Genomic DNA, 144,179 nt, shown 5'->3' on the forward strand with positions numbered 1-144,179 from the left:
AAATCAGTAATTTAAAATATGGCTGTAGTCTTTTTAAATAAAAATTTGAAAGTATGCAAGTCTCTAAGCTGGGTCCTCTTCCCGTGCGTGCCAGCATCACAGTGTGACCTTGATGATGATGATCTTGACTCAGTGTCTCTGGGTTCGGTTCCCTCATCTGTAAATGAGGTTGGTGGACTCGATTACCTCTATGGTGCTCACAGCGAATGCTTCAAAAAGAAGCATTTGCATCATCTTTTTAGTCCTGAACATTGTTCTCACCGTATCAAGCCGGGAAGCTGAATGTCTAAGAATTATGAGACAATAGATTTATCACAGGAATTAAACCTTTCCCAGGTATGGGGCGGCGGCGAGTGATGGGGAATCAATGGTCTGGTAGGGGAGTCGGAGGGTCAACAGAGTGCTTGACCAGTCAGTTTGAGAAGCCAAACACATGCAGCCACAGAAGTGGGTCACAAAGGAGGAGCTAGTAGAGAAGTCTACAGGAGAAGTCTCTGGGTCCACAGCCAGGTGTCTGGAGATAGGCTTGGGGCCCCTGTTGATCAGCAGGGTCAGAAGTCAGGACGAGTGGCTGGAAGGGAAGCGGGGGAGAGTACGTTGAAACTGGGACCTGCTGGCACCTCTGACCGTATGGCCTTCAGAGATGGAGGCTGCTGCTTAATTTGCCTCCCAAATTTTGCACAAAACTCTGTTGGCCAGTTCTAACCCAGAACCACTCAAGGATGAGGATTCTAGGAAATGTGGTTCCAGCTTAATTAATTTGTTAATAGAACAATTTAATGCAAACACAACCCAGTAACATGGAGAGATCTTTGTTCTGTTCCCTCTACTATTTATTCAGTCCTTCTATATTCTATGCATCTTTGTAAATAGCCTCAAATCCTTGGTGCAGAAGGTTAGGTAACAAAAACTTTTAAAGAAGTATGATTGTGAAAACATCTGAGGAGGTAGGGACCATGTGGACAATCTTAAAGTGAAGCTTTGGTCTAGAATTAACCTGAGGAGTCATACCAGCCCCTCCCTCCTCACAGATGCCCAGGCTGTGGGAGGAAGTGTAGGAGGCTTTGCAGAAATGGGACACAGAGCCAGAAGGGAAGGGGAGGCAGTGGGAGGCAGTGGCAGGTGGAGATACAGGATCGGGAAAGCACAGAGAGACAAGCTCAGGGGAAGGGAATAGGAAGCATTAGAGGAAGAGGAGTTTGGAAGAAGCAGAGGAATCATGAAATTTAGAGAAACAACACTGAATGCACATCTGGCTGATCATAAGAATTACCTTGGGAACTTTTTTCATTACAATGAAATATTTTATGTATCCCAAGGAATATAGTTACCATCTATTCAAAGGCTGATGCATAATAATACATCAACACCCACCATCCAACTTAAGAAAAAGAATATTGCCTGCTGTTGAAGCTTCCGGGGTGGGGTCCCAGAGTGCCTCTCTTGTCCTAGGAAGATAACATCTGTCTTGATCTTAGAACCCAGCAATGTGAGGCTGCTTTTCAAAAGAATGCAAAGCAGAGTAAATGGTGTGAGTGATAGGACAATAGATCCTGTTTCATTGAGTAATTTTTCTTCCCCAAGAAGAACGTCATGAAGTTTCTGAGTACTCTAACCATAACCCCGCTTCTCTGCGCTGCAGAGGCCAGCTGGGTGGTGCCCAGGCACGTTGATAAGGTCTGAGTGGGCCAGCAGGGGTCCTTGTTCTTACTTTGACTCCAGCATGTTACACTTTCACTTCTTTTGCATTTTTTCCAGGCACACTAGAGTCTTACGGTTAATACGCCTAAACTAGCAGAGTAACCTCATCTGCAAATAGGGGCTTTCTACAAATTAGAGTCCTTGTAACTGAGATAGTTCTTGTCCCTAGAAATTCAGCATTTAACAGTCGTATTGAAGGCTGTTACTTTGTAAATGATAACTTTTCAGGACCTTTCTGAAAACAGGGGTATTGTTCTGTTGCCTATTCTGAGTCTTCTAGATTGGTCTCTCTGGGTCCTTTTAGCTTTGTAGGTTCTCAGCAGTCAATAAATACAAGGAAATCATAAGGCAGGGCGTTTTAGGTGGGTGAGAGGAAGTAACAGCAGAGAGAAGAAAGGCGGAGGGTGTGACTCCTTGAGGAAGGGATTGTCTTATTCAATTTTGAATCCTTCCCTGTGTCTTACACTTTGCCTGGCACAGAACTGTTTGTTGAATTGTTGAGTTGAGATGAGACACAGAACATAATTGGTCAGCAACGCTTCCACAGCTTTCTAGTTTAACCATGCTTTTTTATCATCTACTTTGATTTCAACTCCACTGTTTGAGAACTGCAAGCAGAATTGAAATCCATAGAGAACACTCTCCAGCATCAGTGTGTCTGCCAAATGCAGTGGTGACTCAGGAGTGGCCACAGAGCAGCCAATCGTCCTTCAGGCCTGTGAGTATAATTGCCTCCAAAGGGTCAGAGATGAGTCAGCATTTTCCATCCTCCATCTTGGTACCCAGGTTGTCAGAATGCTCTGTACTAAACTCCTGAGACTGAGCTGGCATGGGTTAGGGTAAGTGGTGAGCAGGGACCATGCACAGGCCCGACACATGGAGAAACTGCGAACTAGAGACAGAATGTTCTAGGTATTGGACCCAGGTCTGACTCGGTCAGTGTGGCTATCGGGCAGGTTTTCTCAACCTCAGTACCATCACCATTTTGAATCAGATGACTCATCGTTGTGGGGATTGGTCCTGGGCACGTTTAACAGCATCTTCGGTTCTGCCCACTAGATGCCAGCAGGCAGCCCCCAAGTTATGACCGTCAAAAATACCTCCAGACATTGTCAAATGTTCCCTGGGGGCAGATTTATCCCCATTTAAGAAGGATGAGCTGTTTCCTGAGTTTTGAATATAAAGTAAGTTTTTTTTTTTTTTAAAGATTTTATTTTTTTCCTTTTTCCCCCCAAAGCCCCCTGGTACACAGTTGTATATTCTTCGTTGTGGGTCCTTCTAGTTGTGACATGTGGGACGCTGCCTCAGCGTGGTTTGATGAGCAGTGCCATGTCCGTGCCCAGGATTCGAACCAACGAAACACTGGGCCACCTGCAGCGGAGCGTGCGAACTTAACCACTCGGCCACGGGGCCAGCCCCTAAAGTAAGTTGTTTTTGTTTTTTAACTAGACAACTTCCAAAGGTGCTTCTGTGGAGACAACTTCAGTCTTAACATTCTTTGATTCATGAGGCGCTGGGAGCTATGTGCCTGGCTAATTTGGGGAAGGGGCTCAGATGTTATCAGAGTCCTAGGTGAGGGGCTTACAGGGAATGTGGTACACAGACACTGGAGCTCTGGGCACTGGAGGATTGAAGCTGCCCAATAAGATGTGGAAGAATGGAAAGAAGAACAAAAAGATTCTAAAACTTAACAGAGCATGCCTTAAAATTTTGCTTAAGGCTGACTGTGCCAAGAACAACAGTGAACGTTTGTAATGCACTTTCTACACATTTAATGGGCTTTATCTCATTGAATCTTCTCAGGAGCCCTAGGAGGAAGGCACTCTGTGTTCTCCATCGCAGAAGGGAACACTCGTGTTTAGAGCAGAACCACGACTGAGCTCAGGTCTCTCTTCTCTAACGGGTGTTCTTTCCATTACCTGATGGACTGCCTAGATTCCAAAGAACCCACTGGGAAACACCCTCCAGCGGACAAACGTTCACAGGCTTCTGGGGGTCAGGCAGTTAATCTGGTCTATGAGCATGGCTTTTGATCTGGTTCATGACTTGGTCTTCTCTTGTATCAGCATCCTATCTGCCTGCCACGGTGGGCTGAGGGTTGGAGGGGCAGAGCCAGCCCAAGGGTGAGGTAGGGACTGGGAGGAATGTGGGAGGAGTCAGCTGGACCATCTCCCAGGGGTCTGGCTCCCTAGGGCCTGCAGAACGGGATGGTTCTCCAGGCTGGTGCAAATGGAGCCTGGAGCCTTTTCAACAGTCCGGAGCCCTTCTGCTGCACACACCCTTTTGTGCCTTCTTTTCCTCTCTGAGACACTGTCTTTCATCTGAAGTCCTTCACTTAAAAATGAAAGGGAGGCAAGGAGGATGCCTTCCAAGGGCAGCAAGGAGGCCAGGACGGTTTTTCCGGCTGTGCATCCCTGCAGGGAAGCCAGAGGCTCTAGGGCTAGGCAGGGACCCCAGAGGAAACTGTCAGTCACTGTAGGGGAGAGGGAAGGTCAGGACTGACATAACAGAAAGGCGCTTCAGTGCTGAGTGTCTGCAGAGAAGAGGCCGCAAGCTTGCTTTATTTAAAGCAGGAGAGAGAGAGAGGGAGGGAGAGAGGACATGTGGGATTCTGATTGGACCATATAATCTTAATGTCCCTTCGAGTGTATTCACATCAGAATTTGTTGGTACCCGTTCAGCTCTGTGCTTCTGCAATTTTGTCATCTTGGCTGTCTTGACTTTCTTGTGTTTCCTCCCTTCTCATCTGGTTTGGAAAACATAGTGACTGTGCAGGCAGGACCCATGGCTGTGACGATGTGACTTACAGTTGCCAGCACACTCTATTACCTCGTATCTCACTTGTGGCCCCCCCAAATTCAAGTTCCCCAATCACGTAGGAAACGTCCATCAGAACATAAAATCGAGCTATCGTTTGGCTTCAAACCGTACTATTCCCCTGCAGTGGGACACGGCCCCAAGAGGGCCAGCACGCGACTTCTGGCCTGGCCCCAGACAGAGCTACTGGAGAAGGGGCCACCCTGACCCATGGCACCTCTTTCTCTCTCTTTCTGTGCAAGGTCAGCCTGTAAGCCAGCTGCAGATCCAACATGCTCGATGGCGGGCTTTTCTCATACTTTTGGTTAGTATGCGTGTGTTCATCCTTGGAGGATCTGGCTCTAAGTGAGCCCCTCACACCTGCTTTCCCATGCAGGGGGCGCGGCCATGAGGGGGCCATTGGGGCCTGCGCTCTGTAAGCACTCCACTCCAGCCACTGTTCGGTGTCTCTGTGCACTGTGTTTGAGACAGAGAAGTACCCATTACACAACAAGAAGAATGCTCAAACTTGAAGGAAATACAAGAAGCAGAACTCCTCTTTGTTCCACTGAGGGAGTCATTTTCCACACACACACACACAAAAGAGAAAAGTGAAAGAGTGATGTCAGGAAACCCACATTTCCACTCACCCAGTAGAGAGCACCCACCACCAGGAGCCCAGACTCTATAGCTTGCTTTCATACAATAATTTGGTTTTAAAGAATCACATCCATCTTGCCTATTTGAAAGTCTTCCCTTGGGGAGTGTCCCCTCTCTGGAAAGCCGCCTTAGAGATAAAGGGCTCCCTTTATGGGAACTGAGCTGATTACCTTCATGTCTAATTCAAATGATTCCTTTTATCACTATGACAGTGGACTTTAAAATGAGTCTGAGACTCTGGGGATTTTCCTCAACAGGAGATAAAAACATGACAGAGAAGCAGACCTAGTTACTGTGTCCCAATGCAGGCAGTGTTTTTTGTCCCCCCTCCTCCCTTTATGCTGGAAGCATTGAAAGAATAAATAGAACGAGTTAATAATTGTTGAGTTTTGAATTTTGCAAGAAGTAGCAGGACTCGAGATGGTATTCACTTTGTGTGGTCATATTTTAATGCCTGGAGATATCTACTGTCTCTGAATTAAGGAATATGGTAGAAAAAGCTCAAAAGTTTGGATATGTGCAACCTAAGAGATTGCTCTTTGTTTTACACTGTGCGCTTTGGCTGGAAATAAGGTTTTTCCTTCCATCTTCTTGCGTGTATCCTCTGAGCCTGTGGTGTGTAAAGACCCCTCTATACTCAGCTTCCCTAAACCTTGTCTGCTCTGCAACCACCCAAGTATGAATGCTTCTGAACTTAGTGGGGGCAGCTCTCGCTAGAGGGCAGGGTAGGAGTCCCAGTGGGACCCTCCAAAATGGCCAGTCTGGCATTGGTGACTTCATTCTCTATCCTCACCCTTCCTCCTCTCTGCCCCCACCACAGCTTTCCCTGCCTCCTGTCCCAGAGATGATGAGAACAGGTTTCTAGTGGGGCAATGTGCCATTCTGTGGTACCATTCCAATCCTTGGCAAGGGAAAAAGATGGGGCCAATTTTGTGTGCAGGCAGCATGGAAGATGCCTACAGGGAATGATTTTTTAAAATGCCTAGGAGAGTTATCATTTTAAAGTTTATGAGTTATGAGTCTAATAGGTGAATCAGATATTTTAGAAGACAGACAGGATGAAAAGAACTTGAAGAAACATGACAAGGATACCAACACTGTTGATTCAAGGGACCAAAAACCCAGGCCATGTTTCAGAAAAGACATTCTTCCACCTTTGAATCCAACTAGGTGTAAGACAGCCTGCTTGCTTCCATTATTCTGGAGACTCTTTCTAGGAAAATCTTGATAACTGGTACAATATTTATTACTTCTGGGGAAGACAGGAAAGCTCAGAGTCTTTTCCTCATTTAAAATTCCCTCTTGAATTTTATTAATTTTAATGATATTTGGAAACTTCAATGTCAGTTGGGTTTGATTGATATCTCTGTTTTGAAAAATATATAAAGTTATACTCAATATTTATTTTCTTTTTCCTGGAGGAAGTTATGCTTAGACCTCGTCCGTCTATTTCCATAGAAACACGATAGTGATACATTATGTATGTTTAAAATTCTTATGAAAATTTGATGCAAATGCCAGGAGCTTCTTTAGTCAGCAAAAACCCTTTGGACCTTAAAGCCTGGTAACCCAGAACCAAAGGACGAGTTGGCTTAGAATGCCTTTGTAATTCAGTTGTCTGAGTACAGATTAGGAATAATATGTCGACGTGCTGAACTCATTTTCTAACATTAGCAATGAGAAATTTATGACTGAGTCTCAGTGTTTCAGGATTACTCTCCCCTCCCAATCATCGGAGACCAGCCAGTGCTGCAGCGCAGAAATAAATATTACTGTTGCCATGGAAACTGGGATCACCTTGGAGATGATTAATACGAGCAGGGCTAATGGTGGAGCTGCAATCACATCATTTCTGGCCAAATTAATAAACAAAGAGCAACAAATGCTTTTCTAAAAGCATTTGAGCCAAAATCCTCCTTTCCAGACCATTTAAGAATTATCATCCAGTTCTGTTCTCTGTAAGGAAGTCTCCTTTCCATTTTCATTCACTGAAAAACTTTTTGCTAGCTCAGTTGCAGGGGGCATTGAATGACTCTTTCAGGGGGCAAAAAGGAAGGTTTGATGATGAACTCCACCTAGTAAAGGAAAACTTAAAGAGCATGGTTTTTTTTTCCTATTATTTTCTCCTTTTGCTGTGGATCCTCATCTTTTGAGAATCTAGTGACTCTAGATTATCATAATCTTTGAAGTTTTAAATGTTTGTAGTTTCTACAGAGATTGCTTGCTTGAGAGAGCTTTGCCAAACCATCAAATACAGGGTGCTATTATGAAGAAAGTCTTTTATTGGGCAGGAAGAGATGATTACTGTTTAAACAAAAGACTTACTGGAAAATGGAGACAATTAAAAAAATCTTTGTTACCTGGCATGGTTGGTTGGAGATTAAGTTGTCCTGGTTTTAAAAGATGATAAAATCATTATCAACAAAGAGTTCCAGTCACATATTTCTCTCAGAAATTTTAGTATCAGAGGGAGAAATGATAATAGAAATAGTTATGCACTTCAGGTAAAGAGGGTTACATTATGAAAATAGTTTAAAAAATCAGTCATGTCAGGGGCTGTCCTGGTGGCATAGCGGTTAAGTTTGCGAGCTCCACTTCAGCAGCCCAGGGTTCACGAGTTCAGATCCCAGGCTCAGACCTATGCCCCTCTCATCAAGCCATGCTGTGGTGGTGTCCCACATACAAAATAGTGGAAGAGTGACATGGATATTAGTTCACCATCAATCTTCCTCACCAAAAACAAAAAAATCAATCATGTCAAAAATGATTGCTTTGATGCCTGTAATTTACTTTATAATACTCCTCCTGGACACAGAGATGTTACTAGAGATGTATCAATAATGACGAATAACAGAAAATCCCAGAAATCTCAGTGGTTTAATTCAATAAAGATTATTTCCCATTTCCAACACAATCCAATTTTAACATCCCACTTAACAATCTTAAAATCATAAAAGAGACCATGGGTCTCATATGCCTCCTATGGGGATCCAATGAGAAGTCCACAATACCATCTATAAAATGCTCTGGCCAAAAAACCTCACTGATCAGACAACCCATACATAGGACATATGGGCCAGAGAAACTTCTGAAATAACACCAGAAGGAAGCAATCAGTTGAATCCAAAATGTGGATTTGGTTTCTTCAACAAAGAATTTGCAAGGAAAAAAAAAGGAAGAGGAACCTAAAGATTAAGAGAGAAATATTAACTGATTATAATGTGTGGACCTTGTTTGTATTCTGATATGAAGAAACCAACAGAAAAAAAATTATGAAACAATTGGGGGAAATTTGAATACCAAGTGAGTATTTGATAATATTAAGGAATTAGTGTTAACTTTTTTGGTGTAGTGGTGGTGTTGTGATTAAATTAAGATGAAAGGAGACTCCTCTAGGGATAAATGCTGGAACATTTACAGATGAAATGCTATATCTGGGACCTGCTCCAAAATAACTCACTGGGTAATGGTAGTGGGGTGAGACCTCGACCTTTTTCTTTTTTTAACCTCTCATCAACAGCAGAGACTTTGCTCATTAGTAAAATGATATTAGAAATGAGTTTCCATTATGAAAACGAGTAGCTTGCTAAAAACAAAAATGGATGTGAGAGATAGGCTTGCACTTGTGAAATCTGTGGAATTTAAGACAAGAAGATTGGCTAAAATGTTTTGGAGTTATCCCTGCAGTTGTAGGAACAGGTTTAAAAGTCCTGGGATCCCTTTTATTTCCTTCTTCATCTTTTACCATTAAAGATGATGCCTGAGGATTTATTCCTAAATTGTTCAATATCCAGATATTGGTTCAGAGGATTCTAGTTGCATCTGCCCATTTTTGAATAACTGAATCCTGACTCTAGATCAGTGATTCTTTTTTTTTCTTAGTGTTATTATTTATGTACCATCTATTTTTTAATTTAATTTTAGTTTTTAATTTTAATTTTTGCTTTTATAGCAGTAACATTGGATTATAACATTATATAACTTTCACATGTACATCATAATATATTTTGAATTCTGTTTAGATTACATCATGTTCACCACACAAAGACTAATTATAACCCATCACCACAGCTGTATGCCTAATCACCCCTTCCCCCGCCTCCCCCCTTCCCCTCTGGTAACCATCAAACCAATCTCTTTTGCTATGTGTTTGTTTGTCATTGTTTTTTCTTCTACTTATGAGTGAGATCATATGGTATTTGACTTTCTCCCTCTGAGTTATTTCACTTAGCATAATACCCTCAAGATCCATCCATGTTGTCACAAGTGGCCAGATTTCGTCTTTTCTTATGGCTGAGTGGTATTCCATTGTGTATATATGCCACATCTTCTTTATCCATTCATCCCTTGATGGGCACCTAGGTTGCTTCCAAGTCTTGGCTATTGTGAATATGTTGTGATGGACATAAGGGTGTATGTGTCTTTATGCATTTGTGTTTTCAAGTTCTTTGGATAAATACCCAGCAATGAAATACTGGATCATGTGGTAGATCTATTTGCAACTTTCTGAGGATACTCCATACTGCTTTCCATAGTGGCTGCACCAGTTTACACTCCCAGCAGCAGTGTACAAGTGTTCCCTTCTCCCCACATCCTCTCCAACACGTGTTGTTTCCTGTCTTGTTAATTATAGCCATTCTGACCAGAGTGAGGTGATATCTCATTGTAGTTTTAATTTGCATTTCCCTCATAGTTAATGATGTTGGGCATCTTTTCATGCACCTGTTGGCCATCTGTATATCTTCTTTGGCGAAATCTCTGTTCAGATAGATCAGTGATTCTGAAAGTGTGTTTCTGGAACCCCCAGGGACCTCAAGACTTGGAAGAGGTCTGTGAGGTGGAAATTATTTTCCTAATAATAAGGTTATGTTTGCTTTTTTGCTCTCATTCTCAGGAGTGTACCATGGAGTTTTCCAGAGGCTACACGATGCATGAAAACATCATTGCTCTGACAACTAGTGGGAGGTGTGTTTATATATCAGAAAGTTCTCAGTTTTATTTTCCAATACAATAAATGCCCTTAGACATAAAACACATAATCAAAATTTCTTTGGAGCCTTCAACAAGTTTTAAGAGTATAAAGGGTTCCTGAGCCAAAAAGAGTTTGGGAACCTCTACTTTAGATTGTTATCATGTCTGCCTTTAATGAAACTATTATGCAAGATACTGATGGGGTTCAGAACACGCTATCCCAAAATACGGCCCCTTGGCGTACTGACCAGTTTAAGCTGAAGGAGTTTGAGAAAATGGCAGATGCACCTCCCCCTACTTGCTCTTCTTCCCTGAAAGGAGGAAATAAATCTCCCAGGCGAAGGGTGCCCCCCTGTACCAGGAGGAAGGGAGACATCCTCCTCACCGGAGGAGAGAATTTAGGGCTGAGAAGGCTGTGTAAACACAACTTGTTAATTCACCATTTGGTACCCCAAGCCCAAACTCCTTTGTCTTGTGAATTCCTCACAAATTTATTATTTCCTTGTCTGAAAGGTATAAAGCCTTCCTGTTCTGGTCACTTCTTCGATCTTCATTCTCTTGAATGAAGGCACCCACGTACATGGAAGAATTTAATAAAATTTGTATGTATGCTTTTCCCTGTTAATCTAGCTTTGTTAGTTTAATTTTCAGACCCAGTCAGGAACTCTAAGAGGGTTGAGGAAAACTTCTCCCTCCCCTAGAGGGGAAGAGGAGCATATAAATTTTTGGAGAATTAGAACCTTATCAGGTTTACAGAACAGTTTTTCTCCTACTTGCTAATAAATGTCTATATCGTCACAGAACTTGGTAGGAGACTTGCCTTCATTATAACCTGGCAGCAAGGGGAGAGACTAGCTACACAGATCCGTGACTATTGGTGAGTTATATAACCGACCAAAAAGAACTTAATGGTTATTTGTGCCCATGAAAACCACAAAGTATGTACTCAGGAGACTTGGAATAAAGGGTTAGGAAGTTGGAGGAGGAATAAGGCTAAGGGACGAGAAGGTAGTGGAATCCAAATTCAGGCAGAGAAGAGAGGAGGAGGAGTTGGGGGAGGGGCTGGTATGCAGGGAATGTAGCATTTCTAGGTCCTAGAAAAAAGCAGGTGATATGGGACTTAGGCTCCTCCATTCCCAGCAGTTCCTGAAAATAGTTCTCTGGCAGTTAAGCCAGGCCTGGTTTTCCCTTCTTGAGAAGAGAATTTCCAGGAGAAGAACAGAGCCTGCAGAAGTATTATTTCCCCTGCCCCACCCAAGACTGGGACCATTTACTGGACAACAGTGGTGTTCGACTCCACAGCTAGAGAGAAAAGGCTTAAAATAAGTTGTAATCAATTAATCAATTAACAACCATGAATGACCATTTTAGAGCTTTTCCTCTTGGGAGCTCAGAGGATGGAGGAAGTTACTTCCAAAGAACGTGTGCATAGAGAGGAAGAGAAGAGTATGAAGGCTGACCTGCAAACAGACACATGTTAAAATTTCCCTAGGGCATCCTCTGGGCAGGTCAAGGGCATCTCCTCACCCGGGTGCTTTTTCAAGTGTTGCTGGGAATATGCGTCACTCTGCTTCTCAAGGTTTAGAAGACTTAGTTTTACCCTAAGGGATTTCTTCCTTTCGTTTTTTTTATAATGATTTTAGTTTTCAGAAGATCTGTCACTGAGAAAGCAAGAAACTTAGAATATACTCAAATCCATTCCGTTATAGGTGACATGACTAAACAATTTTTGAGTTTCTGGATCATGTCAGATATAGTCTTTTCAAAACTGTTTGCCTTTGGTCTTCCTGGCCTTATCCAGCCTCTTCATTCTGAGTCCATGGTTTCCACCTCCTCATCCTTCATGCTGTCAGCAGGAGTTCTGTTCATCCACAAGGCTAGAGCGGACCATAGAGGCAGGAAGGTGACCCAGGCCAGAGTGAATGGTTAGTGTCCAGAGCAAGGTGTGAGCTAAAGGCCATGGCCTTTGTCCACTGGCTATGTCCACGCAGTGAAGGAGGATTTGGTTACCCGAGTTTTGTAAGCTCTTTGAAGGACGGGCAATGTCTTAATTGGCTTTGTTTCTGCAGTGCCTAGCACAATGCCTGGTACACAATGGGCTCTCAAGAAGTGATTGTGACAGTGGCTGTCTGAGGGTGGGATCATGGGGGACATTTCACTTTCTCAGTTATACAGTTCCATTTTGTTGGGACAGGTTTGTTTTTTATAGCGACCACACATTATTTCCATAACCGGTAATATCATGCAAATAACTTTAAATGTATGAATAATAGTTGAAGAAAGCCCTGAAAGCAAAGGGGAAGAAGTAGCTTGGGGTGTCAGATCAAAAGGAAAAACCTAGGTGTGGTTGAGAACCTAAATAGACAGGGAACAGCTAATGACAGGAGAGCAAGAGAGGAAGATGTGAAAGACACAGCTCCGGTAAGAATCAGCCTCTGTGGTGCAAAGGAGGCAGGACACAGATATAGTTTCAAGCTATGCTTTGGGGAGCTGGGGGAGGGAGAAAGCATGAGAAAGGAGTAAACCATAAGTACTATCTCAGCCTCTGAAATGAGGAAGGTACGCCACTTGGTCCAGGGCAGGGGCTGCTGTCTGGAGGAAAAGCATTTCAGGCAAAAAGGCATACAGTGGAGAAAGCCTTAAAGCAGGTAAAAGCCTGTTGTGTTCCATGCACAGGAAGAAAAGCGAGTGGGTGCAGCTGAGTGAGGGGGAGTAGTTGATAAGGTCAGAGGAGTAATGAGAGAGACTATGCAGGGTTCTGTCTGAATGATCCATAGATTAAATACTAAATATTTAAATATTTGAGAGAAGGCTATAGTTTGAAGACTAGATGTTTTGGTGTAATTTTATAAACTTACAATATTTTGTATCAAAATTTCTTAGTGTATGTCACTGCCAGAACTCTAGAGTAAGAAAAGAATGGCTTGTATTAAATTTACTTTGTAAGCTGATGAACACATTGTTAGTCAACATAAAGCACAATGTAGTGTTCACATGCCAAAGAGAATATATTTCACTTAGATTTCTTCACAAGAGAATTTTGTCCTGTCTGTTAAATGGTAATGAACATACTACACTATTAGGGATAATTAGAGCCTATATTGAATATAATCCAGGTTCTCTATGTCCTTCATACTTTTTGCTCATATATATTTTATTCGACTCTCTTAAGGCCCTGAGTCAGTAATAGACTATAAAAACAAGCTCATAAAATGCAAGAGACTTTGAAAGGTATCTCTTTAACTCTTCAACTAACGGGCTGGAAAGTTAATTTGACTTCTCAGGTTATTAACATTGTAAATGACAACACAGGGTAATGCATTTGGAATTTGGAAATGCTTTGGGGAAAAATATATACCTACTGAAGACAGAAAATATCTGAATGCAGAAAGAAAGTAATTTCATTTTGTAAATAATAATTTCTGAACAGCTTTGAGCTATTGATGACTCATTAGCTGACAACTTCAAATTAATGATTAATCCACTAACCCTTAGGGTGAATGACTCAAATGAGCTGGATTAATACACATTGTCAACGTCTACTAAAACATATTTTAAAATCAACTAAGAATATTTTCTCACCGTTTCAGTGATTAAAAATTATGAGCTTGGTTTTATTCCAAATAAAGTGTAAACGGAATGTCTTTTGCTGTGCATGGGTTTTCAATAAGCAGGAAACACATATTGCATTTTCTCCTCCCTCTGTCCCCAAAATCCCACACTGCTTCCTTCCCTCCTCCTTGGCTTGCCATCTTCCTTCTAGTTCATGTGGTTTATTGAATATGGATGCAAATTACTCATTTTAGTTCCATAGATCTTGTTCAAAGATAATACAATGGCTCAGAAGGGCGAAATGGCATAATTTTCATGTCAGAGTTACATAGTTAATATATTAAAAAACAGGAAATCAGTGTTAAAATAAATACTAAAAACTCCCATTCCAAATTCTGTAACTTCGATAGGGTTAGTCCCTCGTATATCACCTCCCACCCCTACTCACCCCACACACCCTTCTAAGATATTACGAACATTTCAAACTATATTTTCTGCCTGAGATTTTAGATACTATTCTCTCTACGAGTCCTCAAAAACCCCAAATCTATTCATCAGATTTTGAATATATGTTTTTAAAAGCCTGGTTTGATTTTAATTGATGTGGATACTGGCAATCAAGAGTCCTGGATTCCAGTCCTGATTTGGACACTAACTTCTGTGTTCCACTGGGCGTCAGCTCTAATATCCTTATTGCTTCTAAATTCCAGATTTTTGTGTTTCTATTAGCAAGTATTCTATATTTTGAACCACAAGTATTGTGGCCTTGTCTAGATTATAAACAATTGCACTGCAAACAAAATCTTAATCTAATTTGTAGAGTGCACATGCTCCTGGAGACACAGTCTGTGCTATTGGATGATGAGAAAGAACTAGAGAATTATTAGAAACCTCAAACTATTACTTGGTGAATTAATAGGAAAGGAGACAAAACTAAAATGAATTTTTTCAATCATTTCTGTAATAAAATAGCTACTGAACTAACCAGTAGTAAAGGGAAGCAATAAGAAAACACACTAAGTTTGGGATTATAGCAAAAACCAACTTGATGTTGTGAGAATGACGAGATCCTATGCGTAGGTTTCCTGTATCCTCTTTATTCCTTATTTTCTCTTTTTTTACACTGTCAGCAGCAGAAGAAATATAAATGTAAGTAAGTTTACCAAAGACGTGTTTCAAGAATCGGAATTGACCTGCCGACATGTAAAGGTTATGTGACCTAATTCTGTGCCTTTAATGAGCCCGGTTCTTGGGCAGGCCTGATGGATCTTTTTTTGCAGATTTACTTTACTTCAAATTTTTATTTTACATGATGTGTTTCTGTAAGTATTAAAAAGGGTTAAATTTGCACTGCTAAAACAAGTAACTAATTTTGAAACAATGTTGTGCTAAAAAAAGTTTTCCTTTTTACCGGTATTACCACTTTTTCTTCTAAAATTATACAGACAGAAACACTAATTTGAGCCTGAAAGCTTTTACAATTGGTGGCTGCTGTTAGCCAACTATGGGATTTTATAGCTTGTGTTAAGTATCAAAATCATTATTTCCTGCTTCAAAGAAGCTCTGCCTCTTTTGTTTAGGTTATTATACTTACATTAAGATTATCAACACTAAAGTGAATCTAAAACTGATCAGACGTTCTGCTTTAGGCCACCTGCCATCACCTGGTCTGGATACCTTCCGCCTTGCTTATAAATCTGCCAACTCCTGGCTCACTGTTCTGAAGAAGCTTCTCTGGTTTGCGGGAAAGTATTAGTTCCCTATGGCTGCTGTAACAAATTACACAAACTTAGTGCATTAAATTTATTTATGTCTATTTATCACATGTTTGTTCTCTTACAGTTTTGGAAGCCAGGATTCCAAAATCAGTTTCAGTTGGCTAAAGTCAAGGTGTCCGTAGGGCTTGTTCCTGTGGAGGCTCTGAGGGGAAAATCCACTTGTTGGCTTTTTCCAGCTTCTAGAGCTTCGTTCTTTGCATTTCTTGGCTCTTGGCTCCTCCCTCCATCTTCAAAGCCGGGATCTTAGCATCTTCCATTCTCTCTGTGCTTTGCTCACATCATCTTCTCCTCTGTAGTCAATCCTCCTCTGCCTCCTTCTTTTAAGGACTCTTGTGGTTACATTGATCCCACCTGAATAATCCAAGATACTGTCCCCCATCTCAAGATCCTTAACTTAGAGTTGCAAGTCTATTTTGCCATATAAGGTAATATCCGCAGGTTCCAGGGAGTGGGACATGGGCATTTTTAGGGGGCCTTTATTCACCCTACCACAGGGGATATATTTGGGGGTGGGATGGAGAGGAGGTGAAGGTTGGAAAGCTCTTAGGTGACCCTTTAGGTAGTAACAGCACATATATGTTGAATGCTCACTCTGTGTGCACCCCAGCATCATCCTGGACCCTCTATGAGCATCAGCTCATTTACTCTACAGCTGCTGGGGAACGGGGCTGACCCTTGGTTGGTACGCACTGGTGGGCTTGCCTCACCAGTTCTCAGCACCTCTGATGAGTCATTGCCCATGCCCACGGCCACTTGACAAGAAAGTGGCAGAGCCAGGATTTGCACCCAGTACTCTGGCTCCAACATCCATGAGTCTAACCACTCTGCTCCACCACAGGTCCTGCCCCTCATTTGAGAAGCAAACTGGAGGAATGAGATAGTGAGAGGCAGTGCATCTTCATCCCAGAGCACCAAGAACCCTGGACCTTTAGAGTTAGAAACGACCTTATAGTTTATGTTCTCACTCATCTCAGTTCACAGCTGAGGAATCTAAGGCCTGAAATTAAGAAATTAATTGAAGTTGAATTAACTGCAATGGACAGTTTAAGTGATTTACACAAGGCTATGGAGCTGGGGTGGCAAAGCCATGGGGGATGTTGCGGTCTTCCCACCTACTCAGCTAAGAAAACTCTCTCTCAGCTTTCCCACCTCTCAAGGGTACAGCCCATGGCATGGGCTGAATTGTGCCCCTCGTATTCACATGTTTAAATTCTAAGCCCCTGTACCTCAGGATGTAACCATATTTGGGGATAGGGCCTTTAAAAAGGTGATTAAGGTGAAACAGACTGACAGGGTGGGGCTCTAATCCAGTATGATGGTGTCCTTATAAGAAGAGATGAGCAGACACAGAGCAAAGGCCATGTGAAGACACAGCAAGAAGGTGACCTTCTGCAAGCCGAGGAGACAGGCCTCAGGAGAGACCAAACACCTTTATCTTGGACCTCTAGCCTCTAGATCTGTGAGAAAAGAAGTTTCTATTGTTTAAGCCACCCAGTGTTAGGTATTTTGTTATGGCAGCCCGAGCAGGCTAATACTCAGATCAGCCACACGCCGTAGAAACTGGACTGGAGGCAGCTAGCCCACGGACCAGATTCCTGGGGTTTCCCAGAGGAAGAAATGGAGTTTCTAAATAATTTTCAATGCCTATAAAAGCCCAAGGGAAGTGTACAGAATACAGTCTAACTAATTTCAGGTTTCCTTGTTTTTGGGTGGAATTATACCAAGTTGATACGCTAACATTAGCTACTTCCCATTCATCTGAAGCTTTAATTAGCAACAAGTGTCTTTGACTAATTTAAAATGAGAAAACTATTTATCATTTGATAAAGTTAATTTGTTTGGTAAATAAAAACCTCAGGCTTTTTGATGGAGAGAAGGTTGACTAGGAATCACTGCTTTGAGCCCCAAATTCCTTTTTTGGGATCCTTCAAGACCCATGCTGTTTAGTCCTCTTCAAGTTGCTACAGCCCTTTCAGGGGTGAACTGAGCAAATTACACAGCTTTAGTCATTTGTCACATCAAAGGTGTTGAGAGCCATCGTTTTCAAATCTGGGAGTATCACTGACATTTGCTAGATGCTATACATCGCGTTATTTTCCAGAAAGTCAATGAAATTTTAAGTGGAAATGATCCCAAGTGTATTAAACAGGGTTCTCCAGAGAAACTGAGCCAACAGGATACATAGATTTATTATGAGGGATTGGCTCACGTGACTGTGGAAGCCAAGAAGTCCTACGATTTCCCGCCTCTCTGTAAGCTAGAGAGGCCCAGAAAGCTGGTGGTGTAGTTCTGGTACAAACTCAAGGCCCCGTCTGAGTCTGAAGGCCTGAGGACCGGGAGCACTGACGTCCAAAGGCAGGAGAAGATGGATGTCCCAGCTGAAGCAGAGAGAGGGAATTAGCCCTTTCTCTGCCTTTTTGTTCTATTCAGGCCTTCAACGGATTGGACAATGTCCACCTGCCTTAGTGAGGACAATTTTGTTTACTTCATCTACAGATTCAAGCTAATCTCTTCTGGAGACACCCTAACAGACACACCTAGAAATGTGGGCATCCCTTAGCCCCGTCAAGTTGACACATAAAATTAACCATCACATCAAGATGACAAAATATGAAAAGAGCCTAATTCAACAGGTGGATGGACCTAGCTCTTTAACCAAATAGAAGCAAAATAAAAAAGCCACAGCACCCAGTACCTATACCAGGGTATCAAGAACCTTCAGTAGAATGTACCTCAAAGTTTGAGAAACAGTACTTTAAGCAGAAATGTACATTTTATTTAGAAAATAATGGCAAATGTATGAAGAACACAAACTTCTATTAAGAGCAGAAGTTTATTAAATGCTTTATAGTAAAATATTGAGCCCACTGTATTACAATACACAGGCCTGATGTTCTAACAAGTAACACTGTGCCTCAGGCAAGCTCATGACGCCAACACAGGGGGAATCGTGGGGAGCTACAAACAGAAATATATCTTCCTTCTCCTCTTCCATAATATCTGCAACACTGATGTTCAGAAACATTTACACATTGGGGAAAACTTGTAAAATTTCCTGAGTATTCCATGAAACAATTCTTAAAATTATGTTACCTTAATGGAAAACATGAAAATTTTCTGATGAAAAATCTATTTTAATATTTATAATTTTCAATAACTGAGAACCACAATCCTAAATATTTATTACACCATAAGAAAGTCTTTGGAGTCCTCATAAGGTTTTCCAGCACAAAGTAAATTTCAAGGCAATTTATCAAGGACTAATTTCTCTTGAACCACCAAGTTAGTGATATGCGAAGATAAAAAGAAATGTCAAGGTTAGCTGATTATTTTCCAAATAACAGGATCTAAAAAATATTGGGGGATAATAAGGATGTGGGAATGAGTAGATAGTGGGTAACAGAGACGACCTGGAAAAGGTACAGAGACTATCAACATTAACTAGCATATAATGTATTTTAATTCATTAGTCAATATTTTCTTCATGGATATAATTACTTTAAGATAGCATTTCTAAAAACTATATTGGTTCATTCATTTTTCAAGTCAGCTGCAAAGAAATTTTGATTCTGAATATCTAAAATTATAGCTATTTACCCCTAAGAATATCTGGCATTCTCAGCCATGGTTCTTGAATACATGGTTTCTTGATAACATATCACTAAAAATAGAACTGATTTTGAAAAAAATACTATCTTCCTAGAATTCCGAGTAGAAGTCATAATTGACTTGATCAATTCATATCAATTAGCTCACACAGAACTAAACCAATTTAACCAATTCATATTATTTAGCTCACACAGAAGCTAGATCTTTTCCATTTTAAACAATTTAACCAATCCTATATAAAAGCAACTATTCAGAAAATCACATCTTGATTTGCACTCACACTCATTTATAAATACACGTTGAATCTTGGGCTGGAATTTGGTACTTCTAGTCCACACTTGGTACCCTACCTTTTGCTAACTGGACACTTCGTTCTATAAATATGAGCATCAATGAAAGAACTTAAAAGAAAAGAAAAGGAACTTTAATTCAGATGGAAGTATTTTGAATTCATATTAATAAAATATCATGAGTGGAAAGAGATCATAAGCTTTCAAATAAGTGGGAAAAATAAAATCATATGTGATAATATAGAATACTGCCATCATAAGTAACCAGAGCATACAACCATCTCCAGAGAATTAAGTAGCCAGGTCTAATACACTACAAACCATTTGATTAAAAAGGCTTACAAGCAATGTTTAATGAGGAAACACTAGTGAAAATAGTTTTAAAATATATAGCCTTGTAAAATGATATGTTTTTTAACATTAAAACCTTGTTTCAGAAGTTCCTCGCTTTAGGTTGTTACTCAAAAATTCATCATGTTCAAAACTCAAATTATTGTGAGATCTTGAAATCATAATAAGCTTCTCCTTATTGGTAAAGTCTTTTTTGATTGTGGCTTGGGGCACGAGCAATCGCTCCATCGGGTCCTCTTTGTTCTCTAGTTTCACGTACCCTTTGCTGTTGCTTCGATCCAACCGAGGCCAACTTGGATGTTTCCGTTGTTCTGCCTGAACAGTCAGGGTGGAGGGACCCCGGTCTAAGTCTAAGGACTTTGAATGCGACGAGAGCAAATGCAAGGATGTGTTGGACCCAAACTGTCTTCTAGCAGCCCCAGGAGATAAGAGCTGTCCAGCCCCAGCTCCAAGGGCCACAGAGGACTTGTACTGACTTGACAATGACTCCCCAACGGAATTATTCCGCGGGAGCATTGTGCTGACGGGCTGGAAGGACTCAGCGGTGTTGGGCAAAGGGACCACGAGGGAATCCATTGACAAATTCCTTGACCTACTTTTGAGGTTCTCAGCATCCTCCGTGATGCTATCTATACTGGGCTCATCAATAACACAGTTATTAAGTTTGATCACAGGCAACGTGAATGCACTGATGGATGATGACACAATCGACTTGGTTTCACATTTCTTAGGGCCGCTGGTCTTATCATCGGTTGTCTTGGAAGGAGGTGGATAGAGGCCAAAGACAGAGACAGAGCTGTCAGAGGACAAAGGTGGCATAAGATGCCCCAGACTTTTGCTTTCATTTAGCACAAGCTCATCCTCCTCGACAGAGCTGTCCATCCGAAAACTGCTCCTAAAACCTGAGAAAGAGGCAATGGTATTTGCTGCCAGTCTTGAGGTACAGGAGCTCCCATTTTGTTTGACTTCTGTTTCTCCCATCAAACCAGTGTAGATGCCATTCATATGCTTTTGCTCCTTGATCCTTAGCGTGTGGATGTCGATGACGGTGGAATAGATATCCCTCATGTGTATGATTTTGGTTTCTTTGTCACGGTTCTCATGAAGAATGGCATTAGCACAAATGAAAATGAAGATGCCAATCCCCATTGTGAAAGGGCCAAGCATTTTCATTTTATCAGAATGTAAATGTTGCTCAAAGAAGCGAACCACCACACCGCCTTGGTTCCGAATGACCTGAGTTTCGTTCGTTGACAGTGTTGTCTCCGCATCAATAAAATGTTCTTTTTGGGGCCAATATCCAAGGACTGCCATTGCAATTCCTACAATGGAGATAAGCACTCCCAAAATGAGGAAAAAACCAGATGGGGAATAAAGCCGGATTTTGCCTCGAACAACCACGACATCAGCCCGAGGCCGACGCCTGACTGGTTTCTTTTCTTGAGCAGCAGGTGATGGGCTGAGGTTAACATGATGCTGTGATCTGGCAGAGTCTTGCCTCTTCAAGGCAGCCAGACCGGTTATCACTCCTCCAGTTGCTATCATAGCTTGGTCTTTTATTCTGAAAAGAAGGGAGAAAGGTAATCTAAGTATGTTCTGGGGTATGCTCACCAATTCAGCAATTATTTATATATTTTTGTTATTGTTGTTGCTTCGTATAACGAAATGGGACACAAGAATATCTTTTTAATTGACATAGTTTGGGTAGAAGTTTTGCTTATTGACTAATGTAAAATTCTGGAGATTCCCTTTTTTGGCTGAATTAGTGTTTCCATTATTAATGAGATGCGAGCTCAAGGTGTACTTTACTTAAATAATTTTATCATTTATTATGTAAAATAGTCCCCTGGTCCCAAGACACATTCTCTCTCTCTCTCACACGTGCATGCGTGCACACACATACATACACACACACACACACACACACATACCTCATCCTTCATTATTTGTTTTATTTCAAAGAAATGGAAAAATCCAGAACACTTAATAGGCCCCCCAAAAACCCTAGACTTACAAAGAGAATACAGTCCAGCAATTTATGATTCTAAGACCAGTCTTGTGACAGTCACTAATGAACTCTTAACTACCACATTTAATATCGCCCTCTCAATTCTCATCTTCCTTACTTCTCTGTTTCCATAGATATTACTGGCCTCTCCTTTCTTGAGACTCTCTTCTCCAGTCTTTTATGATACTGAGTCTTCCTGGCTCTTCCCTGATCTTGCTGACTATTTCAGTTTTGGCTCATCTTCCCTCACCTAAAAGGAGACCACCTTCCCCCGAGGGTCCTGTCCTTGGCCATCTTCTCTTTACACTCTCTCTTGGCATCCATATCCACTTCTACACCTTCCACCCTTTCCTTTATGCTAATGAGTCCCAAGCCTATATTTCAAGTCATAGCCTGAGTTTCAATTTCACATTTCAACTCTCCGTCGGGGAACACATGTATATACATTTGTGCACTGCTAGCAAAGCTGAACTCTCCTTCCACCACACACCACACAGAGCTGAATTCTCCTTCCACCGGCACTACTTGACTTGTCTGACTTTTCTGATGGTGTCAGTTCTCAGGCTTGACTCTTCATAGTTATCTTTAACTCCACCCTTTCTTCTTCCTCTCATCTTCCAATCAGGTTCTAAATCCTGGAAATTTTCACCACCATCAATTTCACCACTCTGTTCCAACCCTCCTCTTCCTAGCCTAGTGCAACTCTTATTAACTCTTACTAGACCATTATAATAACCTCCCAACCAGTCTTCAAAACTCCAATTTCTCTTTCTCCACAATCAAGCTTACATACGGAGGGCAGGTTATTATCCCAAAACACAGCTCTGGAGTTGTTTAAAGAGTGGAATAATGGATAAAATAATCCCCACTACCTACCAAAGTTTAATCTGAGATTTCAGACTTAAATTTATCTTTATCTCTACTCTTCCCTTTCATTTACATAAAACCAAAACCAACAATATTCCCTGTGCTCCGTACTATACTGTTTCTGAGACTTTGTTAATAATGTTTCATCTGTCTAGATCCCCCTTCTTCTCCCCCTAATTTCACATATTAACATCTGGCTAGTCATCAAAGCTCATATCCCACTTCCTTTATGAAGGCTTCTCTGGTGGACTCAGCAAATTCCACAGAGTTCTCATTCCTCAGAGCATTTTTTTAGCAAGTTTTCTACAGCACTCACCATATTATAACATCTTGGTTCTTTCACTTCCTGTGGTCAAACATCAAGTTTAATTCATCTTTTTATTACCATAAACATTCAATATAGTACCTTGTACATAGCCAGTGGTCAAGAAATATTTGCTAAACCACTCAGTAAGGAAGTAATCCTTTTCCTGAGATTAGCTGGATGACCATCATATTACTATACTAACCTTCCTAGTTAAAAATGTGAACAAAGAGGGGAGAAGAGCCAAGATGGCGCCGTGAGTAGTCCTCTTTGTCTCTCGCCCTTCGAGTCTACAATTATTTGGACACTTATCGCTTGACAAAGGATATCCAGACAGCATCTCAGGACGTCTGAGACACCCACGCGACTATACATCGGAAGACAGATGGACTTTCCTCCGGGAGGATGTGGAAATAGGTGAGGGCTCCCCGACCCCGACGGGCAGCCTGGTACCCGCAAGCGGCTTTCTTCCAACGGACGCCCCCAGAGGATCCACGCACGTCTAGGGCAGGAGCGAGAACACAACAGAGGAGCGATGGTGGAAACAGGTGACCAGAACCCTACCTAAACCCCCTGCAATTACTCCTAAACGCAGAGGGAAACTTTGGAGTTGCACACCTGAGCCCGTGGGGAGAGTCTCTCCCCGCCATTGGCGGGGGGATCCAGCCTGGTGCTCGGGGCGCCCGGAGGGTCCCAGAGAGAGACACGGAGGGCACGGAGATCTCCCAGCTGCCGTTGCCCGCCCCGTGGGACTAGGGATTGCCGGAGATCTCGGAGAGGACCGGGGCGGGGGGAATTTTCAAAGGCCGGTTCTGCGACCCGGAGGGGAAGCGCCGGAGCTCCACCCGGGCAGCAGACAAAACTCTCTGTCTGCCGTTAGCAGAGGGGCCACGCTGAGCATTCACGGCTCCGGCAGAGGCCCGGAGAGAATCCCTGAGGGCGGGGCGACCCCCAGCTGCCGTTGCCCGCCCTGTGGGGCTAGGGATTGCCCGAGATCTCGGAGAGGACCGGGGCCGGGGGAAGTTTCAAAAGGCCGGTCCTGCGACCCGGAGGGGAAGCGCCGGAGCTCCGCCCGGGCAGCAGACAAAACTCTCTGTCTGCCATTAGCAGAGGGGCCACGCCCAGCATTCACGGCTCCGGCAGAGGCCAGGAGAGAAGCCCTGAGAGCGGGGCGACCCCCAGCTGCCGTTGCCCACCCCGTGGGGCTAGGGATTGCCGGAGATCTCAGAGAGGACCGGGGCGGGGGGAACTTTCAAAAGGCCGGTCCTGCGACCCGGAGGGGAAGCGCCGGGGCTCCGCCCGGGCAGCAGACAAAACTCTCTGTCTGCCGTTAGCAGAGGGGCCACGCTGAGCATTCACGGCTCCGGGAGAGGCCCGGAGAGAATCCCTGAGGGCGGGGCGACCCCCAGCTGCCGTTGCCCACCCCGTGAGGCTAGGGATTGCTGGAGATCTCAGAGAGGACTGGGGCTGGAGAGAGTTCCAGAGACCCAGCTTAGCAGCCTAGGGGGAAACCCTACAGGCTCACAGCAGCCTTAGGGAAAGCCTCTGCACAGCACCAGTAGAAGGCACCCAGCCGCCAGCCACAAGGCTGGAAGACCCCAGGGCAAAAGCAGCATAGCTAGGTGTACTAACCACAGACTGTAGAAGATGCCAATAGCTCTCCTGCGACCTATAGAGGACAAGTGAGATTTGGTGGGTGCCGACAGCAACGGAGCGACAAATATAAGTGATCCCACCCCGGCTGCTGGAAAAGCCCATAACACCGTTGCAGACCCCAAGGAGAGAGCACATCTAGGTGGGCTGCAACAGTAGGCACCTGCAGCCTGAAGCCCCCCTGTGACGGCCCCCACGGCAGAGGAGGGAATCCAAAGGGCCACTGTGGCTACGAAGAGGGGCCCAGGCCCAGTTAGCAACTACGGACAGGATTCCTGGTTGGTGAAATATAAACAGCTGCTCCTCCCACCGCAGCAGCTGAAACAAGTGAAAGGAGCAACTAAACTCTATTTCCATGCGGAGGCATAAATCAACAACATCAAGCAATATGAAAAAATACATTAAATCTCCAGAACAGAAAGAAAGCAACAAATATACAGAAAACAATCCCAAAGAAAATGAGATGTATAACCTAAATGACGATGACTTCAAAACAGCCATCATTAAGATTCTCAATGAGTTAAGAGAGAATTCTGACCGACAACTCAACGAGTTCAGGAGCCATGTCACAAAAGAGTTTGATACGATAAAGAAGAACCAAACAGAAATATTGGAAATGAAGAACACAATAGAGGAGATTAAGAAAAATCTAGATGCTCTGAACAGTAGGGCCGATAATATGGAGGAAAGAATTAGCAATTTGGAAGATGGCAATATAGAATTGCTGCAGGCAGAGGAGGAGAGAGAAGCAAGACTTAAAAGAAATGAAGAAACTCTCCGAGAATTATCAGACACAATTAGGAGATGCAACGTAAGGATTATAGGTATACCAGAGGGAGAAGAGAAGGAGAAAGGGGCAGAAAACCTATTCAAAGAAATAATGGCTGAGAACTTCCCAAATCTGGTGAGGGAGATGGATCTTCAGGTGACAGAAGCCAATAGATCTCCAAACTTTATCAATGCAAGAAGACCAACTCCACGGCATATAGTAGTGAAGCTAGCAAAAGTCAACGACAAGGAGAAAATATTAAGGACAGCCAGGCAAAAGAAACTAACCTACAAAGGAACCCCCATCAGGCTATCAGCAGATTTCTCAGCAGAAACTTTACAGGCTAGAAGAGAGTGGAATGATATATTCAAAAATCTGAAGGACAAAAATCTACAGCCGAGAATTCTCTACCCAGAGAAAATATCCTTCAAATACGATGGAGAAATAAAAACTTTCCCAGATAAACAAAAATTAAGGGAGTTCATTGCCACAAAACCTCCTCTTCAGGAAATCCTCAGGAAAACCCTCATTCCTGAAAAATCCAAAAAAGGAAAGGGGCTACAAAACCAAGAGCAGAGGAGATAAGTAGAAGGACAACAACAGAGAGTAGCAGCTCTACATCAGAACAGATTAAACCATGGGACGAGAAACAAAGGAAACTGAAAAAAACCGGAAAACAAGACACAAAATGGGAGTGGTAGGCCCCCACGTCTCAATAATCACTCTAAATGTAAATGGATTGAACTCCCCAATCAAAAGACACAGAGTGGCAGGATGGATCAAAGAACAAGATCCAACAATATGCTGCCTCCAGGAAACACACCTCAGCCCCAAAGACAAACACAGACTCAGAGTGAAGGGATGGAGAACAATACTCCAAGCTAATAATGAACAAAAGAAAGCAGGTGTCGCTATACTAATATCAGACAAGGTAGATTTCAAAGCAAAACAGATAAAGAAAGATAAAGAGGGACAGTATATAATGATAAAAGGGACTCTCCACCAAGAAGACATAACACTTATAAATATATATGCACCCAACACAGGAGCACCAAAATTTGTAAAGCAACTCTTAATAGAACTAAAAGAAGACATCAACGACAATACAATAATAGTAGGGGACCTCAACACACCATTAACACCAATGGACAGAACATCCAGACAGAAAATCAACAAGGAAATAATAGAATTAAATGAAAAATTAGACCAGATGGACTTAATAGATATATATAGAACACTTCATCCAAAAACAGCAGGTTACACATTCTTCTCAAGTGCACATGGAACATTCTCAAGGATTGACCATATTTTGGGAAACAAAGCAAACATCAATAAATACAAGAGAGTTGAAATAATATCAAGCATCTTTTCTGATCATAACGCTATTAAACTAGAAATCAACTACAAGAAAAAAGCAGAGAAAGGTGCAAAAATGTGGAGACTAAACAACACGCTTCTCAACAAACAATGGATCATTGAAGAAATTAAAGAAGAAATCAAATATTATCTGGAGACAAATGAAAATGAGAATACGACATACCAAATCATTTGGGATGCAGCAAAAGCAGTCCTAAGAGGGAAATTCATCGCAATACAGGCTCACCTCACTAAACAAGAAAAAGCTCACGTAAGCAACCTCAAACGACACCTAACAGAACTAGAAAAAGAAGAACAAACAAAGCCCAGAGTCAGTAGAAGGAGGGAAATAATAAAAATAAGAGCAGAAATAAACGATATTGAAACAAAAAAGACAATAGAAAGGATCAATGAAACAAAGAGTTGGTTCTTCGAAAGAATTAACAAAATTGACAAACCCCTAGCCAGACTCACCAAGAAAAGAAGAGAGAAAGCACAAATTAACAAAATCAGGAATGACAGAGGAGAAATCACAACAGATACCAATGAAATACAAGAGATCATAAGAGAATACTATGAAAAACTATATGCCAACAAATTGAACAACTTGGAAGAAATGGACAAATTCCTAGACTCCTACAATCTCCCCAAACTGAATCAGGAAGAAATGGAGAATCTGAATAGACCAATCACAAGTAAGGAAATAGAAACGGTAATCAAAAACCTCCCCAAAAACAAGAGTCCAGGACCAGACGGCTTCTCTGGAGAATTCTACCAAACATTCAAAGAAGACTTAATACCTATTCTCCTCAAACTGTTTCAGAAAATTGAGAAAGATGGAGAACTCCCTAACACATTCTATGAAGCCAACATCACTCTGATCCCCAAACCTGACAAGGACAACACAAAGAAGGAGAACTACAGGCCGATATCACTGATGAACATAGATGCAAAAATCCTCAACAAAATTTTGGCAAACCGATTACAGCAATACATCAAAAAGATTATACACCATGATCAAGTGGGATTTATACCAGGGACACAGGGATGGTTCAACATCCGCAAGTCAATCAACGTGATACACTACATCAACAAAATGAAAAACAAAAACCACATGATCATCTCAATAGATGCAGAGAAAGCATTCGACAAGATCCAACACCCATTTATGATAAAAACCCTCAGTAAAATGGGTATAGAAGGAAAGTACCTCAACATAATAAAGGCCATATATGATAGACCCACAGCCAACATCATACTCAATGGACAAAAGCTGAAAGCCATCCCTCTGAGGACAGGAACAAGACAAGGGTGCCCACTTTCACCACTCCTATTCAACATAGTACTGGAGGTGCTGGCCAGAGCAATTCGGCAGGAAAAAAAAATAAAAGGAATCCAAATAGGTAACGAAGAAGTAAAACTCGCGCTGTTTGCAGACGACATGATCTTATACATAGAAAACCCCAAAGAATCCACAGAAAAACTATTAGAAATAATCAACAACTACAGCAAAGTAGCAGGGTATAAAATTAACGTGCATAAATCAGTAGCATTTCTATACACTAACAATAAACTAACAGAAAAAGAACTCAAGAACTCTATCCCATTCACAATCGCAACGAAAAGAATAAAATACCTTGGGATAAACTTAACCAAGGAAGTGAAGGATCTATACAATGAAAACTACAAGACTTTCTTGAAAGAAATTGACGATGACATAAAGAGATGGAAAGACATTCCTTGCACATGGATTGGAAGAATAAACATAGTTAAAATGTCCATACTACCTAAAGCAATATACAGATTCAATGCTATCCCAATCAGAATCCCAAGAACATTCTTCACAGAAATTGAACAAACAATCCTAAAATTCATATGGGGGAACAAAAGACCACGAATTGCTAAAGCAATCTTGAGCAAGAAAAACAAAGCCGGCGGAATCACAATCCCCGATTTCAAAACATACTACAAAGCTACAGTGATCAAAACAGCATGGTACTGGTACAAAAACAGGTCCACAGATCAATGGAACAGAATTGAAAGCCCAGAGATAAAACCACACATCTATGGACAGCTAATCTTCGACAAAGGAGCAGAGGGCCTACAATGGAGAAAAGAAAGTCTCTTCAACAAATGGTGCTGGGAAAACTGGACAGCCACATGCAAAAGACTGAAAATCGACCATTCTTTTTCACCACACACCAAAATAAACTCAAAATGGATCAAAGACCTAAAGATTAGGCCTGAGACAATAAGTCTTTTGGAAGAGAATATAGGCAGTACACTCTTTGACATCAGTTTCAAAAGAATCTTTTCGGACACTGTAACTCCTCAGTTGAGGGAAACAATAGAAAGAATAAACAAATGGGACTTCATCAGACTAAAGAGCTTCTTCAAGGCAAGGGAAAACAGAATTGAAACAAAAAAACAGCTCACTAATTGGGAAAAAATATTTACAAGCCACTTATCCGACAAAGGGTTAATCTCCATAATATACAAAGAACTCACACTGCTTAACAACAAAAAAACAAACAACCCGATCAAAAAATGGGCAGAGGACATGAACAGACATTTCTCAAAAGAAGATATGAATATGGCCAATAGACACATGAAAAGATGTTCATCATCGCTAATCATCAGGGAAATGCAAATCAAAACTACACTAAGATATCACCTTACCCCCGTTAGATTGGCAAAAACATCCAAAACCAAGAACGACAAATGTTGGAGAGGTTGTGGAGAAAGAGGAACCCTCATACACTGTTGGTGGGAATGCAAACTGGTACAGCCACTATGGAAAACAGTATGGAGATTTCTCAAAAAGTTAAAAATAGAAATACCCTATGACCCAGCCATCCCATTACTGGGTATCTATCCTAAGAACCTGATATCAGATATCTCAAGAGTCCGTTGCACCCCTATGTTCATCGCAGCATTATTTACAATAGCCAAGACGTGGAACCAGCCTACATGCCCAGAAACTGATGATTGGATAAAGAAGATGTGGTATATATACACAATGGAATACTACTCAGCCATAAAAAAAGACGAAATTGGCCCATTCACAACAATGTGGATGGACCTCGAGGGCATTATGTTAAGCGAAATAAGTCAGTCAGAGAAAGACGAACTCTATATGACTCCACTCATAGGTGGAAATTAGTATATTGAGAAGGAGATCTGATCGGTGGTTACCAGGGAAAAGGGGGGGTGGGGGGAGGGTACGGAGGGGGAAGTGGTGTACCCACAACATGACTAACAAAAATGTACAACTGAAATTTCACAAGCTTGTAATCCATCATAACATTAATAAAAAAAAAAAAAAAAATTAAGTAAGAGAAAAAAAAAAAAATGTTTCATGATGGAACGGAGCCAGCAATTATTCTTTTATCAAAGATTGGTTTAGATTGTGAACAAAAGTGTTTTATCTTTTAAGGCACCTTTTGGAGGATAGAGGATAGGCAAAGTAAATTTTACCAGAATTTTTTTGGAGGGGGTGGTAAGTGAGGAGGATTGGCCCTGAGCCAACATCTGTTGCCAATCTTCCTCTTTTTGCTTGAGGAAGATTGTTGCTGAGCTAACATCTGTGCCACTCTTCCTCTATTTTATGTGAGATGCCACCACAGCATGCCTTGAGTGGTGCTATGTCCGTGCCCAGGATCTGAACCTGTGAACCTCGGGCCGCCAAAGTGGAGCACGCAGGAACCTAGCTAATACACCACCAGGCCCGCCCCCTTACGGGAAATTTGAATATAATAGAACTTTGTATTCAATACAAAAGCTGTTGTGGAAAACTGTGAATATCCTTCTTATTGGCATCTAATAGAAAAATATGAAAGAAATCAGAAATTTAACTCTATGTAGTTTGTCCTTCAGTAAAGACTGAAAGTAGGAGCTCATATATTAAAATAAAATTTTAAAAATGGTTGACTAATTATTTCTTAGCAGGAGCAGAACAGGTCCTCTAAGTTTTTGTTTGTTTCAATTTTTTGAAATTATATTATGATCTTACATATAACCTGTGTGATTATATTGTCGAAAAGACCATTGAGGTCCATGGTGGGTACTTGTGAAATATGACCTTTGATTAGTTATGTTATTACTATATAAAATTTTTCTGCTATTTATTAAACACACAGACTCTGCCTAGAGAGGCAGGTCCATTGTTTATTATGCCAAAAAAAAAAAAAAAAAAAATGTGAACAAAGAAAATTAATACCAAGACAAAAAGCAACATTTTGTGAGTTGGTAAAATATTTGTCATTATTTGTTATGAATCGTTCTCAAGCTGCCAAGTCTGGCTGGTGGGAAACGCAGGATATTTTAAGACTCACAAGGTCTCTGGCAAATTTCTGAGAGGGTTTTGTTATGGCATCAAACCTCATCTTGCAAAATCAACCTCTCCTTCTGAATTGCTATTTATGATTTCTGAATTGTGTTTAAAGAACAGGGTTGTGGACGGCATCTACAGTTTTAGCTAGCTGAACAAGCTGGTGAGTAAATCCAGTCTCCAGGGAAATTTTAACTAGGATTAAAATATTTAATGTTGGAAGAACAAACGATATCATAACCCACGGCTCTAGTCTGCACAATTTATCAAAGTATACATACTACCACTCAGGACTTCTCCCAAATCTTGGATAGAACAAAGCTTAGTGTCAACCTATGGATTCTAGAACCCAAACCAGTTTCAAATGTTTGAATAAAATGCTTAGATTGGATAGCAGCCATCTAACTCAGTTATTCCCATATGGCAGGATAGGGATTTAGACTGAAATCCTTCTGAATAGAATGAAAACAAGGGCAAAAAGCTTTTATCTGGTTTAAAAGCAACCATGTTGAGTTACCCTTCCATCCAGATTCCTAGTCCTCCCCCACTTGTTAAAACATTTTCTGCTAGCATCCCCATTTTCCATTCCTGATGCTGATAGAAGAAAGGGGGCTGGAAGAGAGGCAATTATTTTGAGAAAGATAGATGAGGACAGGAAGTTGGGAAAGAGCGATGAGTGACTGGGCTCCTATGTGAGCAAGTAAAGCAGGTGAGCCCAGACAGCAAGATAAAGCAAGGTCAATTTGAGTGTGAAAATGCATAGAAAATGAGAGGAGAAAAGACTCCTGGAGGAGTTTAGAAATAAAGAATAGAATGAGGGGGCAATGGAAGGAGTACACATCTTCTTCAGCCCGACTATGCTGGCCAGGCCCCAAGGGACACCAAGACTCCCAAGGATTAGCAAGCTCAGGTTGGGGGCCAATGTCCTCCTTGAATGTGATTGAGGGCAATTCAATACTAAGACAACCCAACCCGACCTTGAGGGGAAAACAGGGGGGCACAAACTCAGTCCCGGCTTCAAGAGCTTGAAACCTAATGACGGAGCTAATCTATCTAAACAAAAGGGACTGAGAGAACCCATAGAGTGAAAGTCTCAATTATGGAGGGCCTTTACAGTAGGCTTCATGCATTCTGATATTTATCACAGGAAAAAAGTCAAGTGAGGGGCCAGCCTGGTGGTGCAGCAGCTGAGTTCATGCACTGTGCTTCAGGGGCTGGGTGTTTGCTGGTTCAGATCCTGGGCGCCGACCTACACACCGCTTGGCAAGCCATGCTGTAGCAGGCGTCCCACATATAAAGTAGAGGAAGATGGGTACAGATGTTAGCTCAGGGCCAAGACTCCTCAATAAAAAGAGGAGGATTGGCGGCAGATATGAGCTCAGGGCTAATCGTCCTAAAAAAAAAAAAAGTCAAGTGAATAGCATTTTGGAGAAGGTCAAGTGAAAGAAAGGCTGGAGGTCAGAGCTCCAGTGTGCCCTAAGCATACAGCTCAACCCTCGGGCGGAGACCAGGTAAGGCTGGAGAGGAAGAGGGCCAGGTCTCAGAAGGGGACCAGTGTCTTTCTCAAACTTGCATTTTACACTCATTCGCAGTGGACCCAGAGTAAGACACAAATACGTTGTCGTCATCTTAGGAAAATTAACCTCAACTTGTAGCTGAACGCAGTAATGAGAGGCTCATCCTGGGAAATAGCCTGAGGATGCTACAGGCAGTTTTGCTTACACCTGATGAGACTATAAAACCTGGAGAGAACATTGTAGTCTGCATCTTCAAACTGCAATGTCAACTTGGTCCAAAGTGTCCAGGATAAGCGAAATCAGCCTCTGTCTATGTTTTCATTTGTGCTGCCAAACTCCATCCCCTCCACCCTCACTTTGGTCACTTTTGGTTTTTTTGGTGGCGTGGAGGGCATGGGCGATAGAGACCCTGTTAACTACAGTCTCCTTTTCATAACAAACGACAGCATCTTCCTAAGTTTTAATAATAACAATGATAGCATAAGAGCTAACTCAGACTGCCCACGGTCTGGCACTATTCTAAGAGCTTTAGGTCTAAGAACATATGGATTCTCACAACAATTCTGGAAGCAGAGACAATAATATGAGCTCTGTTTTTCAGAGGAGAAAACTGATGCTCAGAGAGTTTAGGTAAGTTGCCTAAGGTCACACAGCTCGGCGGCAGCTCCAGAGTCTGTGGTCTTACAGAGTCTGAGATATGGCTAGACCTCCAAATTTGCTCTCACTCGAGGTTTTCTTTCCTTGTCAGTTTTCCTTATTTTGATTCGTGTTTCCATCAGAAAACCAGACCTTCAAGAATGCTGCTTTGCCTTTAAAACTGCAACTATGGACCAACCGACTTCCATTTCTCGAATCACACTGACATCCCAGGAAAAGCCAGGTGTAACAGATGAGGCTGAAGACGTGTCCTTGGGTGAGCATCAGGCCCCTCACACTGTGCAGATCTCCTCCAGCACAGGAAGGTGCTGACTCAGAGCACACCACTCCCCATCTCCACACTTCTCTTTGCTCCCTACCTTCCCTGACAGGGCAGGGCCGGTACTTATTTCTTCAAAGACCCAAGTGAAGAATTTTGCTACACCAAACTTCATTTTGTTAACTTGGGCACAGAGTTTTTGCTTATCAATTTCTCTGGAACCAAACCTTCATCCAAACTTTTAGAACTTGAAGATCAAGTATAGAGCCCAGAGCCCTGTGGTATTTCACTAGACACCTCCTCCTAGGTGGACACTGTTAATTTGTGTAGCTATTCATTCATGTAATTGGTAAAAACTGATATCTGGCTTTGCAGAAGTATAGGGCTCAAAATAACGTTCTTTGGCCTCAAGAATATAATGATCAGCAATCATCTTTCTCATGAGGCCATTCAACTAGTTATAAATAAACCTAACTAGAGGGTTAGTCACACTCAACGTTTCCATATTCTCTAAAAAGATATCATGATTTTGTCAGGGCTGGCCCCACCGGTGGCTCAGTAGTTAAGTGCGCATGTTCTGCTTTGGCGGCCTGGGGTTCACTGGCTTGGATCCTGGGTGCGGACGTGGCACCACTTGGGAAGCCATGCTGTGGGAGGCGTCCCACGTATAAAGTAGAGGAAGATGGGCATGGATCTGAGCTCAGGGCCAGTCTTTCTCAGCAAAAAGAGGAGGATGGGCAGCAGATGTTAGCTCAGGGCTAATCTTCCTCGAAAAAGAAAAAAAAAAGATATGATTTTGTCAAAAGCAAACTAAAAGACAGATATACATAATATTCTTCTCCTGCCAAGCCAAAATAAAAATTAATTTGGATTAACTTTTGGTCACACTTTGATCATCCTATTTTCCATTCCTAATGTTCATAGATCAGCCACAATTATGCCAGCAACAGGTATCAAGATTACCAGCTCAAAATTTGTGCAACCTACCTTCACTGTGCAAACCAGGACCCTGTTGGACTATCTCCAGGCCTCTGCCATGCTACCCAGTCATTGCAGATCTCAGAAATCACCAGCAGGAATTCAGTCTCATTTTCTACCTTTCTCACTCCAGATGTAGACTCTTGCCTCATTCAAACACTCCATTACTGTCAGCTCACCTACCTTGGGCTCATCTTCCCCTCCGGACCATGTTTACTGCCCCTCTTGCAGCAGAAAGCTCTTTCTCCTTGACACGGAAGATTTCTGCCTTGTGTATCATATTAACACTAGATCAGCGCTTCTATCTTCAGGCTTATCCTCCCCTATTCTTGCTTCGATAATAATCTTAAAAGCCTTATTGTTGTTACCTTTTACTGTCTTTACAAGCTTAAACCCATTCTGGAATTTGCTTTTCATGGCACTAGTCCATACCAGTTTTCAGTCTTTAAACACTCACAGAAGTTTATTCCTGTACACTCAGGTCCTCTTCTGACCACACTGACCTACTTTTCTGACCACATTCTGAGCCTACCATACATCAGACATGGTTCTAGATGCATTCACACACTTATATCTAAGATGCTGATAGGGAAATAGGCCTGCAGAATTGAGAGACTTTAGAAGTCTCTGAATCCAGACATTCCTTTTCGCCAAGAAAGGACCAGGAATGTCATCTAAGATCCAACAATGAATTGGCAGAAAGAATAGGACTGGAATTCAAGTTTTCAGACTCCCAGTCCAACGTTCACTCTTGATTATATGTTCCTCTTTCTATTTTTTTTCACGTTATCCCAATACCTTGCAGAGGGCCTGGAATGTAATAAATACGTAAGTTCGTCTGTTGACTGTGAACTGACTTGATGGATGCTTGAAAAGACTGAAATGTGCTGGGCATAGGGGCACAGAGTTAATAATACCTGGTTTCTGATTGCACGGAATACAGAGTTCAGTGGGAAAGCAGTCAAAGTACGCATTTAAAATGAAATGAACTAATTGCTATGATGGAGTGATACTGGAGAATGCTCTTCCTCACTACCTGGAGAAATCAGGGGAGGCATCCCAGAAGCGGCAGCCGTTCATAGGGGCTTGGCGCATGAGTAGGAGCTGGCCATGTAGACAGATTCTAATTCATCCTGTCCTTCACTGTCTCACAAGGGTCCTTGTCCTATGGTTTTCTTCATCTTTTCAATAATAGGCTGAAGTATTCCTATTATTTTAAATATATTTGTATTGTCTTAGTTACATGCTTGAATTTTTATTCTTATCTTGAGGTTTAAAAATTCACCAGAATACGAGGTATCTGCCAAAAGGAAGTAAAAATTAATCTATGCCTTCAGGACCAAACAAAAACATTATATAAAAACCCCATGTGGTATGACAAATGTGACAGATGGAAACATTTTCTGTTCAAGCTAGAAAGAGTTTTAGGACTTTCTTCCCAGTAGAGACATTTTAAACTTTTAGAACAGGATTTTTAGTCTATATCTTTGCCAGAGCAGAAACAGAAAATGCATATGGGTGACTAATAGTTCAATCATATTAAGCTTTAAAAAATAAGAATAGACTGCAAATCATTTCTCTTTTTTTTTTTTTTTTTGAGGAAGATTAGCCCTAAGCTAACATCTGCCTCCAATCCTCCTTTTTGCTGAGGAATACTGGCCCTGGGTTAACACCTGTGCCCATCTTGCTCTATATGTGGAATGCCTGCCACAGCACGGCTTGATAAGTGGTGACTAGATCCTCGCCTGGGATCCGAACCGGTGAACCCTGGGCCACCGAAGCAGAGCACACAGACCTAACTACTGCACCACCGGGCTGGCTCCTAGAAATCATTTCTTAACGTATGGGCAGCATCATGGTTTTGCACATGAACACTGGAATCAGAGACACTTGATAGCCGTACAACCTTGGACAAGTTGTTTTAAACTCTTATCTCAGTTCCTCCATCTGTAAGATGGCAAAACCCTTCTTTAATAGACAGTATATAATACACTGGAGGCAGAAGACCTGGGCGAGGGGGCTTGATTCCTACCCACCTCTTAATAGCCACACTTGAACAACCGACTCAACCTCTTGGAGCCTCAGTTTCCTCATCTGTAAAGTGGGGATAGTAACAATACCTGTAAGGCTGTTGTAAAGCAAAGGACACAATGAATGCAAAGCCTAGCTCACTGTCTGGGAACTAAGGTCTACATTAGTAACATTAGTTGTGTCCAAGCATATGGTCATTTTGAGGACAAAATGAAGTAATATATATAAAATGTTTACTATAGTGTTGATAGTAGTAAATTCTCAATAAACAATAGCTATTATTATTAACTCCTCGTTGCTCAGTGATATTAACTCTTTTATTGCTTAGGTAAAGAAACCAAAATATATTTTAATATACTAAGTTAAATAATTAATGATGGCTCACTGTATATGGAGAGGAAAGTAGGACTATAAGTTTGTGCTGGGACCTAGAGTCAAAAACTATCTGAATGGAGTCTGTGTATTTTAGTGGCAGAAGCATTAATAATTCGGTAGAGGCAAAGAGTGGAGTTTATATAAGAGGCAGTTGGGAGATTCCAGAAAGAACAAAGTATGCCTTTCTGTATAATTCAGATTTGGAGACCTGTCTTGTGACAGAAAGTAACAGCAATAATAAAACAAGATCGAAAACCCAAACTGGTTGATCTGATGTTTTTCCTTGTCTTAATGATGCAATGGAATCAAACGATGAGCGGCCTGACCAATTCCGCGCGCACCATTCTGTTTCCATTGAGACACTCGGGTGTGAAACAGTCTGAAAACGAAGAGGAACACGGGGCCTGGGGACGTGGGGACCAGAGAAGATGCCATAAGGGGGACAGAACATGAAAATCTCCAGATGTTAATTTTGTGACAAGAAGTGTAAGCTCTGATTTTATGTACGTTGCGAGGACCTTTGCTGGTCTGCCTTGGAGAGAATGGTTTCATAATATTCAGTATAGTTCTACATTCGCATGAGTGCTGGAACTAAAAGGAAATACTGATTTTTTTTTAATAATTAGCAGAATGATACCCAAGTCACTAAATATAAAATATCACTTTGTGGTTAAGTATATCCTAAGCATGTAGAAAACGCTGGGAGTAGAGAATGCCCTTGGAAATCTATACCTGTTTTTTGTTACTGATGCTTTCAAAACCTGCCAGCCTGGAAAACTATAAAACATGGGCCCAAACCTATTATGAGCTGTGGGACAATGAAACGGAAGTGCTCATCAAGGACGAAGAGCCACGAAGCCCACAGAACACGGAAGACTTCAGGAGGCCAAATAACGGATCCATAATGAGCTGTTAGAAAAAAACCCTGCTGAGACCCTGTGGGAGACATTTTCTGCAGGAACAGAAGAAATTAGAAACCTATTTCCCCCAAGTAGAAATATGCTTCCTGCCCTGTACCCCAATCTTCAAATCTGGACAAGCTCTTATAATGACTGTCACACTCCCTGTTCACTGCATTTCCTGGCAGGAAGTCAACTTGAAATTGGTATAAAGAAGCTATTGCTAAAGAAGTCACAAATTTATTAAAATGCAGGAAATTAGCTGGGATATTCCTGAATAAAGAGCTGAAGTACTTAAAATCACAAATTGGATTTTTTATACAGGTCCTTCCTCTGCAGAGGAACATAGACGGTAACTTTACTTAGAAGTCTGGTGACCATGTTTTTGGAGACAACATTGGAAAATGAGACTCTAATAAGTATTCGTATCTTTTCCAGTGATTTTAAATGCCTAGAAAATCCTGGACATGCTGTTGGCATTCTTACACGACAAGGGAAAAGCTGGAGCATAGTAGTAAGTTTCAATTCTAGTGGCTCCACTTTATCAAAGGGCTTACATAAGTCTACCAGTTTTGTGAGTAACACAGCTGGGCCAATACTGTTAAAGATGCAAGAGGTCTTGCTTTCTTTTCTACTGCAAATAAGGAACCATCTCTCATCAGAGCAAAAACACTATGTAAATTAGCAAGGAGCTGTGTCATCTTTTAATCCACAGTGACACGCTGTACCTCAAATTTCTTAGGAAGTTTTCCAACCGATGGTAGGTCAAAGCTACATTAGCATTTTTAAAACCCTAGAAAAACATTAGAAAATAGTTCAAACTACACCATTTCCCCTGGAGAATTTTACCTTTTTTTCCCCGTAAGTAAAATCTGAGCAGGATCGCTCTTAAAGCAAGGAAGGGAGGCCTCATGAAGGATGGCAAGACCAAGTCCTCACCACTCACAAAAAGAATGAATCTACTAAGCTTAGAAATACCGAAGTCCTTCAGCATTTAAGGGGCATATTCTACAGGTCCTCTGGACAAACTCCACGAATGGTAAACGTATTGGAACAAAATAAGGGAGGCGGAGGGAATGCATGTGACTTTCTACGTTTGTCTTCTTCTCTGTCTTCTCCTACTTGTACGTGCAGTGGCAGCGACAACAATTGAGGAAAATAGAGATTTTTAGACTTCCAATTAAAAAAAAAAGGTATTTGTTAGTTAGCTTATCTTTCTCTCATCTGTCTCTAACTACTTGGAAACTATTTGTGCTCCTGGTAAAAACCCAACAGTACAAACCTTCCCTCCCTGGTTTCCTTGTTCCGCCTTCCAGAGAGAAGCAAAGTGCTGGATCTCTCATAGCTATTTCTGGAGAGGGAGGATTTTCTCATTTGGTTTTTAGAATGGATTTATACAAGCTCTTTACATATTGAAGAAATCAGCTCTCTGGAAGTGATATGCCTGGCAAACATTTAACTTACATTTTTACTTTTTTTGATTGTATTTCTTATTAAGCAGAAAATTTCAATTGTATGTGGCTAACCTTATCAGTATGTTGATTGATAGTTTCATGTAATCGTCAGGCAGACCTTCTACAATATAAGATTATATTTTTAAAATTCCATGTTTTCTTCTGATCATTTTATGATTGAATTCTCTTACATTTCAATTTTTCGATGTATCTAGAATGTCTCTTTGTGTAATTAGAGGTAGAGATCTAACTTGTTGGCAGGTACTCAATCTCTCCTCCTTTGGTTTGAAATGCTACCTTCATTACACATTAATTTCATTTATTTGTACTATCTACCAAATCTCATATGCATTTGAGTCAATATTAAGACTTACCATTCTCTTGCATTAATCTATTAATTTGCCAGAACAGTAACTGATTTAATTACTATTAGTATTATAATATACATTTGAATATCTGATAAAACCAGCCTATTCTCATTATTCTTTGTTAAAAGTCTCTTGTCTATTCTTAAACATTTTTTGTTGCCTATGAACTTTAGAATTTGATTTTTTAAAATTCTGGTTGGTATTTTTATTGGAATTATGCTAAATCTCTACATAAACATATGGAGAACTGGCATTGTTGTACCACTGTAACATTTTATCTAAAAAGTTTTCTTTTTTGTCACATTTTAAACATAGATCTTTCTCATTTCTTGTTACTTTTTGTTTCCTGGGTATTTTCTACTGGATTTTTATCATATATCAGTATGTTTTCTTTCCCGATCATTTCTATCTTCAAGTGGTTGCTGTTTGGATGGAGAAAGGCTGCTGATCTTTGTGCACTAAGTTTGTACTAAGCTACTTACCTGAACTCACTGTTCAAAAAAAAAAAGTTTTTCAGTTCTTTCTCTTAGGTGTTCTAGAAATACAATTATGTCATCCACATAGAATATTTTTGCCTCCTTTCCCGATTTGAAAGCTACAATTGCTATTTTCTAACTGTATCGCCTGCTCCCTGGAGAGCGAAGGTAAAGTCAACAAGGATGACAAGTTAACAACGTGGACATCCCTGCCTTGCTGCTGAATTTGATGGGTGCGCTTGCTGTTTTACCATTGAAGAAGTACTTGTCAATGCCTGCTTTATTGAGAGTTTTTACCTAGAATTTCAGGAGACAAAACGAATTGATTGAGAGCTGCTGCTGGAGAGGAAGACAGAGGAACGTCGACAGGAAGGGCAAAGGGCAGAGAAGAAGGAAGAGGGAGAGGTGGAGGAAGACAAGGAGAAATGTGTGCTGGGGGAGAAAACTATGGATGAATGCAAACGCTAACTATCTGAAACCAAGAATAACTCCCACATATTTTCTTCAAGGCCCTTATACTTCTTTCCATCTCTTCTTTTACAAAGCATTTCTCTAAAGACAGGAATCGTCCTCCTGGGACGGCTGGGATTAATTACTGAATCATCTACCACATCCTGACTCTAACTATATTAGCTGAAAGGGAAAAATTGAGGTGTCAGGAATATGAAAAAAGATTGGAAAGAATGCTTAGCAGTAAAAATGATTTCAAGGGAGGCCTAACCTAACAACAACAGAAGATCAAACAAGGTTTCCATGAACACCATTCACGCACATTTCCACTTTCTACAAGGGTGGGGTATTTTGGGATCATGCCTGAGATATTTTTAGCTTCAAATATCTGTTCTATTTTATAATGGTTGGCTTCACCGGTAATTTCCTGTGAGAGATAGCATCCAAGAGAAAAATGGACAAAAGGCGTTAATACTCAATTCATAGAAGAAAAACTACAAATGTCCAGTTAACAAATGAAAAGAGCAATTCAACAGTAAGCAAAGAAATGCAAACTAAAGCAATTTCAAAAGTAAAGATATAACTTCACTTACTAGTTGACAAAAATGAAAAAAAGGGGGGTTGACTATGACTATTATTGATGAGGTGTAAGAAAATAGACTCCAATGGACTGTCAATGAGATGACAAATTGGTACTTTTTTGAGGTTAATTTGGGATGACTTTCAAAAGTTTAAATGGCATCCCCTTTGCCGCTCCCACGTTTCACTTCTACGAACATATCCTCTAGAAAGAGTTGCAGAAGTCTTCATAAATGTATGCACGCAGCACTAGAGTAATGGGCACAGCCTGGAAACAACTTAGCTGTTTGTCAGCAGAAGACGAGCTAAGTCAATCGTGCTGCATCTATATAATAGAATATTATAGAGATATTAAAAACCATTAATATATACCAATCAGGAAAATTTTTCACGTTGTATTTTTCAGATTTTAGAACAGAAATAAAGAGTGAGATCCTGTTTATAACAAACATACAGAACACATGTTTGGATGTGCACTGAAGTGAGGTGGAAGGCAACATTACTGCGAACGGTGCTTATGCCGAAAAAGTAGGATTGTGGGCAACACCTAACAGAACGCTGCCGTATATAGAACCAAATTATTCACCTTTCTGCAAGGAACATGCACTGCTTTTATTTCATTTCCGCTTTGGAACTCTAATTAACACAGAGCAAAAACAAAAGGATGCTGAAAGCTTGGAAAATAAAGTAAAAAGCAAAGCAGCCTGATAGACATTTCGGTAGTTTGGTGGGCTTGCTAATTTAAAACAGGCGTGGTGTAGCCTTTGGGGCAAAAACGCAGAACCAGAGAAAATAGAAAATGGCTAAAATCACTAACCAGACTAAATCAGAAATTCAGGAATGAAAGATTTACTTATGATATAAATAATCTTGAGGCACAGAAAACAGTTCTACCCACCTGGGCAACCCCTGCATTTATTGGGTGCAAGGTAATGCAAAGGATGAATTAAAAACTGGCATCTGGCTTTAAGAAATTCATAATTCAGCATATGCCTGAGGCTAATGCTGTGTATCATAAAGTAAATCTGTTATCAGGATTGACTAGCTTCATCTGTGCCTGGGGCATCCTGACTTACTCACACAGCAACCTCCTGGTCTTCAGAGGGAGCTTGGCTTTTTTCTTTCCCCAGAGCTCAGTCCTCACTGATGATCTTCCGTTACTCTAACCTTATGACTTTGATTCACTTACGGAAAGGGGCTTCTTTCTGAGAATATTCCACAGCTGCAGAGTTATTACTCTCATCAAGCACGCAGCCACAGAGGCTGGACAGAGGCCTGCGGCTTCATTATAAGAGGGCAACTGAGATGGGCTCCAGAAAAGGTTCTTCCACGTAACCAGATTTACATGCATCTCCTCATAAAGATGACGGAGCAAGACTGAATTTTATTTAATGTTCGTGCGCTGAAATTAAATCTCTGTTCTGCCCCCTCCATTTACGCTGTTTCACCCTTGTGTGCAGCAGAGCCCTGTGTCTACAGAGACCCAAGAGTCACCCAGTGGGTGAGGGTGTGTCTTGGCAGGGCCTTATGGTAGGAGGGGGTGGGGTGGTGGGAAGGAGACTGTCCCCTCCACTCAGGGGTTACCCCAAGCGTGCCTTTTCCCCACTTAATTGGAACCTAAAGAAGGTATATATACATTGATCTTTGCTTCAAGGCATTAACATCCCTGGGCTTATTTAAGATGAGTTTATGTCAAGGTTGAGCTGTCCTATAGATTTACACAACTTCACTCTGAGTTTTAAAAATGCCTTCCATCTTGATTTTCTCCATCAAAATGAAACACTAGTAGGGTTATAATGATGAGTTTTTGATACGTGTATGCTTTTTAAACAAATACTTAGCATTTGTTTACATTTTTGATGCTCAATGATATCAGACACCCAGACAAAGATAACTCATTATAATGCTCTTAAGTATTTTTCAGATTTGCTGTAGTTACCTGCTAACCCTCAGATTTTATTTGTAGCCTTTTGGAGATTAACCAAACGTTTGTTGGCTTATTCACATACTGGCTCATTAATTCCTCATAACAACTCTGGAAAGTAGTTATCAACACCCCCGCTTATATGGAAGAGCTAAGAGTCCGGGAAGATGTGTGATTTGTCTCTAAGTAACTCTTTTACAGGCCTCCTGACCCAAGTTCTGACTGGACAACTTCTGCAGCCGTTACATTGCTTCTGAACTGGCTGTATCTGCAAAATGCAAATGGTGTAGAGAATTGAAGTGATTGTTCACCTTGTCCAGGCTTCCATATCCTTTGCTTTATATCCTATATTTATAGGGTGTCTTGATTATTTTTGTATTACTTTTTGAATGATGAAGAGGACTCTTCTTTCTTCCTAAATCCACATAAGATAATGAAATCAAGTAATCAAATAAATCAATAACCTTCCTAATTCTTCCACAACAATGTCAATAATTGATTCAAATTTCTGGCTCACTTTGGAAAGCAGAGTCTCACTCATCTCTATTTAGCTCTGCTTGGGCTGCTATTAATCCAGATCACGACTTATAATTATTTCAACCTCCTACGCTCCTTTATCTGAGGGATCCAGGCTTGTGATGGTTAACATTTATTTCTGCATCCAACAGATACTGGTTGAACACCAACTAGGTGCCAGAGCTCCATAAGTAACATCGACATCCTCTGTGCTCTTATCAGGCTGAGAGCAAGAAGCAGGGAGAGAAGCAAGTACTAAGAAGCCTTCTAGGCACAATGATGGGAGAATTCATGGGGTTCAGAGAAGGCCAAAAGGGGACAGCGACCTTAGTGGGTGGGGGGAGGCAGAGGGAAGGAGCAGGAGAGGTTTCATAAAGAAGGTGACCCTTAAGCTGTCTTCAAGGACAGAAGGAGGAAAAGCAAAGAGGCAGAGAGGAATTCCCATCAGAGTAAACAGAAGGAAGATGAGCCAGGGTATAGTACAAAGGGACTTGCACGAATTCAGACTGGCTGGGGGTTTAGACGTGAGAAGCCTAACTTTCTATCAGAAATTCCAAAACAGAAGACAGAAGTCTGCGGTAGAATCTCGAAGTCTCAGCTTATGGAGACACCAGTCGCCATCAGATCCCCCTCTAGTCCTGCCTGCTCGCCTGACGGTCTCCGGATGGTAGCTCCTTCCCATAAAATAGCTGAGGACTATACTGCTTAAAAGGTCATTTTAGGATTCGTTCAGATTTAAATGGATAAAGTCGACTAACCCAAGGTCTACAGCCATACTGAGATCAAAGTAAATATTAGTTAAATGGTGACTTTTTAATAACGATGAATTCCAGAAAGAAAGAAAAAAGCATTATTCTAAATGTTTCCCAAGACCACTGCCAAGAAGTTAAAATTATTTGTCTGGAGACTTTGGGGGGAAAGTATGAAAATTGAGAAGGAAGAATGAAAAATTAGAAAAGAGAAGGAAACTACTGTTTATTGAGCTTTGATTATTTTTTAGGAGCTTAATATATATTATTGTATTAAGTTTTCAGAAAAAGTTTGTGAGGCAGGAAATACTGTACTAGTTCATTGAGGCTCAAAGAGGGTAAGTAATTTGCTCAACACCACACAGCCAGGAAGTAGAAGAACAAGGTTTCAAATCCAGATCTATTTAGCTTAAAGAATATGCGGTTTCTTCTTTAATCACACTGCAGATTAACAGACATAGGATTAGGGGAAGGAGGCATAATTGGAAATGTTGAGTGAAAGCAAGGAGACAAGAGGGAGAAAGAGGAGTTCATGATTACGAATTTAGACTGCAGTGAGAAAAAATATGTTAAAGAAAGAAATGATATGCATCTCTGGATGGCATAGGACAGCCTCATGCCCTTGATAACGTGCAACTGTTGGTGACGACAAATGAGTTCAACTTCTAACCTTTATAAGAACCTACTTCTACAAAAATTATCAAAACTGTATGTGAGAAATTATCAAGTTCCTCAAAAAAAAATCACCCAATGCATAGATAAAATAAAGATCAAATATTCCAGAAAGCAAGTAACGATGGCAACACTCAATCTATTTAGTTTCTTATGCATCTTACTACTTTGAGACATATTTTTTGGTATTTTATCTCTTTATGGCTACAGACTTGACCATCTGTCTCCAAAACTTAGAGAAAGATATTAAAAAATGACTCATCGCCTTAAACTGATTGATAATATTTTTAAACTCAATCAGCTTAAAGATTTCATTTTTTCCCTAAAGTATCACATGAGAAGAATAAAATAGGGAAATATCAGCAAAAGGTTTTTTATTTGTTAGCAACGTTTATGTAAGTTTTTCTTTCTTTCCAGAGGGTAATTTCCAATACGTACTTTTTTCCCTTTCAGTTATATTAACACAATGATTTGACAAACTAATTATAGGACTTCCCCAATAGAGGATCACTTATAATCTGGACTTGCATTTCTTCAGCTCATGTGTGTCTTTATTCTCAAAAGTCAAATTACTTTGTTGTTACATCAAGATCAATTTAAGAGCTACAACTATGAATTTATAGCTTGAATCAGTCAACCAAATAATAAAATTCCTTGTACAAAACTGCAGGCACATTAATTTTATCTCCCACCAATACAGCTGAAGCAAGGCTTTTTTAATGCTTTCAAAAAGGCCAACAGGCTAACTAGCTAGATACCAGGAGTGTTACAAAAACACTCACACAAATTTCTTAAATAGTTGGTTAAAGGGCCCAAATGTCTTTGCTGTGGAGAAACCATGCCTTTAACTGTTCTGACCAAATACAGCCCTCATGAGTGTGGGGCAGGCAAATGCCTTGGCTTTCTCTCTCTCTAAGATCTTCTGGGACAAGACAATTCTCATGTGTAGGAATCCATAATCTGTCACAGTCAAAACAACCTTTGGGCAGCCACATAAAAGAGAACACTAGTATTGCGATATCAGAAGGACAAATAATCAGGATCAAAGCAACAGTTCAAAAGCAACTTGAAGGACTAGGCAAGTCCAGTACCTGAAAAGTAAGCAGCGCCAGGAAGACCAGGATATAGGGAGAAAGGAGAACTGGAGGTGTTCAGATAGAGCAGTGCTGCTCAAGGATGGTCCTCGGTCCAGCAACTCTGGGACAACCTGTGAGCTTGTTAGAAATGCAAGTTCATGGGCCCACTTCCGTCTGCTGGATCAGAACCCTGGGGCTGGCCAGCAATCTGTTTTCATGAGGCCCCCATGCCTCCCCTCGGTGATTCATACTGCTGATGGTTGAGAGCCACTGAGATGGAGGAATGTCCTCAACAGACCCAGCCTCTCCTCAGATGAAACAGCCGGGAGGAAACTGCTGACTGTATTTCTCCTAAAACAGGATTCTTTTTCAGGGGTGGAAGGAGGTAGAGAAGGGAATGCTATTGTTAGAGCAACGTGGCTCGAGGCGGCAACATCCAGCAGTGCTGTGGGGTCAAGGAGACTCCTCTTTGTTTCCCCAGTGGCCATGAAGGTTGGAAGAAAAAATGAGTGGGAAGGAAAAAAAAAATAAGCACAGAATTCCAGGGGCCCTTGCACTGTGGAACTGTCCCCTTGTGCTGTCTCTATGCCTAAAACTCCTTTAAACAGGGACAGTGTCTCTTGCACATTCTTTCTGTCCTTCATTCACAGTGAAGACCAGCTACGTTCCAGATGCCACCAGGCACTGGGGACCCAAGGCTAAAGGATGCAGGATGTCCACTTCAGAGGAGCTCACAGGCCAGAATAAATTTAAGACGAAAGTGCCGACTGAAGGAACACATGCGAAGTCCTTCATGGTAAACTGTAACCAATTCACCATCAATCACAATGATGATTCTGTCCTGTTTAGAAAACTGAAGAAATAGGGCATGAGAATGGTCTCCTCCCAAGGGAAAAATGGAGAAAGGACTCTAAAAACCAAGAGGACCTACTTTTTCCCGACTTGCTTTGACTAGGCTCTGACCTGCTTACTCTCAACCTGGAAGAATCCATGAGCCATAAGCGGGGGGATGGTTTTGCAGCTTAACATGGTGCAAAAGAGCATGCACAAACAGGGGTGGACACCCAAAAATAATGAACTTGACTCCATCAAAGGAAACGTGTCATTTCAATCCTGTTTGTTCTTTAGCAGTTGATAAATCGCAAATTTCCCATCTGGATAGAAAAGAATAACTGAAACCATTACACCGACGTCATCCGAGTCCTTCAACAGTTTCGTGATGCTGTGTCTGTGTAGTACACTGAGGCATTTTCATCACGCAAGGCTGTGAAGTTAGGCAGCCCTATTTTTTTTTCCACACAGGCTTTATTTTAGAAGAGTCATTTTCTGAAGGGACACTACATGCAGCAAGCTGAAACAAGCTTCAAGTTATCATTATGAATAAGGTTTGTAACCAATATAAGTCATACCAATCCCTAACATTTACTGAGTTCTTGTAAGGTACCAGGCACTGTGTTTTGTGTTTTACATTCACTAACTTAATCCTCCTGACAATCCCAGTAGGGCCACGTGGTGGTCATTAGGGCTGTTCACCAATATTCCATTCTCCCTCCAGACCCGCAGGCCTGTTGTTGGATTGCATTTTCCCAGCCCCCATGAAGTTAGGCACAGAGAGGTGGCTTGCTGTGGTGAGCAAAATGTGAATGAAAAGACCTGTGTCCCTTCCTGGCAAAAAACCTTTAAGGGCCAGTGTGTGATTGGCCATGATCCCTTCCCCTTGTCATGGTGACCGAAAACATTCCAGATGGTAAAAAGTCAATCATCCCAGCTTCTCATGTAAGGATGATGTGCAAGAGCTACTGTCAGTCCACAGTAGACACGAGTGAGTAAGGAACACATTATTATTTCAAGTCACTGAGATTTAGGGCTTGTTTGTTGCTGCACATAATCTATCCTGACTGATACAGGTAGTACTATTATTTCAATGTTACACATAAAGAAATTGAGAGTCAGAGAGGCTAAAAAAGCAACTTACTAAACCACAGGGGGCGGTGTCACTGGGTAAATGTCTTTTTGTTTAATGCCTGATCCTCTGGCTTCAGGAACCAAAGGGAATTCATTAGCTGATTCCTCAAAGATTCCCTCTCACGGCTCCAGTTTATACTTCACCAAACTGATAGGTGTTAATATTCCATGACCAATAGTTGCTCAGAGATCGGCCTCATCTAAAGAGATCAAGCACATTGCCCACTGTGACTCAGTTGGTATGTGACCAAAGGAAGGATCCAGGTATAGATGTTTCTGACACTAAAGCTTGTGACTTTATCATGATGCCACATCGCTTTTATGGCTAAATGTATCCTGAAAAGACTGAAAGTTCTAGTCCTTAATTCCTGTAATCTTGAGGTAATAACTTAAGCTATGGCTTCAGGTTACTCTTTGTAGAGCAAGGATACTTACCCTCCCTTCCTCGCAGGTTGCTATGAGCTAGACTGAGATTAAAGGGTTTGCAAACACTACATCAAGCAAATTAGAACTAGTAAACAGTAAAACTTCAGCTCTGGGACACTCTCTGGTTGATGAGTGGCTCTAAAAATTGGAAGTAATAACTTTGTATTCGTCTCTTTTAGAAGAAAACCTTTTTACGTTCATTATTAGAGATGAAAATATTTCTAAAATATAATACTTCATTCCAGGTGCCTCAAACAATATTAAACATAATTTTCTCTTGTTGTTTTGCTTTGTTTTGATTATGAATATTAACTATGACATGGTTTTGTGTGATACTCTGAAAGTCTTACAAAAACCAAGGTCTTTCCTTATGACGTTTAAGAGCAAGAATGGGAAATGACTTTTTTTTTTTTAATTTTTTTTGCTGGGAATGATTCACCCTGAGCTAACATCTGTTGCCAATCTTCCTCTTTTTTTCCCCTTCCCAAAGCACCAGTACATAGTTGTATATTCTAGTTGTAAGTCCTTCTAGTTCTCGTGTGAGCTACTGACACAGTATGGCTACTGACAGACAAGTGGTGTGGTTCTGAAACTGGGAACAGAACCAAACCAGGAACTGACTGGGCTGCCAAAGGGGAGAGCACAGAACTTTAACCACTAGGCCATCAGGGCTGGCTTGGAAATGGTTTTCTAAAAGCATAATTGTGCCTCAAGGTGAACGTGGTTAGTGAAATTCCACAGAAGTCTGGAAGAGGGAGAGATGACTCTGCTGTTGGCCAACACTGTATTGGGACTAGTGGGTTACTTCAATTGCCTTTCCCTGTCCAGTTCTTGTTTGGGGTTTTGACCTTAGAAGGGAGATGAAAAAGTAAAGAACTTTATTGATACTGTATGCAAATTAAGAGCAAGCAAAGTTGGAGAGAAGACTTTGGGTATACATATGCTTTGGGCTTTATGACATGTATTTATTTTGTTTTTTGATTTTTTGGGTGTCTGCCTAATTTCTGGTTTTGCTGTGTTCTTAATAGGTCTGCAAATTTCCAGTGAGCATGAAGTTACTATGTTGCATCAGCTTTTAAATGCTGGAGAGCTGTTTAGACACACTGTAGCATGAGTACAGGAAAACAAATCTCTTCCAGATTTTACATTCCACATACATTCTCATAAAGAGTCTTTTCCACTTGTTTAGGGCTAACCAATATATTTAAATTTCCTCATCTGAAAGATTCTTTCTATATGCAGCCATACATCCCAAGTCAATTTGAACCTGAGTAGACAAGACTGTTGATGATACTTCAGAACAAATTTTTTAAAAGCCACCCAACTGTGCTCACATTTTTATAATTTCGGGGTTTTTTTTAACTCAAATTGTCAGAATAATTCAACACCAAAAGTAAGTATTTGAGTGATATTCATATCAGACTTTCATTCATTCACTCAATCATTTCATTTATTCATTTTCATTCATCCAACAAATATTTACTGAGCATTCACTAAGTGTCAAGCAGTCTGCTGGGGGCCAATGACATGATGAACAACTCAGAATTTACCCTCACCTCCTTAGAGCTAGCTGTTCAGTGAGGAAGACAGACATTGAACAAACAAGTGTGATATGTATCAAAGAAGGGGAAATGTAGGATGGCATGGAAATGAATATCAAGGCATCGCATCCAAGTCTGAGCAGTTTGATGAAACGACTTTAAACGGAGATAGTGCGGAGCAGGGAGGGGAGAACAGCATGTGCCGAGACTCTGAAATGGGAGAGTAGCCGGTCTCAAAGAAATGAACAAAATGCAATGTGGCTTGGGCAGGGGAGTGAGTGAAAAGGTCAAGGTCACATGTGACTTCATAGATAATGTGAAGAGCTTTGAACTTTATCTTAGGAGACACAAGCAGTGGGTTTTAAGCAGAGATAGAACAGGAGCAGATTTGCATTATTATAAGATTCCTGCAGCCATATGGAAAGGGGCAAAAATAGACGCAGGAAGACCAATTCAGAAGCCCTAGAGCAATCCAGGGGAGAGGTGACGGAAGCTTGACCCAGGCTGGTGGCCATGGGTGAAGACAGTGGACATAGCTGAGAAGGCAGTTTAGAGGGCAGGCTAAAAAGATCTGGCGTTAGCGTAGATGTGGGAGGTAAGAGAGAGGAGCTGTCAAGATGATGCCCAGTTACTGGATTGAGCAATTGGATGGATGATGACACCTCAAAGAGAAATAAGGCACAAACGAAAAGAAGCTGTTTGAAGGAGGAGTTTAGTTTTGAATATGTTATTTGTTCTCATATTTCTAGAGTCTTACTGTTAATTGACTCTACACACATACACAGCAATCCTATAATCAAAAGCTGAAAATTCAGTCCACTGATAAAAGAAGCACAAGGCTTACTGACTATGACTCATAATAATGTTGTTTTTCTTAGTGAAATAAACTCTTTGAATCTTCACACTAGAGTCAAATACTAAATGATGAATGTGATTTGGGAACTAATTTCTGTTCTCTTACAGTATTATTTATTTCATAACTTGAAGGAGCATCTCAGTAGCAATTAGTATTCATTGTTAAATTAATTTATATTAATTAACTGTTAGACTTAATTTACTGTTAAGACAGTAACAACCAATAAAAGCCTGCTTCCGAAATAAAAGTCTCAATAAAAATCAATGTAATTATGACATTTAAAATGTGAAAAGGAAAAAAATAGCCAGAGTGTCAATAAAATATTCAGTATATGAAACACTTTGAAACCTTGGAAGAAAAGGGAACTCAAAGTACTACTGTCATCAAATTACTTCTAGTTTAATTTTCAAATGACTTGGTTGAATAAAGATGATGAATTTTCACTAATGATGCTTATAAATACTATAATACTTCCTTACACATACATGGCACAGTAACCTGTTTACACATCAGATTGCAGTTTCCTTTTAGATAAGGACACAAGCTCAGACATCCTCAAGAATTGTCCTGTGGGCAGCGGGAAAGGGGGGTCATATGACACTTAGGGCAGATTCATCAGAATTTAGTAAACTGTGAAAGTAGGCCTCAAAGGAGTCCCAATGTCCTTTCAAATGTTAAGTCTCTATCATGTTACGGAGACTCTGGTTCTCTTTTTTCTAACTGCTGACATGTAGTTCTGTTTAAATTATGAGGCGCTGATTTCTTCACCAAGGAATATGCAATTCATTAATAATGAAGTTTGTCATTGGCAAGTCAAGCACACAGAACTGAGGAGAACATACCAGTGATTCACCCCTTCAGGTTCCAATTTTATCTTTTGGTCTGTACGGGGTGCACAGGGAATGGGGGTGGGAGAGGTTCCTTTACTTGCCTCTGCTCACCCTCCCAGCTCGGCACTTTGGCACTTAGCAAGAGAAGAAACTCCCCTCTTTGGGCCAACCTCTCTTCTTCCCACCCTGCATGGGCCCTAACTCTTTGGCTCTCTTCCCCTAGAGTAACACCTTGTCTCCTGCTTTCTCAGAGGCTGAATTTGCAAGTCCTTCCATCCCACTGAATTCTCTCCTGGATGGAGTGGTAAGGATGAGCTTTCAGTTCTCATAGACAGATTACCTACAAAACAATAAAATCTTGTATACTATTCCAAATAATTACCTCTCAGGAGTTAATATGCCAGAAGAGTCCCTGACTCTTCCTTTCATTTGTGTTTCATATCTACATGTTAGTTTGGAAATTCAGTATGTTCCTGGCTCCGGAAAAACAGTGTGTATGAGCAAGGAGAAATAGCCCTCCAACCACACACTTGTATTTGCTGCCTGCCTTGTTTATTATGTGTCTCCTCCATTAGGTCACAGGCTCTAAGGGAGCATTTTGGTTCACAAATTGCTAGCATAACACCTGATGCACAGTATCCTCTCAAATAATGTTCATTGAATGAAGGTGGAGTCTACAGAACTAGACGTGGCCCAGTGATGTTACTTACACAATTCCCTTCCCTGTGCTCATGAGGTTGGAAATTTAAGAGAGGCAACGCAAGCACACATTCTCATACACTGGACTGTGCGCTGTACATGTAAGGAATTATCATAATATTTATAAACACCATTAATAAAAGTTTGCCATCTTTACTAAAATGAGGCATGTGAAAATTAAACTAGTAATAATTTGATAACAATAAGACTTTGATTTCTCTTTTCTTCCAGAGTTTCAAAGTATTTCATAAACTGAACATTTATAGACACTGTGGCTTTTTTTTCCTTTTTACATTTTAAATATCATAATTACACTGATTTTTACTAAGACATTTTTGGAAGCAGCTGGAAATAGGCTCTTTCTTGTTGTTGTTTTCTTAATAGTAAATTAGGTTTAACAATCATTCCATACTAATTGCCACTGAGATTCTCCAAGTACAAATAAATAATACTGTAAGAGAACAGAAATTAGTCCCCAAATCACACTCACCAGTTAGCATTTGACTCCAGTGTGAAGATTGTAAGGTTCTGTTTGGAATAGGGAAGATAATGATATTCTAGGCAGACGATGTTCAAAAGCTCTAAGGCAGCAAAAAGTTTGGTATCTCCCAGGAACAGAAAAGGCCAGAGTGCTGGAGCATAGAAAGTGAGAGGGTGAAAGCACAAGATGAGACTGGAGAGATGGACGGGGGCTGGTCAGGCAGCGGTGCGTAAGAAGTGTGGGGTTTGCTGGGTGTGTTTAAGCAGATTAGTGGCATGATCTGATACACAGACATCACTTTGGCAGCTGTGAGGATAATGGATTCCCAGGTGGCAAGAACAGAAGTAAGAAGTAGATCAGATAAGAGACATGAGTAGATCTCTTACCTATGTTGGACTACCGTTGAGGCAGGAGGTGCTGAAAAGAACAGAATAGATGCAGAATGCACTGGTCTATTCTACATAAGGGATAAAAAAAAGAATCAAGGATATTTCCAGATTTCTGGCTAGGGGAATGGTTGTGCTATTTACTGGGAAGAAGCAGATTTGCACTGGGGAGGGCAGTATTGGGAATCAGGAGTTCAGGTGTGGACGTGCCGAGTTTGAGACGCCTGTGAGACATCAAAATGGAGATGTCACAAGGGCACTGGCTATAGGAGCATGGGATGCCTACTTGACGTTTGCATTTTGATATCTCACAGACATCTCAAAGACAAAGTTTTTGCACAAATGAGACAAAAGGGTAGTCCAAAGTAGAGAGCTTTTAAGGCAATTCTAGCACCAAGGTTGGGGCTGGAAATATAAAAATTCAGGGTCATCAGTATACATCCCATGTGTAGAATGGAAAGTATCTTAGATTTTTTGTCTGATTTGAAAGACCACAGATCTGATGGAATGTAAGTGAGGAACCGCTGAAGTTTCCATCATGGATTACATTGCACACAAATCCTCTCAAGTCAATTTACTCCTAAAGTAATTAATGCACATGCCTATTTTGAAGAAGATATGCTATAAATATGTGTTCATTTCTCACTAAATGTAGAATCAATTAAACATCAAAGCTTTGCCTTATTAAAATATATATATCTTCACATTAAAAAATAAATATTAAAAAAGTAAATTGACACCAGGAGACTTAAGGAGTCATTTCTCTTCAATTATATGTTCCAGAATCTTGGTTAAAAAATATGACCACAGCTATTTGGAGTTTGACAAATTATCAGGTAACTTAGAAATCAACATTTAAAAATGGCATTGAGGCCCACTCCCCTTCACGAAAAATTCATTCCTAAAGCCACTTGGGGGGGCTGGCAAGGTAGAAATCCACACAGGAGTAGGGGAGCCATGGTGACCGAGAGTGGGGTGTCAGAGGCTGGCTAGCTTGAGGAGGATGTTCACTCAGAGGGGTGGTAGCCCCAACTGGGTGTCAAAATCTGAGTGGAGTAAAGAGGGCATCCCCACAGGGAGGGAGTTGGGGTGCCCAGGCACAGAATTTCAGAGCCCAAGAGGAGCAAGGAACATTTCCACATGGGGCTGTGGTCAAGCACAGGGTGTGAGAGCCTGAGTGAGGTGAGACAGGACTCCCTGTGGGAGGGGGCAAGGTGGCCTGACATAGGTGTTAATACCTGGGCAGCATGGGGAAGGAGTATATTGCACAGCAGCCTACCACAGGGAATCACAGCATTAAAAGTGCAGAGAGAGTCCCCCTGGGGTGGGGTGGAGGCAGTAGTGATGAGACACTGTTTACCTACTGAGAGGGCCTGTGAGCAGCAGCAATGCCCTGACAGCAATGAGCACACCTCTCATTCAGATCTTGGTTACTAAACACCATTTTCCACTAAAAGGAATCAAGGCTTCTGGGAAAAATGGCTATTTCAGAGCTAGGACAGGAAAAGATGATCTCAGAATAATGTGTGCCCCCCCCCCCAAATAAATAAACGAGAAAATGCTCAAGGAATGATGGCAGTATGTCAAAAGGACATAGAAGCCAGCTTGAATGAGCTCCCATTGGCCAAATATGGGATAAGTGAGCATCAAAATAAATAATAATAGTAATAAATTATATTCCATTAAACCATGAGACCATAATAACTAAATTAACAAATGTATAAATTGAAAGTTTAAGAAGGAACAAGGTATTTGCATAAATTCAAAGTACTCCTCAAAAAATACTAATCCTAATATTAATTAAAAGTGGAAAACAATGTGAAACTTTACAGTGGCAGATGCCCTTAATCAAACGATGGAAGTGAACATCATTATCATGAGATAATCATGCAGTGAAATCATGCACTAACTGACACAATGAGAATACAGCACCATGAAGGGATCCAGAAGACGCCAAGGTAGCAAAAAATTATTTTAAGCTAGAGGCATTTCAGTTCCTGAAATCCCTTATCTGTCTAAAAACAGAGCCTCCCAAAAGAACTCAAAACAATTCAATTGTCATAAATCCCATCCCTGGGAACAACTCCAATCTTCTCCTTAGGAGAGAGAAGTTGGCTCCACATCCAAACAGATACTGCCACAAAACTATCCTTTCTCCTAAAGAACCATTTATTTTTCCAAAAATTCATTTGTTTTTCCATAAGTGCCCCTTTTTCCCACTTCCTTTCTAAGAAGTAATTTGTTCTCCTAGAAGTGTCCCTCTGGTACTCCTTATTCTCTATTAAGATGGTATATAAGGCCTAAATTCTAACAGCCTCTTTGAGTCACATTTCTTTGAGAACTCCTGTGCATATGTAATTAAATCTATTTTTTTTCCTCTTGCTAATTTGTCTTTTGTCAGTTTAATTCACAGGCCTCCAAACACTGAACTAAAGAGGGTAGAGGAAAAGTTATTTTCCTCCCCAACAGCCACTTCTGTGATACTCCTGCCAAACCAGAATCTAACACAGAAGCATCAGACAAACCCACACTGAGAGACATCCTGCAATAACTGGCCTTTTAAGATCCTGAAAGTCTAGGGAAGACTAAGGAAACATTCCAGATTGAAGGAGACATGACGATTGAATTGTTTTGTTATAAAAGACATTATTGGGACAACTGGCAAAACTTGAGTGGGGTCTGAGGATTCAATGATAGTAATATACCAATGTTAAGGTTTTGAATTTGGTGGTTATATTGCAGTTATGTAGAGAATGTCTTTATTTGTAAGAAATGTACATTAAAGTACTTGGAGGCGAGGACATCATGCCAACAAGTTATTTTCAAGTGGTCTAGGAAAAAAAGTCCCTGTACTGTACTTGCAAAATGTATGTAAGCATGAGGTTTAAAAAAATAAATAAACACTTTAAAAAATGGCATTGATTTGCCCAAGTGTCCCATCCAGTCATCCCAACACAGTCAATTACTGGTTTGAAACAAATCTCAAGAGTCAATGTGACACAGGGATATCAGCCCCATGCTGAAGTGAGTTATTCCCTTTGTCTCTCCTCTCTAAGTTACAACCAAATGGACATTTATCAACCCAGAGAGGATTCCCTACACAGCACAGTGGGATGCCTGAAAGATCCATGCAACCATACAGCTGAAGGTGGGTGGACTGAATCCTCAGAAAGCAGTGGTATTGGGTGAGCAGACCCCCATCCTCTTTCCCTCCCCAGCAGCAGCAATCCAGATCATAGGTCCTCACACAGCAGCCAGTGCGACTGTAAGAGAAGGTGGGGGCAGTGTGGCCAGCACATGAACACTTTCCAAGCGGTAGCCTGGCCCACAGGAGTGCCTACCATGCCACACTGGTCCTGCTCATGGGAACACTCCTCACCAAGCAGTGGTGGCTCAGCCCCTATGAGGAAGCCCTGTCCACCAAGTGCAGTGGCTCGGATGAGCTGCTGTGAGTGCAGAGCTGGTCCAGGAATGAAAGAAAGCACCCCTCTCCTCCTGCCTAGTGCAGCAGCTTGGCAGATCCCCAGCCAAGCCAGCACAGTGGTCCCTCCTGCAGAGAGCAACCTGTCTGCCAGTGGAGCACAGGGGCCCCACCTGCATGTGTGTGCATGACCTGCCAAGTGGCTGAGGCCAGCCTGAGGAAACGTTGAGCAGCCCTACTGGCAAAACTTCCAGCAGACAAGGGAGGATCAGAAAACACAGCTCCGGCCCCCGACAGTGGTGGTAGTTGGAATCTGTGACCTGATACTACCACAAATGCACCAGCAAAGAATCAATTCATCAAACACCATGAGGAACTACATTAACACTTCAGAGCAGAAGGAAAATGACAAGTCTCCAGAAACCACAGAAATTTATAATCTAAATGACAGAGAATTCAAAATAGTTGTCATAAAGAAACTCAATGAGTTATAAGAAAGTGACAAGAAAGATAGTTCAGTGAGCTCAGGAATAAAATTAATGAGCAGAAGGAATACTTCAACAAAGAAACTGAAATTCTAAAAAATACCCAAAAAACAGAAATTCTGGATATAAAGAGCACAATTAATGAGAGAAAAAATAACTGAGAAATCATAAAAAATAGAGCCGATATTATGGAGGACAGAATTACTGATTTAGAGGATAGAAATAAAGAAATGCTTCAGGTAGAGGAGGAGAGAGAACTAAGATTTTTTTAAAAATGAAGAAATTCTTCAAGAAATATTTGACTCAATTAGGCAAAGCAACACAGGATTATACGTATTCCAGAAGGAGAAGAGAGAGAGAAAGGAACAGAGAGCTTGTTCGAAGAAATAATAGCTGAACACCACCAAACTGAAAAGGCAGTCAGAAATACAAGAAAAAAGAAACAATGGAAATATAGAACAGCTGGAAAACAAGAGATAAAATGGCAGTATTAAGCCCTCATATATCAATACTCAGTCAAAATAAAAATGAATTGAATTCTCCAATCAAAAGAAACAGAGTAAAAGGATGAATTAAAAAATAAGACCCAACAATATGCAGCCTCCAGGAAACACATTTCTGCTCTAAAGACAAACATAGGTTCAGAGTGAAGGAATGGAAGGTGATACTCCAAGCAAATGGCAAGCAAAAGAAAGCAGTGTTGCCATACTTATATCAGACAAAGCAGACTTCAAGATAAAAAAGACAATGAGAGATAAAGAGGGGCAGTATACAATGATAAAAGGGACATTCTACCAAGAGGCCATAACACTTATGAATATATATGCACCTGACACAGGAGCACCAAAGTAAAGCAACTCTTAAACCTAAAGGGAGAAATTAACAGCAACACAATAATAATATGGGACTTCAACACTCCACTTACATCAATGTATATTTCATCCAGACAGAAAGTCAACATGGAAACACTGGCCTTAAGTAAAATACTAGACCAGATGGACTTAATAGATACATATAGAACATTCCAACCCCAAACAGCAGAATACACATTATTCTCAAGTGCACATGGAACATTCTCAAAGATAGACCATATGTTGGGAAACAAAGCAAGCCTCAATAAATTTAAGAAGACTGAAACCATATCAAGCATCTTTTCTGACCACAGTGCTAGGAAACTAGAAATTAACTACAAGAAAAAATCTGGGAAAGGCACAAATATGTGGAGATTAAACAACATGCTACTGAACAACCATTAGATCAATGAAGAAATCAAAGGAGAAATCAAAAAATATCTGGAGACAAATGAAAATGAAAACACAATATACCAAGTCTTATGGGATGCAGCAAAAGCAGGACTAGGAGGGAAATTCATAGAAATACAAGCCCACCTTAACAAACAAGAAAAATCTCAAATAACCAATCTTAACCTACACCTAACAGAACTAGAAATAGAAGAACAGACAAAACCCAAAGTCAGCAGAAACAACTGAAATAGAGACTAAAAATAAACAATAGAAAGGATCAATGAAACTAAGAGCTGGTTCTTTGAGAAGATAAACAAAATTGACAAACCCTTAGCTAGACTCACTAAGAAAAACAGAAAGAAGGCTCAAATAAGTAAAATTAGAAGTGAAAGCGGAGAAATTACAAAAGATACCACAGAAATACCAAGGATTATAAGGGAATACTATGAAAAACTATATGCCAACAAATTGGATAACCTAGAAGATATGGACAAATTCTTAGACTCATACAATCTCCCAAAACTGAATCAAGAAGAAATAGACAATATGAATAGACCAATCACAAGTAAAGAGATTGCAACATAATCAAAAACCTCCCAAAAAGCAAAAGTGTAGGAACAGATGGCTTCTCTGGAGAATTCTACCAACCTTTTGAAGAAGATTTAATTCCTATCCTTCTCAAACTATTCCAAAAAAATTGAAGAAGATGGGACACTTCCTAACTCATTCTATGAGGCTAACATTACCCTGATACCAAAACCAGATAAGGCCAACATGAAGAAGGAAAATTACAGGCCAATATTGCTGATGAACATAGATGCAAAAATCCTCAACAAAATATTGACAAACCAAATACAGCAATACATGAAAAGGATCATACACCATGATCAAATGGGATTTATGCCAGGAATGCAGGGACAGTTCAACATCTGCAAATCAATCAATGTGATACACCACATTAACAAAATGAGGAATAAAAATCATGTGATCCTCTCAATACATGCAGAGAAAGCATTTGACAAGATCCAACATCCATTTATGATAAAAAAAAAAAACTCTCAATAAAATAGGTATAGAAAGAAAGAACCTCAACATAATAAACACCATCTAGGACAAACCCACAGCCAACATCATATTCAGTGGGGAAAAACTGAAAGATGTCCCTCTAAGAATAGGAATAAGATAAGGGTGCCTACTCCCACCACTCCTATTCAACATAGTACTGGAGATTTTGCTGAGAGCAGTTAGGCAAGAAAAAGAAATAAAAGGTATCCAAATTGGAAAGGAAGAAGTAAAACTCATTCTGTTTGCAGACGACATGATTCCATGTATAGAAAACCCTAAAGAATCCATCAGAAAACTGTTAGAACTAATCAATAACTACAGCAAAGTGGCAGGGTACAACATTAACTTAGAAAAATCAGTTGCATTTCCATGTACTAACAATGGACTAGCAGAAAGAGAAGTCAAGTATACAATCCCATCTACAATTGCAACAAAAAGAATAAAATATCTAGGAATAAACTTAACCAAGGAGGTGAAAGACCTACACACTGAAAACTATAAGAAATTGTTGAAAAAAATCAAAGATGCAAAGAAATGGAAAGATATTCCACACTCATGCAGCGGAAGAATAAACATAATCAAAATGTCCATAATACCTAAAGCTACAGACTCAAAGCAAACCCAAGCAGAATCCCAATGACATTCTTCATGGAAATAGAACAAACAATGCTAAAATTTTTATGGGACAGCAAAAGATCCTGAATAGCCAAAGCAACCCAGAGGCAAAAGAAAAAAGCTGGAAGCATCACAATCCCTGATTTCAAAAGATGCTACAAAGCTGTAGTGATCAAAACAGCATGGCACTGGCACAAAAACAGACACACAGATCAATGGAACAGGCTTGAAAGCCCAGAAATAAGCCCACATGTCTACAGACAGCTAATCTTCAACAAAGGACCCAAGAACACACAATGGAGAAAGGCAAGTCTATTCAATAAATGGTGTCGGGAAAACTGGACAGCCACATGCAAAAGAAATGAAAGTAGACCATTATCTTACACCATACACAAAAATTAACTCAAAATGGATTAAAGTCTTGAACACAAGACTTGAAACCACAAAACTCTTAGAAGAAAATATAGGCAGTACATTCTCTAACAATGGTCTTAGCAGCATCTTTTCAAATACCATGTGTACTCAGGCCAGGGAAACAAAGGAAAAAATAAACAAGTGGGACTGTATCAGACTAAAAAGATTTTCAAGGCAAAGAAAACCATGAACAAAATGAAAAGACAATCCACCAACTGGGAGAAGATATTTACAAATCATGTATCTGACAAGGGGTTAATTTCCAAAATATATCAAGAACTCAACTCAACAACAAAAAACAAACAACCTCATCAAAAAAAGGGCAGAGGATATGAACAAACATTTTTCTAAAGAGGATATACAGGCACGTGAAAAGATGGTCAACATCATTAATTATTAGGGAAACACAAATCAAAACTACATTGAGATATTACCTTACACCTGTCAGAATGGCTATAATTAACAAGACAAGAAATAACAAATGTTGGAGAGGATGTGGAGAAAAGAGAACTCTCATACACTGCTGGTGAGAAGGCAAACTGGTGCAGCCACTGTGGAAAACAGTATGGAGATTTCTCAAAACATTAAAAATAGAAATACCATACAATCCAGCTATCCCACTACTGAGTATTTATCCAAAGAACTTGAAATCAACAATCCAAAGAGATTTATGCACCCCTACGTTCATTGCAGCATTATTCACTATAGCCAAGATGTGGAACCAACCCAAGTGCCCATGAACTGATAAATGGATTAAGATGTGGTACATACATGCAACGGAATACTACTCAGTAACAAAAAAAGACAAAATTGTCCCATTTTCAACAACTTGGAGGGAACTTGAGGATATTATGTTAAGCGAAATAAGCCAGACAGAGAAACACAAACACCGTACGATTTCACTCATAAGTGGAAGATTAAAAATCACACGGATAAAGAGATTAGTGGTTACCGGGGGGAGAGGGTGCAGGGTGGGAGAAAGGGGTAAAGGGACACATATGAATGGTAATGGATAAAAACTAGACTATTGGTGGTGAGCACAAAGCAGTCTATACAGAAACTGATATATAATAATGTACACCTGAAATTGCACAATGTTACAAACCAATAATTATGATCTCAATTAAAATAAAAAAAATTCAATGTAAGATGCCATATTGATTCTCCAAAACTTCCACTTGACGTAGGCAGCCTCCCCATAGCAGCCAAGTCTACAATTCACTGTGATTTCCCTAGAGCTGTGACAACACTGATAAATTATTCTTAATTAAATAAGAAGGTCATGCCCTCCAAATTCAATCTTATCAGAATTGAGACATAAGTTCATTAACATTTCACTTGGGCTTTTGGAGTGATCACTCCTGTCATGTCTGCTGAGTATCATTTAGCTTTGTTTAAACAAGCAAACTCCACACTGAACAGGAGCCACGTCTCATTTGCGTCTGGGTTCTAAATACTGCAAAGTTATGATAGCACACGAAAGCCTTTCACCAAACAGACTTCTCAGCACTGTTAGACAATTTCACAGAAATATGAGATTTTTCTTTATGTGGTTCTTTTCACACTTACGCAATTACTATGTATTCTCTTTAAATGAAAACTTACCAGAAAATGCCCACGATTCAATTAGATCATTTGGACTTAGAAGATTTTTTTTTAAAAAAATGGAAAAGTTAATGTTAAAAGCATTTAACTTTTTACCACTCTACAGATTTTGAATCCATTTGAATTTTTGTCAGCCTTTCAGGTGTGTCTTACTAAAGAGATTCTAATGTGTAAGATGTGAGCAAAGCAGCACAGCTAAAACCATGAGGTTGGTCCTCAGTCGCTCCCTACATCCTGGACCACACAGGGAATTCTTGTTCACAGAGAACTCCCAAGGAGCTCCGATCAGAGGGACATCTGAAAGTCTGCCCAAGAGATTAGATAAGGCTCAGTTCTACAACGTAACTCAAACACATTCATTTTAGTTTCAAAATCTTGATATTCAACCCAGCATTTTTATTTTAAATAAATGTAGTGTACAATTTTGCTTTTAGCCATATTTTACAAATTGCAATAAATATGACAGACTTTCTAAAGACTAAAAAATTAACTTCCATACTTTTCTGATGTTTGAAGATTACCACCTACTTCAAGGACATGATTCACTGGTTTTACTTAGTGAATTTTATTAAAAAGAGAGAGAGGAACTGCCTTTCATACATAAGACACAATATTCCATAGAGAAAAACAGCCTCCGAAATCACACGGTGGTTTGCTATAATTAACCTGGTCCTCCCAAATGCTGGGTCACGGGCTTTTAAGATACTGAATTATCTGTCTCTTTTATCTAACCACCTGCTAGTCATGAGATATCAAAATACTTTATATTATAAGAATGACAGTCAGGAAAAAAATCCTATCTGTCTGAAGCCTTTCCTGTCCATCAACCCTTCGGACCTGAGCCAATCGTGCCATGATGGGATGTGGGAAATACATTACGAAGTAGAACTAAGCGACACTGGCAGTTCTGCGCCGGTCCTCCAGAAGCCTGTCAGATCCCAGGGAGCTGCAAATGATAAACTTGTGCAGAGCAGCCTGGCATGCCCAGGGGTCCAATCCTTCCTGAGATAACATACTTCAGATGACCTCTGACTTTGTAAAACAGTTTATTCATATAAAGGAAAACATGAAGTTCAAAGGGTAAACCATATAAATAACCACGTACAGATATATACTAAAAGTTAAAAATAGACTGAGGTGTCATGTGTCAGTTTATGTCCTGTGAGAAGCAGATGTGAAGCCAGAATTAGAAATTCGAGAGATTACTAGGGGAAACACCTGTGACAGATAATGGGGGGAGGGTTTGTTCAGGAACGGGCAGAGGAAGCCTCAGACCACCATAAACCCTTGGCCTTCGTGAAAGGAAAGAGAGAAAGAAGTATTGAGCAGGGGGAGCCTTAGACGCATGCGCCTCTGAGGACTCTCAGCTAGCCCAACCTCAAGCAGGGACCGCCCACTAGAAGAGTCCTGCCTCGGGCAGAAGCCGCCTGGCTAGTACCCACGATGCTCAGGCATGGCCTGGAGCAGCCCAGGGAGAGTGTCGCGCTGTGGGATGCTGTGGCAGATCAGAAGATGGGGCACCTGTGACCTGTTGTCCAGTTACTCCTACAGCAGGTTCTCTCCTGAAGGGAGACTGGAGAAGCGCACCTCATCAACGGCTTCAACACAGGAACAGTAAAACTAGCTACACAGTATGCACATACTCCACAAGGCTTTTCCTGTCACTCTGGTTACCCCATTCACACATAGCAATGTCCAAACCCTTCAGCAGAACACAGATGTTCTTTCATGATCTGGAGCCCAATTTTCTGGGCAGCTCCATTTCTCCCCTCTTCTCCATAAGCACCCTACTATGTCAAGCCATGCACATTACTCATGCTCCCCACATGCCTCATGCCATTTTTGCTTCCCTGATTTTTCACATGCTTCTTGCTTTCCTCACTGTGTCTGACACCCCAACCCACTCTAAGCCACAACACCTACCAAACCTATTCTGGGCTCTGGGGCCATACAGAGCCTGGAGACAGAAATTATGGAAAGTAGATAAGAAACAGAAGGTCTAGATCAGAGGGTGGAGACAGGAGCAATGCCAGAACTAATCACAGGGTCTGGGAAGAGGTTTGTCTTCAACCTCCTCCAGCCCCAGGTGTAGTTGGAACAAAAACCTAGAATGCTCTCTTTTTGTGTCTCCCTGGTAAATTTCTATTCAACCTTCAAATGCCCCATGGGATCCTGAAGCCTGTGCAATCTACTCTACCTGATCAGTCAGAGTTCATGCCTCCCTCCACGAAGGATTGTGGACAATGGGGCACTTGTACTGTACTGGGAATACAGTTTCCAGATCTGTCTCCTTACTGCTCTGAACTTCTCAACCATGTCAGACCGAACTTGATATGCCCACACTATGTAGTGGACCACAGTAAGTGCCCAACACAAGTTTGATGAATGAACTGTGTTTATCACCAATGTCAGGATACAGAGAGTATGTAAATAATACATCACAGGTGTTATATAAAAATAAAAAGGATAGAGGATAGAAAATTCAGAGATGCTGAGATGCAGTCTCTTAAACTTCCTTCCAAAGAGAATAAATTTCAAAGTTTGTGAGAGTCAACCTCCCTTTTCACATGAACCTTTACATACCTTTTCTCATTCTTAAATGCCATTTGTAGTCTGATTTGCAAACAATATAAATTATTTGTCTACTTTGGTTTTTTCTCCTCTAGATTGGAGGCAACTTGAAGGCTGTATGTCTTATTCATCTCCAGGTTTCTTGCAACACCGATCAGCGTTTTAAACATGGTGGACATTTATGATATTGACCAAAGCAAGTATCTTCCTGTCCACAGATGTAAATGGACATGGGTGATTTATGCTAAATTATGGAGATAATTATTTGAATAGAGATAATTGAGGCAATAAAGGTTTTGGTTTTGAGTTACCTAGATCGTTATTTTAATTCTCTTTGCTAAACTTTGCAAATGCATACAAAACATATCTCCTAAACGCTGACAATCCTACTCTAGTAAGATCTTTGCCCAAATGAGAAGAAGCTAGCAATCCTGCTGCCAAGATATTTCACAATCTTGATGCTTGAACCCCATTCCAAAGTGAGTTGGATCCCTAAACAAAAGGAAACATTAGGTTCGATTTTTTCCAATTAATTTTGCTTCTATCACTGTTAATAGGAAGGCACTAAAATACATTTAAGCATTTTCAGATGCAAGGTCAAGTTTCTCTGCCGTCTCTCTCCCCCTCATCCACACAGGCTTAATACGGCACCATGAGAGTTCCAGAGCACAATTCTAATCCAGGAGCCTCTTACACTATGTAAGAGAGTCCTCACTTTATCTCTATGAAAATAAAAGGAAGGCTACATTCAAATCAGGTACAATGTGCTCAAAACCAAGAAAAACAGATTATAAACTCTTTGAGGCTTACATTTAACATTTAGCAGAGAAAAGAAAGAGCCTGTCATGAGCTTTGTCAAGAAAACCAAAGGGAAAAGTTTAAAAACCACGGAGAGGTCAACCATCAAGAGGTCAAATAAAGGCTGGATGGGAGGCTAAGACACGGAGACGTCGGTACGAACTACTCTCTGAGACTTAGCCTTGAAGGAAAGGAGAAAGGAGAGCAGTAGTTAGAGATGAATCCACAATTAAGGAGAGGGGATTGGTTTTCTCTTTAAGACAGAAGAGTTTTGTTTCTGGCAACAAAGCTGACAAAATGAAACAAAATAAGCTATGTTTGGGCAATAAAAACTAAGCAGTTCAGTTATTTTGTTTGGAATTCAGGACATTATGCCTGGTATAGAGTCTACACCAGTGCACCAGGAAAACAGGAACCAGATAGGAGGAAACTACACGTTAAAAAAGATCAATCTCACAAACGTAACGGTGAGTGGAAAAGCTGATTTTTGAAGACTAGGTACATTATTATTCCATTTATACTAAAAAACACATGAGACTAAACAAAAGATTTTCGAGAGATACATACACATATGATTAACTATAAGGAAAAGCAAGGGAGAAAATAACACAAAATTCAAGATATGTTTGGCGGGAGTGAAGAAGAAGAGATCAGAGTACCCAAGAGCTTCAGCTGTATTTGAGAGTCTGGTCTTAAGCTGGGTAGTGTTTGTTATGCTATTATTCTTTAAACTGCACATATATTTTATATTTCTCCTTTATACATGTGGTATGTTGTATATAGTTTTAAAAATCAAATATAAAGACAGAAAAGACTGGGCTATATTATATGTTAATGGACAGGAGCCAAGGTGCAAAGCTAGAAATGGAAGCTCTGAAGAGACAAGGACAACTGATGGCAGCAGATCCTCCAGAGAAGTGATTTAGGGGCTCCTGACGTGGATGAATTAACCTTGGACAAGACAGTCCTCTATTCTCAGAAGTCCAGGAATGATAAAAGGATGAAGATAAGCATATATTAGCTTGAAGTAGATGTAATTGCTGATTTTTCAAGTCAAAACCAGTCAAACATTGGCAATTTCATATGGGTCCATCGAAGAGGTGGAGAGGCAACAGTCCAGTAAGGTGTGAACCATCGCAGGTGGGCCATCTGGACAAGGAAGCAGTGAGGAGACCTGGGAGGGCGGTGTGACCCAGCACAAGGAGAGGACAAGAGGTGCACGAGAGGACCCCTGAGCAGCGCTGAAAGCACCCCGGGGCTGAAACCATGCTGTGTAATGGCACCGACCTGCAAAGTTGCGGCATTCTCCCCAGCAGCATTGATCGATCCTGGTGTCAGAGGTGAGAGACTGTCACATGGAGATGAATGCACATACTTTCTCATTCTTAGCTAGAATGACTCTTACCATGACACAAAGTCGACTAATGGAAAGTGAACTGTAAGAAGAAATCAGAACAAACTGTGTGGTAGTGGATTTCAGTGAGAAGAGCAATTCTTAAGGGTTTCTGAAATAAGAAGGATTCACTCAAAAACCATAGAATGATCCATGTCTTTCGCTTAAAACTACAAGTTATCAAGATCATACATTTCTTATTCAAAATTCTGTAATTTTAAACATATAATTTGCTTCTTTCAATAATGCTCTGAATATATAAATGAGCACCAATGTAAATTCACAAGAAAAAATGTCCTTGAAGTTAAAAAAAAAAGAGAATGATTTCTGGACACTATTTATCAAAATAATAACAACAATAAAGAAAAATTCATCATTACAGCATCTAGGATTTACTTGGTATGAAAGTGCTATCTTCTTTGGTCATACATTCTGCCTGAACAACTGGAAAGGAAATCTGTGATCTGCTGTCATCAAATATTAATCGTAGGGGCTCCTCCTGTGGCTTAGTGGTTAAGTTCAGCATGCTCCGCTTCAGTAGCCTGAGTTTGATTCCTTGGCTATACCACTTGGAGGCAGCCATGCTGTGGCAGTGACCCGCATACAAAATAGAGGAAGATCAGCACAGACGTTAGCTCAGGGAAAATCTTCCTCAGCAAAAAAAAAAAAAAAAAAAAATCATAAAGCATTCTTGTGGATGTTTTGCTACATTTATCAACAGAGTTCCAATTAGTAGTTAGTGATCACTAAGGCAGTCACATGCTAGACACTTCTCAGAATGGAGGGGACTGTTGGAGTGAGGAATCCAAGACAGAACTTTCCATCCATGTGCTTTTCTCAAGTGTTTCTACCTAGTACAGCTACTCTTAGAGACAGAAGGAGAGAAGCAGGGCTGCCAATGACAGCAATCACGTGAAATTAAGCCACTGCAGATTCAGAGTATGGAGAGTGGTAAATAGGACCAACATGCAAAAACTGTGGTAAAAGCGACATGAGAGAGAGAAAAGAGATAAAGAAAGGCTCTTACGTACAAGTAGATAATTTAAACAGGCAATATTTTTACACTAACTTAAGATGTTATATAAATAAAGTTTCTAATAGAAAACAGGGTATTTTACTTCATCTAACATATGTACTTTTAGTAAACTTTGTGTATCAACTTTCTGTAAAATTAAGGAAATTGTAAACCTAGGACTTATAGAAAGTCCTTGAGTTGCATATGAGTTGTTTTAACTGCACAGACCATCTCTCTCTCTTTTGCTTCTGCAGCATGTTTCACAATAAAATGATCCATTTTGAAAGATCTTGGCCATGTCACAGGCTGAAGAACAGGAGTCAAAGGGAGAGGGGAATATCGAAGATAAAGAAAGTTAGGCATAATTGATAGAGTAGATTCTAGAAGAGGAAGGGAATTATGGAACTCGAGGTGGACAAATGAGCCTTGGCTCCTCCTAGCAGCTGGGGCTGGAGTAGAAAGGAGGGAAGAGGAGGGAAGGATGAAGCTGAGCTGGTATTAGGTTGAATCATATGAAATTGCTAGAATTGCAGGAGAAAAAAAGGTCAAACATCAGCAATTTCATATGGCTCTATCTAATAAGCCAAAATCATCACCCACAAATTACATTCTGGTACACAGGAGGTAATCAATACTTGTTACCTGAATAATAAACACAAAAATTAAGTTTCTTTAAAGTTGAATAGATGCACAAGTAACTCTCAAGAGTATATAATAAAAAGTTCCTTCGTAGGGCCTATTCAGTTAATAACAAATCCCTAATAATATGTAAATAAGTAAGCTGACTGTGGGTTTTGTACTTCTTTACTTTAGATCTACTGAGCCTCTTAACCTTTTTTCCACTTATTACTCAATTGATTCTTACTTTCCATGAATAGAGTTGTAGTCTCTCCACGAGATGCATAGGGTCTCAATTTTAATTCCTTGAAAATTGTCTGTTGTATTTCACTTTAAAGTTTCATGATTTTAACTATTTTAAGTGTATAAATATAAGTTTTTTCCCTATTTATTCCAGGAAACATTATTTTTACATAATCCTCCATTTGCTTATTCTATGAATTACTCCGATGTCAAGTTAGAATTTTTTTCTGATAAAAGCAGTTCATAAATTCCTTCTTTTGAGTATTTTAGTCATAGTAATAAACCCAAAAGCTATTACGTTTTTTAAAAAAAAAAACTAGGAAACATGACTAACAAAAATGTACAACTGAAATCTCACAAGGTTGTAATCTATCATAACATTAATAAAAAATAAAAAAAAAACTAGGAAGCTATGAATATATAAAATTCAAAACTCTTGTAAAGTAAAGCCACTGTAGTCAAATTTAGAAGAGAAATTGCAAATAGAGAAAAATCACAACATATATGACAGGCAAGAGAATACTATCCCTAAAATATAAGGAGCTGCTAGAAATCAATGTTTTTAAAAAAACAACACCCCAATCGAAAAATAGAATATTATCAGGAAATTTATAAAAAATTTAAAAAGGTTATTAACACACAAAAAAAGATGCTCAACCTTATTAACAAAGAAATACCAAGTAAAGCAATATGTCATTTTTTACCTATCAAATTCGCACAGTTAAAACAACCGAAAAGACCTAGTGATGGCAAAGTGGGAGGAAGTGTGGAGCTGGCAGTATAATTGGTATAACCCTTCGGGATAACAATCTTGTAATAGTTATCTTCTTTTTTTTTGGTATTCAATACACATGTACTGTTTAATGCATAGTTATAAAGTAAACTCTCAGGTAACCACTCAAGTTCAGACAGGGAATGTTATGCCCTCCAAATGTCCTTCCCATTCGTAACCTTGTTCTCTCTTTACATGTAACCACTATCCTGAATATATACACACACACATACATACATATATATTCCTAAACAATCTATCCAATTTGTAAAAATGTGTATACTCTTAGACCTAATGATTCCCTTTCTAAACACTTATTCTTCAACGCTGGGTATGTGGGATAAGAAAACATTTATGTAAGTTTTAAAATACACAGGATAATGCTTTAAATAATCATAGATACAAACATATATGACAAAAGTCTAGAAGTAGGGAGTGAAGGCTGCCCGAGGTACCAGTGCCCTCCAAGGAGGGGGGTGGGGCCTGGGATGTGGGCGAGGGGGTTTCCAACCGTACCTGGAGCATTTTATTTCTTAAAAAGTATTTTTTAAATGGTAAAATGTTGAAGTAAATTAAGTCTGGGTGATGGGTACATAGGTGTCTCCTATTCTCTGTATATTTTTGCATATTTTATGTATTTCACTATTAAACATAAAACAGCAGATTTCAAAATAGATATATGGTGATTCTACTTTTGCTAAATATATTAAGTATATAAATCTGTATGTGTATGTATATATCTAATATGTATATATTTTAAAATATATACTATATTTATATAAGGAATAATATGTATATAATTTAAAAAAAAATCAGGAAGGCTATGCCCAAAATGTGGATAGTCAATTTCTTTGGAGAGAGAGCTTATTACTGACTTTTATTTACTTCTCTATACTTTTCTAAATTATCTGATTTGTTTTTTAAAAGAAAGGCCAAGTATCATTTTTATAAAACCAACAGCAACAACACAGAAACCAGCTCCCTCATTTCCTCTTGAGAAATTTGACTCTTTACAACTTTTATCTCACCAATTTAGAATATTCTTTGTTTTAAAGAAAAAAAAGTCAAAATCCAAAATAAGTCTGAGGAGTTTCTCAAAATTCCAATAAAAATATAAACAAACAAAAATACATAAAAAAATTGGTGTGATTTTCCTTAAACTTCTAAATCTCCTACAATCTGAGCTGCCAATATCTGCAGGGCACTCACTGTGTGTAAGAAACTGCTGGTCCCGTGTCCAAAAATGTCAGAAACACGAATGTAACAAACAGAAAGTCTGACAGTACAGAAACTTTTTTAAAGTTTTAGTTGATATTAAGCCAAAAAAAAAAAAAAAACCAAAACAAAACAAAACATTAAACCACAATGATTTAGCACAAAAGTTCTTAACTAAAGAATGTCTGATACTTTTCTTTGAAAATGATGCCAACATGAAACATTGCTTCTCACTGTTTTCATATTTCCTCCAGGCAGGAAGAGAGAGATGTTAAAGTGCTAAGTCTTAGCCACTAAGGGCACCATCACAAGTTTGCTATCCCTGCCCTTTTTAGAATTGCCGTAAAAAAATGAGTCCTGTCTTAAATGACCACACAACTACAGTGTCTGTATTTTAACTGCCATTACACGTAGCATTTGCTTTAAATTCAACTGGACTTTGATCCAGCTCAAGTTACCTTCCTGGATACACAACGTAACCCAGTCAAGGAAGTGTTCGGTCAGCCTGTTCTATCACCATTGCCAGCAAAACCTTCTCCCTCTGACCAGTGAATTTAAAACCAATGGTTATGAACAGAAATTTAGTTCACTAACCTTTTATTTTAGGAAAAAATCACTTCCTAATAGTGGGTTTAATAGGACCTTTTAAAAAATTACTTAATTGAGCGCTTGAAATCCTCAACCAGAACCTAAAATATTTTCTGAGCTACTTTCATTCAAATGAGTTGTTAATATCATCATTTCCTCTGAAGAAACAATTGGTGAGATCTACTCCTCCTGAGCATGCCTTCACAAATCTGCTATTAATGTTTCAGATAGTTTAATGGAACAGACTGTCCCGGGCAGGCGATGGGAACTGCTTTTCCACAGCCTCCAACATCACAAATTGATTTTGACATGTTTCAGTGGGCTGGCATTTCAGCTAAGGGTTCCAGCCACTAGGGAGACGGGAAACCACTGAAGTGACCCCTTTCCGGGCAACTCAATCTAGCTTCAGGAAGCATAGCCAATCCATCCACTATGGCTATGGAGCTACTCAGAATTTTTTTGGAGGGGAAAAGGGGAGATGTTCTTTTTTTCCCATCCTATATGCAGAAAGAATAATGAAGACAGATACTCAATATGCCTAATACAATTTACTGAGTGCCCACAACTTTCAAAACATTGCAATATAGTGAAAATAATACAGGACGAAGAGAGAAGACCAGAATTCCAGCAGAGGCTCTGGTGCTGGCCAGCTGAGTGGCCTTGGGCAAGTCACTTAAGCCCTCCTGGCCTCAATTTCCTCGGCTTGGAAACGAAGGTAATAGAGCACGTGAGATTTCCAATCCTTAACCGCTCACAACTTTAGGATTCCATGACTCACTGTTCGCTAAGGAGTCTTGAGACTTTTGCAAGAGGGCAAGTAAATCACACTCATTACCCTCAGTTTACCCATGCCTGTAACCTCTATTCCAGAGAGGGAACTTTTAACATCTCCTACATACTGGAAGCTCCAGAATGTAAATTCAGCCTTCACTCCAATGCTTTGTAGGTACCTTTTGACATCTTAACAAATGCATAAAGGATGCCAAAAAATAAATTAGCAAGGGTACTGTCAGCCAGACATGAAGAGAAGAGCATAATCTGTGCCAAAAAATGTCCTCCCACATGCAAAGAAACTGGTAATTGGAAGTCAGAGGAATCCCCCACCTCCCGGAGCAGACTGTGCAGAGGCGGGGCGCCCCTGCCAATACCCAACCATTCGCCAGAAGCAGAAGCAGCGTGGGGAGAGAAGAAAGCTCTTCCACCCCCGCTATTCCGTGTATTTACAGGGATTCATTCCAGTTCTTGGCAGGGACCTGCTGGCAGAAGTAAGTATTCCCTTCTGCAGGAACGGAAGGGAATTTCGACATGACAGCTGTTTAACAGCAAAATCATACCAAGCCTTGATAAGGGTTCTTTCTTGCACACCAGTTCGGCATTTCCCTTGAAGCAGTCTCAGGCTTACAGACTCTAGGCTGGGTTTAGCCGAAGGGTGTTGGCTTCATCGATACAGAGCAGTCAAGAGCCAGATCTTCCAGGTTGGTATAAGGATTTTGAGAAATAGACAAATATTGACTTCAAATCCTAACAACTGACTTACGTTTACAGTTTGTATAATCACTAAATACAACCAGGGATGTGATTCATTGCTAGTTCACCTCAACAAAAAAGCAATGTACAAATAATGGGAAAGGAAACTCATTCGTTACTATAATTGAAGAGCGATATGCAATACTCAATCCGTAAGATCAAGAAAGGAAGAAAGTCCTTTCTCAGAAGGCGAGACAAGATTCCAAAAGATAAAATGTGGTTAGAGATTTTTCTAACGTAATTTATGAGAGCACATATTTGGCCAATGTAGAAACATGTTCCTTGGACCAACCAGAACAACATGGTTTCTTTGAAGAAATCACAGGTTAAAACGGTTAGTGGGTCACTAAATGATGTTTTGGTCATGGCCTTAGTGCTGAGAAAATGACATACCATGTTTCCCTGTTTTACATGACAGGGCTGAAAGATAATATTCCTGAAAAAAGGACTCTTGAGCCTATAGCTTTAAGCTGCAAACTAGTCTAAAAATGCTTAGGTAGAAACGACAAGTACACTGGCACCTTTTGCAGCTGAGGCCATGTGATCCTGAGACAGTCTCTCCCACTGAATGTGATCTTTGATCAGGCTCTTTACATAAAGCTGTTATTGACACTGGAGGCTTGAAATTGATGTAAAACATCTGCCCCCTGCACGTCTGCCTCTGATGTTTGAGCCGGTCATTTCTGGCCTGCAGGCGATGATGTGACTCCATTTGTTGAAAAATTACTTCGTCTCTATTGCCGTAACACTAGGTACAAACCTTTTCAAATAGTTCTCTATTGTAAGAATTGATTTACTTTTTCTTCTGGTGTTTCTCCTTTGTGCGATCAAGTTCCTTGAAGTCAGAGACAAGAAAAGGAGGCAGCATGCTATAACACCAGACCCCTCGGTGTTCCTCCCTCTACGACCCAATACAGATTACCTTACTAAGTTAGGACCTTTAACTTGATCCCAGCTTTAGGATTCTCTTTTACATACTCTATCCATTGATCTCCTGGTTCTATCCAATAGAAATGTCTGCATGGTTTCTTCATTCTGGTTAATTCTATCAGCTTATTCTGATTCAATGTTGTTCTGACAGTTTGTAAGTCTATCCTGCTTGACTCAATCTCATGAATCCTAGCTTTATTCAACTATAAATAGTTATTATAACATGCCTACTACATGTCAAGAAGTGAGCTAGTCACCATAGAAACCAAAATGAATGAAAACCAAATGAATGCAATGTCAAAAATTCACAATTTATTGGGGGACACAATCAAGAAGCATAAGTTATGCATGGTAAGTGCGAGAAGATGCATATGCACAGAGCATCAGTGTAGTAAGAGGAGAAGCACATAGTGGAGCAACAATCTCAGTGAAGGGTGGCCAATTGTTGCTTCTAAGATGAACAGATGATGGAGCTTTGTCTTAAAAATGAAATATAGGTCAACAAAAAGAAGAAAAACAAGAAAGAAGGGAAAGTTGGCACAAAGGCACGGAAGCATGAGGGGGCCTGGCATGTTGGGATATGATTGCTAATGCATGTCGGGATGCTATCCATCGTGAGACTGAAAAGCAGTCTCAGGCAGGTCACAGAGGACCATCTACAACACACTTGAGAGGCTTGCCTTTATTACAAAGGCAATTGGAGACACTAGGAATTTCTCTGCCTGGGGAACAAGACAATGGACTAAGAGACCGAAGCAAGACAGTGGACAGGCTGAAGGTGAAACGAGGCAGAAAGGCTGGTTAAGAGGCTTTGTGATAATCTGGGCAAGAAGGATCAAAGCTGGTGCTGAAGCCACTGCATTTGAAATGGATGAGGATGGGCCACATTGACTTTAAGTGGGAGGCAGGATTAACAAATATAGGGACTTTTTGGATGGGAAGAGGAAAATGCTGCGGGAAGGAGTAAGAGATGGCCCTTGGGCTTCGGCTTAAAGCACGTTTTTAGACAATAACAGCATCTACCACTTAGTAAGCAGACCAGGAGTTGCTTTCTAAGTGATCTATTTGCCTTACCTAATTCAACCCTCACAATAACTCTGGAAAATCAGTATCCATTTGACAGACGAGGAAAACAAGGCAACAAAAGGAGAAATAGTCTACACAAGGTCACTTAGTTATCAAGTGGAAAAGGAAGCTTCTGACTCAGAGCCTACAGCATTCCCTGGGATAAAGAATCCTGCAGGAAGTCTAAAAGGAGCAGGAAGTAAGATGAGTTCAGTTGTATTCGTGCTGGGTTTCTATTTCTGGAGCATGTGAAATACATAAGAGGAGACTACTAGTGGGGCTAGAAAACATGATTCTGGAACTAACAGGGATGTTCTAAGCTAGAGATGCATATTCAGGGCTCTTCAAATATACGAGCTAGTTGGGACCTGGTGTGGAAGGCATTACAGAGGTTGAGAGGGAGAGAGAGGTGCCTTTAATCTCTGCCCAGACCTTGAAGCCTGAAGTCTCCTGTATCCAACCCCAGATCATCCTCTACTTTGAGTGAGCACATTGCATAATTCTGTCAACGACTGGGGCATGGGGGAGAGAGAGATCTGAGAAGGTGGTGACATTAATGTTTTCAGTGAAGAAACCCGAGAGGTTATGGCGAGTCCTTGCACTTTTGGTCCAGAAGAAAACAAAAATCCACTACATATAACAGACCAGCACAATTACTGTAACTGATTAGTTCTTTAAGTATCTTTTCCTTTTCCTCTTTCCATATTTATTACTCATCTACCATGTGCAGGAGCTGTGGCTCAGAGAAAGACACAGCGCTGCCCTCTAGGGGCTGGCAGCCTGGTGGGGAAGGGGCGCAGACAAACCCGTTATGACATCCCAAAACGGGAAATGCCGATGACCGCTGTGGACAGTAGTTCTGAACTGGGGTCAACTTTGGCCCCACTGGAGGAGAGGCAATGTCTGGAGACATTTCTTATTGCTACAACTTGGGGTGGGGCATTACTGGCATCTAGTAAGTAGAGGCTAAAGATATGGCAAAACATCCTACAATACATAGGATGATCCCCCACAACAAAGAATTATCTGGTCCTAATCGTCAATAGTGTGGAGGTTGAGAAGTCCTGCTGTAAGAAGAAGAGGGACAGAGGCCAGGGCAGAGGAGAGCAAACCCTCGAGCCTGCCTCGGAGGATGACGGCAACCTCACCAACACTGGAGCTGACTCCAGAAGAAGGCATTCACCAGGCAATGAGCCATTATCTAATCCTAGTGGACATCTGCTCCTCGATGGGCAGTATGTATTTTCACAGTCCCAATCAATTATTTATTATTTATTAAGCCCCTATTAGATGCAATGCACTCCCCCCATCTATGGGGGAGAAATATTCATGAGAAAGACAGGCTTTGCACATTTAAGTGCATAAAGAACACTAACTCTTGTCAAGCTTTTCCACATGCTCCATCATTTAAAACTCAGAGCAATCCTATGAAGTAGGTAGCACTAGTCTCGCTTTGTAAATGCAGAAATGGCTCACTGAGATGAAATGACGTACTTCAGACCACAGAGAAAGTGGGAGAGCTGCTCTGAACGCAAGTCGCTCTCATGCGCCTCCTGCCCCTGCATGACAGCGCCCTGCATAATGCGTGCCACACGCACACGACATAGTAAAAGACACCAGCCATTTCACCAAAATGTGACACATTCAAATTCGCTCTATAGCTACAGTTAAAAACTGCAGAATGCTTCTTGGTTAAAACCAGATGACTGAGAGGTATAATGAGACCTCATTTCTCCAGGATCCAAACGACTGAGATAGAATATACAAAACTGTATGATTTATAATCGTGTCTATCAGGCTCTGAGATAGTGTAATCAAAAAAGATTAAATTATAGTTAAAAATAGTTTGGGATCTGTTGCACATTTCATTTTTTATACTTTTTTGAAAATTGATAGAGCATTTATAGTAATTCTTCATTAACCAGAACATCCAAGAAACTAGAAAGCTTATTTCTGACAATTCTTGACAAGTGCTTAATGCACCTGGAAGCATAATAATTTTTACTAGTAACCCTTAAGTGACAGTATGAGCAATTTTTACACGGCTAAACCTTCAGTAAAGCATATTAACAAAGAACTGGGTGGAGCCTCTATAGCTGTATTATAACAATGGAAGCCCACGTAATGAAATGAGCCCATGGAACTTTGAATGTATACCTCTTACTCAGGACAACTGACCTGGAAATTTTACGGACAAATTTTGAAATTTCTGAGAAAATCTGAAATTCAGCAAATCATCAGAATCAACTGATGGTGTTAAAATCTGACTGTGATCTTCTGTATCCAAACTAATGGTTTCTCAAAATTCTCAAAAATATCACTACTTTCTCCCCATCATATTCAAAAATTTGGGGTGGACGGTCCTCGGATCCAATATTAACACTACGTATGAGTTTCAAGTTTGTAACACCTTTTTTCGCTCAAATTTTTTTCTTTTAGGGGCTGGCTCGGCGGCACAGTGGTTAAGTGCGCATGTTCCACTTTGGCGGCCCGGGGTTCGCTGGTTCAGATCCCAGGTGCGGACATGGCACCACTTGGTAAGCCATGCTGTGGCAGGCGTCCCACATATAAAGTAGAGGAAGACGGGCACGGATGTTAGCTCAGGGCCAGTCTTCCTCAGCAAAAAGAGGACTGACAGCAGTTAGCTCAGGGCTAATCTTCCTCAAAAAAAATTTTTTTTTCTCCTAATATGATGATAGAGTTGTGAGTTGAAGGAGGTAACATAGTGTCCAAAGAGCAGAGCTCTGGTGACATGCTCCTTACTTGGTCAGCAACCAAGGACAAGTTCCTTCACTTTTCTAGAACATTCTTCCATGGAGAATTGTCACCTCACACAGTGCAGCAAGAATCAAACGAGAATGCAGGAATAAACTACCTAGCAGAGTACACAGAGTGCCCACTAACGAATGTTAGGCATTGCCTTCACAGAAGGAGGAAATTCAAATTCTAAAGTAAGATTTACCTCACACAGCCCTTTATATTTGAAAAGGCCACCTTTCCCAGTGACCACTGTGAGTTGGCTTGGTGAACTACAGTTTCTGGTCCTAGCTTCCTTAATACTTTTCTGCAGGCTCACGCCTTGTTCCTCCCTAATTGTACAAACACTGGAATAGTCACTCTCTTTGTCATTATTCGCAGCATTTGCCTTCATGCCCTTCTAAAAATCTACACTTGGCATTCTGGACAGTGCGCTACGGTGGGACATCCCCTGGGCTGAGAATCAGGAGACTTCCCCCCACCTCAACCCAATCTGATTTCTGCTTCCACTAATATTTTGCTGTCTTACTGAGTATCAATTCTAAATCTTCGTTTCCTTATATGCAAAATCAGAGGATATATTAGGTCTTCCACAGTCTATCCAGATCCAACAATCTATAGTTATAATCTAAAACTACATCTTAAGGTTCTACTTGTTGAGAGGCAAAGAAAATATCATTGACTTATCTGATTATCTAAAGATAAAGAAGCTGAAATGTAGTAGTACTTTCTTATTATTTTATTTTATATAAAATACATTTTATCTTATATTTATATTCAATATATCTTTATTAGATGAACGATGAAGAATTTTTAAAAAAAAATAAATTTGCTTTTCTTCTCCATAAGCATAATGATTAGTGTTAAAATAATTGCCCTTTAGTGATGTGCTGAATGCCTTGAATTAAATGGTTTCATAAGCACACAGACCTGCAGTGGTTGATGTAAGTCACATAAACAGCAATAATTATACTTTCTATAAGGATATTCAAATGCTTGCTTTCTTCAGTTCTAGTAATTTTAGTGTTTATAATTGAGTGACACATGTGTTTTATAAGTACTGAAATTATTTTAAAAATCAGGGGCTTGCCAGGTGGCAGAGTGGTTAAGTTTGTGTGCTCTGCTTTGGCAGCCTGGGGTTCGCGGGTTCAGATCCCAGGTGTGGATCTACACATCGCCCATCAAGCCATGCTGTGGCAGCATCCCACAGACAAAATAGAGGAAGATTGGTGCAGACTTAGCTCAGGGCCACTCTTCCTCACACACACACAAATCAAATATATACCTACAAATATAAAAATTAATAGTCATTGTTTTTCTGGTGACAAGATTGAGGAAGCATGATTATCTAATTATGTGACTCACTGAAAGAATCAATCACCTTATCAGAAATAGGAAAAAACAGGGCTATATGGATTTAGATTATGAAATACTATACATGAATGAAAACATACCAGAGCAAGAAAGCACATACAGTATCAAGAGAAACATTTTTTATCTAAGCAATGAGTTGTCACACCGTCAGGATAGGTCCCATTTTCTCTAAGGACAGATATGATACCTCCCTTGATAATTCATCCTGGGGGCTATCAACTTAGTTAGGAAGCATCTACCTAGCTAGTTTCCTAATGCTGTAATTTAAGCACATTTCCCTTCTAATTGGCTTTTCCCTAAAGAGGGAGATATCTGATTCTTACATTTGCAAGCTATTAATATAAGCCTCCTCTTCTCCAGAATAATCCTAGTTCCTTTCACATTTTCCAACTTCTTAATCAAGCCTTATTGCTCACTTAAGCTTCAGTTCCTTCACTTCCCTCTTTATTTGTAGAGAACTGAAGTAGACGTGATAATCTCCAAGGGTCTCCACCAAGGATATTGAAGGGTATCTTCCGAGGATAATGAAGTTTCTGAATTTTAACACTTGACTCTCCTCTTTCCGGAGTGGTACCTGCCATTCTCCCTTCCACTCCAGCGCTACTCATTATGAAAACTTCCACCTGGGAAAGGAGAATTATTTTGAGAAACAAAAACTGTAAATTTCCAATTCTCTAAAACATTGAAATACCTACCCCTCAAATATTTTATGCTTTCTTACCTTCACGGTGACAAATGCAATTTAAAAAATTTCCAAAGAGAAAAACTCCCCAAAATTGACAAGGCTCCAAACCACTCTAGTCAGAAACTTTAAACCTAAATATTCCCAAGTCCAGTTGCCAAAGAGCCTCACATGCATCTGTTCCAGGGAAATATTCTCTAGGTATTATGGGAGTTCTTGCAAAGGACTTGAATGTTGTTATGTTATTTTTATTATAAACACAAGAGGGTTGGGAGACAGTTACAGACAGATGACCCCTCACTCTTTCTTTCCGAGCATTTTAGTATCTTGCATCACCGCTTTTATACAAGAAAGATGTATGTCACAAAATGATGGAGCTAGAAAAAATCTTATAGGTCAATCTTCTTAGAATTGGTAATTAAAGAAAAGGCCCCATTCTACCCACTCGCTCGAATAGCATTAAAGGATTACCGATGAATGAGCTGTGTTGGGCGACTGCCTCTACAACGGAAAGGCTTCCATTCAGACAGAGGTTCTCCTTGAGGGAGTGCCTGGGAATCCCGCAGTGTCATCTATAAAAGGACCTGGCTTTCAAATAAATGCTGCTGACGAAGAACAAGGAATACTGCCTATTGAGCGGTTTTAAAATAACAGCATTGTAATGCAAAACGAATTTGTTTTATTAGAAAATGTTTCAAGGTCGTCTCTATTGAGATTACATTTTTACTAGTTTTTCTTTTTTGGTGAAAAACATATTTCAGTGCTAATCATCTGGAGTAGCTTTTGAAGACTCTTGGTTTCCATTCTGAACTAGAAGGTTGACCTTTGGAAGGGGCAGAGATTGGGGGCAACGTTGTGTCCATGTGGGCGTGTGTTGGGGGGGGTGGGCATTGACACCTAAGATGAGGAGGTTAGAAGGTTTCTCTAAACACTTCCCAGATGCTGTCCACTGCTCTGAAAACACCATCGGTTCCCACGTGCCAGTCTTTACTGCTGACAATAACACGGTTTCCTTTGGAAACTCTAAAAGTAAAGTCTAAAAGGTGCCCTGTTAGGGCAACCCTAGCTTGCTCTAACAGACACAACCTCAGTCCAGAGCAGCTTTCAGCTCTGCCCCAAGCAAACTCAGCTGCTAGCCTTTCAGCAGAGAAGATGTCAGAACACTCCAGTGCTGTGACATGGGTATCGCTTACCCTTCCTCTGAGCGCCAGTTGAAGAGGACAGATCCCTGTGTGAGCTCCTGTTTCACTTTTGTAGAGAACATTTACCTCTCACGGACAGGGCTGGGGTCACCTCAGAGAACAGAAAGCAAGAAGCTCCTCAATTCTTCAGATATTTTTCCCAATGACTATATGTAGTCGTATAAACCCAGATACATACACACAAGGGAAATAATAAAGAATAGAGGAAAATTCTAGAAAATCCATGTTTAAGAACCTTCCCCTCACAAATATATAAACAATTTCCCCTAGAATAGCAATATGATTTCAGACAAAGGGGATTTTCTTCCTCCACTGAAGGATAATTTTCTCAGCTGTCCACTTTGCATTTCAAAGCATGGCCAGAGGGCAAAAGGGTGCCCCTATAAACTCAACTGAAAACTCTTCTTGTAGTTTATTTATAATAATGTGAAATTACATAGCAGTACGAGTTGGTTGATGCTCAGACTCTCAGATAAGCTTTTCAAAATGGAAAATGGCATGAAAGATGCCTGGTTACAAGGTTATAAACCAGATTTTATTCCAAGCAGAACATGATATAATTACAAAATTACAGAACTGCAAAGAAATTAATTTTTTCTTTAGACAATGAGCTTCTAATTAAGGGCATTTTCCTTTGAGGATCTGGGTGAGAGGAAAGAACTGGAGGAATGGGGAACAACCTTGTCAAACAGCCTCCTCCACAAAATGATCTATAAACTTATTTTTACAGTGGGTGTTTTTCCAGGGTAGCGACCTATCTTTATTGTGCATTGAAAGTATTTACTGGAGGAACTTTGATCTGGCAAAATAAGCCAACTGTTCTACCTAATAAGGTTAACAAAAGAAATGGCCTGACAAGTCCCGGACGATAAACTGTTTAGAATCTAAAGGAACTCTGTCAGATCTCTGGAAGAATAAACAGATTATAAAAATGACCATAAAAAGCCATCTTCTGGGTGCCAACCAGTCCCCCAGGCCCTGAGGTCATCCCTCACTGCTGCTCACTCACCTCCAGGGTCCAGGGTCCCAGGAGGGAGCCCCCTCAGACTGTGCAGGTGCTCCATTCGCTAAGGAAATGAAAGTTTTATTATGTGATCTCCGTAACTGATAATGCCCCAAAAGTGCATGCAGGCAGCATAATGTTAGCAAAGCAAATCCCCTTTCTAGAGAAAGACTGCTTTTTCTCACTGCTTTCTTTCATATTTATATCCAACAGATTGTATTCAACATGACTGAATGGTTTCTCTACCACTGGATGGATAAGATGCTGAGACAGAGACAAATCCTTTTGCAGAAAAGATAATAAATAAATGTACTCCAGATGTAAACTTTTGTAATATTAAAAGAAAAGCAAAAATAATCCCAAACTGTCTGACATTCTTAAGCATCTAAAAAGAAGAAGAGAAACAGTTCTGTCAGAAAACTTGAGAGGAGTTATCTGCCCATTGACAAGCGAATTTCAGTAGGGTTTGATCATCACTTCAGATGTGAAGCTTTAGAGAAAATGCCACAATATCCAATGATCTATCTGGGAAACATGCTTTTCTTTCCTGATTCAAGGAAATTGCAAAGGAAATTTCTAAATGTCATGAGAATGAATATTTCCTTTTTTATTAATTAAAAACTTTAATTTAAAAACACAGGTAACCAATATCATGCAGCCTTTAGAAAGATATATTTACCAAAACTTCAGTAATATGACAAACATTTATAATAAACTAAAAACAAACCACATTCATAAAGGTAAATTTATTTTATATAAAACATTGATAAATACAACTTATAATGTTGAGAAAGTACTTGAGAAACATTTCTTCTTTTTTCATATTATTTGAATAAATTATTCCTATAGACTTCTTTGGTTCCATTGCCCTGAAAGTTTTAATACCTGTCAGAATTATTCAGAAAGTTTAAAAAAGTGAAAAATAATCCTTTGTATTCATAATTAAGACAGAATTCACCACTTTTTGATATTCATTTTTATCTCCATGCCAACCAAATGTGATTTACTAAAACACTAAACATTAAAAGAAAACTGAAGACATTTCTTGGGGTTTGAGCATGACAGCTCATAATTTATTGATCAGTATTTTCAGAGAGATGCAGAAAACAGTATCTAGATACATGGCAGAGTTATGGGCTATGGGAATCATATTATTTGCCACGGCCAGGCATTCAAGTGTTCAGTTTTCAAGTTTATTAAGAGGGCCTCACGGATGTTTCAAAACATTAAAATGAGGAAGGCCAAGAAAAGGACTGGATTGTCTCTTGTCACTGAATACTCCCCATCTGGCTACATTTTAGAATGCCAGCATGCCCAGGCTTGCTGCCTCATGGGGTTTCATTCTCTTCAGCATGGCATTGCTCACTTCTTAGCAATCACGAAGAAGAAAATTTCTAAGTCTAGGATGGCTCTTCCTCTGAACTAGCTAGTTCCCTTGGCTTGATAAGACCCGCCCCTCCATCAAGGTGACACCCCACCCGACGTCACAGGGATCTAATGACCCCCTCAGAGCAGCTGCCCCAACTCAATTTAATTCAACAATTCAGTCCTCAGAGAGGACTCATAAACACAACACAGCACTAAGTCTGGCCTTAAGGAGCTCATGCAATTCTCCAGGTGAGAGAGTTCGCTCCCCGTCTAGAGTCGCTAGGGAGCCAGAGCAGGTGCCCTGATTAGCTTGGCCACAGACAGTAACTTAACAGTAGCAGAAATTTTCCTGCTCAGGGCAGCTACCTTGCCCCTGCCCCAAGAGGACGGAGGGAGAAGTTTCCTGGGGGCAGGGAGGGGATACTTGTGGGGCTGCAGCCTTTCTTCAGATGCTTGTCCACTGGTCTCCAAAAGGCAAGCGCTCAACTCCACACCAACAAAGCTGAAGTAGGCTCTACTTTTGGTAACATTACTAGGGGTAACACCACTAACGGAAAAAACTAATTCTACTTCCACTTTCCATTCAACTCTTTGTGTTGTCCTGAGGGAGACGTGAGGTCCATTCTTTCTACTTGTACCCTTGAGTCTGGAAGGTAGACAAGTCACTCTCCGTGCATCAGGCTTAATTGCTGGCATGAGCAAAGCACCTCGAAAGCCCTGGAAGATGCAGCCAACTCTCCCAGAAGAGGCAGGAAGACTCCAGAGAAGAGGTGCATTCAAGGTAGATCTGGAAGAATGAAAAGTGCTCCCCCCAGCAAGGATTTCCCATCCAGCAGGGATAACAGCTGTTTCACACAGAATATGTGCAAAGCAAGGGCATCCTGGTAAGACTGAAGGGAGAGAAGGGACCAGCACTGTGCAGTGTCCCTTCATGTCACACACTGTGCCAGATCTTTTACTCACATGTAAAGGATGTGAGTAACCCCCCAAAACCCTTCTCAGGATGTCATGTCCCATGCTACAGGTGAGTGAACTGGGGCTCAGCAAGGGTAAGTAATTTGACCAAGTCACATAGGTCTTAGCTGGGAAAGCTCAAATTCTCCAGTGTTTTTCAAATGATCCCTGGCAATGGGACTCTTTTTTTCAAACAAAATCTCACTTAAATCATAAATAGCCAGACAATCAAAAGTCAACTACATATTTTTAAAAATATCTTTGAAGGAGAGCCACCAGAGCTGGGCGACCAGATGGCAGCGGGTTCTGCAATGAATGGAGAGGGAGCACAGATCAGGATGGGATCCCATTCAGAGAAGCTCTAGGCAGGCAGGTTAAGCAGCCTCTCAAAGCTTAACCTTTAGTTAGCAATTCCCCAAATCCTATTAGATAAACTACAGAACTAAAGGATGAAAACCAAACAAACCTTTCTGGTCCCTACGCTTAAATTTTAAAGTGACGCTCTGACTCTTTACACAAACTGCTTTTTATATGCACACTTCAACAGAAAAAAAAAAAAAAGGCTGCCTCCCCTCATCCAGGGATAATACGCTATAATATTTGTCGGGTGCAGCACAAGGCAGCTTTGGGACTGTCACTCAACATGCTGTGGCTGCCACAAAAAGAAGAATGACGTTCTAAGGGCACTGTCATTGGAGAAAAGTTTCCCCAGCACTGGAACCCAGGACTGGTAGTTATTTTTCACTCAATTTCTGCACCAGACATAGTTATCCAAGGGGAGGGCAACTTCCACAAATACTTCCAGGAGAGTACTTATTTTACACTTTCCAATCATAACTTAAGAAAGAACTATGGGGCCTGGCCCAGTGGCGTAGTGGTTAAATTTGCGAGCTCCACTTCCGCAGCCCAGGGTTTGCAAGTTTGGATCTCAGGTGTGGACCAACATATCACTCGTCAAGCCATGCTGTGATGGCATCCCACATACAAAACAGAGGAAGATTGCCACAGATGTTAGCTCAGGGACAATCTTCCTCAACAAAAAGATCAAAAAGAAAGTACTATGGACATAATAAGCACCATTAAGTGCTTTGTCAACATCATTTTATAAATAAGGTTACTCTTGAATCTTAAATAATCTTTTAATATGATGAAAAATATAAAAAATAAAAAGACTATATTAGAAGATTAGAGAAATGTAAAGTAAATGTGGTTAATCACTTCTAATTTGATGATGTTCACACGAGGATGATTTTCGATTTTTGCACATTAGTTTCATGTACTACTGACGGCTCTTCACTGCCTTTCCTTGCAGGAAAATAAGAACAAGGATGTGATGCTCCCTCTGGGCCCACCATCACATACAGAATGGGCTAAGCTAAGCTCCCAAACGGAGACACTAAAGGCAGCCTCCAATAACAGGTATCTCTTCTCTTCCATTTTAATGAGCTAAAATGCATTTGTAATAAGAGCCAGGGTAATCCTCCGAGTCTTCTGCTAGCTGCTCAAGCAATTCTCTTTTAAATTATACACTTTCCTTATCATGTCCTGGAAAAGAAAATAACTTAAACCTCTATTTGTGGCTTTAAAAACATCTATCGCGAAGATAATATATGACCTACTAATGCTTTAAAATAAAGTTAGGAAATACATAAGTCCTGGGGCCATAATGTGCAGCTTCGTGACTACAGCTAATGATACTGTACTGTATATTTGAAAATTGCTAAGAGAGGAGATCTTAAAAGTTCTCATCACCCTAAAGAAAATTCGTAACTATGTGTGGTGATGGATGTTAGCCAGACTTATTGTGGTAATCGCTTCACAATATATACATAAATCATTATGTTTTACACTTGAAATTAATATAACGTTACATGTTAATTACATCTCAATTAAATAAAGCATATGCAAATGCTTTAAAAAGTATGAAGATCTATTAAATTAGAAGGCAGCAGAGGAATTGATAGTAGGAACAGATAATAATCAGCATGATAACGAAACTGACCTTCGGATACGTTATTTTATCATTATTGTGGAGGTATGACTCGTGTGTCTATTCTGTTCTAATTCAGTAGCAATAGCTATATGAAATTCAGAAAAAGATTTTCAGTAATTTCTAACCCCATTTCACCCAAAAATTTGAAGGCTACACTACATCAAATTGCACTGGTAGATGAGGTTGGAGAAAGAAACTGAACCAGAATCTTCAGAAAGGGCTAAAGGAGCACATGAGGGGCATGAGCAAGCAAAGCTTTACTGTTAACCTCATGCCCCTTTATCAATAACGTCCCCCAGCTTCTCTCCTGCCTCCAGGGCTGCTCCTTCTTCATATGCTTCTCTAACTACCCTTCGATGTGCAAATCTCCAAAGCAGGCTCCCAAATCACCTTCTTTGCTCAGTCTCTATTCTCTCCAAGGCTTTATTACCAACTACACACTGATGACTCTCAAATTTGTGTCTCCAGTTCAAATTTCTCATCTGAGCTCCAGATGCATCTGTCCAACTGTCTACCTGCTCTTTGCCCTGGCAGATCTCACAGGCATCTCAAATGTAACGTGTCCAAAGCTGAATTCACGAACTGAACATAGGAAAAGCCTTCCTCATCTGTGCAAACGCTACCACCATCTATCTACCCGCTCATGCTAAAATCTTGGACCACAATTCCCCACATGCTATCAGTTACTGACGTCTGCTGACGCTGCCTTCAAAACCCCTTTACTCTGCCACTTGTCTCCAACCTCACTGCCGCCACCCACTCTCAGGCCCTGTTATCTCTTCCTTCATGCATTCTTGCCTCCTCCAACCCCTTCATCACAAAACTGCCAGAGTGGTGTCTAACTGTAAATCGGATCTTGTCACTCCTCGTTTTTTCAGAGCCTGCTCCTTGGATCACGTGTCCAACCCTTACTATTTCTCTCCGGGCACTGCATGATGGCCTTGCCCAGCCCATAACCTCTCCTTCCACCCTCTCTCCCCTGCTCACTGTCATCCAACAATAGTCCTTTCTTTCTGTTCTTCGAAGACACCAAACTCCTTCCTTTCTCAACCCACCTGCATGGGTTTTTCTCTCTGGAATGGACCTTCTCTGGACAAGCTCCTCTGGTCTCTGGTCCCGTCTTATAAGACATTTCCCAGAGATGCATTCACTAACCCTCTGACTCATGACCCTCTCTCCTAGCAACCTGCATGTCTTCGTGGCACTAATCACACATTATTTATGATGTCACTTTTTTGCCCCCACTATGAGAGGATAGGCTCCCTGTCCACCCTGTGCACAGCTTTCCTCAGCATCACACACATCCCCAGTGCAGTGCCTAGAACACAGCAGGTGCTCTGTGACTGTCTGTTGACCAAATGAATGCTGATACTTAAGGAGGTTTCTGGACACGCTCCAAGTCATTGACCTGACAGCCCTGGTCCTTATTAGGTGGCTAATTTCAGCCCCAATTTCACAGCTTTTCTTTCCTTAACACATGGGTTTCACCCCCACTACTCAGGGGCCAAGGTTAGGAGGAGAAATCTCGTATTTGACCTAGTATTTAGTAAGTGGACTTTAGAAAAAGTGAACTACCTCTCCCAACCTCAGGTTTCTCACTGTCGTCTGAAAATGTCTCCTCAGGCTCTTCCACTGTGCATCTGGGAATGCACACTGTTTTCAATCCACAAGAAAATTTTGTTCACACCCAAAGTAAAACATCTCTCATTGACTTTGGAATTCTCTAGGCTAGCCTTGCTTCAAGGTCTTTATCAATGTCACTTTCACTTGATCGTGTGATTTCTGAGAGCCCTGAATTGGAGTTCAGCCCATCTGGTCATGATGCAGACACCCAGGCCTCCACTCACTGCCTATGTCCATCTGAGACTAGCAACGACCTTGAGGGGGGCCCAGCAAAGCCCTGACTGTAGGCTAGGATCCCCTCTGTTACTCAGAATAAAGTCCAAAGTTCCTTGTGGCCCAAGGCCTTTCTGAGCTCCTGCTTTGTTTTAATCACACTGGCCCTTTGCTATTCAAACATTGCAAGCCAGCTCCCACTTCACATGCCCCCTCCTTACAGTCTTTGCACTTCTGTCCCCCTGCCTGGCACTCTCCTTCCTGAGACATCCTAAGGATTCCTTCCCTCATTCATTTGGGTCTCTGCTCAAATGAAACTCTGCTAATCAGAGGGGCTTTCCAAGACTGTGCTATCTACTGCCCATCCCAGTGCTCTCTGTCCCCTAGTTCTGTTTCATTTTTCTTCTTATTATTTGTCACAACAAATTATACGTGTAATGTCTGTCTCTCCAACTGGAATGTAGGAGTCACAACGAGAGGAACTTTGTTTTGTTTCCTGTTATATATACAGTGCCTAAAATAGCCCATAGTAGGTCCCCGGAAAATATTTATTAAAGGAATGAATGAGGGATGTCCTGCTAGACATCAAGAAGGCAGCAAGACTGAGAATCCGCCAGTCTAAAGCTGCAGAAGTATGTGACGGTCAGGGAGGAGTGGCGCCCATGAGGACTTGGAGGAGGAGCTTAGGCGGCTGGATCCCAAGGCAGGAGAGACAAGAGGCAGTCCCCCCATTTCCAGCCCTGCCCCATTCAGGAGGCTGCAGAAGGGAGGGCTGGGTTCATGGGGCGGCAGGCGGGGCTGAGTCCCGGGGGCCTGCCAGTCAGCTGGTCTCCTGCCAAAAGAACAATGAGCCTCTGGCTTTGGGGAGGAGAACAGGGTGTCCGCAAGGTAAGAGCTGCAGAACCAGGAGTCAGGACGTGGGTGGCCTTGTTACCTGGAGATGGACGGCATGTGCTACCTTTTCCACCTTTGTCTTCTTTTTGTAATCTGTCTTTTAAAAATCACTTAACCAAATTCCGAATTCAAGGCTTCTGTGAATTAATCCACAATTTCGCTCACTACCACCCATTTCCCCAAATTTAGACTCAAGGTGACCTATGTACCATCTTATTTCAAAACTCTCACACTCACTCTGACTACGTACAGTCTTATCCCACCGCCCTCTAGACTGTGGGTTCTTGAAGGAGAGCCTCTGACTTCCCAGCACTGACCACAGGGGCTGCCACTCAGCACGCTCTCCAGAAACGTCTTGTGGCTCCATCGGTATATTGTGAACTAGATCTCCCAGAAGACGCTGAGCTAAATATTCCGTAACAAACATCACTAATGGTCAACTTACATTCATCTATACAGGTGATGGCAGAAGAGTTCTGAATAGAGGTTAGTTCAAGGATTGGGAGACTCACAAAATAAATAAGGAATTTCCACAGGTGTAAAGCTAGTGTGATAAGACCAACTGATGCTAATGAAACCTTTATCTAACATGTGGAGTTTCCAGAGATTTCCACCTATACTGGGGTGGGATGGGGAAGTATGTAAAGAGGATAATTATAGCTGTGTATTATATTTTTATTTTCAATAATTCAATTTTTAACACTCAGAATATAATTTTCAAATACTATTGAGAGTACAGTTAACATTTTATCTAAATTTCTTCAAAGAAATGATTTGGTCTTTCGATAAAAATACTATTTCTTAAATATGATTTTACATCCTAGGGTGATTTCTTTCCCTGACATTATGGAAGACTCAATATAATTAATTCAGCAAACATTTACTGAATGCCTACAATACACGGGTCACCTATGCTAGGTACAGTTAAAAGATATAAGCTTCACATAACAAAATATAAAAAAATTGAACAATATAAAAAATATTAAAAAATATAAGCGTCACAAAACTTTGCAGTGGACTGACTAAGCTGTTTACATTCTACTGAGAGGACAATATTTATATTAGAATTTAATATTTTTATTTGAAGTTAGATACAGCGTATACGGAATGTCTTCAGCCACATAATGACACCCCGTACATCTTGGGCATAACTTCCCAGAGAGTTTCTAACGTGAATGCTGCTTCTGCTCCCAACCCCAATGCCCTCATCACAGTGAGGTGCTAATCTGCATTCTTAACCTCAACTCCTATTTTTAATAAATGATCTCAAACATCATGTTCCCAAAGCAAAACCTCCTAACGGCTTCCCAGTGCACTGAGCACAAAGCCACCCAAGTATGCAAGGCTGGTTCCTTATCGTCTTGCAGGTCTTAGTTCAAATGCCTCAAACACAGATGTCTTCCCTGACCATCTGATCTACAAACGCCTGAGCCCTCTATTCCGTCGGCTTCCTTCACTGTCCTCACAGAACTCTCCACCCTTGGAAACTGCCTGTCTCGCCCACCTAGAATGGACCCTTCCCCACAACCTTTGTGTTACCCCCTACTGTGTCCCCAGCTGCCAGCACATAATATTCATTGAATAAATTATTAATGAATGAACTTCCTAGAGAGCTCGAGTTGCCTATTTCATGCATATTATGAGAACTTTTCCATGTCTTATCAGAAAGCAAATAATAAATGTATAGATCATGCTTTCCCGCACGGTTTTCTACACTATCATCACATGACGTGTGCCTCATATTTGACAAAATGTGTCATGAGTATAATTTAATAACAACTACTCAATGAATCTCACTAAATAATCATTTGGTGAACAAATGAATGAAAATAAGTTTGCTCAAAATTATTGACTGAGATCTGTCAAAGAAAATGGAATTACAATGCAAAATAATATTTTCCTTCAACTTTTAGAAGAAAACCAAAATTATTTTTATTTTAGTTGTCAAATATTTTTGTGGAAGAACAGCAGTTGTGGAAAAGTGGAAACTGGCACTCAAAACCCACCTCAAATGGACTGCTAGAGTAGGTTTACTAGTCCCCTTGCAGTCTCAAGCAATGTTTTTGGACAATAAAAAACCCTACAGGGGTTTAAGTAAGATCCAAGTTCCTCCTTGTGGGGCAAGTCAGAGTTCATCACTATGAAAACTAGATACTAGGATGTGGTTGGCTTTTCTTTGGAAAAGGGAGTAAAATCAAAGGCTCAGAATGCAAGATCTTTGTTTGTTTTGGGGGAATCAGTGACTAACATAGGAGGAATCCTTAAGGAGGAATCTCAAGCGTTTTCCTGTCCTACCTTGAGCACATCCTCTCTCACATGCTACTTACCAGCACAACCTGGTCCTCGGTCACCTGCTGGGACACAGCCACCAACAAGCCAGACATGGCCCTGCCTTCACGGGGGTTACAGCCCTTTGAACAGCGGGGGACCATGAACACAACAGCTACAACATCCCATGACTGCTAGGACCTGGCCACTGGGCTACCGAGGTGGAGCTGGGGAGGCTTCCCTCTGCAGAGCGGGGCTCTTGTTCTGCACCACCTCCACTTGCAGCCTCTCAACGCTATGGGCTGAAGAGCGCCCTCACAGGATGTGCAAATCCCTGCCTTTAAGAAACCAGTCACGAGCCAATGTTCTCTCTGTCATGTGCCTCTATCTGCATACTCAGAAATTTTTAAAAATTGTGTGGTTTATCACAATATGTTAATAGTCTACATCCAAAAAGAGAGTTTTTGGTAACAAAGAAACAAAGTCAGGAGTGAGCATAAACTGTTACCCATTTTGAAATGGTAGAGTTACTTATCTAACAATAAATATATAAATCCCTGGCTCAGGCATGGCGAGGGGGCATTCAGTTGCACTGTCAATCACCAGTTCACCTATTCTGAACATCAGTTTTACAGTATCAAGAGTCTTAAGACATTCATACCCTTTGACCCAGGAATTACTCTTCCATGGATCTTGCTTAAAGAAGTAATCTGAAATTTGAATAAAGATTTCATCAAAATGCCATTTATAATATCAGATATTTGGAAACAGCCTAAAGGTCCAATTTTAAGGGAACAGTTAATAAATTATGGTGTATCCATACAATCAAATATACAGACATTAATAAAGCTTGCTGAGAAGTTGGAAAATGTTTAGGACACAAGGTTAAGCAAACAGTAGACTGTAATTTTATTAACTATGGAAAAAATTCATTAAAAATAAAGAGGAAGAAAATGCTAAATTGTTATGGGTGCCTTTGGGTCATGGGATTAGAGGCAAGTTTTCTCCCTGATGTTTTTATACTTAATGTATTTTCCAAAGTCTTTATTGGGAGCATGTATTGCTTTCATGATTAGAAATAACAGCATCTCTTCAGAAATGCTAAGTAATTGTATTGTATTAAAATTTCTTGCACACCTGTGTTGATTGAGCTGATCTGATATGTGGTTTGCCAAATGAGCCAAAATTTGCGCCAAAATCAGCTTAGAGAGGGTCCTGAGGTTCTCCGGATTCACCCTGCATTTCAGCCCAAAGATGCTGATTCTCCAAAAGGAAATTATTCCTGAGCAGCTGCCCACCTCTCAGCACCTCTGTGATTAGCTCACTTTTTGCAAGAGTCTGCTCCTTCAGCATGACTTCCATCGAGGAGCCTCCAACGTTCTTTACCTATTCTAATCTCTCTACCAGCTTTATGTCAATGTATTGTAATCACTGGTTTATAGCCGGTTCTCTCATCAGATTATGAAATTCTTGAGATCTTTCTCATCCTGACATCCCCAGAATCTGAGTACCTGGTAAACAGCGGGCACTTAATAAATGCTGTTAAATAAATTATTACAATACAAGAAGAAAGTCACCTTAATAACCCCCAAGAGAAACACTCGCTAACAGGATCCTGTTGTAATGGGAATCCTGGTTGGTGCACGGAATCAGATACATTTGGAATATAATTTCCAGGCTGTGAGAGAGCAGAGCGGCCACTGACACAGGAGCTGAGCTGGCGCTCACAGCTCGACCCCCGTGTTCTCCTGTTGGATGGAAACGATTTCACAGAACATCACCACTAGACAAGGCAACTCTGTGACCTCCTGGCTCAGCACAGAAACAAGACCAGCACATGATCATATCTGAACACAAACAAAACCACGACACTGCCCCACCCCAACATGACCAATATCCCCCCAATGTAGCTAATAAGCGACTGCTGCTTCTTGGCCAGTTACAGCGTTAGCCTCTCTAGTCTTGTCTCCTTCCAGAGAAGATTTATTAAGACACAAAATCACAGGATTATCCCCGCTTCCATCCACAACAGAGCCCTGCTTCTTTAAATCCTCTCCCACATCACTTAATACAACTCCAAATCCCATAATAACTAATTTCTCCCACCCTCCTACCGAGACGCCCTGTTTCCCTATGGTGTGCATCCTCCCTCGCTGTAACCAGTAGCAAACCCAGCCTCTTCAATCACAGGTAATTTCCTGGTGGTCTCTGGCTGGAGGACTTTGGTAAATTCTTAGTCCTATCTGGAATGCCCTCTTCTTTTTTCTCTGTCCATATATATGAAACAGAACTCACTTCCTCCTGGAAGCCTCCTCTGATTGACTTTCTGGGTTTCAGATGGTCCCACTCCTTTTAGTCTCCATAACACTTACGTTCAACTGCTGCTATTAAGTTGGTATCGCATAATTCTAACTAGCACTGTGATCCTGGCTATTCTCTGAAAAATCTTTCCAACTCTGGAATCATATTATTCTACTGTGTTGCTTTAAAAGTTTTATGCATGGTTGTTTTATCTCCCCAAACAGGCTATGAGTTCTCACAAATATGCCTCAAATATATATTTTTATACACCTTCTAATGCATTTCCCTCTTATTATATATACATATACAGAGTCCACTGCACATCGCAAAATCTATGTTTAGTCATAAGTCTAAGCAGGTAAGAATTTCACCTTGCATTGTTGGAGAATGATCTGATGTCACTCATATTCCATCAGTAAATAGTTTCATTTAGAATATCTTCAAATCTAGACCTTTATAACTGGAGTGTGTTCCATGTTCCTGCTACATTCAGTACGTGCTACTGCTCGCTCACGCTTTCTCTCTCTCTCTGTATGTATCTATTTATCATATTTCAGGGCAAAGTACCTGTATATATAAAGGTAAATTCAGGCCATGGTAGCTGGCAGAGGTCCCTTCTCTTCAACTGAAATCGGTGACTAAAATTAAGCCTTCCAAACATCTGACTTGCTGATGTATCTATCCTGCATAATGATAGAGATCCCGCACTGAGGGGAAAAATCCCACTAGATTATTAAGTTTTCTGCCAAAGCTGGATATAATCCTGCCGGGCAACTCTCTTCAGATGACCTGCTCCCATCTCACATTCTCATGTCTAAAAGTTAACTCCTGGTCTCCCTTCACAATCGTATGGCCCTGCTGACTTCCCCTTTTCTATCACCTAGACTTGAAATTGACCTTGCCCTGCTAGGACCAGGATGACTCCCCAAAGATCCAGGATGAGGTCGAGATGCAGACAGATCTGGGTTTCCATGACAGCTGCTTCATCCTCCAACCTTGCTCCAGGAGCTCAGGCAAGTAATTTAACCTCTCTAAGCCCCTATTTCCCGGCTCAAAAAAAAAAAAAAAAAGCCACAATATTTACCCTCCCAGGACTCTAATGATGATTAGTGAGATTATGTACCTAAGGCATATGGCAAATGCTCTGCAAATGTTAGCTCTTTCTTCTCTAATAATGCCTGACAGCTAAGAGAATCCTGTCTCCCTCTGAGGAGCCGCCAGCTCTGTATTCTCATTGACTTACACCCGGAAGGGCACTTCGAGCTGGGCAGATGGTAGAGTTCCTGTTCTTAGATCCACAATGAAGCTCTAGTTGTTGTATTGATTGCCCATGTGTTCAATTTCCTGAAACCGCTCTCACCCACCTCCCTTGGTATACCCCATACCCCAAACCCCAAACCAAGAATCGATGCACACGATAGTCTTACTTAGGCATTCCTGTCCAGTTTGCTGCTGAGTGTGGATGCTCCACACCTTCGCCCTGAGGACCTCTATTCCATCTCCTCTGGAACTTCTGTCACTCCGGTTGCCTAGTAAAAGGCCCAACCTTGGACCTGTCCTTCAAGTTGGCCTGATATCCTGGATTCTGACCTTGGGCTTGAGAAGCAGTGTTGTGTGGTTTATTAAAGCACAGACTTTTGTTTCAGACTGCCAGGATTTGAACCCCAGTGCTACCACTTCATGACCACATAACCTGAGAAAGTTATTTACCTCCCTAACTTTCCATTTTCTCACCTTAGAGGCCTTTTATGAGATTTAAGTAATATAATGAATTTAAAGCACGTAATGTGGGACCTGGCATACTAAGTGGGTCCTCAATAAATGTCAATGCCACACATATAAAGGGTTGGCCTCTTGAACTTGTGGTGACAACTGGCCCCCTTTCTACACAATCCAGTTGCCATGAACCTGCCCACAACACACTGCCATTTCACCTACTGGCCCAGCCTGTCTTCCTGGTCTGGTCCCTCCTGATCCATTTCATCCCACAAATGCTTCTGTCAACACAGATGCTCCTTCCTCCTGACATGCAACCTCACTAGACTTCCAGAATGTTGCTTACACATGCTAATATTCTAATTTGGGACCATGACCTTATGCCTCCTCAGCGAAGTCTAGCTCTAGGCTGTGCCTACTGCCTTCCCTCTGCCCACCTCCCAGAAACCCAATGAATCTGCATAAGCAATAGTTCTCTGTTCCCTTTCCTGTTCAAACTTCACTGGATCTATCACGTCTAAAGTAGGGAGTCTCCAATCTCATGATCTCTAGATAACCACAGCTTCTAGAAATGAAATCCCTAGACTGGAAATAAAGCACAAAGGTATTTGCTGAAAATATATAAATATTTGAATAAACAGTGGGCTCCTCAGTCAACAATATTCTGGGAACCACAATCCTTACAGCAAAGTCTAGACATAAAGGCATTATTTCACCACTGGACTTTGCCTTGGCTAGAGGAGGGTCGCACTTCTAGAATTTGTATGGCCTAGAGCATCTGAGTTGCCTCCATGTGCAAACTTCATATCATTGTGCAGGGGGCTGTTCCGAAAAAGCAAGGGGCAACTCTCCTCAATAGTAGACATGTTGGTTTTGATTGGCAGCATCGTTAGCTCAGGAGAACCGCACCTCTATGTGATCTTCACCCAACTACCCATCACGATGCTCCTACCAGGCTCCTCCTCCCCACCCCACCACCAGTACCACATACACACAGCACTAGGCACGAGATCCAGCCCAGGATTCTTATAGTAGCACTCTCTGACAGAGGCAGAGACTGAGTCAATGACCACTGAAGCACGGTCAGAGTCCTTCCAGGAGATTTCTATAAATGGGATCTGGAAGAGACAAGATCTCTCTTTCTTACAGCTGAAAAGCCCAAGAACGCAGGATTAGAAGTAACAGCAGTTGTCTTTCTCAGCACACGGAAAGGGGCCTCAGAATGAAGCTGAACCAGAGAAAAGGAGCTGAGAAACGGGGGGAGAGAGAAAGAACCTTGACAAAGTCCTGCGAGTCTCTGGGTTCCAGCCATGACTGAAGCAAGGTCAACCTTTGGACTTTGCAGTCACATGAGCCAACAAGTCCTTCTGTAGGGTGGTGGGGTAGGGGACTGGGACTAGTCCAGCTTTGGTGTACTTACTGCTCGGGGCAGAGTGACAAGGGCGCTGCAGGAGGGAATGTATAGATGCACGTCTTCACACCGTGCTCAGCTCACATTCCTGTGAGTTCTGTGTAATGTCACCTCTGGTGACAAAGTTTCTGAAGCACAACATGCCGCTGGAACATATCCCATTAACTAACAGTGCAACGGCCCAAGAATCCTCACCTTTATATGAGAATTTCCTTTTTCCAGTTGCACACAAAGCTCTTGGAAGAGTCTTATCAATGATTCTGTAATAGTCAAATCCCCAGAATTCCTGCTGAGGAAGGGGAGGGAGGTGAGGGAAGCAGGAAGCACAGAACAGGAGTAATCAGACTAAACACCAGTGATCAGAATCCAAGACATTTCAGGAGGTCTCGATCTCTTAAACTGAGACTCTCATCTTTCAGAACATAAACGAAATTTTTACTAAGACATTTGAACCTCCACTAAAATCTAACGCCAACCTTATCTCTCTCTCCCATTTACATGGGGTTTCCAGAACATGTTTCGGATTCTATCTCTACAAATCCTGCAGAAATGCAATGGAGCATACTGGGGCAAACGTGCTGTGCAGTATTAGTCCTGATTTCATCACCTCTAATTACGTTTTAAAGTTGTTATGAGAGATCAATTGCCATTATTTGTGAAAATTCATCGAAAACCATCCAGTACTAAGTGACAGCTGCTATGTATTTTTTCATTACGTATTGTGAACTCAGATAATCCATGATGGGCCAGATACTCCCGGTCAGATCTCCTTTACTGTCTCTTCGCACCGTATGACCCTTCCCTATGTCCAGTATGGCCTCCAGCCTGTCCATCCCCAACCCAAACTCCACTAACCGCACCCCCCACTACATTCTAATTTCTCCCTCTCCTTAATTTCACCAGAACTCATCTTGAAGCATTTTAAAAGAGGACGGAAAGATCAATCCCAAGCCCTGGATCTACTGATGAGGGCACAGAGGCCCAGAAAAGTCAAGCAATGTACCCAGGGCCATGTAATCAGTGGTTTGGTCAGGATGACAACTTGGATTTCCCAGCTCCTCATCCAGTGCCCTTTGCAACCCACCATTCTTCTCTCCAGTATAGACCAGTTCCCCGATACTCAAGGACCATCCCAGGTGCTCAGTGATCTGTGGCACATTTTCCAGTTCCTTCCCCACCAGCCTATAAGCTCCCATAGGAGAGGCTACCTTGCCATCCAGTGGCTAGCAGGTCACCACAAGTGTCCATCCATGTTCTGAATGCTTGGGCATGTGTCAGACCTTAGTAGATAAACACATCTTAATCCTTGAAATGGACACGCTTGATAAAACTGCAAATCATATGTTCCTTAACAAAACAAAGGGTCCATCGCACTGCAGATTTGTTTTTTCCATCACTACACAAGTTCTTATTCCAGATGTGTTTTGCTTGATGAACCTCCCCCTACGGTCTCCTATTTGCGGACAGTAACACTAAAGGAATTTATTTTAAAAATGCCTCCTCTTTCAGACTCTACATTCTACTTGATGAGGAATACACATGACCATGAGGACTGTTATTTTACCTTCTACTAATTTTGCTTAAGAAATGTAAAAAGTGACATCTGCTTTTATCTTTGTTCTCACCTATTTTCCCAAGCGAAATACGAATTTCTTTCCCTTTAAGCTGAGAATCATTGTGGGATGGAGAGAATTTAAACAATCAGCTCAGACTCGCTCCCTTTATACGTCAGGAGTTATCTTTCTCTGCCCAATGAACTGTTGTCAAAATTCTGAAACTACACAAGTCTAACAATGGCACTAGAACTCTTGGAGTTTCACTAAAAATTCCTCCAAGCTGAAATAACAAGTGCAGCCATCCTTCCTTACAATGATCTTTCCTGAATAATCCCTTCTGATAACGGGTGCCTTTGGGACCCGACGCAGAAGCAACAGGTAAAAGCTTTCTGGGCCAACTGCCTGGAAACTGCACCCAGAGATTTTCCATGCAACAACTCTCTCTCTTCCACCAAAGGCTTCCCCAGCCTAGGATACAAAGCTAATTATAACCAGAGTTACAAATTACACTTAAATCATCTCATAGTTATGAGCTCTCTAGAAAGACTTCATTAGAGAAAATCATTGCTAACACCTCAGTATATATTTTTAAGAGTAAAAATAAAATAAAATAAAAATCTTGTAACATTAAATTAGTAAGCATTTAACTCTAGTTTCCACTTCATGGAAACATTATTTTCTGCTTAGAAGGACTATTCTTCACTGAAACTGAAAAGCTCGGAAACCACAAGCAGATGCTTCTGTTTGGGTAAACAGTAGTGGAAAAATAAAGTGAGGTTTAAGAAGTTTCAAAACTTAGCCTACTTTTCACAAAATAGTAATACAGTCTAGTATCAGTAGCCAAATAACAAGCGAAGGTCATTTTATAATAAGTAGCTCCATAACACAAGACATGACAAACCATCAAAGTAAATAGCTTTCAGATGCCCTGGTAATATTTATGCATAAAGCACTTCAGAAAGCGTACCTCAGAACTTGGTCTGACTGCAGAACCAAAGGAGTTTAATATTCTTACTGACAGATAGAAACAGTTGTCGATTCTTGAAACATTTCCTATATAAACAGTTGTGTACAGCTATTTCTGCAGGTCTTCAGAAAAAAAAGGTAAGAGACATTTTAGTCAAACTATTTGGTTCTGAAATACACGAGACTAAGGTGTACCCGGGACTGACTCCGATTAGTAAATTACATGTATGGGAAGCATCTGACTTCCCGGCATTACCAATGCCTGGTACTGAACGATGAATTGTTTTTACTATAAACATCGTGCACACACACACACACACACACACACACTTCTCAACCTAAATCTAAGGGTAGTAAATAGACACAGAAAGCTTGCATCTACACAATGTGAAATGCTGGCTTGGACAATTAATCATAGCAAAAGAATGATTAATGAAGCAAATCTTGCAAACCCTCAGCCCTTTCTCCTAAGGATAGACTATAGAGAGAGAGTAGTGCTGAATTTGGCAAATAATTGCTTCGCCTCTCCATTTTCCCTCTGCAGACACTACCACATACAGATACCGCTCTAGGAAATCCTGTCCACTTTGCTCCTGCCGGGCACTACTATAAAGGAACGCTGTGGACCTCTTCACAGAGAACGCCGACTCTCTGGAACGGAGACAAAGGAGGGTGTAGCTTGGAGGATCCCAGCCCGGCGCTCCAGGGCTCCGGGTCCTCGGAGGCTGCCCCGAACGGCTTCTCTTGCGCTCCGGGGACTGGGGAGTCCGGAACTGATGGCTGACTTGGTTTATTTCCCAAACTTCGGGAGACAGTGTCTACCCTAACTCTGGAGGCTAAAGGGGGGAGAAGGGCGGGGGCTGCAGTCTCAGCTGCAGGGGTTGCCCACCCATCTCCCCGGTCCCGGCAGCACCCTTCCTGCCCCTCACCTGTCCTGAGCGCGGGGCCTCGGGGGGTCCAGTCGCCTCCTTGGGCTCTCCCTCCAGGAGTCGTGGGACGTCGGGCGCCTCTGGAGACGAGGAAGGAGGCGGCGGGGTCGGGGGCGTCAACAGGAACCCCGGCAGCCGCGGGCAGCCGCGCTCTCCCTCCCCATCCCAGCGGGCTCGGGCAGCGGACGCGGCGCGGCCACAGCGGGCGGATGAGTCAGGCGAGGGGGCGGGCGGCGAGGGGTGCGGGCGTCCCTACCCGCGCGCCGGGGCGGCGGCGGCCTCGGGGCGGGGGGCGCGGCGCTGCCCGTGCTGGGTGCGGGTCGCGGGGCCGCCGGCCGCCGCCATGGGGCGTGCAGCGTCCAGGCGCTCCTGCCCTCGAGGTCAGCGGGCGCGGCGCGCCGGGCAGGGGACTGGGACTCGCAGCTCAGGCGTCGCCGCCGCCGCCGCCGCGAAAGACAAAAGGGACCCGGGAGCTGGGAGGGGAAAAGTTTTCTGCTTGGCTCCAGACGGATCCCAACCAAACCTCACGCCCGAAGCACCGAAGAGGCGGGCTGGGGGCGGGGCGGGGCGGGCATCCTGGAGCGACGCCGCCCGATCGGGACCCAGGTCCCCGCCAATCTCACCACGGCCCACGACCCGTGGGAACTCCCCCCGCCTGCTGCACCCCCGCTCGTGGTCCTCCTCCTCCTCCTCCAGGCTGCAGACAGGATCCACTCCTCCCCCTCCAGGACCCCCAACCCCCCGACCGTGCCCCGGCCGCAAAGAGCCGGGATCACCGGAGACAAAACCTATCTTTGGGAACAAAATACCCGCTTTCAGGAGCTCTTCACCGGGCTGGAAGGCCACAGGGTGGAAATGGACACGCCCACCCGCGAAGCGCGCCTAGAGCTGCGGTGGAAGCCCGGGTCCCAGAGCTGGGGGTCCGGGGCCCGCTGGTCTCCCGGAGCGGTGGGGAAGCCCCGGCCGATTCCCGGGTTTCCATGAGCAGGCGCCTTGGCTCCACGCCCCTCGGACTCTTTCTTATCAGACGCCGCCTGGACGGGTCGGGGTCCCCCTGGCGGGCCGCGCGGGCGCTGCGCGTGTGGAGCCAAACCTGGCCCGAGAAGACACTGAGAATGCCCGCTCTGTCTACACAGCCAGGGAGCGCCCAACTGGTTAGCCGCCAGTCTGCCTGGAAACAGGCTCCAGGAGAGCGGTTTGGGGACGAGGGTCATGGGCAGAGAGGACAAGGGCGAAATGGATCGAGGAGGGCGTCGATGAACAGTGCTAAGAGTACGCTGCAAACAGCAAAGCCAAGGAGCGGCACGCCCCCAATATTCAGGGACTAGAGACTGTGCCCTACTCATCGAGTAAAACAGTAAGATAGTTCCCTCCAATCCGGCAGAGACAAGTGGTGATTGTATACATGCAGGTCAGTTAGGTAAATCCAGTTTCACGTAAAACTCTGGATTACCGGATATTCCAACCACAGCTCTAGCATGGGCAGAGCACAGCAGCCCCTACGCTGGAAGTAAGGCATGCCTCTGTGTCTCCTGAATGTATTTTAGGTGATGGACTAGAAGTCAAGGATGGCATTCTGGTGTAGTGTATTTCAATGTGTGATCTGCTGATCTCATTTTCAAGAGCTTGTTTCTGGAGATGGAAAAAGTATTTGTCAGAGAGGGAGGGAGAGAGAGAGAATTCCATGCAAAACTTTCCATATTAAAAAAAAAATCTTGGAAAACAGATACGGCAATGAGGAGAGAATGTAGAAATGGATTTCTTGTAGTACAATCCCCCCGTCTTGACTAAAAGAATTTGAAGATTTGGTACTTTTAGTAAAAATTTCAGTCAAAATAAAAAAAAAAAAAAACCAAAAAGCTAAAGAGGTTGTGGAGGTGGAGAGATGAGTCACTCCTATAAATCATCTGCAGTTTTATTTTTACCCCACCTGTATCTAGTAGACTATTGCCCACAGCCACCTGCTCAACTCTCTCAGGTTTTCTTACACATTTGTCTGGGCACCCCATCAAAGGAGTGTGATTCCATTGGGCCTGCCTTCTCACTGTAGCCTCTGCTTTTTATAAAGAAATACCCTGAAGCCACATTTCTCTATAAAGCTCCTGAGAGTTGACACCTCCTGGTTATGTCCACTGGTTTCCTAAGGAAGGAGTAACAGGCTCATGGCGTCCTTCAAGATCATTAAACATGACATCCTATCTAAGACAAGTGGTAAAACAGTTAAAATGGTTATCTAACCATTTTACACATTGAATGACTGAGCCTTCCTCAATGAGGACCATGAAAGATGGAGTAAGCACATTCTTATGGCCACAGATACTGATAATTCCTCATTTCTGAACTTAAGTTTCAGTGATTCAACCAAAAAAGAAGAAACAGCAGAAAGATGGACTACATGAGACCACCATAAGGGAATTATTTACAATTCTCTTACAAATAATTATTATTAGTCTCAGAAAAGACTAGGGTATAAAATGTCCTATAAATAGAGGGTTATCTGCAGCTCAGTAGACCAAGCAACTCCCAAGATATTAGTTACAAATTCTTCCCTGGCATTGAGTGCTCAAGGCCAGCTCAAGTAAATTATTTAATCTCTGCTAATGGCCAGTAACTCTCTATCTGCAAAAAGCCAAGGGAGTATATACCATGCCAGTAATTGATTTTGGATTTAGCTCCATATCTGCTTTTGAAGTAATGGATGGGACCTCTCACCATCAAGCTGCACTGCACTTCACACATAATATTTTTTTCCGTGTCCTTCTGAGATGTGTAAATTTCCACTAGAACGAGCCCATCTTATAGGAGTGCAGAGTGAGAAGAGAGCCTTCCTCCCTGTCCTTCAAGCTTAGCTAGCTACTAACAGAGGAACTTTGAACCTCGTTTCCCCCATCACTTGTAGGAACAAAATACCTATTTCAAAGTGCTTTTGTGGAAATCAAAAGAAATAATCCATATAAGACTATTTTTACCTATAACATAGATCCTTAACACATATTTAGTTAAACACACACAGACCAAACTTATTTTAATGCTGTTAACATAGTAAAAAAGAAGACTCTTCCTCTGGAATCAAGAACTAACTTGAGAAAAATGTTGAAATATCAAGATCAACATTTTTATGTTAGGTACACTATAAATGTAAGCCCAGTGGATGGCAAAACATTTTTAATGAATTAATTTTGAGAACATACATTGGAATGAAAAAGAATACGTATTCTTAAGTAGCTTGGGTAACAAGGCTAAGGAAAGGCTTATGAAAAAGTTTATGTGGAATTATACCAATTTTCTTTTGCCATAAATGTAGCCCATAGCTTCTCCAGACCTGAGAAGGGATCCTCAACCAAAAAATAAAAATATCTTCAATGGAAAGCAAATGGAATTGTTTGCTAGACTCTTATCTGAATTACTTTGCTCCGGCTGTGAAGTAGATTGATAGTCTTAAGGCCCCCGAGGTTTCTCTGCTGGCAGCCATGGTTGCTGTTTCAAAGTAAGGAGTAAAGAAGGACAAAGTCAATCAAAGAAAATGATCTATCTGATTTTATCCTTAAAATATGGAACTAGGTATAAGGAATACAGGAGAAACAAAAGGGTAGCAGAAACACATTTTAAAATTAATAGTTAAGGTCTTTTTTATTTCACTGTGATTTTGGCTAGCATTTTGCCATATTTTTTTCTTTCTCATTATGTACAATTGACTACTAGTTCAGTAGATTTAGCAGCAGAAAGATGTTCCTAATTTCTGTTTATCAAATGTACAAGTGACAGTGCTATCTCCTCTAGATAGAGATTTTATAATATTGAGGCTGGTATTATTCCATAAATATTTTATAAGTTCTGTATCAACCTCCTTATTTAATAATAAACTTGATTAGGTTATTTTTACCTGGGGATAACTGGCAGCATACCTTTCAAAAAAGGGGGCCCTCTGTCCCTTCTAAATCCCTAGTTCCTTCCTCTGGACTGATTTGTGCCTATATGAAGGGCAAGATCACCTTGTAGCTGCTGGCAATTCAAGAAGCACCTTTTAAAAAAGATTCTGACTGTGTGTTTTGTTACAAGTATCCACCCACAGAAGACAGTAGAGATCTGACTGAAATGGTGGAGAAGGTGGTAGTGGTAACCCACCTGTGCCACTGTCCATGGTACTGAACCAGTCATTGGGCATTAGTGTCCGGTTCCTCACAGTGTGGTCTGAGGGTCGGCAGCATGGCATCTCTGGGGAATTATTATAATTGCAGGATCTCAGACCCAAACCAAACCTACTGAATCATACTCTGAAATTAACAACATCCTCAAATGATTCGTATGCTAGTTAAAATTTGAGAAGTGCTGCACTAGGATATGGTTCAAGTTGCCTTGTGACTTCCTTGATGCTCTACTTATACCACCCCTCATTTCAGTCTCCTCCGGAGGCATAGCCCGAATGCTGCCCCTTTAGCTGCATTTACTTTGATGATAACGGTGTGGTGTTATGCAGAGAGCATAGCCTTCGAATCAAACAACTAAATTAAAACCTCAACTTTTACTGACCATTCTGAGCTTCATTGTCCTCATCTATAAAGTGTCAATAACTATGGTATGCCCTTATAATACTATTTTAAGGTTTCAATAGCAATAAAATAGTATTTTTAAAGCACTTGCTGTGACACACAGCAGATGTTCAACAAATCTTTCAACCACTGTGTGAGTGCTATGTCCTCCACCCAAGAGGGATGCCCTCTCAGCATCACATTCTCAGGCATGGTGAAAATTTATTGTAAAACAATTTAATCTCCAATTCCTGCTCAATCAAATCCACTTAACATCCAATCAAATTAATTAATAAAATAAAAATTTTAAACCCACCAAATCTTCTTTCAGTCTGGTGTTTCTCCACCTATAACTATGACCTAGAGTAAAGAAAGATAGTCTTTCTTGACAATAATATTAGATCTGTTTTTTATTAAATTAGAACAAGATGACTTGGCATTTTGAATTTTAAAATGTTATATATATCTGGATGCCTTAATTCTACTATCAGCAGAAATCTGTACACACGTACAGCTGACTTTGTAAACAGTAATCATTTACACTATGTATAGACCGTAATTAAGCCACAATCCCAGTAAAGTGGAATGCAGTTTAAACTGTGCTGTTTAGGAGCCCTGGGAATACCTTTTCACACATTTATTTTAGAGCATGAGGAAATCTTGACACATTCATTTTTCAGAAGAAATGTCAAACTTGATAATCTGTTCTATTACAATAGTCATTTAATGAGTTTTGACACTTGGGATCATTGCTCATTGTACCACTGATGATCTGGAAACACATGTTTCTATAAGGGAATGAGCTATAATGAGCTTGAGCAGTCAAATCTTTTTATAAGTGCTACGTTCAGTTTTAAACAAAGTTTCTGGAAAATAACATTTAAAATACCTTAGATATCATTCCTTTCAACTCCCTTGTTTCTTAGTTTACAAACACAAGTTAAGTGCCTGTCTCAGAATCATATAACTAGAAAGTGGTAGGACCATGACTAGAACCTGGGTCTTCCTATTTCTAGTTCAGTGCTTATTCAACACTCGTAAAACGTGACCTATGTTAGGCTACTTTAAAGTCCCCAGGTGATTGTTTCAGAGGTTTTTGCATATCTCTGGAAGTACATGCATTTCCCCAGCCTTACCACACCTTCACACCTAAGGAAACAGCCTTATGATAAAATAAGTAGAGCTTCAGTTTTAGATTGTTCATTCATAATTCAGAAAGCACTCACATAATGTAGTAGACATCATATTGAGTTACGACCATATAAAAATGAGAGAGTCAGAGCCCTTTTCTTCATGTTTACTGTGGTCTGGTACTTTTGGTACATTTGGCACTTTCATAAGCATATAATTGCAGTAGAAAAGTGCCCTAATAGTGGTACAAAATGGTGACATAAGGTTAGGGTCATCAGAAATCCTTTGGGAAGCTATTGTTCAAAGGAGATTTCAAAGACACGGAGATACAAAATCTTGGCCTTAAAAGATGAGGAAGTTTCAAAAGGTAGACAAAGGGGAACAGAATTCAAAGAGAGAGAGAACAGTGTGTGCAATCTCCAGAGGAGAAAACGATGTGGTACATTCAGAGGAGTGTAGGTAGAACCAGCATGGCTGGAGCGTGGAAGTAAGCTGGAGCTATGAAAGGGAGTTTGGAGAGATAGGCAGGGACCAGCTCACAGAGGGCCTTGCATTCCAGGTTGAGGAGGTTTGGCTCTATCCTGGAGAAATTAGGGAACCATTGCAATGTCCCTTTGGCAGCCAAGGTAGAGGTTGGATGGAAGGGTGGGAAACTCAGAAGCAGGCAGGCAAAATTGTTAGAAGACTTTTGCAATAGTCCAGGTAAGGGGAGATGATGGACTGAATAGGATTTTGGGAATAGGGATGAATTGGAGAAAATCAGAAAATAAGTATTTTTATTTATAGTTTCTAGCACTGGTATTCAATGAGCAGAGCAACGCACTGGCTTTTCTGTTCATAGTACCTCTTCTAAATGAGAAATAAAGACTAAGAGTTCATTGGCTGTTTTCACCACAGCCTAATTTTGTGTCCTCAAAAACATCTGATCCATTCAAGAGTTAAATGCAGATCTATATAAAAATAAGGGTTGCAGTATTGTCCATAGTAAGAAAAACATCATAGCAAACCTTCATACAGTACTCACTATGAGGTAGGCACTATTCTAAGTATTTTTTATCTACTAACTCTTCACAACCATCTTCTAGAGTAAGTTCTAATTTTTTCCCCATTTTATAGCTGAAATAACTGAGAACTATGGAGATTAAGTAACCTACACAAGTTAGTTAGTGAAGGACTGGGCTTATGATCCCATGAAGTCTGATGCCAGAGTCTGGGCTCTCAAGAACTATGCTGGCTGCCTCTCAGTGAAAACTGGAAATCACTCCTGTGCTCATCAATGAGAGACTAGTTAAATTATGATATGTTCGTACAATGGAATACCTTGCAGAGTTAGCAGAAAAGATCTATATCCAGTGATAAGGGCAGATGTCAAAGAGACACTATTGAGAAAAGAAATTGTAGAACGTCTTGTATTGTGTGATTCCATCTTTCTTGAAAAGTGTGCGTGCGTGTGTGTGTGTGTGTAGGGTATGGAAGGTATACACATACGAAATGGTGTTTGTCTTTCTCAGTCTCGCTTATTTCACTTGACATAATACCCTCAAGTTCTCTCCATGTTGTTTCAAATGGGACAATTTTGTCTTTTTTTATGGCTGAGTAGTAGTCCATTGTGAGTATAAAAAGAACTAAATAGTATAAAATAAAAATTGGAAGAATCCCCTCACTCTTTAATTTCATTTCTCATTCCGTGTTAATATTTTGGCATAACACATCTTTATCTATTCATCAGTTGATAGGCACTTGGGTTGCTTCCAATCTTGGCTGTTTTAAATAATGCTGCAATGAACATAAGGGTACATAAAACTCTTTGTATTGTTGATTTCATGTTTAAATACCCAGTAGTGAGATAGCTGGATCATATGGTATCTCTATTTTTAACTTTTTGAGAAATCTCCATACTGTTTTCTATAGTGGTCGCACCAGTTTGCATTCCCATCAGCAGTTATGCCAAAATATTAACACGAAATAAGAAATGAAATTAAAGAGTGGGGGGATTCTTCTAATTTTTATTTTATACAATTTTGTTCTTTTTAAATTTTTATGGCAACATTGTATTACTTTTATAATGAACATTTAAAAATAACAATAGCAACCATTAAGACCTTTCTCTCCTCTGTAACTGTGGACCTAGCAACAGAATACATCTTGTTGAAAAATGACAGATTTAGGAAGTTCACTTTCATATTTTTGTAGTTTTTCCCCAAACCTGACATATACACACAACAGCCAATTTAAAAACCAGATTTTACCTTATAATTCATCAGCTAAAATGCAAAATTTCTGGAATCTTTGTCGAGATCTGCAATCTGAATTGAAAGCCCAAGCTATCATTATATCTAAAAGAAAGTTCTAAAATCCAGCATTTAAGATTGATGGTCAGTGCAATGAATCTGCAACCTCATTGTATTTCCTCCTTTTAGATATGTGAAAGAATGGTTTACTTCAAATTGTGGAAAAAGGCAAGGTGATGGTGATTGATTTTCTGATCTCTTGATAGCAAGAACATTTACTTATACTTTTCTACTTCTATGGGAGAACACAACTTTTTGCCACATTAGCAACCTCCAAACGATCAAAAAACAAAGACAGAAAGTGATATGTTATTGCTGTTAGAGAAATTAACCCTATTAACTAGGCTTGTACCTGATTTAGCATTCCTTTTCCTACTCAGAAGATAAATCCCCATTCCTCAAGTGCATGTCAGATCAGCTCTTTTCTCTTCCTGTCAGCTTCCTCACTAATTACTTACACAAAAGCTGACATGTGCCAACAAAAAAAAATGAGAATAATGCTTTCACAAAATTTACCCAAATACACTGGTGAACCACGCTCTTTTACAGTGTTTTATAAAGTGCATAGTGTGCCAGCGGGTTTTTCCTTCACAGATTGAGCAATTACCCAATAGAGGATTTGAAATGACTCTTTTAACCTTGAGAGAGAAGATACACATTGGAATGTTGGAACTCAGAGTGTTTAACTTGCCCGGGATCTGACACCTGATAAATGTTAAGGCTGGGACAAGAACCCAGATCTCTTGTCTTGTTGCTCAATACTATCCAACGCAAAAATACTATCTTCTGGAAGATGACTACAGTGAGAATATAAGTGGTTTGCCAGGAGCTACTGCAAATCAAGAGATTAACACAGGACAGCCTACTGGCTCAGCAATTTTGCAGGATGATTGAAGGCAAGTTTTTTACATTAAAATGAAAAGATGGCATGAGATAATTTTAAAAATCACATGGACTTCTAAAGACAAAACACAATATGTCAAAGAAATTCTGCATTCCCATCTAATGATTTTATCTATGCTCCCAGTTCGTGGCACAGTAGGTATAAAGGTAAAAATCCACTTTCCTCAGCAAATGGAATATTTTTTAAAAGTGTTTGTGAATCACTTGCAAAGTGAGAAGCTAGGCAACATTGAAATGAGTCACTCATGTTTGAGTGTATATGAAATATGAATTCATTACTGCAAGCCGGTAAGTATCTGACTGCCCTCATTTCTTCCCCACAGTTCCAACAGGTGTGCAACTCCTCCACAGGAAAGGGAACCTACTAGACCCGGAAAAGGGCAAAGGGTTAAGAGCAGAGAACATTTTGATGAACTCAATACTCAGGGAAAAAAAGAAGAAAACCAGGAAGGCTGTTGGGGCCTCTATCATCTACGGGAAGGTCAGAAACTGTAAACTTGTGCTGTCAATTGTTCGTTTCTTTATTGAATACATTTTTCATCAGTTCCTACTACCATGTGCCAGGCCCTGTTCTGGGCCAATCGTCTCCACCCTAATGATTTAAATCCCAAAGGGGCAGAAAGTCATTACATCCACAATATAGCATCAGGAAGTGCTAAGTGCAATGATGAGCATAAAGCAGGGAAAGAGGCTAGAGAGCAATCCTGGGGTGGGAGTGTGGGTTTTATACAAAGGTGGCAGGGGTGGCAGGGAAATCTTCTCTGGGGGCGAATGTTTGAGCAGTTATCTGAATGGCATGGGGCAGGGTCTTGCAAATATCTGCAGCAGGGGCACACCAGGCTGAGGGAGGGGCAAATGCAGACAGATCCTGAGGTAGAATGTTCCGGTCATCTTTGGGGACCAACCAGAAGGCCAAGTGTGGCTACACAGATGAGGGAGAGGGTGAGTGGTAAGAGATGAGAGAGGAGGAAGGGTCGGGGCAGTCATCCAGGGCCTTGTAGGACTCAAGCTTCAATGTTAGGCATGACAGGAAACCAGTGAAGAGTTTAAAACAGGGGAGTGACATATTTTATACAATCTGATGTGCATCACCACGATTCTGAGAATTTAGGAAGATTTTTGAACAATAATAGCAACTTAAAAAAAAAGGAAGGGAGGAAAAAAATAGGCCGCATTTCTGGAAGCCTGTTGTAAGAAAAATGGAATATAGAGAGGAGCGCCTCAAAATGGAGAACACGCAGAACTGTTATTGGCATCAATCTTTCTCCAACTAGTCAGCACCCCGCACTGCTCCATACCTTGTGTGAGGTGTTTTTTGAGTGGCCACCAGGCTGAAGTCGTCCTGCTTCTCCTCATGGTGTTCTTGCTGCTGCCCTCCTGCTTCCGACCCCTCCGGCTCAGACTACTCCTTGTCCTATATCTGTCATATCATCTGTCCCACTAAGGATGGGTCCCTGGGCTGCCGCACTGAAGCACAGCCTCCTTTCATTGCCTGGTGGGTTCAGCATTTTCCTTTTCAAAAATGGAATTCCTTGAGAGTAACAGCACCAAGTGACCATAAGCTTTCTCCACTAGAGAAGAAGTTATATCTTTTCACAGCTTTCCAGTGTCCTTGAAACCACCTGGACAAACAAGGAGAGCTGGGGTTCGGAAGAGTTGGGTGTATCCTCCAAGCTGAGAAACAGAGGTTATACCAATGTGAGTCGCATCCCCTTGGAGAGAGGTGCCAAGCCATGTGAGAGCTGCGGCTGATGACATGGAGGACGCCAAGTTCTGAAATGCAATTCATCTGGGAATCTCCATCTGACTGACTGTTGAGGAGGTCAAAGCCTTTAACAGTAGACTTCTGGGGTTTTAATAAGCAGGTTAATCCCCTATCCCCCAGGGAGGAGTGGGTCTGGAATATCATACTTTGAGGGGGAACTGATGGCTGAGAGAATTGACAGCCTGTGGACACATATGTGTTAGTTGATTGTATCCTCCTCCGTGAGTCTCAGGTTTTTAGGGTAGTTATTCCAATCTCTTTTCTGGCCTCATTTCCTTCTCTTTCTTTACCTCTTTATTACCCAAAATGGTGTGTTTGATAGGTCTGACATAAGTAGCCAAAGTTCACTTTGGGTAACTGGTCTTATTTTATAACAAATTTGAGAGTTCTAATCAGAACTAAAGAAAGGACAGGAAACCTGAGCTGACACTCTAATTTGTTGCTAGAAGGTGACTGCAGATCACATCATTTTAAGTCGTACCCTTGTTACCTGTAACAAGTTCGGTGATATAAATTTGAATTTTATTCTGGGAACCCATTTCAAACTATAAAAATAACAAGATCAATAAACAAAATCAATAAAACAGAAACATACACGTAGGTGCTTAGGTTCTAGAAAGCTCTTCTCCTCAACTCTAGGTTTGACCAATTGCACTTACACAGAAAGAACTGGTAACCCAGCAGGGACCAGAGCACCAGCTTTATAGATGGCTATGTGAATCCATTAGGAGTCCTCCCAGATGAAGAGCTGTGAAACGAAGCTGTATTGGAAACACTGCTCTCTCCTAGACATTCTCCTCTCGCACCATCTCTGGACCTCCGTCCCAGGCAGGTAAGCTAGTGAAGCCTTTTCAACTGACAGGGAGGAGAGCATTTCAAAGGTAAAGAGATGCAGACCAGAGGCACCTGTAGCACAGAGACCCCCCCCCAAGGGAGTCAAGAGAGAAGCAAGATGCATGCACTCCAATACTTTCCTTTTTGCTTTTTGCCCATAGAAACATAAGGAAATGGAAAAATAAATGTTTCAGTTCCTCCAACAGTATAGTTTTTAAACCATTGTAAACCCAAAATATGTAAGCTATGTCATTTTGATGAGGCTCATTAATGTAAAAGCTCCAAGAATCTCAGAATAAAGACGTGTCTCTTACAGGTGAATCTCCTTAGAGCAGTGTGTGCTTTCTCTGCTGTTCACAGAAACCATGAATTCCATTCAAAATAAAGATCTGCTCTTCAAAATGTTTACTCTCTAATTTAATATTCGATTTCTAATTTCAGTGAGCCTGAAGACTCCAGACTCACTGAAATGATGAGTTCTGAGAAACAGAAACATTCCTATCCTTCAGTGTTCTTCTCTCTGAAGGCAGCTGCATTGCCCCATCCTTGACTTCACATGAGCATTGGTGTTGATGAGGGGATGGGGATTTGGGGCCCTTTTGATGCAAGGCCACTTGTCGTCACAAACATGAGAATCTGTGGTTGCTCATGGCAGAGGCGAGATTTTATTTATAGTATGAAAAGTCATAAAGTGAAGAGATTTCAATTGAAAACCCCTCTAGTTGTGAGCCACACTGGGCTTTATAATGTGATAAGGAAAACTATCAGCTGAAATAATTTTAACGGGCTTTGACTCATAAAGCCTTAATGTCTTTATTCATTAACATAGCACCTTGACTGGAGTTGATCCCCTTTCTTTCTTAAAACGGCTGTATTAATTTTTATCATCATTTTCTTACCTAAAAACTTCCCTGGCTGCCTATCACAACAAAATGAAGGGCAAAATATTTGGCTTGTTGTAATAACTTAGTGCATTTTTGACCTTTCTAGATTTATCTATATCCCCTTTCATGGCTCTAATAGAACTGCCTCACCTGCATGTTCTAACATTCAACTTGGGAGTAGGGCACAACCCATGACCCAAGACAGATGCTGAGAATTTTCTAGTTGCGGTTGGGAGAGTCTGTTCTCTTGAGGACAGCTGACAAAGCCACTTCCCTGCTGTGGGGAGGGACATAGAAGTCCAATTTCTGTGTTCAATCGTTCAATAAACATGCACCAAGTCCTCGCCTTGTGCCCAGACTGAAGAATTCAAAAGCATCCTGAACGCCTCTGTCTCTGAATGGGTTTCTGGAGCATCTTTTTGGATGCTCTCCCTGTCCCCAGCTCCTCCAAATCAATCACATTCATCACTTCGCCTGAGGCATATCTTAGCCCAGGGGATTCTTATCCATCAACACGAGTACACTCTGTCTAGAAGACACAGCTCTTCCTGTTCTACTCAAAGCACTCCTTCTAGGATGAGGAACACCCTCCCAGGCAGGAGAAGCTGAGGAGTGCATGGTGGCATCTGCTCATTTTTTGCTTAATTGAAGAAAAGAGACTGAGTTTTTGAAATTTGTCTTTTTTATTCCTAGGCTCTTTTTTCTAACACCTCTCTCCCTTGAGTGGGACACAGCAGTCCACCACCCATACCGCATGCAGGCACCTAGTGCCTTCCTGTTTATCCAGACTTCCTCCCTCCTTTCCTTTCCCCATCAAACATAAAATTCAACTCAACTCAGCACTCGTTTATTAGGTGCTTATTAACTATTGGACCACTTGATCATCGCCTCGCCTTAAGAGGTTTAGAGCGAATTGACTAAATAATTTGACAGACATTTACTCACAGCCCAGTTTTAAGTCAAAGAGAGTCCCTTCTTCCTCCTTTTGTGCACTACTCTGTGTTTCAGGTATAAACAAGTTGTGCAGAAATTTTGATAGAGGAGATAGAGGGGGTGAGTTGGTCATAATGGGGGCCAGTGTCCTGAAATGGCAGAAGGAAAATTCCCTAGGCCAAAGTAAAACTAATACTTTGTCTCTTCCTTCCTTCCTTCCTTCTCTCCTTCCTTCCTTCCTTCCCTCCTTCCTTCCTTTCTTTCTTCCTTCCTTTCTCTCTTTCTTTCTTCCCTTCTTCCCTCCTTTCCTTCTTCCTTTCTCTCCTTCTTCCTTTCTTTCTTTCTTCAGAATATGTATATATTGGGCAGGGGACATCATTAGAGAGAGATGGCCCATGAGGGCCAGGAAAAGTCAGAAGCAATTATCTCTGGAAAAATGTTAAAGCATAATACATCAAGGGAATAAAGTTGGATTACCAATTAGATTCCAGGATTTCATCGGTGTGCAAACATATAGACGGATAGAGACATACATGTAGGAAAAACGCTGGGAGGAAAAATAACAAATGTCAGTAGTTGTTTTTACTGGTTAGGATAGTTAGGGGTGAATTTTCTTTTTTATGTATGACCAAATTTTTTACAGTGAACATTTGTTACTCTACAATAAGAAAAATAAATTGTGGGGCCGGTCTGGTGGTGCAGAGGTTAAGTTCGCATGTTCTGCTTCTTGGCAACCCGGGGTTCGCCCGTTTGGATCCCAGGTGTGGACATGGCACTGCTTGTCAAGCCATGCTGTGGCAGGCATCCGGCATATAAAGTAGAGGAAGATGGGCATGGATGTTAGCTCAGGGCCAGTCTTCCTCAGCAAACAGAGGAGGATTGGCAGTAGTTAGCTCAGGGCTAATTTTCCTCAAAAAAAGAAAAAGAAAAAGAAATTGTTAATAAGGAAAACAAAAACGAGTAATATTTGCCCCCCTGATCATTGCCTGCTGCTTTGAGGGGTCCAGCAGGGCCCTCTTTCTGGAGTCCTATTGGGGTAGAAGAGGTGCCGTGTCTCTGTCAGTGATTTCTTCTCAGACCTGCACTTTCTCTCCTGTATTTCCCTCCACTTCGCAGCCGCTTCTCAGTACTCCCAGCCTCTAGCGGTCCAGCTCTTCCTGTGCCACCTGCCCTTTACCCTTGGGACTGAGCTCCCCCACAGTGAATCAGCACTCATCATGTGGCTCCGAGGAGAGCAACTTGTAGACGATGTTAGAATTAGAATTGGGGCTACAGGATATATTTATTTGCGCTACAATACAACAGAGATACGCCTTTTATTATTTAATCGTTTCTTCACCTATGCATGGGCATGTTATTTTTGCGCTGGCCACAGTTTCCGGTGAAGTCCTGTGTGAGTAGGAAGCACCCTTTTCGTTCTCTTGGTCAGGACTTACGATGTAGGTGATTCACTTAAGATCCCAGGTTACGGAGATTTCGGGCTATCTTGAGGGACCTCAGGGAGAAAGTCAGAGCTTTCAGTGAAATAAACCTTTCTAGGTTAAAAAGACAGTTTGAAAAAAAAATTCTGAGAGCTATTGATAATGCATCCCAGAATTGCCTTTTATACCAGATTCAGTATAAAATTACACGTCCCAAAACCAAAAGACATAAAAATCCATAGGAATAATCCTAGAAGTAGTTGAATTCCAAAAAGTTAAGTCTTCTTCTAGAAGTTTCGTAAAATGACTTGCTTGACTCCATTCTAGAAAAGTCAAGTTTTGTTCTTGGCTCATTTGAATTAAGTCTCCTCCAACATGGTCTGAATTTTCTAGGTCCACTGTCTACTCTGCTTAGCAAATTGTGGTCAACATTTCCTCTTTTTTTTTACACACTATAGAAAAAGCCTTTGATCATTGTACAAAATTTTAATCGTATTTGTTACTGCTGCCTTTCAAGAAAGCTATTTACCTTCTTATTGTAGGTCAAGAACAGTTGAAATCAATTAAAATGTTGTATGACATGAAACTTGCCGTCTAGTTAAGTATCAGGTTAAGTAATTTTCTTTTTTTTTTCTTTTGTTTTTAACAATAGAAGCTCACCTTATAAGCTATTATTAAAGAAAAAGATGTGGACCTTTCCTGTGCCGCGGAACGCTGTCAAGATGATATGGTGTCTCATATTTCTAAAAGGAGGGAATTCCTTTGAAAAACAAAAGCATGCTATAGTTTACAGAACCTCTAAAGTGAGTTTTAAAGAAATTAACTTTAATTAATTATAAATGTGATTGTAAGATATTAAAATTAATAGCCCAATTCTTAGCTAAAATTAATTGAAAATGATGGTTAATGCACAGGTTGCTTAGCAATTACATTTTTATATTTTCACAGTAATTTTCCAATGCTGCTGCTTAGTTTATGCATGATAGCCAAAACCAACTCATTATGATTCCAAGACAATTTTTTCTGAGGTTTGTAAACAGCATCCTAATTTTTTTTTTTAAAGTGGTTCTAAATCTCTGGTCCTTAACCATTTTATTTTCTTTGTTATTTATTTGTTACACACAGGGTCATTTGAGAACCTGGTGAAAGCTAAGACTCCTCATTCCAGAAAAAGATACATGCAGTCATAGCCACAGTTTTTCCCCTATGCTTATAGAGATTAACTGTTGACTTGGTATCCTTTCAGACCACCCAGTTGTCCATAAACCCAAGGTTAAGAACCTCCATCCAAAGGTCAGGTCAATGTCTTATGTTAAGGTCAAGAGCCATGTCTTTGTTTCTGCTTTGTAGGCACTCTATTTCCCTGCGAAGTTTAACCCACTGATGAAATAACAGGAATAGTTTATGAATATTTGAAATTTATTGAGCTGAATTTGTGAAGGTGTTTGGGTGTGGGAAGCACAGAATTACCCATTTTAATATGTCAGCCAGTCAGCAGGGTTAGAGAAAGCAGAGAAGACATAGTAAAATATCATCCTTTTGCCATTTATTCCCTGAAAGAGCATGTTTCAATGCATTTAACAACCTGCTATGGTAACAGCAAGAGACTTCCTGCTCACAAGTGCTGCCATCGACACCACTTGTAGTGTACCAATTCCAAGATGCCATCCGGGTCTTTGCTCCTGGACGGATGAAGGTCACTCTGCACTGACACGAAGTTCTCACTACAAACACACTCCTATCGTGTGTGCCAGGGAATCCACCGGCCCAGAATGTCCTCATTCTCCTGCATATAATTTAAATATTTTTGGAATTTTTAAGCCAGAGTGGAGTTCAACCAACCGGAGTAGGCTCCATTTAATTTTGAGGCAAAGGAAATCTGATTTTATTCCATTTCTTAGTCAACAAGTTTCGGTAGGTTCTTAAATAAGAGAAAACAACAAACAAACTAAACTAAAACCTAAACTAAAAACAAAAACTAAGATCTAGGCACCCCTACTGCATCTTTATTCTAAAAGTTGTTAATGTTTGACCATTTTGCGTTGCCCATAGGACAGTCTAAGTTGTCAACTAGCTGAAGACTTCCGATGTCACGTGTTTCGTTAAAGCAAGATAAAGTGATAGAGCATGTTAGCTATCATCACTTAGGTTTTCTTTCTTTCTTTCTTGACAGCAAACTATCAAATAATATACAAACAAACATTAACACTGAGAGTTTGTGGGATCTAATGTCATAAGGCTCAATCATTAAAGGCATGTAAAACTTTATGTGGCCCAAATGTATCAGAAACCTTTTAATGTTTCTGGCATCATTTGTTGCTTCCAGACAGATTTCACTCAAAGATGACACACCTTGTCCAGACACATAACTGCATCAGGGAAATTAAGTATCATCAGAAAAAAAAAAAAGATTCAAGAAGAGACTGACGCACAATTTGAAGCAACATAAACTTGAACTTTATCGTTAAGGATGCCAGAAGGCTGACTACAATAGCAAGGTGAAAAAAGTCTCAAAATGATATAAATAGATATGATCAGAATATCAAATTGGATCAGAGCCAGTATTTTCTTCCTTTTAGAATTTTCAAGGAATTTTTGTAGATTTAAAAGACGAGATTATGAGAATCTATCTTGACTTTAACTTAACTCTTTCTATTTTTACTTAATTGATTAATATTGTGGTAGACAGAGTAATGGCTCCCCAATGATGTCCATGCCCCAATTCCCTGGAAACTGCGGATATGTTATGTTACATGGCATTGGAGAATTAAGGTTGCTAATCAGCTGGCCTTGAGATGGGGAGATTATCCTGGATTATCCAGGTGGGCCCAATGTAATCAGTGGAGTCCTCACAAGTGAAAGAGGGAGATGAGAGAGTCAGAGTCAGAGAGAAATTGGAAGATGCTATGCTGCTGGCTTTGAAGATGGAGGAAGGAGCCACAGGTCAAGGAATGCTGAAAAAGGCAAGGAAATGGATTCTCCTCTAGACCCTTCAGAAGGAACTAGCCTTGTTGACACCTTGACTTTAGCCCAGTGAAACTCATTTGGACTTCTGACCTCCAGAATTGTAAGATAATAAGTTTGTGTTGTTTAAACAGCTAAGTGTGCAGTAATTTGTTATAGCAGCAATAGAAAACTAGTACAGTGTTATTGAACACATATTGTGTGGCCATCTCTGCATTATAGATTGGGTACATATTGAGGTATTAGTCATGGCCCCCCCCCAATAAGTGTAGTGGAGGATAAGATCATATTTACGAAATATCTCCCCTGTGTATTATATAGGGAGTCCTTTGAGGGAATTTTCACGATATTAAGAGTCCCCCGACTGTTGAAAGATTACATTAAGAAGAGAAACCCTAGGTTATAAACTGAGAGAAATAGAACTAGAAATTTATGTAGGATATTCGAGTTGGAAAGGCCAACATCTTACATTGACTCAGGACTGGTACCCTGATGTTGAGACTACTGATCTTTCTCCTACACCAAACCACCAGCTGCAGAAGGTAACAGTGCAAATTAATTCTTATAAATCCTGTTTTTCTGAAAGAGGGGTTTGGAAAGGAGCAGGAGACAAGAAGAAAGGAGAAGTATAATTGTGGTTTTAGGTGCCTAAGTGAACGCAGTGCAAGTGGCAGATGATGAATGCTGGTGGCACTGGAAGTCAACATTCCCCAACTTGTGGTTTGCTTCAGGCTGGTCTTACAGTCTGGTCATGTTAAGCATCTGATGGGCTAGTTAAGGTTTGATTATAACTTACATTCAGGACTTTATAGCTGAGTCATAACATTTATGTAAACCCTTCATGAGTACAAGCATCGCCTCAAATGTGAGGTGGCTAGAAAGAAACCCTGTACAAAGACCATCCTAAGATTGTCTAGAAAGGTGCAAATTCCACATCTTGTGTGGAGGTTGAGATTGGAAAAGGAGTGTATTACACGTCCAGATCCTGACGTAAGTACAAGGAGGTGCTCTCCTCCCCCTCGAAGAGTCACAATTTACGTCAGTTATCTTTCTGTTCTTGCGTAGAGACCCAAGAATTCTTAAAGAGCTTTCTGTTAGATGTTTGGACACAATATAGAGATGTGAAGAACAATGGTGGCAGGTGCCCTCCCCCATTATTAAGGTAAACAGCTGAATTTTTAGGTGCTACTCTAAGCAGACAGTGACTGGTATTTCAGAGAATGAGTTTTCCAGCTTAAGAGTCAGTACATTTGCACTCTGGGACTCTTACAGGACACTACCTACTGTAGCAAGATTAATTACTATATATTCAGGCAGGAAATGACTATATTATAAAAGGTATTCCAGTGTGTAGGAAAATATGGTGAGTTTTCCCTTCTAAATATTTCTGAATAGAAATCACTATGAGATACCCCTTTCACTTACGGGAAATACAGAAATACAGAATCAGTTATCAAAAACATTACTTCTATTCACACAGTGTATCCTCTACAACGGGAATTAGTCTTCCTCCTTCCTTTTCTAGAATGAAAATTTCCCAGAGATAGCCCCATGCACTCAATCGGAGCCCTTGAAGGTAGTATTATTCAGCGATTAAACACAGACAAATCGGGACTCAGATCCTGGCTCTACCACTGTCTATGACCCCAGCAATCTAAACCTCATTTTCCTCATCTGTAAAGCAGGGACACTAGAAAATATCTCCTGCGTGTTTTTTGATAATTAAAGAGATAACTCATGTAAAGTGCTTAATACATTGTGTTAATAAATGTTAGCTTTCATTTTAATAGTGGAAGCATAGAAATCTACTGACACTGGGTATGCATTTGATAACGTTCTTTTACAAAGCCCCAAGTGATAATGTTGGTTGAGTGAATAAATGAATTAATGAATGTGTATCTCATTTGTTTAAGTCTATAACATGTAATAAGAGTGAGTGTTCCATTCTTTACTTAGCAGCCTACTGGTGGCCCTCTATCAGGGATTTGCAAACAGTATTGTCTCCTTGGTGGTGATTGGCTGGGACGGAGCTGTCACATTCCCTGACGTGTCTGTCCTGGTGACAGCTCATACACATTGGAGAGTTGCTTGGTTAGAATCCGGGCTGGACTCGGCAGTCTTGGCACACTCTTTTCCCTTTGTGGAGTATATCTACCCACAAGGGGAGAGAACTCACAACCTTGGCCTCGTTTCCATTCACCCTGGAGCATGACAAATGCTGCTAATCGACTGCCTACTGACCACTTGGCTTGTCTTTGAGAACAGGAAAGCCAGCTTGAGAAAAATAGCAGCTGAGAGCCTGACCCTTTGCTACCATCAGGCCTTGGCCCATCCCCTGCAGCTTAGAGACAAAGGTGATTGATGTCGCCAGGTGTTTTTGCAAATATCATAAATCTTTTAAATGAAAAGGATTGATTGATAAATGATATGTTGTCCTTTTCACACTGAGCGTGCATACCGCCTGTCTGCTGGTAACAGATTTGTCTAGTGTTAGTAGGGCCTGGTTGTCCATATTTCCCTGCCTTTCTCAGATACCACATTGATGGTGCAATAACAAAAGAACTATTCTGGAAGCAGGGCACCAAGGTTTTCTGTTTCTGCCGCACATCGCACATATGGCTTCCAGCTGGGGGAGAAAGCAGGGCTGTTGAATGTCTTCAAATGTAGAGTCTCTGGGTTAGCTACCATATGTGCACGTCAGCTCTTTAAATCCGCCAATGACCCTCTAAGGTTAAGTATACTGATCCCCATTTTACAGATGACAAAGTTGAATCTCAGAGACACTGTATAACTTGCCTAAGATCATGGAACTAATTGGTAACAGAATTGGGAAGCTAACTTTGTTCTGTCAATTGCAAAGTCTTTGCCGTTTCTACTCCTCCATGTTTCCTCTGGAACTCGCTTGTCTCATCCACAATATGAAGGAGGTGAACTAGATAGGGCACTCACATTTTCCCAGGAGAGAATCACACAACGTCAAAATCCAAGGCCATATAGATCACAGTCTTTCTGTTTTTCTTTTTCTTTCTTTTCTTTTTAAAAACTTTTCTTTAATAACATGCCCGTGCATTACATAGAAGTGTTGCAGAATTATTCACTGAGACAGTAATTTGTTTAAATGTGTTTCCCTCCCCCTGCTCCTCCCAAGCAGTGGGCAGGGCTGTCCTCCTTTGACTCAGAGGATGTGTGTGGCAGGATGGAAAGCAGAAGCCACTTGAAATCAGAGAATTTTCCTAGTTTTTGTAAATGCCTAAACTCTTTGATGTTATTAGAAGTGCTCCAGGGCGAGAGGAGAGAGAAAGCAGTGCCTCTGAGGTCAGCAGAGAGAGGGGGAAGGAGCTCAACAGAGAAGGAAAAGAATGAAGTTGTGTGTGCAGAGACCTGAGCAGAGCTCCAGGACAGTCCCCGGGGAGCAGCAGCTCCACACAGAGGTCCAGCTGTCCTCTGGTCCTGAGGAGGCTGGCTCTCAAGCCCAGGCTTTGCAGCTTCCATGTGGCATGGAAACAGAGAACCATGGATTAAAGCGTGAGGATGGATGACTTGACGAACTGAGGTGAAACAATCTTCTCCTAGTGTGTCAGTCCCAGCCTCCTCCTTGATTCTCACGCAGCCTTAATGACTAAGACTGAATTTCTCACCTGTCTGACAATATAGGAGCTTAGAGAAGATTTTATAGGGATTTAAAATAATAAATAAATGTGATATTTCCTGCCACCAGAGTTTATAGACTGAATCACACCTGCTCTACAGTATTGGATGTGACTCAAACATGAGTCAAGTGCAGACGGAAGCTTTATGCAAGCCTCTCTTCCCTTTGTTTATAATCTCTCGTAAGTCCCCTCTTTCATGGTGTAATTTTAAAGGAATTAAATATGAGCTACTCCAAGTTCTATATTAAATTATGCTCAGCTTCCATTAGAATTGCTGATTGATCCAAGTCTATTTAACAGTATAATTGCTAGTAGTCACTCATGGAACAATCATGCAGGAAGGGGTTAAGGTGCGCTGGACCCCTAGTTCATAGTCAGGTTACAACACACATTTCAGGATCTTGCTTACTTCTGGGGAGGAGGCAGAGCCGTGGGACTTGGGGGGAGTACACAGGGGTATGAGTGGTCGTGGTCAAGCTCAAAAGTCTAGGTCTTAAGTGGGTGGCAGGATCTAGGCTTTTCTTTGTTATGTGTACTTTATAACTTACGCATGCATAACATATACACTTTTGCATGTCTTAGATATACACGAAAATATTTTTTGATCCTGGAAATCTCTAGCAAGACCCAGGTCATAATCCTAACACTTACCCCCAGCAGGTTTGCCTTCCTAGGTTACCAGAAGGCTGTTTCACACCTTCTTATCACTCCTCAAATCTGCCACCCCCTTAACACACACACACACACACACACACACACACACACACATTCAACTGTAGCCATCTTGGACTTCACTGGGGAATAAGCACAATGATAATGTTCTAATCACTAAATCTAGCAGCCGCCTGCATGGACCACCCTCCCCATAACAGTCAGAGACACTTTTCAGCATAAATTGGATCCTGTCATCTCCATCACTCGCAGGGCGCTCTGACCTGCTCCTTATCATCTCCACAACTTCATCCCCAAATCACTCACCTCTGCTGTTTTGTTTTGTTTAGTTTTCTATTTTTTAAACATGCTAAGTTTTTCTTACCTGTAGGTCTTTGCTCTTGCTGTTTTCACCACCTGATGAGATGCGCCCCTAATCATTGCAGGGCCTACTTCACCTTGATGTCCAAGCCTTGTCTCAAATGTCACCTCCTAAGCGAGGACATACTGTACCACACCATGTAAAGTTGTAAACGCATATGCACACCTAAACACATATAAATGCATACAACAATCACCACCTGTCTAAAATCTGGGCCTTACGATATCAGGAGCCTTGTTTGACTTGCTCTCCTCTTTATTCCCAGGGCTAGTGTCTAATGGACAGCGGGCACTCAGTAAAGGTTTGCTGGATAAGGAAATAGTAGATATTCAAAAAATACATGGTTATGAGATCTCACATTTCCTCTTGAATTATTTCTGGTTATTTCATGGTTTGTTTTTACTATTATAAATGGATTTTTAGTTTTACCATTTTATTTTTCAGCTAGTAAGTGTTGTTACATCGAAGAGGCTAATAAATTTTGTACAATTATTTTGTAACCAGTCACTATTATGAATTCTTTCATCAAGTCTAAGATTTTTTAAAGTAAATTCTCTCAAATTTTCTATTAAATAATCTTATTTTCTGGATACAATGTTAATATTATCTTCTCCTTTATAATTGTTGTGTCTTATTTGCCTTTTTTATTTTGTTGCTTTGGACAGAAAATCCAAAACAATGTTGAATGTTAATGATGATAATTAATAACAGTCTTGTGGTTCTGGTTTTAATAGAAGTAGCTGATGACATCTTTATTTGGAGTCTCCATGCAAACTCTATTTCTCCTTCTTATTGAGTTAATATGTTAATACCCTTGATTGAGTTATAAATATCTTTCATATTCAGTCACAGCTTAATTTGATTTCTATTCCCTTTTCATCCAGCTCATATTCTAAGAAATATCCTATCCTTTCAAATGACTTCTGCAGATAGCTAAACTCATCCATATTGTGTTAATTTTTTAGGTATAAATGTCAGCAAATAATCTTATTTTCAGATTCTTAAGAGGGAGAAAGAGTGCAGAGGAATAATTCTGGTACTCAGTTATCTGGAGGCTGTATAAGTGACAGAGATTGTGATGCTGGTATTTCAGAACAGTTTCTTTTCCCAGTTCTTCCAAGCCTGATCAAGGGACCAGGCTGCACGCTTACAGCGGTCACCCATCCAACTCATCAGGAGGAAATCTTAAGATTACATCCTAAATCTACTCTTTCCGCAAATGAAGTTTGGCACGCCAAACTCCCCTTTCTCCATCTTCTCATTTGTCACTGCTGATTCCTAGCTTTTAGCTCTTCTAGCTCAAGAGCATCTGTTACAGAATTCTGTCTCTTTAACTGCACTTGCTCAATAAAATATTTTTAGGTTCCTCCAACTCAGTGGTCATGGATGCTGTCTCAGTCCATTTGGGCTGCTATAACAAAATACCACAGACTGGGTTGGGTAGCTTATAAACAATAGGAATTTATTGTTCACACTTCTGAAGGCTGGAAGTCCATGATCATGGTGCCAGCATGGTTGGGTGAGCATCTCTTTCTGGCTTATAGCCAGAGAATTTTCAGTGTGTTCTCACATGGTGGAAGAAACAAGGGATGTCTCTGGAGCCTCTTTTATAACAGCACTAATCTCATTCACGAAGACTCCATCTTTATGATTTAAGCAACTCCCAAAGGCCCCACCTACTAATACCATTGCATAGAGCATAAGGATTTCAAGATATGAATTTTGGGGGAGACATAAACGTTCAGACTATAACAGATTCACCTGAGAACTTCATTCGCACAGTATAATTTTCCCCCTTTCCCTCTTCTAAGTGTAAGCCATCCTCAAAAACATAGCCACATAATGGAATCTCACTGTTTGGCGCCCATTGAGGTCCTGATATTGGTTACTTTTTGACTATTTATGTAGATTAAAACTTTGGTAGCAGCATAAACTGATAAATGCTATTTAAGTGGAAAACTTTTAACACAAAATGTAGACATTTTAACTGCATCCTAGGTCTCCCATACTAATACGCAACACGTCCTTGTATCCATCTATGATGCCCCCATATCCCACTGTTCCACTTCTTGTGTCCACCTCAAGCCTAGATAATATCATCCCATCTTCTGAGCCTATTGAACTTTCGGATAACTATCCTTACTTCATTATACATAAGATGTATGATCCTGCAATTATTCCTCATGCCCACACTTAACAGAGTCACTGGACTGTTGAGCTTCATCCCATACCCTTCACCTCCTCCTTTTGGGTGCTCTTTATCTGAAAGTGGATGGTAAAGATGGCAGGCAGATGCCATTGGTCTCCCAAATTAATTCAGTAATAGAGGCAAACCTATCAGCAGTGAAAAATCCTACCAGACATTTTTTTGAGATTTGTTGATGGTGCTAATCTCTATACTCAGCTACAATAAACAAGGCAGTGGTAATGATGGCAGCCATCATATTTAAGATAATCAGTAAAAATATGGTCTATTTAATTCGAAACAGAAAGCGGAAGTGGATGAACAGAGACGAACATATATACATGTAACATATATATTATATCATATGTTATACGTATATGTAATACAATATAATATATGTATTATATATTATATGTATAATATAATATATCTATTATCCTTTCTTATTTGTGCCCACCTCAAATCAATCTCTGTTCTGATTTCACTCTGACACTCTCAACCTTGTCTTGGCAAATCTGCTCTCTTTTCTTTATACTCCTAAACCTTGCGCTTATTTTCTTCCCACTTAAATTTCTTTACATTACATCCATCTATTTGGATCCCAAATGATTTTCCATATTTTATCCTGACTATTCCTTAAAGTTGACAATAGACAAATGCTATGACGAGAGAGTTCTAGCCATTTGGGTCAATATTTGGATGACTGGAATAAGTGGGAGATATTTTCAAGGTTCAGGGATTGTAATTGGCTAACCAGGCTTAGGCTCGAAGCATTCTGAGGTCCTAGCAGCAACATGATGGGCTGAGGGAGGTGAGGTGGAAGTATGCAGGGTAGAAGCTGAGAGGATCAAACTTGCTTTTGGGTTGATCTTGTGTGTGACTGTCCAGTAGTAAAACCTCAAAATCCAAGATGACTTGGCAACTCAGTGCCCTTCTGGGCTAATGTGAATATCCAGAAGGTCTACTCTTTTAGTTGGAATATGGGATCAGTATCTCCTGGGCATTGATGACACTTAAGTGGTAGCATCTTGATCTTATGAGAGGTGGGGAAAAAGAGCACTTGGGATCAAAGCAGGACCCCAGCCAGTGCCTTTAGGTGGGAGACAGAGTTCCCCCACCAGAAGCGAGGGGCAGGCCAGGGCAGGGCAGTTGTGTAGCTGCATTCAGCAGTCAGAGTCCAGGGCATGTAGCTCCAGGCCCAGCGGGTCAGAATTGGGCATGAATTCCATCACACAACAAGGCCTACCACTAGCAGTTGTGGAAAGGGTACCAGTCAATTGGCTGCTGGGTTTACTTCAGGGACTCACACCAGATCTGCAATGTGTGCAGCAGGTGCATTTCAACCCTCGGTTTCTGTGGAAAACTCGGAAAGTGAGTGGAAGACAGAAAGGGACGGATGGGGGTTGAATGGACCACACGTGGCGAGTTACAGCCTACTCGGCGGGTCCACATTTAACTTCATTGCTAGGGATAGACAATAACGATCTCATTAATATTCACTGTTGATTTGAAAATACATACCTTTTGATTAATTCTTTATTCAATTCTCTCTTATTTTCTTTATTTACCTCTCCACATATGTTTCCTCCATCATAATTGGGCATTGTAATGATATTTACCTTAAAAATTCTTTTGAGTATTAAAATGACAAAACGTTAAAACTATTTAACATTTAGAATAGAACCTGATATATAGTTACTGCCAACATGTGGTTATTATAAATATTAATATCAATATCCCTTCCATACAGATTATAAATACTAGCTGTCAATTTAATAAGTCTGCACTAGGCCTTATGCCAAGTTGGCTATTTACTCTGTTTTTATTTGGTACTTTTTTGATGCACAAGTCTAATGGCTATTTTTACTGGATTCATTTTCTTGAAAGAGCTGATTTATTGTCCATTAACTTATAATTTGCTAGCTACCAAATATAGAATTCCATGTTTTTTAGTGCTAAATTCTTTGAGTTAAGCTTTCTGATTTCTAAAGAAAATTAACGTCTTTTTTAAAGCTATAAATTTGAAATTTAATGATAAATTCAATTACCCAGTCTAATTCTCGAATATGGAGGATGGTAATATATGTTTACCAGCAGATTTCTTTAGAATCAACTTCTTTATCCTCTGATTTAAAAAAAAATAATGTTCCAATTTTGACTGATTCGTTTTATGGAAATGACTATTTTCCAAGCCAATGCTTATTTTCATAATGAAATCCATTGACTTACATCTGTGTACCCAAGCAAACTTCATGTTCCAGGCATTGCAAATTCAATCAAGGAAATGAAGATATGGTCCAGGAAAGCAAGGTAAAGCCTTCCATAACTTAAGAGGTGCATTATGGGAAGAAATATATCATGCTAAAAAAAGTATTTTTCTATGAAAATGGTATCAGATAAAGGATCACAAAATTATTTGTTTAATGAATATAAATCTGATTTTTTTAAACTCGAAGTAAATTTCAATTTCAAATATAGCTGTCTTGCAGTTCGTTATAAGTGCTGCAGCGTCTCCTCTGTGTTCCACAGGGCAGCTGCTGGAGTTGGGTGACCTGCATAGTTTACAGTTCAAGGGGTCGAGTGGACATTCACCTTATAATCTATGGCACTAGGACCCACCCCGAGCTGTGCAGTGCATAGTGTATACAGTTGTACTCAGTGACCCTAGACATGTTAGACACATTTATATCTAGTTGCAATACTAAATTCCTATTTGTTCATTCCACAAAAAGAAAAATACAAGCATCCACATTATAAATCCACAAATATTTATGGGCTGCCTTTTGTGTACATTGAAGTTATTATGATGCCTAAGAAAGAATTCCTACCCAAACAGAGCAGAAAAAGAAAGCCAGACAGATAAACAGCAAAATAGAATATGATACATGTATTCAGTTAGGGAAATGCACAAAGTGCAATGGGCCAAAAAAAAAGGGGACATTTAATACAACCTGGGAATGCAGAAAAGAATTACTGGAAAATATGTCACATGGACTGAGCAATGAGGATGAGCAGGAGTTTTCAAATAAAGGAAAATGAACAGGCATTTCCAGAAAGAGAAACACCAAGGATAAAGTCATAGAGGCAAGAAATATAAGGGTATATGCCAAATTGGTACTGTTAATCGTAAAATATAAGGTCAGGAATAAAGGAAAATGAGGGTAGAATTAAGGCAGCTATGGTGAGATAATAGAGTCAGAGGGTTTAAGTTAGAGGCTGTTACAATAATCCACATAAGACCATGGGAAATGCTGAAAGTAGGATCGAGACGGCAGAAATGGGGAGGAGGGGATAGATAAGTATTTATCATTCATTCATTTCTCAAATACTTATGGAGCATCAGGGAGTGTGGTAGCCTCTGAGTTTACAGACCAGGCCCCTGCCCACATGGCAGCTGCAGTCACATGGGGAGACACACAGGAGACAGACTCGAGGATCAGCAGTCTGATCAACGTGGTAAGTGAGCAGGAAAAGCAGTGCGGGCTGACTTCTGGATTTCTGGATGGGCGACTGGATAGCTATGCTCCATTCACTGAAATCAGTAATACTGGCAAAGGAGAGGGACAATGACAAGTTCAGTAATGGACACATTGGATTTGAGGTGCTTAAACCATGACATTTAAAGAATACTCTCAGTACTGAACTGTGCCAAAACTACAAAGAAATACACAAATCCTAAATGAACAGCAATGAGATTTCTCTAAATTAAAAATTGGCTTGGTAAAGCTTTTGTTTGTGAATGGACCCAGTTCTGGAGGGCTGAATTGCACCTGCAGTATTTCATTTAAAGCTTCACTGACATTTATGCCAATAAAAAGATATTTAACCTAAAAACGGCAAGATTATAATTTAAAGCAATAAAAAACAAGACGAAACACAGGACCCCCTGACTCCTTGGCAAGCTTGCATAGTAGCGTCCCAGCGGGACACAAGGAAAGCACTAGTTCTCGTGTGGAGGCTGCACCCAGACCAGATGAGGTGATTGTATCTGGGTAGGTTCTGTGAATTAATTAGCATTTTGCTGTTTCAAAAATTTTTTTCCAAAATGTAATTTTTGTTATTTTAGTTCCAGCTATTTTCAAGGATGACATTCAAATCTTTTGAGTTTGGGAATGTACTTGATATTTAAAAGATCATTTGTCTTCCCCCAAGCCTAATTTCCCTGACAAGCAAACTTTTAACCTAGCAAAATAGTTTCAAGGTGGAAGAAAACACACCGTGAAGTGGTACCAACAGTCCGGAAAGTTCTTCATAATTTGAAAAAGGCTAAGTATGGACCTAAGAATAAAATTTATATTTTGATGGTAAAGAAGCCAGTCTCAAAAATAAGTATGCCTCAATAATATATAAATTTATACAACCATACAAAAATACAGAAAGTCAAGAGTATTGTTCACATATATTTTTAATAACAAAATCAACCACACTTTAACATACTCATCATACTAATGGCTTTTTCCAAATTGGGCCAGCAATATGTTTAAAAAGAAAAAGAAAGCACTGAATGTAAAGGCCTCATTTCTAGTCTGAAAATAAGAGAGTCAATCTAATGATCTCAAAGGTAACTTCTACCTACAAAGGTCTAGTATTCTAAATCAATATTTTGAGATTCAGCTAGTCTTTCTAAACTATTATCCTAATGTTTAATAACATTTGATCTATCTAAAATGTTAAGAAATATTTTAAAGGCTTATTTATACTTAAAATGTTCTATTTTTTAATTGTACAAGAATAATATATTCATAAAAAATGTTCCAAATGTTAAATGCCAGATTGTATTTATTGTCATCCCTGTGCGTCTCATGTGGACCCTTATACGTTAGCCGATCAGTTATTCATTCATTGATTTAAATATTTACCGAACATATGCTGCATATCCAGCACTGAAAAGGCTCTAATCAAAGGGGACCAGAATGCACGGTTTCTTCCCTTTTCCCTTACGTTCTGGTTGGGGAGCAAACTATTATGTGGTGTTTACCACGTGCCTCACTAGTCTAAGCACTCTTCTTAAATCAACTAACGTAAGCCCTGCAATAACCCTATCAGGTTAGTACGATTGTTATCCTGCTTTATAGATAAAGCAAATGAGGCACAGAGGGGTTAATTAACTTGTCCAAGTTCACACAGCTAGTTAGTGGTGGTCCCAGAAACAAGAAAGAACTGGGAAATTTTACATTGCAAAATATGAGTGCGTCTTTGTACGTAATTTCAGAGAAATAGAAATGGAGAGAGTGAAGTAAGATAGACAGGGATTTCTCTCCAACAGCCTCTCTAAAGGAAACAGGAAATGTGTGACTTGTTATAAAATGTTCCTTGTAAAACAGTTTTATTTTGTATGTCAATGGCCGTTCGCATGCTAGTCCGATTTATCTTTCCATCTATTATTCCATGAACATTTTCTATTGTAAACTTCTGAACATCGGGGAAACATGAGTCGCCTGAGGTTCGACTCCATTCCGTTTTCTGTGTTTACCAGCAAATCACGACCACACTGCCACCTAGTGGATCTTCCCAGCAGCCTCCCGACTGACAGAAGCTATAATTCAAGTATTTCCAGCCCACAGTTCTTTAAAATTCGTGTTTTCACATTGATGCTTGGAATACACAACTCATTTTAACATAGCCATGATATCATGAGGGGTTGTCAGGTTTCAAGCTTGTTCACAAAATCATTCATCTCATCACGTACTTTGAATGAACATTTTCCAGTTATGTTGCCCCGTCCGTAGTAACAGTTTCATGGGGTCTTCTTGTATCCCCTTTCCCGCTCCTTCTGCTTTTCTATTTTGATAGTCCATGAGAAAATGCTAGACTCCCAGCCTTCCACTCCAGCCATGCTGTCTCTACCTGTATCGGCCTTGGCAGAAAAGGAACCTCCCTGGGGATCGATCTCTTTCTCTCAGTCTGCTGCTGGTTTCTGATGCTGTGACCCGATCACGAGGCGGGCGCAGCTTCTGTCCCCTGCCCCCTGCCCCTCAGCTCAGGGGGCCTCTGAATCTCCTCCTCTTCTGCCCTGGCCTGGCCCATCCCGCTCCTCTCTCCAGCAGTGCCAATGGCTCAGTTAAACCTTTGCTGTTGAGGGCTGTCAGTCATCCTCACCGTGCCCTCTTCCCTACTCCTGACAGGACAGGTAGTGTTCTTCCCTACTTATCCCTCCTTTCCAATTATGAGCGCGTGATGAATTAATACCTTGGTTGCCTTATAGGGCACAAAGAACATGGTACCTGAAGGAACTTCTCCTTCTCCTGGCTTCCTGTTAAAGCCTGTCTCCTTGAGTTGAGATCTATGGATGTCTATGAGACTGTTAGCTAGGGAGAACCTGCCTTACGATCTGAACTTTTGGTCAAATTCTATGTAAAGGTGTCAAATATGTTATTAAAGTGTATTCTGATTATTTGGTGATTTGTCTATGACTACAGTGGAGATTTCCATATACTTCATGGCCTAGAATAGTACCTAACACATGCTAAGTCTTCAAGAAAGACTTTCATGAATGTTCAGTGAGCCCTTTCTGATTCTTCTTGGGAAGATGCTCATGGACTGGTCACCAATCCATGTAAATCTGCACAGGCAGCCTTCCCATTAGCATTTCAAGGTTCTCGGAAGAAGTTGGACCCTGCCACTGTCTTTCTTCTCTCACTCCCTTGTCATCTAGTTGCTGATGCTTGCTAGAGAAAGTGACAACCCATAGAAACAGTAGGAACAGTAAGGCAGAGACAGCTGGTGGTATCTGTGAAGTAAAACCAAATCGTGTCTCTTGGGATTTCTCATTAGTCCATCTGCAATGAATTCGTAAAGTACCATAGACCAGGAGGCAGAAGGCCTGGGTGTACAATCTTCTCTGTCACCCACTGGCTGTGCAAACCAGGGCAATGACCTAACTTCCTGAAGCCATTTCTCATTTATGAAGTGGGGATGATAATAACACAGATTTATAATCCTTTACCTGCAATTCCAAAATCCTGAAAGCTGTGAAAATCAAATGGTTTTTTCATAATTCATTTGGTATCAAAATCCTACCTGTATGGAACGAATTAATGTGAGGCTCTTTAAAACTCTTATTTATCCCATTAAGATTGTGAGGTGCTCTCCAAGAACCTGTTGGGTCTATTGTTTAATGTCCAGGAAAGGCATCAACTTATCTTTCTAAAATTCTGAATTCCAAGATCCGGCTCCAATGGGTCTATCTTAGTGTAGCACGTACTTGGGCCCAAGCAGTTCCTCGAAGGGACTGCGGAATTTTTCCTACCTTGTGGGGTCGTGTGGGTGTAATAATATCATGAATGAAAGCTGCTATCACAGTGCTTGGATGTATAAAGCCCTCAGTGAATGGAAGTTATTATTATTTTTAAATTTTAACTCTTTTTATCCCCAAATAAGACATTCTCTCAGTCCTTCTCGATGGGGCGCACAACCTACAGCACGTTCTTCCGGGCAGTGTGTTCAAGTTTTTCTGTTCCCTTTCTCTTCTGGTTCTTTTGTTCTCACATTTTCTCCTCCTTCCTTCCCCTCCCCCTTTAACTCATTCTTTTCATCTCTTTGAGAATGTGGTGAAAGATATGGCTCTTCATCCCAGGAAATTGCTCCTTAGCATATACACACACTTTCAGGGAAGCCACGAAGTCCCCCAAAGTCCATCAAGGGACCCTAATTTAGGGAGTGCATCTTCACGGAATTAAGAAATATCATTTGTAAGAGAAATTCTATTCACATGGTAGATTATTATTGTCACAACTATTTCATACTAAAAAAAATCACTGTGCCCAGTTTTCATAGTTATGATTTTTAAATGTTTGGAGAAAATTGAAATGCCACCGAAATAAATAGAAGGAATATGTCGATAAGTTACTTTCCTGAATGGCTTAGGTAGGTGAATGAGCCCAACAACCTCTTATGAACGTTATGAGTTCTATTTTTCTATGACTCTGTTCTTGTCAACAGCTTACATGCACGTGATACATATAGTTTATAAAGTGATTTCATATATATTATTTCAATAAATCCTCATAAACCTGCTGAGAATTAGGAAAAACAGATTATCCTCATTTTTCAGATTAAAAAAAAACATAATTTCAGAGAAGCCAGATGATTTGTATCTGAGGTCACATAACTGAGTCTCCAAATATCTAATCTAGTGATCACGCCCCATGGTTCTCTGGCTCTTAGGACTATTACTCCCATGTATACCTTTTCTGTCCCAAGTGTTCATTTACACTCTAAACCATATCTGCATTTGACTTCTTTTTGATGTTTATTGATTTATATTTGTTTTATGTATATTTATTCTTACATATAAATATTATATATTTATATTTACATAGAATATATATATCCTAATATATATTCTAGTAGAATAGCTCTAGATACACACTTTTGACATACTATAAGATGGCTATGATCTCTTCTCTCTATTCCCACATTTTCTATTGACTTTCCGTCTTAGCAAATTCAGGTTACATAACCTGCCATTGCAAGTCAACAGGTATGGTTGTGAAAATCAAGGACAAGAACATCATACTATTTGTCAATGCTTGTTAGCCTGAAAGCACAATATACTATAGAATTTTAGCTGGGACTTGTGGTCTGTCCATATATTGGGATTCAAATAACTCATAAAGGAATGGAAATATTAATTTACATTTAATGACTATGTGCTAACCAATATTTTCCTAAGGTGCTAGTATTCAAAAAGCACTGATAATTCCTAGAAGTAGCTGGAGGGCATTTTGTCACCTATAGCTATCCCTGTAGAAAGCTCAAAAGAAGTCAAATGTCCTGTCAAAGTTTTGTTCATATGACACTTAGTCCGTTTCAACTGTGATGTTTTTGCAATTCCCCTACTGAGAGAGATTTGCTCCTGAGGGATGTGGTAATTTTCCCAGAGCCAGATATTTGTCTGTGAAAATTTTCCACCTGTCATTTTTTAAATTATTGAACTTAAATTCAATATCCTCTTTGCTTACTTCTTATGCTAAATCCCACCGGATCCTCAAAGTCACAAGCTGAGCTCTCTCAACAGAAAGAGGAGCTGTACGTGAGTGAGGCTGACTAATACCTAAATAACACTGTCAGGTTGCGCTCCAATCTCTGACTGTTCATATTTGGCAGAAGCAGACAAGTGTTCTACTGACTAAGATATTAACAACAGAACAATCCCCAAATTCCTCAGGGGATTTTAAACTCACTTTTAAGCTATTGGATTAGTGCCAGTGTTATTTTCAAAGTAGAGAGCAAGTCTATTGTAGGAATACGTGGCTTTGATTTTGTGGGTAAAATGAAGACCTATAATCTTTATATTTTTCAGTGAGGAATCATAACCCAACATAGGTGTATATTTGAAATTTATAAAAGATTTTGATAAATACTGTCTTGTTCAAAAATAGCCACTTTTTGGGTTCCTTTCTTTCAGAGTCTCTTAAGGGCTATATTTTCCACTTCAAATGTTGTTTTCATTGAACAGACAGTAACAAAGTATAACAATCAGGGATTTAGGCAAATAGATGAAATATGAAAAGAATCTATTTTGTGCCTTCACGTCTCTGTTCTTCATCTTTAACCAAAATCATTAATAACACTCCCTCAACCCATGTACTTTCATGCCCTTTCCACCCTCCCTCTTACCAAAACCTAATTTTAAAAAGCAACTGGAACTCTGGTTATAGACAGCAGATTAAACACAGATGTTTATTGTTGCTCCTTTGTAATACTCCAATTGAAAATAAATGCATAAAAGAGCATAAATCTACAAGAACAAAGAGAATGAGAGAGCAGACAACAGCACATGAAAGACGTCAACAAAACTTTGGACTCAGGAAAGCGTAAGGATGAATAGTAACTGATTTAGCAGATCAGAGAAATCAGAACTGTGAACTTGATGGAGAGGAAGCTGCGTAGCTCTCCCAAACCTCAGAAAGACTCAAATCTGGGGCACGGTAGATATTTCTGAAGCGGAACTTCAGAGCAGAGCTGCAAAATGGAAGAGAGGTTGAGAGTTTGTGCGAGGGTCAAGCAGACCCCAAGCTTCCCTCCCCAGGAGCCTGGCCCTTTTCTACCTCCTAATGAGAGATTTATAGCTGAAAAACGACAGTGGGGTGGTATTGGTGAAAGGCAATATCAAAGATAAGAGAATTAAAGAAAATCTCTCAACTCAGTGGTAAGACTCGCCAGCCCTCATTGCCTCATAGGTTGCATACAAGTGGGTTTTTATTTTCCAGGAAGGAGAGAGAAATCCTTAAGGTAGGCAATGGCTCTCAATCCAGGTCGATGTGCCCCCAGGGGACCTTTGCCAATGTCTCTAGATATGTTTGGTACTGGCATCTACTGGGTAAGCATCCTACTGCACACAACAAAAAGTCAGCTGGCACAAAATGCCAATAGTCTGGAGGTTGAGCAAGGCAATGATTTTCAAAGCATAGTCCAGCTTTGGGGGAGCCTCAGCCCTCTGTGTTTTAACAGGCTCTCCAAGGGGTTCTGATGCGGCCGTCACTTGAGAACTGCCGCTGAACCACTGCTTAAGGAAATTGCAACCCAAAAGGGAAGTCCTACAGAGGCTGAGAGCTGGTGATTCTCCAAGACAAGAGTCCGTCACCTCCTCAACATACTCATCATGCGCTCAGCCCCACTCCCACCCCATGAGATCACCATCAGCTTGCTAGTGCCTCACTCTTAAAAAACCAAACAGCCAGGTAACTCACCAGATTATTGAGAAAGTCAGGGACCAAAACAAGCAAAAGATATGTGTGTGTGAATACGTACACAAACACACACATTGAAATCCCATACTTAATATCTCCAACAAAATAAGGTGGGTTTCAAAAACAGGAAACAGAATCAGACAGAGGGCTCAAAATTAGGGACCAATTACAACCACAACTTGATGCTGAGGCCCAGAGTGAACAGAGGAAAATTTCTTCACTACCTTCTATCGAAGGACTGGAATGGTCCCAGACTCCCAAATGGTTCAAATGACAAGCCTCTTGCCCTGGCCGAGGGGAGCTGCCTAAATTAGGGACCAGGAAAGTCTTTGCTGTGCAAGGCTGTCTTGAAGACTGTCTGTGCAAGAGTGTCTTGAATGACCATGACTCCAGAATCAGTGTACTCCTTTCTTGTTTCCCACCGTTTCAAGTTTGTTCAATGGAAGTTGTCTTCTGTTTTGGGATGACACCTTTGGCAATCTCTTGACTTCTCACTCTTAACTAACAGAAAATTCTACCATCACTTAAAGTCACAAAATGCAGTCTCAATTTATACATTAAAAATGTCCAGTCCAGTATACCAATCAACACTTCTGTATTTATTTGTTGTAAGGTTTCTCCTCCCTGCTTTCAGCTACAACCCACAGAGCAAGAACCTGTTCATTAGGAAGAGGCCTTTGGGGGCCAGCCTGGTGGCATGTTGGTTAAGTTTGTGCACTCTGCTTCAGCGGCCTGGGGTTTGTGGGTTTGCATCCCAGATGTGGACTTACACACTGCTCATCAAGCCATGCTGTGGCAGTGTCCCACATACAAAATAGAAGAAGATTGGCATGGAGGTTAGCTCAGGACCAATCTTCCTCACCAAAAAAAAAAAGGGAAGAGGCCTTTGTTAGCTGTGGCTTCTTCTCTTTGTCGTTCTGCTTTTGCCATCCTTGCTAACTATGGTTTTAGCCCCTTAGTTCTGGGAAGTTTGGAGGAAGGAGGGAGAGGAACACTCTCTGGACTTGATGGAAGTTTCAAGAAAGCTCCTTCCTCATTGGGTACTTCCTTGGGTTCATTAGAGGCCCCTCTCCTGATGGGGACAGAATCTGTTCCTCTAGTTACCACTGTATCCTCTGTTCCTGGTTCTCCTATTGTCCAACAAAATAGAGATCCTATCCTTCGGAATTTCCCCTTTAGGACAGGACTTTAAACTGCTCCAGACCAGCTCTCTTTGGCTCTTCTTCCTCCTCTCTCTCCAACGCTGCTGTCATCTGGCCACAGAAAACCCTTCCATATCCTTTGTCCTGATAAGGTTGGGCATGCATGACTGCCTCAGTGCAGCCACCTCCATTCCACTGCACAGGCCTCTTAACGCTTTCTCAGGTTGACTCAGGCACCAAATCGAGCTCTCCGAGGGGTCCCCTCACTCCCCGTGCAGGGTGGAGGTCAGCTCGTCCTCCTCCCTCTGTGTATGCTAGGGATGAGGGGCTCACAGTGGAACAGCTCCCACTAAAAACTTCTCATAGATGCCCTTCCTTCTTCCTGATCTCAACCCTTTGACATTTGAAGTTGGCAAAGAAGTTAAAAAATGTGAAATCAGTTCTCAAACATTTCACTGGCAAGTTCTGCACGTGAGGATTTGCCTCAGTCACTCTGATATCTGACGTCTATTGTACTGATACCTCAGTTGAAAATGAGGCAAGATCAATCCTACTCTTACTGCCTTATGCAGTTTACATATGGAGGGAAGTGGGGCTCAAAGAAGAAACTGGAGGGTGAGCCAGCCCCTGAAATAAATAAGCAATCTCCTCCTCCAACTCTGGGTTATTACTCCCTACATTTTCCCTGGCTAAAGACTGAGTGGTCTGCTCTTATAAAAACTCAGTCATGCTGAGAGGAGAAGGGCTGAGGGCTGGATGCCCCATAAACTGGGTCTTGGGACAAGAAATTTGTATTCAGCAAAGCGTTTCCTTTTAAGTATATTTGGTCCCTCTCAGTGGGATATTTCCAGACTAGAACCAAGGAGATGACTCAGGAAAGAGACCAAAAGGAAGCAGTAGTCTTCACAAATCTTATTTTCAACACTTCAGGTGTTCGCCTTGCTCCAAGACTCAGCCAATTTTAAAAAGTGTAAGATGACTCGCCCCTGGAAGACGCCCCCCGCACTTTGTTAGGAAGGCTCAGAGCACTGCTCTGTGGGCTTACAGTGCCATGAGGGTGGCTGCAGCACCATCCAGGGCAGGACAGTCGCAGAGGGGCCTACCCTTGCCTCTGACCTTTCGTGGACACATAATTGCTCCAGGCCCCAATTCCCTCAGCTCTTGCCTTTCATAAAATTTAAATGATTTCTAAATAACGTTCCCACCCTAACGAGTTGTGATTCTGGCCAAATAAATAAAACACTCTTTTGGTAGCTGGATGAATAAAATCAATATTCACAGTAGGAAAGACTCAATTATAATAAAAGAGTGTTCAAATAATTCTAACATCATTTCTGAAAGTACGGAAAATGAAAGAACAGGCAGCAGGTCGATTCCGTCTCCTTACTTGATTGGTTTTCCTTTTTAAATGTAGCTCGTCTTCTCTGTAGCTCCAGGATTCGGAGGAGGAGGTGAGATGGTGCACGGAAGAGTGGTTCCTCGTCAGGGCTGCCTGGCTCAGTTGCAGACTGTCACTCCTCCCTGGCATGACTCGGTCTGGGGCCATGTGCCCAAGGTACACCTCGCTGGTGCCCTAGCACTGCGTTTACCACTGACAGAATCTCCCTTCTCACTCCCCAGGGAAAGAATATTAGCTATGATTTTAGTTTATTTTTTTAAAGATCTAAACCTGCTAAATCCAATGATGCTGTGGTTATTGAATGCCTCATGCTCAGATCCATCTATTCAATGCAATGAAAAAATGAGTGGCTGTGTTAGTAAATATACATTTGCAATCAGTCTTTTGCTCATTATTTTGCATTATAATTCTTATCCTTAGGCCTCTGAGATGTGCAATCTACGACTGCAGGACTTGGGGATTTACAGGTGTTAGGGTATCTGCACAGAGCACATTTACTACAATTTTGAATTCATTAGAAGTACAATATTTATTACCAAGAAAATTTAAAGCACTAAAACAGAATAGAAAAACTGTAACATTCAAGGAATTTACGTTCCCTAGCTCATAACTGGAACTATATCTATGCATAATGTATTGAAATTGTGTTACAATGTGATATGTTGTGCCTCTCTTTTTAGACAAGGATTTAAATATTTCATTAACAAAAAAGTATTTTTAGAAGACAGAGATAATGAACCTTGGAAAGCAAATCATTCCTTTGGTCAATGATAAAATAAAATATATGAAGTATTTCCATTAATACAAATTCTACCCACGAAGGATTCTAAAACTCACTATATCTGAAATGAAATCCTCTTAAAGAACAATATAGGCTTTACCAAGATTACATTCACATTACGATGTTACAATATTTACAAAGATATGGAGGCAATTATGGTGATGACACTCTTTGAAACAATTGAAACACACTGAAACTGACTCTGTGACTCAAATGGATAGGCCTGCCAGAAAATTCTGGGAGAATATTATTCCCTAATATGAGAATAGAGAAGCCATGGGTACACCATTCTCCTCTCATTTTTCTAAGTGTCTGTAGCCCACTTAGAATTTCTATTTAGGATGGGAAGTTATATTCAGAAAAAGGTATTATCTTAATTGAATAACAGAATTACCTGCAATTTTGTAAATTGGAGGAAAGTTTTTTTCTTCATATGATATTATTAGGTGATTGCTTTCTGAGCTGGAAGGAGAAAACTGGGAAGGCTAAAGTATACAATTAAAAAGGAGTCGGGTATGAAGCTTTTCCTTCCCAATGGCACAGGAGCTTAGAGGCAGACAATCATGGACATTGGTTAACAAATGCAGCAGCAGTGAAAATGGTCTGGATTTGGACTCCCCATTCAGCGCGACATTTGGTGCCCCAAATCCCCCACGTCGCCTTCCTTCTCTTGGCAGGGTGCCAGGAAGCTCATTCTTCTTGGTGACTTTTAACCTCCTTGCCGCTCTTTCTTCAATTCCACTACTTGGTGGCTGTGTGAGTGATGTCTTAGCTACTTCAGAGGACCACACCTGTGCCTCTCGTTCTGCTTCATTTACTCTGTAGCTTCTAAAGTCAATGATTTTAAAAGCACTCACGTTGACTTTGTGGTTCCAATATTAAAAGCAACAACAACAACAGGAATAAATTCAACAACAGTGGCTCCCACTTCTTGAGCATTTTTCTGTGCCAGGCATAGTGCTACGACAGCGTCATCTCATCTGATTACCACAACAACTCTACCAAGTGGGGAATATTATCGTCCCCATTTCACGGGAACAGAAAATGCAACTTTCCAAAAATCGCACAACAAACTAGAGCTGAGTGACAAACATAGAATTTAGAATATAACACCTAAACTCTTATCCTTTACATTCTCGTTTCTTGCATCATAAGAAATAATATTTCCTGATGGTTTACAACATGTCAGACACGATATTGAGTACTCTGTATGCGTCTTCCCATTTGTGACCACATTGCTTGAACTTCTCTGACTTGCCTTCAGTGAACTGGGAGAAGGCTCCCATTGAGGTCAAAATTATGTAAAATGTCAACCAAAGTAGTAGCCACGTTTTAACAGAGATTAGACTATGAGTCTTGATTTTGCAACTCACTAACTTTGTAAAGTCATTTAAAGTCTCTTAGCCTATGATCCTTCATCATTAAAATAAGGGTTACAATTGTAACTATTTCATGAGTTATTAAGAGAATTAAGAATTACAACATATAAACAGCGTGTGCTCATAATATTCCCCTATTAAATGTTAGTTTATCCTATTACTGGTTATTTTTCACCTGAAAGGTGGCCTCATAAATCTCTCTCCCGACTACCCTGAGATCTTTACTTGGAGCGAGGTCAAAGGCCATCATGAATCAGTAGCCAGGAAGCATTTTTAGCACCTCGACTTGCTTCTATATTGGAGTAACTTCTCAGAAAGGGAATTTTTACCTTGATTTGAGATAGATTTTATCGTTCCCTTGTTCTACAGTCTTAATCTAGTTATCTGGGACTTAACCGCCAGCCCCAGAATTCGTTCCACCCATATCTTTTACAAGATCTCAGACGACAGTATCAAAATTGAGGTCTTGGAATCTTTCCAGGTTGGTCAAAGCCCCTGGGTTTGGTTTACAGATGACATTTCTCTCCTGGACCTTTCCTACAAGCAAACAAAGAATATATGGCATGAATCTCTGAACTTGCCAAATCAAGGAGGTTGAGATGGATTGAAGGCTTCTTGACCTCTCCAGGATTATAAACATCCAAAAATCTTCTAGGACATTATCTTAACTTTCTGAAAGAGAATCCCCCAGGAATTTGTTGGTCATGCACTCCAGTTCCTGGTTTGATCAAGACTAACATAGAATTATACCAAGCACACCCAAACAAAGAAAGCAAAAACCAAACAAAGTCTTGTTTGATCAGAGAGGCCTCATGTGGAACAGAACATGAGAGAAGACTCCCAGGAATGTATCACATACAATTCATCAAATTCTTTATGTTCTCTAAAAACTTACATTTAAAATATTGGATGGGAGGCCCTTGGGCTAACTATGAGATGGAACTCTTCTGCCTCATGGTCAGCCACTTGTGTCAATGTCAAAAGACATTATACAAATACAGGTCTCAATTGGCAATGCAGAAGCTGATGTTTTGCAGTCTTTAGTTCTAAAGCAACTATCTCATATTTGATAAAGTACGAGCCCTTTCAGGCCAGCGGCTATCTACTCGTACAAAAAGTTGATTAGAATGATCAAATTAAATAAAGTCCTGGCCTACTACATTTTATAACCAAAGCTATTTAAAACTTATTCTAACTTGTGGACATAACCATTAATGGCCAGTTAACCTAAATTAATTCTGTAGTAAAATCTTATAAAAATGCCCTGAGAATCACAGTTATTCAATTTTCAGAAGTAAATTCTCTGTTTCTCCCACAGTTAGCAGAACAATCCAACTAAATATTAAGCCCATTTCTCTTTTGTTAAATTGAAAACCTGGGTTTCCTAAATCAAATCTAATCTAAATCCAATTCCTCTCTTGAAGAGTATTTGAATTACATTTTTAATAAAGCCTTAGAAGAATATTTTCACAGTTAATGAATACTTTTTAGAAATCACCAAAAAAAAAAAAAGAAAAAGAAAACTTAACTTCAAACCCATCCTCTAATACTCACAACAGAACCAGTCACATAATTTGCAAGGCCCAATGCAAAATGAAAATGTGGGGCCCCTTTTTCAAAAATTACTCAGAATTTTAAGACAGTGACAGCAGAGTGATAAACCAAGAGTGAGTCCTTCCAAGTGTCGGGCTCCGTGCAACTGAACAGAACTTGTGTGTAGGAAGCCAGCCCTGCCCACAGCATATTCACTCCATGTATGGTCTCTCACCTTTAGAGAAAGCTGCTTTTTTCACCGTATGTGTAAGTTTAGATATATGTACAAAGCTTGAGCTTTGTGAATTTATAAATATTACAGAATATTTTAGATACATGAAAGTGTGTTCAGAAGCACAAAAAATACAGGGGAAAATGGATTAAAGTAAATTCAAAAATGTTAGGCGACAGAAAGAGTGAGAGAGAAAATAAGTCAGAACAATAGCTAGATCATTCATCCGTATCCTTTGCCACATTCTGGAAATACAACTTCAGCAGTAAATCCATAGTTAAAACTTTAATCAGTAGTTTAAAATCTTTACAGAAAAGAAAACGCCAGGCCCAGATGGTTTATCACCTGGTTCTACCACATATTCAATGAACAAATAGCTCCGTGTTCATGAGCTCTTCCAGAGAATAGAAAAAGAAAGAACATTAAGAACATTCCCTGGCTCGCTTCATGAGGTGGGTGTAAATGTTGATACCTGTGATGGATAATGTTCTTTCTCTACTCCAGACTTGCCTGCTACACTTTTTCCTGTACCTCTTGGGGCTAGAAGCCTGCAAACCACAATTCATAGTCTCCTTGTCATCTGGCTTCCTGTTAGTTTCTGCTAATGTGAGATGCTAACAAGAAACCGGAAAATGAGAAGAATGGAGAAGTGATTTGCTTCTCATTTCTGGCTTCTCCTCCAGCAGTGGGAACTTCAGCTGGACAGTAAAAAGTTATAAACCTCTACCAATTAAGATATGTGTGATAGCACAAAGATAGAGACTTTGGCCAATGGATCTAAAGAGAGAGCCCCCACAACTAATCCACACATTAATGAAAACTTGATTTATGAACAAATTTGACATTTCTGATCAGTGGGGAGGTGAGGGAGTACGCGCTAATGTTGGTAGAAAAATTGTTTAGCCACATGGAAAAAAAAAATAAACTTGATATACACTTCATATGATACACAAAAATCAACCCCAGGAGGTTTAAAAACTTAAATTTGAAAGGGCAAACTTTTGAGAGAAAATAGGGAGAAATATGTTTAGACCCTCAAGTTAGAATTTATTAAAGAAAAACAGAGATGACAAACTTTAAAAGAAAAGACTGATATATTTAACTGCTTTAACATTAAAGCCTTATGTTAATCTAATCATTTTTAAAAGATGAAAAGCTAGACAGAAACTAGGAGAATATACTTGCAACACATATAAATAATAAAGAATTAAAATCTAGAATGTATTTAGGAGAGAAGTGACATGATTTTATATATGGTTTTAAAAGATCACCAGGCCATTGTTTGGCCAATAAACTGAATAGGTGCAAAAGTGAACAGTGGGAGAGCAGGTAAGAGGGAGATCAGGTGGATAAAGATGGACTTCTAGATCTTGGTAGTAGCTTTGGAGAAAAGAGAAGTAGACTAGTTCGGGATGTGTTGTTGCATGCATGGCTAACAGAACTTGCTGATGAATTGTCTGTGTGTTATGAAGAAATAGAAAAGAATTCTTATTTGATTCCAAAGTTTATGGCTTGATCAACTGAATAAATGCGGTTCTATAAATAAATATATTTATTTCTCTTTATGAAGATGCCTAGGGGAGAGACAGTTTAGGGTTGAGGAGGAATCAAGGGCTCCCTTTTGGCCACGTTAACTTTGAGTTGCCTGTTAGATGTCTAAGTGGAGATATTGGCTCCATTAAAATAGACATTGGCTGCTCCAGCTCAGAACTCAACAGAGAGATCAAGCTTGAAAGACTAATTTGGAAGTCGCTGGCCATATATGGTATGAGAGTACCTATTTTTTTCCCCCTGGACTGTGACCTGATATAGAGAAGGTTGTGACCTTGACTTTGAGGAAGAAAGACAAAGTGAAAGTTGCTATCTCCCCTACTTAGAGGAAACATGCTGTGGAGGCAGGAAAGATGCTAAAGACAACAATGTCTAGTCGGGTCTCCCAGGGAAGGTACTCAGTTGATCAGCTCCAGGAACAGTAACATATCGTAGCCAATTAAGTTTTATCACCCAAATTGTAGTCTCCTAAAGTCTTCACTGACACATTAGTGTGTGAGATAATTAAGCTTGCTGTTGTATCCATGATAGGACCAAGCAGAGGAGAGAGGTAGCTGCAGCCTGGAGAAGTAGGTAAGGCGCAACCAGAAGAGTCTGGTGGGAGTGGGCAAGAATCACTGATACGGACTAATTACATTAATCCTATCTCCCTTGCTAGAGGTTTTTGGTGGAATGCCTAAGCCAGTTTACACCAATGAGAAGTGAGCAGAGTTTTGCTAAAGTCTTCTGGGAAAGAAGCGTCTTGACTCTTAAGAGAAAGCTATAAAAAGTCAACTTCCTTCTCCCTAGGCTTGAAAATGGAACTCTGTAGTTCCAGTTGTTACTGACCACCATCCTATGACCACAAGGGAAATTTGGGAGGAAACTGATCCAGTGGATGTAGTGGGGACAGACCAAAAGAACCTGGTCCTTTGCATACAACAACCAACTAGGAAGCATGCCTTGCCCCTGGACCTCCTCTGATGTAAGTCAATACGTTCCTTATTTTTTAA

General features: G+C 40.8%; 1 protein-coding gene across 1 annotated transcript; it reads right to left on the bottom strand.

Moving 5' to 3' along the window:
- Positions 1 to 18,314: 18,314 nt before the first annotated feature.
- On the bottom strand, positions 18,315 to 100,794 carry TMEM200A (transmembrane protein 200A). The gene is made up of 3 exons (XM_046676625.1): positions 100,763 to 100,794; positions 99,954 to 100,033; positions 18,315 to 21,269 (listed from the first exon to the last, which is right to left on the bottom strand). The coding sequence occupies exon 3, from the start codon at positions 21,251 to 21,253 to the stop codon at positions 19,778 to 19,780; it is 1,476 nt and encodes a 491-aa protein (XP_046532581.1). The 5' UTR covers positions 21,254 to 21,269; positions 99,954 to 100,033; positions 100,763 to 100,794; the 3' UTR covers positions 18,315 to 19,777.
- Positions 100,795 to 144,179: the final 43,385 nt, after the last annotated feature.

Source organism: Equus quagga, chromosome 11 (assembly GCF_021613505.1).
Source record: "Equus quagga isolate Etosha38 chromosome 11, UCLA_HA_Equagga_1.0, whole genome shotgun sequence".
NCBI classification, from domain to species: Eukaryota; Metazoa; Chordata; class Mammalia; order Perissodactyla; family Equidae; genus Equus; species Equus quagga.

Excerpts from the sequence above, each read along its gene's own strand:
- TMEM200A (XM_046676625.1), bottom strand. The coding sequence starts at position 21,253 with ATGATAGCAACTGGAGGAGTGATAACCGGTCTGGCTGCCTTGAAGAGG.